This window comes from Sturnira hondurensis, unplaced genomic scaffold (assembly GCF_014824575.4).
Source record: "Sturnira hondurensis isolate 20B ecotype Veracruz unplaced genomic scaffold, ASM1482457v3 Scaffold0016617, whole genome shotgun sequence".
Taxonomy (NCBI): domain Eukaryota; kingdom Metazoa; phylum Chordata; class Mammalia; order Chiroptera; family Phyllostomidae; genus Sturnira; species Sturnira hondurensis.
Genome location: NW_028089248.1, coordinates 493,633 through 637,437, shown reverse-complemented (window position 1 = coordinate 637,437; position 143,805 = coordinate 493,633). Strand labels below are relative to the sequence as shown.

The 143,805-nt window shown below is 47.7% G+C and overlaps 1 protein-coding gene, 1 long non-coding RNA gene and 2 other non-coding genes across 9 annotated transcripts; 3 read left to right on the top strand and 1 right to left on the bottom strand.

The window, feature by feature from the left end:
* Positions 1 to 10,356: 10,356 nt before the first annotated feature.
* Positions 10,357 to 10,463, top strand: LOC119001207 (U6 spliceosomal RNA). Its single transcript, XR_005069510.1, has one exon. It is a non-coding gene; the product is annotated as a U6 spliceosomal RNA (small nuclear RNA).
* Positions 10,464 to 11,332: 869 nt separating this feature from the next.
* Positions 11,333 to 11,439, top strand: LOC119001205 (U6 spliceosomal RNA). The gene has a single exon (XR_005069508.1). It is a non-coding gene; the product is annotated as a U6 spliceosomal RNA (small nuclear RNA).
* A 54,994-nt stretch (positions 11,440 to 66,433) lies between these two features.
* On the bottom strand, positions 66,434 to 120,265 carry LOC119001114 (uncharacterized). 4 transcript variants are annotated; one of them, XR_005069485.1, is made up of 10 exons: positions 119,831 to 120,265; positions 117,556 to 117,604; positions 116,227 to 116,372; positions 115,356 to 115,447; positions 114,745 to 114,810; positions 113,937 to 114,121; positions 85,260 to 85,423; positions 74,667 to 74,770; positions 67,457 to 67,529; positions 66,434 to 66,742 (listed from the first exon to the last, which is right to left on the bottom strand). It is a non-coding gene; the product is annotated as an uncharacterized LOC119001114 (long non-coding RNA). The 4 variants fall into 4 exon arrangements; XR_005069486.1 differs by lacking the exons at positions 66,434 to 66,742; positions 67,457 to 67,529; positions 74,667 to 74,770; positions 85,260 to 85,423; positions 119,831 to 120,265 and adding an exon at positions 119,691 to 119,820 and having other exon boundaries at positions 110,873 to 114,121; XR_005069487.1 differs by lacking the exons at positions 66,434 to 66,742; positions 67,457 to 67,529; positions 74,667 to 74,770; positions 85,260 to 85,423; positions 117,556 to 117,604 and having other exon boundaries at positions 110,873 to 114,121; positions 119,831 to 120,259.
* A 1,553-nt stretch (positions 120,266 to 121,818) lies between these two features.
* On the top strand, positions 121,819 to 141,383 carry IRX5 (iroquois homeobox 5). Of its 3 annotated transcripts, none has more exons than XM_037066299.1 (4): positions 121,819 to 122,505; positions 123,497 to 123,902; positions 124,074 to 124,853; positions 141,262 to 141,383. In XM_037066299.1, the coding sequence occupies exons 1-4, from the start codon at positions 122,257 to 122,259 to the stop codon at positions 141,330 to 141,332; spliced, it is 1,506 nt and encodes a 501-aa protein (XP_036922194.1). In that variant the 5' UTR covers positions 121,819 to 122,256; the 3' UTR covers positions 141,333 to 141,383. The 3 variants fall into 3 exon arrangements, with proteins under 3 accessions (XP_036922194.1, XP_036922193.1, XP_036922195.1); XM_037066298.1 differs by lacking the exon at positions 141,262 to 141,383 and adding an exon at positions 126,424 to 126,857; XM_037066300.1 differs by lacking the exon at positions 141,262 to 141,383 and having other exon boundaries at positions 124,074 to 124,978.
* Positions 141,384 to 143,805: the final 2,422 nt, after the last annotated feature.

The following is a 143,805-nucleotide window of genomic DNA, read 5'->3' as shown; positions in this document are numbered from 1 at the left end:
GTCTCCTTCCTGCTACCGGACCCTTCCCTCTCCTGGTCTGCTGTCCGCACCAACACCTGGGTGGGCTCTTCAAGATAAAAGTCCCATCTCATCGCTTCCCTAGACAAGAGGGTCGACTATGACGATCTACCCAAGCCCATCCCCACTTCTCTTTCCCTCCAACTCTGTTAAGCAGCATTGGCCTCATTAACTCTTCCTCAAGCGTGGCAAGCAAGCTCCCCGCCCCACTCCCTGCCTCTTTGTGGACTTATACGTGCTGTGCGCATGGCCTTGGTTTACCTTCTTTCGCTTATTCCCCAGTGTCCCCTTCTCAGAGAGCTCCTCGACTGTCACCCTGTCTATAACAGCAACACCTGTCATCCTTCATCACCTTGCTCCACGGTTTAAAAAGGTTTCACAGCATTATCTACTTGATAGTACACCATATATTGTTTATTTGTTTATTTCCACTCTTCTTATTAAAAATGAAAATCTCGCGATGGATTCATCTGTCTCAGTCACCATTGTATACCCAGTGCCTGGCCTATAAAAGATGTGTGATAAGTATTTGTTAAATGTCGATTTCTTTTTCTTGATTTTGTTTTCCTCACAGACCTACTGGGGACTGTCTTCCTAAACCTTTTATAAGAAAGACAACCTAGCTGTATCGATATGATATAGTTTTAGTGTTTTTCCCTGAAAATTCTAGACATTCTTCCACCGTCTTCTGACATCCAGCTTGGCCCAAAAGAATATAGAGGCTGCCTGATTGTCATTCTATTTTAAATAATCTGATTTTTCCCATATGGATTGCTTATAATATTGTGAGATCAGTATGTGGGCTAAGTTGAGTCTCTCTCTTCTGTTATGTTGCCTAAAAGGTGGTGAGCTGTTCAGATCTTCACAGGCAGATCTTTTTCAGCTCAGGAAATTCTCTCTGATTATTCTCTGGTTATTGCTTTTATTTCAAGTTTACTTCTTTCTTCCTCAGAAACACACATAACCATTAGCCCGATCGGCATCAGCATCTTCTACTCTCGCTCAATTGACTTTTCTGATAGAGAGGCCCAAATCTGTTCTTCATGCTACTCTTCAATTTTATTCTGTCTGTTTTGCCTGCATTGTAGACTTTAATTTTGTTTTCGCATGTTTCATGCGCTCTCTCACTGCATGAGACTGTTGCCGAAGTGCATCTGCCTTGTGGCTTTCCTCTCCTCCGAAAAGAGGGTGTTCTCCTTTATTCCCCGGAAAATGCGAAATAGGTTTCTAACTTCCTTTTCTGTTTCCTGCAGTGAGTCATTTTCAGAAGCCTCGCCGACCCAGGTGCCACACGATCCCTCTGACGTACAAATGGGCCCACATCACTACTTTGTTTAATGCCATTCAGTGGTGGCCCCTCACCTACCAGAAGGGTCCAACTCCGCAGCGTGGCTCACCAGCCATCCACGATTTGTTCTGGCCTCTCTCTTAGCCTCGCTTCTTGCCACGTCTCAACTCCACGATCTCACACAGAGGCCTTTGCGGAGCCTCGCTTATTGTCAAGTTGGTTTTGCTTACATTGTCCCCACTGCCTGAAATGTCCCTTCCTTCTCTCACTGCTCCCTTACCACTCACTTACACACTCGCACATCAAGCACAGCTTGCCTTGGCCAACTGATACAAATCATTGAATGGCAATTGCTTGGGTTTCTCTAAAGAAACCACCTCTCTCGCTCACTGCCAAGATTGTGCTCGTTCTGTTTCTGCCGTCCGCCATTACTACTTGGTATGCCGTCTGCCATCACTACTTGCCATTACTACTTCTGCATCACTCTCAATCAGCCCAGTTTCTCAGGGGGATTCCTGGATACCCTTTAGGGGCAGCTCATAAAGCCCCCCTCCTTGACTTCCCAAAGCAGCTAGCATCCCCTGTAGTGACTGCCTCCTGTGTCCCCCCCTTTAGGGCCAATGAAGGCAGGAATATTGGAGCAAACTAGAATTCTCCCTACCACAAGGGGTGATGAAAAGATCGGAGGGACATTTGTCCTGGGTAGTGAAAGTGTCAGATGGTGGAGGATTTTGATGGCAAGCTACGGAGGTGGGATGCTGACAGCTTTGGGGTTGAGTAGTTGCATAGTAAGAGCCAGAACAGAAGACAGCGGTATCTTCATCAAGACTGCAAAAATGGTGATACATTTCTTTTACTGGCATGTGAAAAATTAAAGGGTTCCAGAGCAAGGGTGGCAACTAGGGTGCATTAATTTGACCAAGCAGTAGTGGCTGCCTGGAGGGCTGTGTTGAGAGGGATTGGGCTCATTCTGGGGACAGCAAAAATGAGACCTATTCACAACGTCTGCTCAGGTGAGGGTGGGGGCCCCAGAGGTCACTCCAGAGGACTGGCCACTGGGACTTGAGAAAACAGCTTCAGACTTTGTACCTCTGAAAAGGAAAATAACAAGTCTATTTTCCAAGATTTGGTGGTTTAATTTAGCATCCTGCAAAGCAAATCAGAAATAGCAAACATTAATAAGATCCTCAAGCCTTTTCCAAATGTCAGGAGCTAGGACAAAATACAAATAAATTAATCCACCGGGAGCTTTTTCTATTCGTTCCTCTCTCCCAGTAAAAACACAGCTCCAAAATTTGGGAACTTCTAACAATCCCCTTTAACGCAAGAAAACAGCACCTCCAGGCAAAAAATTCAAATGTCCCTGCCTTAGACTTTGATGATGCATTCCACAGCTGCATGGAAACATGTTCAGTAGAAAGAGAGCGAGGAAGAAGTTAATCCCTTAATGACAGGTCTGGTCCCAGAGAGAGGCCCAAACATAAGGTCACGTGTGTCTGTGACGGGAGGCTGTGAACACAGCGGGGCCCACACTCTCCTGCACCCCGCACTGCTCAGGCTACCCCACCATCTCCCACAGGCCTTAGGAGCAGCTTACGTTCTCAGATTTAAGGGCACACGTCTCGACAGCCAGCACAGACCTTGTTTCCTATGTGACCAAAAGATCTGCCCCGGGTACTTGCAACTACGCAAGAGTGCTTGAGAAAGTCTGACTTCGGAGTCTGGAAGTCCTGCGTGACTTCTGACTCTGCCACTTGGTGGGCGTGATAGATGGGATTGCCGTTCAGGAGAGATTTCCCTTGCCCCTCACTTCCCTTGTGTTCCTAGAAGGAGTACATTTCCACCTTCCACTGACGGTGGACTGGGCCCTTGCCCTGGCACCATGGTATGTGAAGTATACTTCCTAGTCTGTCGATGTAGGGCTTAGTCATGTGACTCGCATTGGCCAATGGGATGTGTTAGTGGTTTTGCTCCCGGTCAAAACTTTAAACTTGTGTGAATGGCTGGTTTGTGTTCTTGCACCTCTGTCGTCACTAGGAGACAAACATGCTCAGAATGGCCCCTGGTCCAAAGGGGATGGGAGGCCTGTGGGACAGACATGACCCAACTGTAGCTTGGGGTCAAGTTCATCAGAGTCCAGATGAGATCAAGAAAGCTGCCCCAGCCAACAGATGTTTAATTAACATAAGAGACTGTTATATGAAGCCACTGGATTTTGAAGTGGGTTGTTACAGTTATTTTGGCAACACGTGATAGGTGTCGTAGGTGTGAGGCCCCGGGCCAGTTACTGTCTCTGTGCCTCAGTTTCTTCCTATAGTAAACGGACCTGACGGTGGAACCTCCTCATGTCCGTGTTGCCTACCATAGTGATGGACACAGAGTAAGTAGCTCATAATTGTCATCATAGTTAAGAGCATGGGCTCTTAACTGGACCCATATTTTTTAGTCAAATTTTAGCTCTGGCACTATGTAAGTTTCCACTACAGATTTGGGGGGAGAGGAAGAGAGTCAAGTGTGGGAGTAATTTTAAATTCAAGGTCACGTCTATATTAGCAAAGGAGCCCAGATCTGAACCTCCTCGTTCAGTTATGTACCCTTGCTACCACGTGTCACAAAGGTCCCCCACAAGGGCCTGGTATAATGCTCAGGATGCAAATTTGCATGGCTCCTAATCTCAGAGGGGTTGCAAGACTTGGGAGAGATGGGGTAAGGCTCTGGGAGCTAAGAGGAGGTGCCTGAAGCAGGGGCGGGGGCGACAGATCTGGGGCTCACTCAGCAGCCAGTTCCAGGGCCGGGCTGTCAGGGCCAAGCTGCCCTCCCGCAGGCGATGGTGTGTGAGGAGCGGGGTACCACTAAGGTCTGCAAGAAGCTTCTGAAAGCTTCATCCCAGGGAGACGAAAATCCAGCATCAGCTAATGGCCCAGAGCAGGGTTGTGGCTTAAAGCGCAGAGTGAAGAATTCAGAGTCAGAAGGAGAGAAGGTCCCCAAGAGAGACTTTAGGACAAGCAGGATGGTATGTCCTGGCTGAGGTCTGTAAACAACCCCGAGACTGGGCACGCAGCACAGACTGAGAAGCAGCACAGTGTAGAAGGAAGACCTTGGGCTCTGCCCGCCTGCCTAGATCCAGCCTTCACTAGCTGCGGGGCCTTCAGCAAGTTGAGTCACACGACATCTCTGAACCTTAGATTCTGAAGGGGTATTAGGCAAATAGGACACTAATAGAACCTATGTGGTTGGGTCCTTGTGAGAATTAAAATCACTAAATAGATGAAGCACTTAGAATGGACTGTCGCAGTATCTGTTATTATTATCATTATTATTATCACTATTATTACAGGCTCACAACCACATATGGGAATCCCTTGAGCCAAAAGTAGGTGTTTTATAGTTCAAAATTGTTCATATTTGAGAAAAGAAATACGGGGCACACGTAAACTCGCAGCAAAGTCTGGGCTGTATTCTATAACCCAAAACATATATATTTATCTAGTGAAATATAGGCATATTTAGATCAAATAAAAACTATAAATAGCTTCGTGTCAGTTCAGGCCAGGTTTTGCTACCATACACATTTTTTTTAAAAGCAAAACAAACAAAAACAGAACCCTTTGGGGGCTTGGGGAAGCGCAGAGAAGGCATCGTGGCTTGTACGGCTGGCAGTGAGTGGAGGATGCATAAACGTGTCCAGCCAGGAGCAGCGGACTGAGAGCAGTCTCCTCCACCTGAGCTGGTCAGGAAACATGTAGGAGGTGTAGGAGGTGTAGAAGGACTCTGAGCCCAAGAAGGATTGCTAAGAACTTGTCATGAAATAAACTAAGGCATGATTGTGAAGAGCCTTGAATGCCAGGACAAGAACGTAAACTTAGTCGTGAGCCGGAGACTGATTTCCCTGGGACCGAACTCAGGGTCCCAGGCAGTTTCTGCCTCCATTGCAGAACCTAGCAGGTGGATCAGAGAAGGGTGGTCTGGAGTTACAGCCGCGTGGCAGGTGGGCACCTCGCTCCAGAATACCCTTCCCTTCACTGTCAAGCCTTGCTCCACAATGTACCCACTCTGGGACATACTTTTCCCATCACCACTGGGACAGGTGCAGTCTGTTCCCCACTCACATCGCCTCAGCATTCACCTGTAGGCCTGGAAGGATGCTCACAGAGAACACCGGCGGATCTCTGCCAAGGGCCTTTTCTGGCTGCAGCTGTGCCCCGGGCCCTGGCACAGTGTAAACTGAAGGCGCAAAGAGTTCATGCCTCCAGAAGCAGCCCTCAGCCAGCGATGGGCAGGACACTGGAGAAAATACCTCAGTCCCTTTCCCATTCGGCAGGAATAACACCGAGGCATGTGCTCCACCCCTCCCGGGACTCCCCGGCGGGGAGCGGGCCCCCATGCCCTCCACAGCAACCTCCCACTCAGCCTCTGGGGGCTCCTTGCCCTCTGTTGTCTCACCACTCCTCACACTGTACCCACATTTCTGGGGGTCACCTTCCACGTAAATTAGCTGTACTTGAATCATTGCCGTGGGGCCTGTTCCTGGGGGAATCCAAACTTAGTCATGTGGTCGTAGGAGGAGCCTCTTCCCTGAAGTGTCCCCTTGATGTCTTGGCTCACGGTTTCTACCAGAAACAGCTGACCTCCCCAAGGACAGGAATGTCTTATTTAAAGATCTGATTTGTTTATGTTTAGAGAGTGGGGAGGAAAGGGAGAGAGAGAGAGAGAGAAGCATTCATGTGCAAGATAAACATAGATTGATCGCCTCTTGCATGTGCCCCAGTCGGCAACTGGGCCCACAACCCAGGCGTGTGTCCTGACTGGGAGTCCAGCCACAGACCTTTCAGCTTGCGGGGTGATGCCCAACCAACTTAGGCACACTGGTCAGAGCCAGGATAAGAAATTCTAATTCACCTTCGCATCCCCACCGGACATCACAGAAGGTAGACGTCAAGCAAATACTCTGTGGGATGACTTGGAAAATTGGGTAAGTTCCAATTATTTGCAAGTAGCTAAAGATCACCAACTTCAGGGGTTAAAGCTTAGCTTCTGGGTTTTAACCATTGGCTCTGCCACGGACCAGTTTGATGACCCAGAGCAAGTCACGTAATTTCTATACAATTTGGTCTCTGCGTCTATGAAATGGAGATCATGAAATTTGCCCCCTAGAGCTGCCGCGAGAAGGATGTGAGATCCAAGCGTGTTTCCTGGCTCGCCTAGTGTGTCCTGGCTTCACACCCATCCTGTTCCCAAACATCTCCCGTCTTCATTCCTTGACTGTCTTTAACCTGTTCTTCAGAGTCACGGTCTTGAACTTCCCTTACCTACTTATTGAAACGGGTTCAAAGCCACACGTATATGATCAAGTGCGTTCCATCTCCTAAACCGAAAACCCCCATGAAGACTTGTGGCGATGTGTCCGCCTTTCACCAGCAGTCCCCAGCGCAGACCCGTGTGTGCACACACCCAAACGCGTAGATCCACTCTTCCCAATGAGCCTTCTCAGATCCGTTGCTTCCCTTCTCCCCCAGACACAAGCAAGCACTCTGCTTGTGTCCCCAAGATAACGTTGATGTCGCCCGGAGTAAGAGGAGGCCTGCGCTGGGACCACAAGAATGAGCTCTTCTCACTCAGTTGTCATCCCCAGCATTTCCGGAGGTGTCATGGCACGCTGGCCCGGGGCTCAGCCCTGGGGCACTTGGCATAGTCCAAGGAAAGATCACCCTTGGACTATGATCACCCGTGACACTTCCCCTTTGAGATCATAAACACGGAGCAGACGCCACCTAAATGACGTTCCTCAGTCAGGGGACAGGCAGTACCCATGTGCTATGTGTATACACACATAGCATGTCTGTACATACATGTAGTGTGCTTATACCCATGTAGTGGGTACGCGTATACATGCATGTGAAGACGCATATTTATATAGGCATAGTTCTTACCTGTCTCCCTTTTCTAATTCCCTTCCTTCAGGCAAACGTGGGGACAGAAGGCCGTTTTGATAGAGTAGAAAGTGTCAGCGTTCTGAACATCGCAGTCATTCCCCGGGCCTCAGTTTCTCTACCTGTAGGAGGAAGCGACAGTCAATGTTTTCTAAGGATCCATTGGCAAAGATCTTGAGTTTAGAAGGTTAAATCTGAGAAAAATCTGAATGCAGAAAGAATGCACCATGTGGTTGCACGATTTTCCTTTTTAAAACACCCAACTGAAAACTGATTTGTTAAAAAAAAAATGGTGCTATGACACCCACCGTGCCTTCTTTATGAACTGAGGGGGTTTGTTTGGAAGCCAACAGACTACAGTATTCACAGTTGTACTACACGGGCCGGTTTAAATTCGACATTCTGAAGGGGGCAGAAACAAACGCAGCAGAATTCGACCGAGGACACACTCCTATGTCAGTTTAATGCTCCAGCTGTTGAATCAAAATACGAATAAAAGGGCAAAAACCCAACGAGGAGAAATATCATAGTTGTGGGATTCCGCAATTGCTTCCCCATTGTCAACCAATTACTGTGTAATTTTTCCCTGTGACTGAATAACTAACTGTTAGCAAATAATGGAAAGGCAATTACAGCAGCACTTTGTTCCTATGACTCTCGTCATTCTATTCGGCTGTAATTATTGTCAGAGCCGGAGGTTTACTGTAGCGTGGAAGTTGCACCAGCCAAGAATTGGAGTGGGCTGGTGCGTGCAAAATGGCAAACGTCGCAGCCACCTCCCTGGGCACTGCGGAGATGAAAAAAATCGGAGGAGAAAGCTCTCCAGGTGGGTGTTACAAAATCTCTGCCTCAAGCCGCCGTGACATCAGCAGGGAGGGAGGACTGGGCATGGGGCGGGGGGGAGGGGGGGGAGGCACTGGCTGAGACTGAGGGGCCAGGTTTTTGTTCGTTTTTGATGTGCGTGATTCCTGGAGGACTGCGCCTTTTTGCCACAGTCTGGCTGGAGCCGACTTGTGGGACTGCTGTCCTTGGAGCCTTTGCTTCTCATTAATGGTCTCCATGCTGTCTCGTAATGGGGAGTGGCCTAGCAATGAGGCATTTTATGGGGACTGATCTTTCTTCGGAGAGGAAATCTGCCACATGTGGGCAGATGTCAGAGAGAGAAAATGATGGTGGGGCCCTCTCTGTGCCACTGCGGGTCCTGGGTTTAGGAGCTTTCACTGACCATATGTAAAATATTTATTTGTTACCTTATTTTTATTAAGCAGAAACTAAAATAAGGCCAAAGGGGTACAGGTACAAGGTCTGTTCTGAAAAAGTTCAGCCATTGTTAGTGGAACAAGAACCATTCGTGCCACATTGATGTCACCTGGCAGCCAAGGAGAGTGGACTGGAACGCGCATGTGTGAACCATGACGACTTCACTGTACTAATCAGTGGGGGTGGTAAAAGCCATTGAGTGAGTATGTGTACTGTGTGGCCGTTGCATTCAAAATGACTGAGTGAGTAGAGCAAAGAATCTGCATCAAATTCTGCATTACACTTGAACATTCCTCCACAGGATCTACTCAGATGATTCCGAAGGCCGCAGCTGTGGGCATTAGGTGATTGGCAGCTTCGTCACAACAATGTACCCACTCATGCACCATATCTCATGCAGAATTTTTTGGCAAAACATCAAATCACCCAGGTGACTCAGCCCCCTTACAGCCCAGATTTGGTGCCCTGTGATTTCTGGCTTTTCAAAAAACCAAAATTACCTTTGAAAGGGAAGAGATTTTAGACTGTCAATGAGATTCAGGAAAATACTACAGGGTAGCTGACGGCAAGTAGGAGAACTGTGTGATGTCCCAAGGTGCCTACTTTGAAGGGGACAGAGCTGTCACTGTCCTAAGTACATTTCTTGTACCTTGTATCATCTTGAATAAACGTCTCTATTTTTCACAATACATGGCTGGATACCTCCTCACAGGCCTCATATGTCCTTATAGTTTTCTCTCTTATTTATTTAAGAAATACGTCCTGACTGCCTACCATGTACAAGGCACTGGGCCAGGTGGAGGAGCCAAAGATGAGTGAGACACAGTCCCTGCTCAGAAAAGGCTCCGTCTCAAAGTATTTTCATCCCCAAATAAATATCTCTGCAAGAAAAGCAATATGGCATTATGGCAAAGTGGATAAAGCTGTATGTGTGAAAGTCTGGATTCTATTTCCAGCTCTACAACCTACTAACTGGTTTATCTTGATGTATCCGTCAGCCAGTGCTGCGTAACAAACTATCTCCCAAATTCTGTGGTTTAAACAATCACATGTAATTAAAGCTCATGCCTCTGCAAGTCAGTGGGAGGCTCTGCTTTAGGTTGGGCTCATCTGGGGCATCTTTGCCAAGGAAACTTTGCCCCATGTGCCCTCCCCGGAAGAGCAGGCCAACCTGGACTGTCCTTCTCCTTCATAGCAATGTCCGAAGGGCCAGAGAGTACGCAAAAAAACATGCAGGCACATACACCGGGCAATCCCAAGCCGCTGCTTTAGTCCTGTCTGCTGACATCCTAGCAACAAAGCAAATCACACGGGCAAACACAGAATCACAGGTCAGGGAAGTACACTCTTCCTCTCAATGAGAAGAACTTCAACGATGACAAAGGGAATGGATACATTAAAGCTGAAGAAGGCTGACCTTCCCTGTTTTAAAAGGTCATTGGAAGGATCAAAAGAAATGAAGAGCATTAATATGCTTTGAAAATGATAAAGAACTATAACTCTGCAAACGATCATTGTTCTTATTATGTTCTACTTATTTTTATGTCATTAACATTTTGGGATTTTTTTCTAGACCAATGTAGAGATTCTCTACAAACTTCAAGGGTCTTTAAGTTTAGTCATCGGGTATTCTTTCATTCATCAGAAGTATTAAAATGGAAATCATTCTTAGAGTCTGTTCTTTCTCGTTTTATTTGTAAAACAGGTCGCTTCTCCAGCATCTTGATCTGATTTGTCGGGGGGTGGGGGCGTCAGACAGAATCTCCAAAGCTATTGTACTTGGTTGTTGTAGCAGCCAGCCAGCCATGAGACCTGCCCCACCACCACCACTGGGTTTAAGGTAAAAGAAGAAAACTTTTTGTGCTCGCTTCGGCAGCACATATCCTAACATCTGAACGATACAGCGAAGATTAGCAGGGCCCCTGTGCAAGGATGACACACAAATTCGTGAAGCGTTCCATATATTTTTTAGAGGAACATATATAAAGGATACATGGACAACTGAGAAGGGTGGAAATGGGAGGGAGGGGGGAACACGGGGAGTGGGATGGGAGTAATAGACAGAAAACTGTACTTGAACAATAATTTTTAAAAAAAACAAAAAAAGATAAATAAATAAATTTTTTTTAAAAAGAAAACTTTTATAGGCTAACTCAGGCTGCTTTAGCAACTACTGCCCTTGGGTTATTTCCATAGCAAAAGGCAAGAGCGTTATGAGGATTTGGTCGGTCATAAATAAATAAGCAAGGATACACATTCACAAGAACAGGAGGGAGGCAGATTAATAATACCAAAGACAAAAGTGTAATAATAATTTTTTAAAAACTCAGACAGTGTAACTAATCTGGGTTTAAATTTTTGCTCTACCATTTAATAACTGAGTGATCCTGTTTTTTTCCTGCTTGGCACACCGTCGTAAACGTGTAGCCTGCACATACAAATGTGATGAAGATGAGAATGGTGGCTCGCTCGACCCAGTCTGTTCCTGTATCCTATATTCATCAATCCAGAGGGAACACAGATTTCAACTCCTTTCTGAAATCCAAGGCGACATCCCATCCATCTAGCCCTTGGGGGCGCAAAGCCGACCTACCAAATATTTAGATGCTGTCTCTCTTAAATTGCAGGCTTTTATTCAGTACGGGTAATCCTAATCAGAAATATTTAAAAGTATGTAATACATTTCCCCACCTNGCCGGGCGGGGCCCGCGCCCCCCCCCCCCCCCCCCCAGACAGAATCTCCAAAGCTATTGTACTTGGTTGTTGTAGCAGCCAGCCAGCCATGAGACCCACCCCACCCCCCCACCAGGTTTAAGGTAAAAGAAGAAAACTTTTTGTGCTCGCTTCGGCAGCACATATCCTAACATCTGAACGATACAGCGAAGATTAGCAGGGCCCCTGTGCAAGGATGACACACAAATTCGTGAAGCGTTCCATATATTTTTTAGAGGAACATATATAAAGGATACATGGACAACTGAGAAGGGTGGAAATGGGAGGGAGGGGGGAACACGGGGAGTGGGATGGGAGTAATAGACAGAAAACTGTACTTGAACAATAATTAAAAAAAAAACAAAAAAGATAAATAAATAAATTTTTTTAAAAAAGAAAACTTTTATAGGCTAACTCAGGCTGCTTTAGCAACTACTGCCCTTGGGTTATTTCCATAGCAAAAGGCAAGAGCGTTATGAGGATTTGGTCAGTCATAAATAAATAAGCAAGGATACACATTCACAAGAACAGGAGGGAGGCAGATTAATAATACCAAAGACAAAAGTGTAATAATAATTTTTTAAAAACTCAGACAGTCTAACTAATCTGGGTTTAAATTTTTGCTCTACCATTTAATAACTGAGTGATCCTGTTTTTTTCCTGCTTGGCACACTGTGGTAAACGTGTAGCCTGCACATACAAATGTGATGAAGATGAGAATGGTGGCTCGCTCGACCCAGTCTGTTCCTGTATCCTGTATTCATCAATCCAGAGGGAACACAGATTTCAACTCCTTTCTGAAATCCAAGGCGACATCCCATCCATCTAGCCCTTGGGGGCGCTAAGCCGACCTACCAAATATTTAGATGCTGTCTCTCTTAAATTGCAGGCTTTTATTCAGTACAGGTAATCCTAATCAGAAATATTTAAAAGTATGTAATACATTTCCCCACCTGTTTTAACAGGGTATAGATCATCTTTTAACCAGGCTACAGATATTAATAACTCTATTGATCTTTGAAACAGTAATGTCCTTGAGGCTACTGAAGTCCGAGGAGGAAGCCGATCCCAGACTACAGGATCCTAGGCTGCTCGGTCTTCCCCATATCTCGTGTTTTCTGTTCCTTTTTATTTCTCTTTCAATACTCAACCTGCTGCTGCTGCTATAACTGTGTCAGCTTCCACTAAGCCCTTCTCGTCCCCGTCTAAATGTGTGGCCTCTACTTTGCTTGGGAATGACCAGCCCCAGGACTGTTAGTAATGTTTGCAGTGAGGATAGATAGGATCCCTCTCTGTGAGGCAGCTCTGTGAGCCAGAGGGGCTTTCATCCATCTTTTGTGGTCACGTAGGTTCTTCTTTATTTCCTTCCAGTTGGAGTGGGCTGGACAGGGGGTATACGTAGGTATGTAGTGTGTCACTGTGCGGGGACACCCCGCCCCAGGTCTACCTTGACCCTTCTTCGCCTTGTTTGCACTGGGAAAGTGGAGCCCTGTGACCACTCAGGTTCCCCGGCTGGCTGAGTAAGGTCGGTGGGAGGACCCAGGAGGAGACTGGAGGGTGGGAGGCGAGGAGAGTTCGAGCCATAATCTCCGATTCTTCCCTTTTCTGGCCTCTGCTCCTCACGGGGGCTTCCACTCTCCATGACCACAGTGTCCAGCAGGTGGCCTCTCCCACGAGGCTCCAGGCCTCCCTGGCTCTGGTGATACCACTCTTCCCCAGTGTTGCTGGTCTCTGGGTCTTTCCATCCTCCCTCGCTCGCCCCTTGAAGGCTACCCCCTCCCCGGAGTGGTCCCTTTGTGAAGGACTCTTGAACCATGCAAGTGGATTTTTGCCTCCTAGGCTCAACTGAAGCGCTCATCCATTCAAGAAGCATTTATTGAGCTCCTACTATGTTCCTGATGCTGGGGACAGATGGGTGAACCAGGTAGACGTGTTCTTTCCTTCAGGCAGCTTGAGTCTAATGAGGAAAGACGCACCCTGAGCAGCATCTCTGGGGAGGAGAGGGAGTTTTGAGGGCTTATGAATCTGGCAAACTGGCCCCTGGGTAGGAAAATGCGTCTATCTGCATATGCAGCTAAGTAAAACCTCCCCTCCCCAGGTTTCTCCTGCCTTGGATCACCACAGACAATCGCGATTCCATCCCCACTCTCCCAGCGAGGTGGGGGAGGGAAGGCGGAGCAGGCCACACTTGCCCTGAAGCGAGGATGGGATCTCCGAGTCAACGTTCAAACTAGAAACACTCCGGTCTTCCTCCACCCCAGATCGGATGTCATTAGGTTCTTCCAAACACGTTGTTTCATCATTTCTCCCCTGTTCCCAAGAGAACGCGCCACATGCCATAAAATAATAAGGCTAAATCTAACGGTAAAAGGGAAGACATCATTACCAGATTAATACATCGTGGAAAAAATTCACATTTCTGATAGATACTTAACAGTGCGTTGGTGATTAAATTAATTGCACGTGGCGGACAGAAAGATAGCCCTTTAATGCCTGTTAAATATTAACAATTTGAGATAATAGGAGCCTACACATCTCCTCTTTACAGTGTCTCTTGTCAATGAAATGTGCTTTTGTGTGGAAGGAAGAGATAATTGGCAATGTGACTGTCCTCCCCGATGAAGGCCAGCAACTGCCCCCCACAGCTCGGGGGCCACCAGCCATCAGCTTAATCATAAATGACCGGAACCAAATGGATTCAGGCAGCCATGCTGACTACTGACTTTAAAAGTTTTATATATCAAGCGTCTGAATGTCGACTAAATCAAAACCTTTCGAGGCAAATCAGAGGGCCAGCAGCCTCCTCCTGGCTTCTGCCAAAAGCTTTGTTTCACCTTCTCCTCCCAGGACCATTAGGAACCAGCTGCGGCTGTGGTCAAGATCAGCCTCATCTCGGGGCATCCGTCCACGTTCCATTATCCTCAGCAAGTCAGCTCATCACCTTTCTGTTGAGAACAGTGGCAGAGCAGGGTGGGGTGCGGGCAAGGGGGAAGCAAAACGGAGCAAGGCGAACTGATTGATTGCAAACCCAGCTATGATGTCAGCACAAATTAATGTTTCCCACAGGCACGCTAATCAGCTCCATGACATAATCACGGCTTCTATTACACCGGTGGGACTTCAAAGTTATTCCAAAGATAACAGAACACGACACTCGATGCCCCGGGAAACTTCCATGGCGCTTTCAGATGTTTCATAAAGTTACCGATCTTTTCAGGGCTGGGGGAAAACACACACATGCACACAAAAGCTGAAAGGAAACAGAATATTGAATTTGGGATGAATCAGGGCTGGAAAGTGAGTTCATTACAAATTCCAAATGTTCAAAGAGATAGTGGCAATTAAAAAGCTGTAAGAGGTCGCCGCCGAAAAGCAGCCCAGGGCAAACTTTTGTAGGGTAGCAACATGGGCACCAGTCCCAATCCCGGCGCAGGGGCAGGGGTGGGGGGGGAGTATGTCTGTATGAAAAGTGTTTGTTCACAGGAGCCAACGAACCTACAAAAGGTGGGCGAGACAGGAGAGTACGGAGCTCAGGGTATGCTTCTCCGCTCTGACCTCTTCGAGGTGTTTGTCTGTGGGCCAGTTGTTTAATATCTGAGACTTGGTCCCTGGTTAAAGTGGAAGTAATGGTACCTAACCTTGTGGCAGGCACGGGAGGGGCAAACCAGGGGCTGCCTTCACAGCACAGCATCCAAGGGGGTGCTCCGTAAACGCCACTCTCACTGGTGCCGTCAATAAACCTCTGGCGCTGCCGCACGCTGATACGCTGTCACTATTACTGGCAACGCTAACTAACATGCAGCGTGCACCCACGCTGTCCTAAGGGCTCACACACATCACCTTTTAAGTGTTCACATGCCTACGAGGTGGTACTGCTACGCCTAATTTACAGATGGTGAGACTGAGGCACTTGTTAAGTTACCTGCCTGAGATAACACAAAGACAAAGCAGCTGGAGTTTGAACCCCTGCCACCTGGCTCCAGTCTGTACCCTTAGTCGCCACTTCTGCTGTATGTGCGCACACAAGAGACACACACACAGTACACTCACATCCAGCACACACCCTGCCTGGGCAGGGGGCCCAGCAGCTCCACTCACGCAGTATGACCTTGAGCAAGTCACTTCACCTGGCTGAGACTCAGTCTTTGATCTGTACAATGGGAGTGTTCACAGAACCTAGAGGAGGAAAGAAATGCAATATCGAGTGGTCGGTGCAGCGCTCGACGGATCTGGCGACCAACTCCCATCTGTTCCGCCTCACCTCTGATTTCAGCCAGGGCTGGATAACAAGCTCAGTGCGTGCAGCTACGTCCGGGAGAGCTTGCTCAGCCCTCCTTCCTGCACTGCTGGACACACAGGGAGATTAAGCCCTCCCGGGGCCAACTTCAGCCCATGGGGACTGACCCCGTGCATAAATGCCTCAGTCCCCAGCTATGGGCCATGCTGGCTCCATCCCTTACACTTCCCAGGAAGACCCTGTGGAATGGAGTCTCAGTGGCCAATAGCAGCCACCTCCATAATGTCCCCCGATATCGCTGTTCCTCCTTTGGGCTTTTGTTCTCCCTGCCCCTCACTGCCACGCCCTGGGAGCACTTTCTAAATAAGCCAGCTACACCCAGGTCCTTGTCTCAAAGATTGTTTTCCCGGGAACCCAAGTCACCCAGGGTGATCCCAGAGTTCACTCTAGGGGCATTGCCACTCCCCCCCACCCCCCCACCCCCCACAGCATAGCAGCATGATGCCATGCAGAAAACACACGTGTGAGCTGGAACAGGCCTGGCGTGCTTGGGGATGGCAATTCGCTTGGGCAGGGATTAGCCTACTCATGTTAGGCGGCGAATATGTTTATGGAATCAGATGGAAGAATTCTTCCCCATCCTTAGCAGCAACCCTAAGAGCTACCATCACAAATAATCCCACAGACGGTGGCAAATGTCATTTTTTAAAAAACAAAGCATGTGCGGATGTTGTAAAGGCTGCCCGAGAAGCCCTTTGGACGGCAGGTGGAGGCCTTTCGCCTGCTGGGGCGGGAAGAGCAGACAGAGAGCTCAGCACACCAGGCGGAGCCTCCCTGAGCCTTGGTTTCTTCATCTGTACAATGGGCCCATCTGTACGTGGCAGGCACAAAGGAGTAAGTACTGGTACCCACTGTGTCGTAATGTAGATAGTCAGTGTAACCAGCAATCAGTCCAGTCTGAAAGAATATTTACAGCCAAACTTGTTTGAGTGAGATGACAGACCACCTCCAGGTAGCCATGTCTTGGGAAGGCATTCATAAATAGCTTCCACCAAGCAAAGAGTCCGAATGAACATCGAAGCCGGGCCCGGGAAGGGCGTGTGGGCCAGAGGCAGAGGGGCCGGAAGCAGGATTGTACATTTTGACATTAAATGAATTACATGGAAATTATATGCAAATCATTATGTAAATGTGGCATATGTTGTTTTTGAGTTAACAGCTTGGACACTTTTAATAATTACTGCATTTTTCAGGGTGAATTAGGAGCCCCAGTAACCTATATTTAGGATCTACTTCAGACGAACAGGATTTCATGGCCTTTGTTTCTCACTGTGAGTGGCTCAGGTTAAGAGAGAAACTTGAAATTCTCTCTCTTAGCCCTACAAAGGCCACTGTATATTATTCAATATTCTTTTGATGACAGTGATGATCTGTGACAATTAATAAGCACATTAACACCAAAAGCCTTTGAAAATATGGACTTCTCCAGAGAGCACTGCCTTATCTTATGTTATCCTTTTATACCCTGTGAACAGATGTAAGAGATTAAAATGAAATATCTGTCTCTCTATTGCATTATTCTTCCATAATTGAAGAAAAAGAAACCATAACATCGCATAATAAGAGGTACCGCCATTGATACCATTGTTCTGGAACACGTCTAACTTATTTCTTCATCTAACAAGGGGACATCAGCCCTGGCCTCTGCGGCTCAGTCGGTTGGAGCATCATCCAACCAACTTATTTCTGTTTATACAGAAAAATAAGTCCTGGGTTCGATTCCTGGTTGGGGCTCTTGCTTAGGCTGTGAGTTCCTTTCCCAGTTGGGGCACATACAAGAAGCAACTGATCGATGTTTTTCTTATAAGCATGTCCCCTGGTGAGGATTAAAAAAAAAAAAAGGAGACATAAGATTTTCTGTTCTTTCTTCTCACTCTTGCAATCTCTCTTAAAATGTTTATTTTCTGAGAGAAAACTCAGCCATTGCCCATGCAGAGTTAAGTACAGCGAGTGAAGAAGGACCTAGCGATTTTGCTTGAAGATCTTTATTTCTGGGAATTATTTCAGACCAGAGAACCTGCAGAATCTGATTACAAAACCCATCGAACGGCTGGATGACACATAATGAACATCCTTTTAAACACAGCGAAGCTGAACTTGCAAAAAGAGAAAGCTCGAGAAAACCATTGGAGAGAGTTTAACACAAAGACGCACTTGAAGTCTCGAGAGTTCACATGAGAGGACATGGGAGCTGCCCCTGGGGCTCCTGGCAGCTGTTGTGGGCGGGAACCATTACCCTCACACAAGGGTAGGAGTTCAAGCTTGTGTAGACCCAAAGCTGGGACACTCAGTGACAGGGTGGACTAGGCAATTTTGAGAAAATATGGCTGAAGAAGCCTGACGTTAGATCCAGGCCTGAGTCAGTGGGGAGGTGGGGGAATGTCTGCACCTCCTGTGAGAATTCACAAGGACGAGGCTGCCCCTGCTCTCATTTCAGATTCCTCTGGAACTCACAACTGCGTAGTCTCGGCTGGGAACATCCCCAAGGGCACCAAACAAGGCAGGTATAAACAAGCCCCCTAAAAGGATACTCCCGGCCTGGCCCTTAGAAGTTTCCCTCACGTAGAGGGAATCACATCGCCACTAACGATGAGGTCACAGCGCAAAATTAGCAAGCACAGGGAAGACAGACCAGCCTCTTCTGTACCAAGAAAAGTTGGGCCTCATTTTCCCCTTCCTGCATCCCGAGAGGAGGGCTGGTGGCTGACAAAGAGGTCCATCTGCGTACCGCCTGGCTATACAAATCCTGCTGACTGCTCTACCCCCAGGAAGGATGGGTGGAGACTTGAATAATTTGAAGAATTGTATGAATCAGTTCTGAGAAGGGGCTACAGTATCACAGACCAGTGCCTGTGCAATGAAAGTGGAAGCACTAATGTGTCCTCAGCTCCTTTTCTGCCTGACTGGAGCATGGCTCGCTGGGGGCCATAAATAAGAGGTATTTGGAGGAAGGTGATGTTTCCAATATTCCAGTCACTTGAGTACCAGTTTAATAGCATTTCTCTAACCACATATGACCCATACAATTATTTATTCAATGGTTTTAAAAAGGGACTCACTTTTGAAAATCCGAATTGATGTATTTTAAAAGGACATGTTTCATCACTCCCATAAATGGGAAATTAGTATCACATGGAATAAAAAGAAAGTTGCCAAAGAAAATAAAGACAAGTATAAACACAGCCATACTATTAAATTCTGGTTGGACATAATTGCTTGCCCAAAGCTCAGTGCTTCGGGCTACTGCCTCTTTATTAAAAGGGCGAGATTCACAAACGTTTGGTGTGAAAGGCTCGGCCTCAGCAGACTGAGAGATCCTGCTTCCCACGGCCATGCCGTTGAAGGGGCACAAGAAACATCTCCGTCCCCAGTGATTCCGTTACCTAGAGCGCTACCCTGGGGGGGCCGAAAATCGTCTCACCTGCTTCCCGCAGCGCAGGTCTCACATCCGGAGGTGCACGTGTGTGTGTCATGAAAGGGATGCTTGCTACTGAATAAGGGAGACTCGAACTTGAACCTCAAGTCTGCCACTGAATGGATGAGTAATCTTAGAGCATCGCAACGTCTCATCAGCCAAATAAAGATAATACACCCACTGCTTTGGAATATAAATGCACCAAATACTCGGTGTAAGCCTTCGGGCACCTGATAACTTGATATCAAGCACATACTGGGTGAAAACGGACTCATGCTGTGATTCCCATTCCTCACAGAGTTTTGATGATCTCATGACACTGCATTTTTTTTTTTTTTGCCAGGAATAGGACCGAAGGGCTCAGACCGATATAACATAATGGTGGGTAATGGGGTGTTTCAAGGGCAGAGGAGGTGGGAAGAGAGGACTTCAAAGAATTTATTGCTTTTCTCTCATTCTAATTAGTTATACCAAAAAAAAAATAGAATCGAATATTTGTAAGGAAGAGAAAAAAAACATTACATAAAGAAACACGCATTTATACAGGAACTAAACCCCAATGCAACTGCCCTTGGATGACACCATCACCCTCTCAGGTGGTGTAAGTCTGTTTGGCTTCTGTCGTCAGCTTCGGCCCATTGCCTTTGGACTGCAAATCAGTCCCAAATCAGACTCTCGCTGTCCCACAGCATCTCGGTGGCCTGGGATCCAGCCTGAGAAACACGGGGTGGGGAGCAGCAGGAATGGTTAAGTTCAAGTGGGTTCACTGCTTCGTGGTGAAATGAATGGTCAGAGGCCTCTTCTTAACATGACTGTTCTATATGCTAGCCACCAGAAAATCACAGCATTGGACAATCTAGACGCTTGAACCTGACCTTGACTCTCTTCCTTGCTTCCCTGGTGACCTTGGATAAATCTTTTAACATGTACCTGAGCTTGCATTTTCATCACCTGCAAAAAGAGATTGGACTTCTTCAGGAGGAAACTACTCAAGTCCCGTTCAGCTCTGAAATTTACTTTCATTGTACTTTTGTGGAAGAGTTTGTGAAATGTTAAGATATTTAGAGCCACCCATGTTTGCTGTAAACCCAGCCACGTGGAACCCTGATGTCTCGAGGGGCCCCTGGTCCCAGAGGCAGCATATTTTAAGACTCCCTGCTGTTTGGGAGCCAGAGCAGACGAGAGAGTGTTGAGGGGTGAGCCAGATGGCTTAGCTGGACTCGACTCTGGATTTCTGTCCCTTGGGTCAAATACCTGGTGGGGTTTCATGGAAACGTCTCTGTCCTGGTCCCAGCTGCTGGAACGAAGAGGGAAGGACAGGGCTCGCACACGGTCCAGGCCTCAGGGAGGGATAGCCTGGCATGCCAGGGTGGTGGTGGTGATCGCATGATCAGCCAGCTGGTGGTACCCAGGACAGGGACTCCATGGTCAGAATGAACAACCCATACAGATCATCTTCCCGTGCCCCGGACAGCCAGCCCCTATGGATGGAGTGGGATTCAGGCTTAGTTAGAGATGGTGGGTGTCTTTATGTGAGCTCCCAGCTGTAGGATAGCGGTACTTTTAATGTCCGTCCCTGTCAGTCTTGATGGTAGACACCGCGCCTTCCAGGTTGAGCCCTTAGGGGTGGCAAATGAAGCAGACAGTGGAACTTGAACCCTTGCTAATACAGGGGTGGGCAGAACTAGCTTTCCAATTGTAACACAAATAAATAGTACAATAACTAATACGTAATGATCCAAGAATAAACTCTCTTGCCTACTCACAACTGTAAACCTCCCTTTGCCAACTCCTGGGTTTGCCTGTTAAACAAAGATCAAGCACCCAGCTAGTCACCAGGCAAAGAGGACTAAATTTTCAACATAACCCAGAGGACCTAGTGTGGCAAGCGAACAGATGTTGTGTTTTTTCTGCTTACGGAGTGCTAAGGCTATAGTATAAACGGAAGGGCATAATTTTAAGGGTAATTAGACTTGGGCAATGTGGGGATAACACAATTACAAAACAGAAGAAAGAATGAGAAGAATGCATAGGAATGTTTAAAAGACTTTTCTTGATAATTGTCTTGGATCCTGGCTCCTGGGGTCTACTGAATTATGAATGAGATGAGACAAATTCACATGGACCACCGAGTCTTGGGGAGGAAAAGGGACGGTGTGGCCACTCTCTCAGGGGGAGAGCGCCTTGACCCCTGCCTTGACAAGTTTCTGTTGGGCTCAATCTCCACAGGAATACAGGGCGTGGACGTAAAGCTCATCAGTTGTTGTCAGGCAGAAGTGATTAAACAATAGTTAACATTCAAAGAACTCTGAGGGCTTATTCTGAGTCAGGGTCAGATGTTAAAGGGCCATAAAACTTTGGAGAACAAACTCACTTCCTGCTTGGACCCTTATCATTTCAATTAGCAAAGTAGGTTTCATAGGATTTTATGCATTCTTCCTTAGGCCTGATCACCCTAGGGAGGCACAGGGCAGCACCCACCTCCAGCATTGTTTCAGGCTTAAGGCATTGTTTCAGGCTTACGTCAGGCGTGGGAAGTAAGGCAGCCAAGAGAATAGGAGACTTCTTGCAGATAGAATGAGGATTCAGGCTATGTCAAAGCAGAGGGGCAAGGGTCCATCACCCCCTTTTTCTGTAGCCTCCCAAGTCCTTCCCTGAGGGCCCCTTCATGACCATGCCTGTCTTAGGTCGCCCCTCTTTTGAGGACTGTTACCCATCATTGGTTAACCAGTCATCTTCCCAAAGCCAAGCAGAGTGATGTGAAAGGGGGCAAAGGTGGTGCCCCTAGAAGGAAGATAAACTTTGTCTCCTAAGTAGCTTATGGTCCCTTTACTCAAGTCTTTACTTAGCCTGGGCCACAGGGAATTACAGCTTCTGAAACCAGGCAGGGCAGTTCCCAACAGATAATTATAACTGATAGTAGTAGTCGTTGTATTGTTCTGAATCTGCCTGTTATTCAAGGTAAAGTAAGTGATAGGAGATGTTCTGACTTTTATCATCACATGTCCTTGAGGGCCAGGGTTCTCAGTGTGGCAAAGAGGAGATCCAATGTATTATAGAAGAGGCTAAGTTAACCTACAAAAACAGACCAATAACTATAGTCTTGAACTTGAAGTGGAAACATCAATACAAACTCATGAAGTCACCTGAAGAGTTCTAAAAATAACTCTGGCACAATGGAGTGTGATCTGGAAATGCCCTTTTCCACACACAGAAGAAACTTTTTCTTGTAGAAATGGCTGGTTTTATGTCAGGAGCAGGACTATTGAAGATAAGTCAGGGGTGTCTTATCCTACCAGAAATCCAGAAAACTCTCAAAGACTAGGGTCACGTGAAAAGGACTCACGAGCCAGTTTGGAAGAGGCCAACAGTGGGATGATTTAAGCTTCAAAACAAACAAAAAAACTGCAATTGGTTGAATCCCATCAAATATGTTTAAATGTTTGAGCTTGTAATGGCGTTTCATAAATAAACACTTCATTTCAGTTTACAGAAAAATTGTGGCGATAATCCAGAGAGTTTCCATGTGCCCCACCACACTTTTTTTCTGTTGTTAACATCTTACATTCATATGATACATTTTTTTCTTTCCCTCCCCCTTCTTTTCACCTTCCTTCCTTTCCTTCTTCCTTCCTTCCTTCTCTCCTTACTTCTTCCCCCCCTTCTTTCTTTTTTCTGATGCTCAGTTCATTTCTCTCTTTTTTTTGATGACAAGTAATGATGATATTTTGAAAGACACTGATTGGTCACCTTTAGGATGACAGGAAGCCAGTTCATTATCTTGAAAAATCAGTGACTATAGGGAAAGAAATACACCTTTGTCCAACCTTCCATATGTAAACTGTGCCACTGGACAATGAAATAGAGATGAAAGCAAGCATCTCTTTATACTTGCATTTCTATCAACTAAAAAATGATAGTTAGAATGTCACCATTTTACCAACTCAAATGTATAAAGGGTCTAAGCACTGAATGTCAACAGCTGTTGCAACTGTAAAAGAGACACACATAGTATCTGCTTCCCAGTGAAAGAACACAACACCAATCATATTCTTCCCACTCAAATCAGACACGAGTCCAATCCAGCCTGCAAGTCCCACTGCAGGGGGAAAAAAAAAGGCAGGTACAGCAACATGCTGAAAGGCACTTTACAATCAGCAAAGTCCAAACTGTGGTCAGATATCCTAAGTTCTTCAACAGGAATAGTTAAGGAATAGAAAAGGATGGAGAGACAACCTATCGATGAAAAGAAAGCTTAAAAATATAAAGCGCCTTTAAAATCAGGCAAGACTCAACTCTGGTGCCTAGGGATGCCCACTCAGCTAATCAAAGGATAAAGAAATGTGAGCGAGGACACAGAGTCAGAGCAGGAAGGACGCTGGGATGGGAAGGCGGCGCCTCCACGGTCCTCCGGGATGCCGGGCCACGTCCTGTTTCTTGATCTGGGAAGTGATCGCAAGGCTGTCTGTCCTGCAATAGCTCTTTAAACCACAGATTTTTGATGTGGGCTTTCGTCTGTGTCTTATTTTACTTTAGAGCAATTAGCCAATTAGTAGAGGAAGGAGAATGACAATGGGGTCTTCAGGAAAGCTGGAATCTGTGATAACCAAGCTACATACACTTATGAGTCATGAGTGGGAAGGTAAGCATTTTCACGTCACCCGGGAGCCAATGACATTGGACTAGGTTTACACAGCACTCTATAAAAGGCACACAGGCCATTGCCGTTCTGAAATTCTGAATGGCCCCTCTGTTACACTTCATGGTAATAATTACTCAGAGAAATTAGCAAGCAGAGGGGGAAAAAAGAGAAAGAAATTAATGCATAAAAACACCCCAAATCCAGCAGCCTACCCTTCTGTTCTTGCCAAAATCACTGTGAGAGATTTTTCAAAAAGCCGACGAAACTGAGACCGTCTCCAGCGCCGATGATCAAAGCTCTTCCTATGGGCTTCCACTTCATAATTGAATCACGCAAACTGCTGGGAAGGTTATACCCAACCTGCGTTTTCTGTGATGTTAACCTATTATTCCCAGGCCCCTTGTGTACTTATATTATTCTCAAAGATATCTGTAAATAGTCCCTTACCATGCATCTCGCCAATCAAACAAACATGTGTGGGAGAGGTTGATATGTAAACAGTCTCTGCTCGCGTATTCACGGTTCCAAAGACAGGCCCACGAAGGGGGAAGCTGGAGTTGGGATTTTCTCTTTAGAAGTGTTGCGGCATTCACAGGGGCAGAGACAAAAACATCCATTGCCGAAGGAAGACACAGCAGATTTATATGCTGTGGGCAAGGCCACACTGCTGGTTTTGTACACACAAAACTGTGTGTGTGTGTGTGTGTGTGTGTGTGTGTGTGTGTGTAAGACCGGTCATAATTTTGCTAGACCTTACAGATGCATAATCATTGGGATATTTTCGGAGGCAGGAAAATATATACTCTAAATCCAAGTAAATTAATTTCTATTACAGTGGATGAATCTTTTGAATGTAGATTTAACCTAGATGTTGGCCGATGCCTCCCATTTTTCAGAGGGGGGAAACTGAGACCTAAGGAAACGAACGAACCCAAAGTCAAATAGCAAGATAGTCAGAGTCAGGATTTGAATGCAGAGTTCTTGACCTGTTTTGATAGCTTCAAAGAAAAAGTGAACTAAGAGATATTTGTCAAGTATCCTGGGGACCAGGGCAGGGGTGCAGAAGCAGTTAGGAAGCTTGCTCGTGTGAGCTGCTCTTGAGACATGGAATCCCCAGGGATCGCAAGGAGTTCTCAGAGCCTCACTGGGCTCCGAGATGGAGCGAGTAAGCCTAGGACACACGTTTGGAGGGGGTCCGAGGTCCACCTTATAGGAATACAGCTGCCTGGCAGTCAAGGACTGAGTGGGACCATGAGGCACAGCAGGAAATGGAATGAAGCCGGAGGAAGAAGCAGCCCTACCCTGGGTGAAAGTGCAGCGCTGAAAAGGAAACAGTCGTAGCTAATAATTCCACTCCCAGCAATAGCCTGGGAAGAATCCTGAATCCACAGGCGCTTAGGTAGATGCCAACGGGGCTTGGGGTCAGCCTGCTGCCAGACAGAACTCTCTGGAAGACTAGAAGAGAATGTTTCACCAGCCTCCTCAGGTTGCTGAAATCGTTTTTGGAAACACGTACCACGTGATTATGACAGCTTTCTGAGACCACGAACTGAAAAAAAATAATTTCACCTCTGTCAGTCTCGTATGATTGTCCTTCCACTCCAGGATGTCCAGAGAATAAAATGTTATCGGTGGGAAAATGGCACATAGTAAAATGTTTCCAACTTTAATGTTGTTCCAAAGGAAACGACATCATTTATTTCCCTGTACTTTGAAAGCAGCCAAAAACCCCTCCAGGCCAGAACCAAAGAGCTACAATTAGCCAACTAATTTGGACAGAGGCGAGAGGGTCTGTTTGCCCAAATCACCCCCAATAATGAGAAATTTGTAGACCCGGCCCCCCCAAGAACATCAGCCGAAGTCTGAATCTTGGTGCTTATCCCGCTAAAGGAGACAATATATTACACTATGTGATTTGGGGAGATGGCCTTTATTCTTATTTTCTGACATTAGATCGATTGGAAACCCGTGGTGGGAGAATTCCGCACGGGTGAGGGAGAGAGATCCAATTAAGTCAGCAGGGTTAACAAGCTGCCTGAGTGAGCTCTGAGGCATGCTGGGATACTACATGTCCACAAAGAAAATATTAATTTTAAGCTCAAAGAAAAAATAGAAATGGGAATGTAAGGAAGGGGGAGCACCAGGAAAAAGTGTCAGGATATTTATATAAATTGTCATTCTTGTGTTTTCATGAAGGCTCCTGACCTCCGAGCCGTCCATCAACACCCTCTCTGATCACAGACCTCGCCCTGATTGAGTGGGGAGATGTCAGCCACGGAGAACAACATGCAGGAAATCTGCTCGCCATGTGTGTCGCTCCTGACGGCAACGTGCAAGGGAAGAGGGGAGCAGCCTCCTGTGTGAGTGTTTCCACTCCAGCTCCAAGGAGGGAAAAGGGCACTGTGGCTTTTGAGAATATATGTTTATGATCACTAGTGTCATGATTGTTGGTGGCGGTGATGATGATGAAGAAGAGAACGCACGGGAGTTCGTGTTGGCCCAACGTACATACAAGACCAGCTGGTGCCTGGGGACCCATGCGACATTAGCAACATGTGGAGAAGTACCAGTTTGGGAGTTTAACTCTGTATTTCTTGCCAATGGAGGGCCGAAGGCAGGTTATTTCCTTGAAACGAGGAATTCTTTTTCCCAGCCTTGCCTTAAAACTTCTTTCTTGACAGGGTATAGCATTTGGGGTGGCTTCAGCCTAAGAAGACAGAGAGAGGACCCCCCCCCCAGTTATGTCTAGGGGGTCATGTATGAGCAGGTGTGCTGGGAGCCCAGGGAGAACAGGGGCAGGTGCTGAGAGCTAAGTTCTGGTGGGAGTTGTGTTATTATTTAACTGGTGACACCTGACTAGTCATGGAAACTCTGAGCCTTGGTTTTCTACAAAATGAAAAGTTTCATTTCAAATAGCCCTTTTCATATCATAACATGCACACACATCACATGGGGATCTTGTCAAAATGCAGATTCTGGTTCGGGAGGTCTCGGTGGGGACCTGTGATTCTGCATTTCTTGTGAGCTCCCTGGCTGATCCCGGTTGCTGGACCACTCCCTGAGCAGCTACGGATTCGATGAGGTTTACAGCTGGCATAGGCTACTTCTGCCTGCCCAGCATCCAAAGATTGGGGCATCTTTGTTCTCCAATAAGCCACCCGGTTTTCTTTTGGAGAATCACACTTCCTCCCTCTCTCTTAGGACATCCAGATGGGGTTGATTCTGATCCTAACCCCAAACTCCAAGAAAGGGCCCACGTCTGAGGCCTAACCAATCAGGGCACTCCACCTCTGTGATTGGTTCATAAAGGAACACATGACCCACAGCAGGTTAACACCACACACAGGGCTCTTGCTGCTACAACTACTGTAGGACACTCTCTTCTTAGCTGGGGTTACCGAACTATAGCTAGGAGATTAGTCAGGGTCTTTGAGAAATCATTTCATCATGCTATGGTAAACCCTGACTGAAAATAAAGTTAATAGAGAAGAGAGCAAAGCTGAGAGATCCAGGGACATCCTAGATACAGCCATGCCCGAAGACAGACATCCCTGGCTTCTTAAATAACATCAGCCAATCACAAATGTAATGGCTGCAAACTTAATACACATGGCAGCTGCATTATCAATATTTTTGACCACTTTTAAAATGTGGACCAGAAGCCAGCAACTTCTCTATAAAATAGAGCCAGATGACAAATATTTTCGGCGGCAGAACAGACAGCCTCGGAAGGAACTGCATGGAGGAATACTCTCCGCTATTGTAGCACAGAGGAGTGCTACGATACTGATTGACATTGATAGCATGTAAACAAGCGCCCGTGGCTATGTTACAATAAACATATGTTACTAAAATAGGCATCCAACTCTCAGGCTACAGTTTGCCAACCTTGGTCTGGACAATCAACAAAGCCTTGATTTGTAGTACTTGCCAATTCCTTACAGTGTAGAGACTCTCACCACGGCTGATGTCATAATGTCACTGAATGCAGAGCTGGAAAAAGATAAGCCCCCCCCCCAACCCCCAGTCACCATTATATAATAAATTTCTGCTATAGGCACACAGTGGAGATCACTTCAGGCAGCCAGATAACAGCAAATGCAGCGTACTAATTAGAAAGCGGAGAGTTTTAAGTATTGATCTCCTCTGTCTTGATATCATTTCTCTGTCAAATTGATAAAGTTTACTTTGTAATAATAGCTTAACCCCGTTTAAATCATAGTCTGACCCAGTTTAAAAACCTGCGGAAAATGGAGCAAGTGGCCCGGTAAGAGCCAGGCGAGCTGGTTCCCAGGCACCACGGAAGCCTCTGTTACCAGGAAATAGTTCAAAAGTGAAACAGACAAACCAGTATCCAAAGATATCACAACGGTAGATCAAAGTCTGAGAAGGGATTAAGGGCATCTTTAGGAATTGCAGTTTAAAATTCCAATGTCTTAGGCAAGTCCTTTTTGAAATGGTAATGCCTTGTACCTGAGTAGAAAAGACAATTAAGATAATGTGTTAATTTTCCCCTCGAATCTGACAGTAATATTTTGATCCTGTTAATTATCGGGAGAATAGAAAATGTATATATATGATGTGACTGGGCTGTGCAGAGAAAGCAGACGCGCTTGCTGCCTGGTTAAGTAGAGGCACTTATCCTATAATTAGCTGCTTGGAATGCAATTTCCATGCCTTCCTAAATACACCCACTACTAACGCATAAACCAACGTGGCTTTTCAGGGCTGCGCCCATCTGGTTTCCCCCTCTGGGAAAGCAGCCAATGGTTATTTACTAAAACACAGCCGCCTTTCAGAACTATCAGAAAATAGCAAATGTTATGATTCCTGGCAGGTGAGGGTTCATCGATGTCTTGAGAACACCAAGAGACCACGTCATCGTGGTCCCAGCAGCCGGCCTTCTCCAAGGGGTAAATTCATCGATGCCCCTCACTGAGCACTTCCATGAGAGTTGAAGGGGCATCTTCGTGGCTGGCAAGTCAACCTGAGGGGGGAGAAAGGCGGGCCCAAAATCAGTTTCACGAACTGGCAAACAGGGCTTTCTAGATAAATACGGTTCAGACCTTGTTTTCTCCTGCGTAGAAACTGTGGCCAGTTTAGTCTCACATTTCACGAGATGTCTTATAGTTGCCTTTTTAGAAGAGAGTATGCCACCCCCCTCTGCAGAGAAGTGTATGAAAGAGGGGAGCACTTCGGCTAGGGCGGCAGCCTCTCGTCGGTGAAATAACCACAGTCTGAACCTACCCACAGTATGTATCCGACATGCTCGTAGAAGCACAAAGCGTTTCTGCCTCGTTCTCCCCTTTTACACGTCTGCACGTCTGCTCTGGCATTCTGAACGAGCCGGTTGGGGTAAAGACAACACCTGGCCGGGGGTCAGAACATCCAGGTCGAGGTTCTAAGTCGTTCTGTTTCTAATCTTGGCACCTTGAACAAGGCATGGCAGTTCCCTGGCCTTCAGGGGCCCACAGCTGTAAATAGGGCCACTGGACCATCAAGGAAATGCTCTCTAAAACACCCTGCGAGGGAAGCAACTGCCGCTTCTGCCTTCAGATCCCTGCACAGAGGGCCTCGTTCACAGCAGATGCTTACGGATCTGCAGGATGAATGAATGCAGGCAGGTGCCCCTTCAGTTAATAACCTCCAGACTTCAGAAGAGGCTGTGAGCACAGGCCATGAGATTATGCACTCGGCGGGGAGTCTGGTGGCCTGGGTTCAAATCCCACCTCTGCTACTTAATGGCTGTGTGACCTTGGGCGAAAGGACCTAATGTCTCTGTGCCTCTGTTCCTCACCTGTAAAATGGGGAGGTGACAGTTCTTCACTGGATTGTTAGGAAGGTCATTGAGTCATATCAGTGAGTTTCTTGCCACAGCGCCTAGCAGAGAGTTAGTGCTAGGCAAGCAGTAACTGGTATTACTTCCATCGTGATGATAATTTACCAAACGTTACACCGCTTTCCAGGTGCCACATTCAGCCTTTAACATTTGCAAACCTGTTTTTGCTAGGAATTGCCCTCATAGGAAAATGCAGTTTCTCCTTTGCACCCCAATGGGAGGAGGCATAGTGCGTTGGAGCAACTCAAGGACAAGAACTGGGCAAGACAGGGGGCTTGCAGGTGGGGCTGGAGAGGGAAGGGTTTCTCAGGCCCCCTTAAAACGAGGGGCTTCCTCCAAAGAGCAGCGAGAGCCCTGAACAGGTGCAGAGTAGGTCAGAGGACACCATCAGGCTCCTGGCTGCAGTGACTTCAAAGGCCAGGAGGGGCCTGAGAAACTCCAGGTGGCCAGGCCGGGCTTTGGCAGCGGTGCCTACAATGGAGGGTGGAGGTGCGTGTCTAGATGAGGAGAGACTGAGGGCTGGTGCTCTTGCTGCGGGACTGTCACGGGGCAAGACCTCCCCTGGGACCCTCTGACTGTCAGCTCCCTGCCTTCCCCTCCTCTCCCTGGGGAGCCAAGGACCGGGCCTTTGGATCAAACAGTGCTCCTAGGGTCGAGCCCAGTGTCTGACTTGGCCGTAAGGAGCTCCCCACCCAGAGGAGATAAAACACAGAAGTGACACTGTGGGAGAAACTGCGAAGCCATGCCTGAACCGATTGCTCCGTTCCTGTCCATCGAGTGTGTGAGGGCTGGGACTCCATGGAGAACAGACTCAATGAAGAGGGGCTGGATTGCTAACTGGAAGCACTTAGAGATTCTTCTAAGGGGTCACGCAATCCCCGGGAAGCAAGCTGGAGTCCCAGAAGCCACATACAGCCTGCTCTGTACTCACAAATACAGTGATTTAAAAAAAAAATTAGAGTTGAAATAAATGCTCATTTCTAAAAAATAAAATTAAAAAATAGAAGATTTTTGTATTATATTTTTGAATTTCAAAATCCTTTTGAGGTGGGGAGAGCTAAGAGCTGTCTAGCAGTGTCTTCCCTGAGCCCAGAGCGGGCTCTGCTGTCCAGTTTACCACACTCCCCCCTGCTCTCTATTGCCGCCCATGTGGAGGTTGGGGTCATTTGCTTCATGTCAGTGCACCTGTTCTGTTCTTCTTAGAGCAAAGAGGATTGTGACCTACTTCTCACTCCTTCATCTCCAGTTTTAGGGGAAAAATGAAAGCTAGACAGAGAGAGAGATGGGTTTCAGCAAAAGATAAAAGGAAGCAGGTTTCTATGGGAAAGTGAAAGTATTTTGAAGTAGTATTTCATATGTAAACAACATGTATCAGTTTGTTTGTTTGTTTCTGAACCCTGCACTTGGGGTTTGAGGCCGCTGATAGAATTCGACTCTCATTGTAGAGATACTCACATGCTGCCCAAAGCTGTGAAGAAACCCGCCAAAGATCACACTGAATTAGAAGCCAGGCAGGAGGAGGATGGGGAGAGGAAAAGGACCCAGAGAGGGAAATAACAGGAGTACTGAGCAGAGCGGGTCAAGTGGAGGAGCAGGAAAAGCTGGAAAGGAGGGAACGAGCAGGAGGTTTCTCCAAGGCCCTGAAACCAAGGGTCTCTCTGGGGAAAGCAGGACAAAGGCCATGGAGCGGGATTAGGGCTGCTTCGGCAGCTGTGGGAGACCCAAGAGGCCCAGCGGGGGCGCCCCTGCAATAGCCATGATAAGAAACGTGGGAATCCTGCCCCTAGTGGTATTTACCAAACCGGGTAAGTACCCGGAGATGACGAGAAAATTCAATACAGCCCAAGTCTGGTGGGCATGGCACAAGAAGCCCAGACCCTTTGCCTTTTGCCCCTTTGGGGGGTCAGCTCTGTTCACCCTGGGACTTGACCTCCACCGTGATTCCTCTTTCTCAGGACTTGGCCAAGCAGGCTACTAAAGGGATCCTTCAGAAGTCGAAACACCAATATTCCTTTTTAAGCTACGAGATGGCTGGAATAGCCTCATGCAAAATGTGAACTTTCTTCTCCCCCTGTTTGGTTTTTAAGTGGAGAGATGATCCCAAGTCACTGCCCAAAGGAAACACAGGAGTGGTTCTGTTGCTCGTAAGTTCTCCAGCTGAGGTGTGGCTTTACAATTGTAGTTTGAGAGAAGCCTGGAACGCACAAGCTGAGGGCAACAAGCAACAGGACTAACACACGGAAGTCAGGGTCTGGAAGGAGAATTGCGTCCCTGTTCCCTGCCGTGTTATTCGCAACAGTCAAGATAAGGAAGTGACCCAGGTGTCCACCCATGGATGAATAGAGAAAAGGCCACATATGCATATGTATTTATAGTCCTTTATGACATCTATGCATAATATTCACATACATATATGAATATTATTGGGCCTTAAAAACGAAGGAAATACTGCCCTTTGTAACCTGAACGACTTTATGCTGAGTGACATAAGCCTGACACAGGACAAATGCTGTGTGACGCCACTTCCATGAGGATCCAAAATAGTCAGACTTAGAGAAGCAGAGTGAGGTGGTTGTTGCCAGGGGCTGGGGGGAGGTGGACATGGGGCAGCATTGGTGGAGGGGTGAGACGTTTAGGTTATCCAAGATGAGCAGGTCCGAGAAATCTCCTGTGCAGTATAGTTAATACTGTATTGTATATTTGCAAATTTGCTACCTTATGTTAAATGTTTCTATCAATTAGAATAATAACAACAACTAGTAATAATAACAAGGGCAGGAGAAACGTTTTGTAGGTAATGGACATGCTTATGGAGAAACTGCCACAATGGGTTCATAACCATGTACTTCTCTCCGGACTCACAAAGTTGTATACATTAAATACATTGAACTTTCTGTACGTCCGTTATACTTCAATTAAATGGTTTTTTAAATAAATGCTGTCATAGGTCTCGCAATAACAAAAAAATTGATAAGTGTCAGTGAGAATAACAGGAAACGGGAACCTTTTCTTGTACATTGCTGATGAGTGTGTAAATGGGTGTGGTCGCCTTGCTGAGCAATTCAGTAGCACCTAGCAAGGTTGGCGACACCTAGCAGCTTTGGTCTAGGGGCCCGCGTCCCAGGGCAGCCCTTTCCTGTGTGCACAAAAAGACACCAGCCTCTCAATGTCTAGTGCAGCCCTGACCCTGACAGTGAAAAAGTAGAGAACACTGGAATGTCTCCGAGTCGGGACACAGTGTCATCCTGGCCCCCGTGGAGGCTCCAGGTCAGCTCCATCTGGTCAGGGTGGGGACAGCGATTACAGCAGAGACGATGGCAGTGTAACAGGCTGACACATCTTGTCTCTTTTGCTCATATCAACTGGAAATTGTCACGCCTCTTACAGAGGACACCGGCCAGACATCTCATTCTCGTGTTTCTACCAGCAAACATGACATCAGACTACTGTACTATCATCCACCTCTTTCATTCTGCTTATGTTTTAAGATCTAAGGCTGTACAACAACTTAAGGGACATTATTATTACAAAGTGGCATTTGTTTCACAGACCCAGATACCAAAAAAAAAAGCATTTTGCCAGAGACTGTCACCTGCCCACATAGGATATTATGAATGATCATAATCACAGCGCCAGGTTATCAAGAAATGGGTAAAACAAACAAAACCGAAGAGAGAAAGAAAGGGATCTGTCACTATCAAAAACTATTAAGGAAAAAAAATCAGCTCTTAAACCTCTAAGGTTTAGTTATCTTGAAATTTTACTCCTGTGAAACATCTTATTCCCATTGATGCCACATGAAAGAGGTTTTCTAGCCATTTCCTCAGATGAATAAAGCCTTGTTTGGTTGTTTCTCAAGGCATTCGCAAGAGCATGGTGACGGAGGAGATGTGTGGCTGTGAAAGGAAGTCTTAAGGGGTTGTGGAGTCTCAGGAAGGGTCTTAAATGACCGAACCAGATGTTTTGAAGTCCGATACATCCTTGGCCCAAACTGAAATTCATAAAGTCAAAAGCAAAGAGTGAGATTGACTCCCAAATGCCCTTTCTAGAAAATCTGTTTACAACAACTGACTTTCGTGGGGGTGGGGAGTGGTGGCGGCGGGGGGGTTAATTCCTACTCAGGAGAGATTCTTGGCCACAGAAACAATAGTTTGCATAATGAAGTCTGAAGGTGAAATGAAAGTTAAAATATTCAGGTAAGGCCTTAGTATTGGCTAAATAAAGAATCTACATTTCAGAGTCTGTACAGAAATATGGTTCAGGGCCTGGCCCGAAAGCCAGACTGCTGTGTTAGAACCCTAACTCTGCCCCTTGCTTGCTGGGTGACCTTGGGGAAGCTGCTTGACCCCTTTGGCCCCTCAGTTTCCTCATCTGTAAAATGGGGATAAAAAATGGTACCCACCTCATTGGAGCTTGTAATAAATGAGATAGTACAGTAAAGTGCCTAGAACAGTGAGTAGAACATAGTAACGCATCGATAAATTTTATTTATTAGAAATATCTTTTGAATGTTAGCTATATTACCTAGACAGTAAAATTATGGATTTGTGTCTTTTCATTTTTATATTTAAATGTTTAAAATGTTATTTAAAGGAGAAAACCCGGGGGGGGAATGTGGTTTCTTTCTTTGGTTTGTTTATTTTGTGGATGGGGAAGTATTTGGATTTGGATGGGTTTTGAGATAATAACCAAAAACATACAGATGGAGTCAAACGAAATGGTACCAAGTTGTGTCCACTCCAGCTCTAGGCGTGGGTTACAAACATCGTACAGCCCTGGCTGGTGTGGCTCAGAGTGTCATCCCCCATAAACCAAGAGATGGTGGGTTTGATTCCCTATCAGGGGCACATGCCTGGATTGCCAGTTCAAGTTCAGTCCCAGTTAGGGGGCATGCCAGAGGCAAGCAATGATGTTTCTCTCTCACATCAATGCTTCTCTCTCTCTCTCCCACTTCCTCTCTCTTGCTCTCTAAAATCAATAAGCATGCACTCAGGTGGGGATTAAAAAAAAAAAAAGAATCGGACAAAGTTGAAGAATGCCAGGGTGGGGCCTGGAGATCCGAGTTACATCGTGGCTTTACCGCTAACTGGATACATGACAGAGAGCGAGTCACTTCTGCTCTCTGGGCCTCAACTTCCTCACCCACAGAATGAGTGGATTGCACTAAATGGTCAGTAAGATTTCTTCAGGCCCTAATTGCTTATACAAAGCTGTAGTAGCTGACTGTTTCCGAGAGAGGCTTGGCTTTGGACTTGACCATGAGCAGCACCATGGTTCTGATCCAAAACTAGCCACACCCTGTCCACTCCGGCAGCTTACCTGCTGCTGGTCTCAAGGGACTCAGGCGTGGGACACGAATACATCGGTCCAAACCCACCGCCACTCTGAGAGAAAGAACTCCAGGCACAGGCCAGGGGGACTCCAGGTCAGGCCATGCCCCCGACACACACAGAGCCCTGCCAAGCCTGCTGGAGAGGAGGGTGGAAACCACTTTACTTAAAGCAGAGCAGAAGAAGCCCTGGCTGGTGTAGCTCAGTGGATTGGGTGCGGGCCTGCAAACCGCACAATTGCGGTTCGATTCCCAGTCAGGTCACATTCCTGGGTTGCAGGCCAGTTCCCTGCAGGCCAACTCCCAGCAGGGGACACACCAGAGGCAACCATACATTGATATTTCTCTCCCTCTCTCCTTCCCTTCCCCTCTAAAGATAAATAAATAAAATATTTTTAAAAAAAGCAGAGCAGAAGAAATAAACATTCAAGAAGCCATAGCTCCTTATTTTTGAGGACTTGGGATCAAGAGTCCAGGGTGGGAAAACGACATAAGAACCGCTAGCATTTCCATTCTGAATAGACAGGGTATGCCGGGAGCTCCGAAATAAAGACAGTGCGATTTGTTTATTATGCCTTCTCTTTAAGACCTGCATTAATTCTGATTTCTATTTAAATAAGAATGATTAAATTTTATCAGCTGAGATGGAAATATGGTGATAAACACTGGCTCGTGGCCAAACTAATCTCCCAAGCCCACAGCTCGCGGCCATTGTCTTGTATGGATATTTGAATGGCAATGGGCTTTTATCAGTATTTCTAAAGGCACTCATTTAATTATGTGGTTGTAAGGATTTTCAAAACCCCAAAGAATACCATCAATACATATTCATTTCTCGGATTAATTCAACATGAACATCAGAAAATATTGTTATTTGTAGGACGCTCATATTTGTTTTTGCTTTTGAAAAAAAAAAAAAGGAGGCATCCAATCCTTCCAATCCTGGCTGTAATTGTGTCTTTTAAATGTTCTGTTTAAGTATAACCATGAAAACGCAATGTGCAATGAGGTCAGGCTGAAATTTAGAATCATAGGGGTCAGAGGGAAAACTCAGAAACTCCACAAATCTTTAATAAAGAAATACACTTCACAGCAAAAAAAGCAAAAATCTCTAAAATAGGAAGTCTGTACACGTGTCGGTCTAGTCAATCAAATGTATATTTCAAAGCCTCCAGAAGTGGGGAGGAAGCAAGGTGAGAAAGGCATGGTGTTCGTCTGATCCTGATGTTCATCTGATAAAGTCTTAACCAACTCAACAGGGAGCTCCAGAACAAAGATTGGCCACGGACAGAGCTCTGCTTTGCCCCAAAATCCAAGACCTAGGCAATTGAGGAAGAACATGGTCTTGGCCGAAAGCTGAGTTGGAATCGGAGGGCCAGCAGCTGGGTGCGGTCAGGTAGCCGCCTTCCTTGCAGCTCAATGGCAAGTTCCTTCTTGAAGAGAGGTGTGAGCTCACAGCCACCACCCCTACAGCATGTAGATTCATGTTTTGTATAATGTAGGCACTCATCAAATGCCTCTGCTCAATGCTTATCAAATGCATAAATTATTGATGCTTGTAAAAATATAAATTATTTCTTTACGTGAGACAGTAGCCAATTGAGTTAGGCGCTCAGTCAACCAACAGGACTGTCTGATCACTTGATGCATGCTCAAAAGTCGGGCTTTTTCCCACTTCCTCCAAAGGAACTTGGCTTTGGACACACAGCCTGTGTGGACCAAGGTACCTCTGGATCTGATGGGTCTCTCTGGCTCTCATAAGATCTCCACGGAGAACAGAACCACCCCTGCTACATGGATGTGCTACTGGTTGGAGTGTGAATATGCGTCCCAGTTGTGGGAAACACTTCAGGCACCATTACACCCCAGGGAAGCATGTTTGGACACGTATATTATTAAATCTACCCTTTCCCATCAGCTCTTTCTCACTGAAGTTTTGCTAAATAAATCTACCCATGCCATGTCTCCGGCATAGTCCTTTGTGAAGTGTAACTGTATTGTAATAGCTTGTGGTGATCTGTTAAATACCAGTTGCTCCTCTGGATTATAAAACTCCATGAGGACAGGAACAATGCTTGGAATTCCCATCATTTACTACTGGGCTCAACCAGTGAATGAGTGGTGAGACACACCCCTTTGATATGTTTTGGGAAGCTGGATTTTCATGCATCAGATTTATTCCAGGTAGAAGGTGCCCTTTTATTCCCAGATCCCCCCTAAGGACAGAAACAAGAAGGCTCGTCTGACTCAAGGGCTGTGAAATAGTGCCTGGCTGAGTCGAGTTAACGGTCCAGATATATTTTGACCGCAACTGTGCATGTTGAAAGTCCTTCTAAAATATATTGATCAAGTTATCCTTTCTTCATGAAGCACCTACTGTGTGCTGATCTAAAAGAGATTAATGGTTGGTTGATTGTTTCTCTTTCACCCTACTCATCCATTCGCTTTTCCTCTGACTTCTTTGTCATTCTTTACTGTTTGTAGACCAATTTGTTTATTTATGCACATCTTACCTAATCCTAAGATGAATTGAAGGGGGTTTAAAGAGAGTCATAAAGTACAACACTGTACTACAAATTATGAGTAGGTAATAAATGAGAAGAAAAAACCTTTAACACAGTGTGTAGGGGCTTAATCACTGGCATTTCAGACTCTAACCTGCAGCCTCCCCCACCCCCACCCACACACACAAAAAAGTGATAGACTAGACTCTAGTGATCATGAAAGGTGCTCAGGTATAAGTAACTGGGCTATGTCTACCATTAAAAAATGTTGCCTATGGCCTTGGTTGGTGTGGCTCAGTGGATTGAATGCTGGCCCGAAGACCAAAGTGCTGCCAGTTCGATTCCCAATAAGGGCACATGCCTGGGTTGAGGGCCAGGTCCCCAGTAGGGGGTGCTCAAGAGGCAACCACACATTGATGTTTCTCTCCCTGTCTTCTCCATCCCTTCCCCCTGTCTAAAAAAATAAATAAAATCTTTTAAAAAATGTTTCCTATGGACCATCTTCTTCATCCAATCATAGCAATAAATCTCTTTCTCCTTTGAAAATTTCAAGTATCTCATTCATTCTTTCTTTCTTGTTACTGTTGTTGTTCATGTATTTACTGAGTATCTACTCTGTGCTAAGCACTGTACGAAGGATCACGGTGCAAGGGAAAAACTGTACTGAATGCATGTCCTTGCTGTTAACTCCAGGTCGAAGAGTTATAAGACCAAAGGTCTATTCATGGCACTGTGGTTGCCTTATTGTGTGGTCTTGGCCAAGTTCATCCCAGTCTCTGGGCCTCAGTGTCCTCACTGAGGGAAATGATGGGGTAGATGATTTTGAAGGTTCTTAACCAGACCTAAAGTGATGTCATATAGGACAAAATGGGTTGAAGCGAATCAGCTTCTGAATTCTGTTGGTCCCACCCCATTCCTCAGAGGTTGGACCAATATAACTTGAGAAAAATGATCAGTGACACATGGAAGGCGCATTTTTTTGAGCATTTCATCCTCAGCTGACATGCACGTCACGTGAAAATGTTCTGTCAACAAAACCCCAAAGCATTGATGCTTAATGAACCCTTTGGAAATATCCTGACCTAAAGACTAGGTGGTTCTATTAGTTCACTCTCAGAATTCATAAGGGTTTGAACAGAAATATCCTGTAAAAATAATAATAACTGGCACTAACTGAGCTTTGTGAAGGCCAGGCACTCCTCTAAGCATTGATAATGCATCGTCTCATTTAATTCTGGCAGCGACCCTATGAGGAAAAGCCTTATTTTATCGATAAGGAAACTATGGTGCAGAGGGGTTCAGCAAAGATCCTACAGAACAGACCGGAGAAGTGACCCCCGGAAGTCGGACCCCAGAGGGGTCTCCTCCCCCTCACTCTACCTCCCCTCCAAGCACAGTGTCATACCTGTGCCTTCCTAGGTGCCTTATTACCCATAATCTTTTCCTGATGCTCCAAGCTAAGACAATAATCTAAGTTCAAACAGATATACCAGATTCTTGTTAGAACAGATTTCCAACTCCAGCAACCTAATTTTGATTCTCAGCAATAAGGTGGGTGAAAATACTTTTCCTCTACACCTCCAGCTGGCCCACTCTCCCGTGACGGGCGACTGGGAAATATTTCAGACCTCAGTGGCCCTGAGGTCACTGTCACAACTGCTCAAATCTGCTAGTGACGCGAGAAAGCAGCCAACAGTTACCCAAAGGAGTGTGACTGTATTCCCATGAAACTATTTATGGACGCTAAAATTTGAATTTTGTATAATTTTATGCATCCTCAAATATTATCTTCTTTTGATTTTTTTTAACAGTCACTTAGAAATGCAGACACCATTCTTATCTTGGAGGGTGAATAAACCCAGGCGGTGGGCAGGGTCCAGCCCATGGAACATCGCCTGCCAATGGCTACCCTGAACTGCTCTCTTAGATCTGAATCCGAGTTTGAGAACAAACACGGCCTTTCTCAAGAGAAGAATAAAAACACTGGATACTCAGTTTTCTAATTGTTTGCAATAGGAATCTCCTGCTCAAATTTTGGCATATTTTTCTACAGACTTAACATTTTGTGTCAATAAATATTTAACCATCAAGGAGGTTGAATTCCACATCTACCTTGGCTGCCAATAACCAGACACCGGCACCATTTGTCCATTCTTGTTGGAGATTTAAGCCCAAGACAAAGTAAAATATATTCGCAAATATCTACAAACGCACACATGAAATAAATATAGGTGTATTTTAAAGAATCACCTAACAGAAAGTACTTTAAATTTCACAGCCACTGCTAATGCAGGCGGCTAATCCTATTTACATTCATATTAGCCTTGGTATCTTTTTCCCTAAGATTTACCCATTTGTATGCTTGCATGAGTTAAACTGCCTTTTGCATGATATCAGTACTTTTGTAATTTAAATCTATAAAAGGCAATTTCTTTTAAATATACTTCCTAACCGTGGGTGAAAAGAAGCACCAAAGTTATTTGAGAGCTGTACACCTCAGTAAACATGTGCGCTGAACTCCAGGCGCTGGGCAGAAGGCGGGGATTAATCTCACACCGTAGGAGCGGAACGGGGAAATAAAGTCGAGGCTCAGAAAGAAACGGCCTCTGAAAAGGGCCGGCCCGCGTTATTATCGAAGGAAATGGTGTGTTTTAGAATTGGTATTGAGACAAGCAAAACTTTCTCTTCTGAGAGTGTGGGGAGCTGTGTGCTCTGCTCACCGTGATTTTTTATTTTTATTTGTTATTTTTTTGCATCTCCAAACACTTTAACCACAGGATAAGCAAGTTTTACAATTTAATGTCAGTGATGGCTGATGAACAGAACACGGTTGACCATTGGGTGCCCAGGGTAAACTTTAGATGTTAACGTGACTCCCAGTGGGACTGAGGAGGCCGTGGGAGTGGGGAGGTATTTGGGGGTTGGGGGTGAGCTTCCAAAATAGGGAACGAATTTATCCAGCTGGAGCTTTTTCCTTCATGTAATTCCTGTGAAATGTTCGCCCTCACCATCCCCAGTTGACAGAAATGACATGCAAATAGGTTAATGTCCTTGCTTGCCCCAAAGAAGTAGTAGTGTCTTCCCAACACGCAGGGCACACACGTCAACACACTTCTAAGCAGGGCTGGAATTTTCCTCGCCAAATGCAATGGGCTGTGGGGTGCGTGCGAGGGGTGGGCCTCCCAGGTGCATGCCCTCACTTCTGGCTGCTTTGTGCATGCTCGCCCAAGAGACCTGACCCTCAGGTTCACTTCCTGGGCCTCAGGCAGGGGCCCATCACCTGGAGCTCCCCAGGTCCCTGGCTTGAAGGGACCGATGTCAGACTTCAGTCTCACGTTGACAGTAACCCCACAGGGAGGCCAGGAGAACTCAGGGGCCCAAACCGAACACCAGAGCAGTGGGATTGTTCGCACTCGGGGCTGCAGACCACCCAGCACTAGCCCCCAGCTTCAGGTGCACCTGGGGAGGAGGCGCCCCTCCCTTGGTTCCACTCAACTTGGCCCTGTTCTCCTGCCTCTGGCCGTGATGGGATACCCCACACTGGGTATCCGGATGGAAACGGGGTGTTCTGCTCGCTACCCAGATAATTCCACAAGGCGTCAGTCAGAGGTTCGCTGGACTACTGAAGGCCACACATGCACACGCCAACCCCCACCCCCCGCCCCCCCACCCCCTGCCAAATCCCACCACCCTGAAAGAAGCCGTTCTAACTGTTTCATCTGGAAGTTTCGAAACCCATCAGATGCGCCAGAGTTTTCGAATTAACTCCCTTTCTGCCCAAGGGGATCGCTCTGAGAGAGATTTCTCCAGCCTCCAACCTCCGCAAGAAAATTCTGAATTTGAAACAGAATGCAAATAATGCATTTTGACTCCCTAATCAACAAATGGGATCAACTTGAATTGATTAAGAACCTTTGAAATTAGCTGTCTTTAATTCTCTCCATGGCCTGCTGCTAGTACTCTGGCGATGGTGTGTGTGTGTGTGTTTGTGTGTGTGTGTGTTTGGGGCAGAGGTGGAGGAATTCAGTTCATTTTTCTTTTCAGAGCACATCTGATGGTCTTTCAAAAATAAAACACATTTTTTTTCTATTTTAACGGTGATACAACTCTCAGAAAGCACACATTCACCTGGTGCAGTGATAGACTTCTTCATGAAGTACGTTTTCAATAGTTTCCTGGCTGCATGAAATCTGCACAACTTCAGTGACAAAAAAAAAACCCTCCATAAAATCTGAAATGAATGTATAAATAATATGCAACTGTCTAGACGGCATAGGTCACTTGCAAAGAGAGCGGGTCGGGGAAAAAATTGTCCATCAGTCAGACAACCATAACTGACTCTGATGCTAAATAACGGCGGGGGATATTCAGTATTCTCTATGCGAAAGGCTTCACTGAGCATTTGCCCTTCCCAAACCAGTGGTCTTCTACTTATCTAGGGCTTTATGCAGCCTTTGGAAAATGCACTTGCTATTTAAACATTAAAATTAATGCCCAAAGAATAGCGGAGTGAGCAAGGGGGGCCACTGACCTGTGCGATTGGCTTTTGGTTAAAAAAAAAAATTGACAATGCGAGCTTTCCCTACCCACAGAATGTTAAATAGTTGTGGGTGTGGAAACTTCAGGCGAGCAAAAGCCCCGACACGCACACGCATACATGCACACACATGCACGCACACATTTCACGGAATGTTTTTACTCTCTAGTAATAATGGGAGATGACAGGCTCAGGCATTCAAATTTTGTACTGTTGTCTCAATTACAATAATCTGCACACATAGCGCAAAGAGAAAAGCTTGAAAACTGTTCCCCCGAAGGTGGTAAATAATGACCCCAGCCTCCCAGCGCCCTAGAACAGGACGAGGTGCAGAGATCCGCAGGAGCGCTGCTGCTGCCGCCTCCGCTGCCTTCCCGGACCAGGAGCGCGAGCAAGGTTCGTTAGCTTGTGCCCTGGGTGGGGGACAGCCACCCGCTGGCTCTCCAGCCTGACCGTCCCTCGTGTTCTTGGGAAGAGGAGCCCTATTTCTGCTCCTGTGAGTTGGGCCCCACGCCTGCGGGAGGGAGGACCCTCGTCCACCTTGCTGGGGAGGAAGCAGCCCGGCACACACCCGTGGCCGCCCCGCTCTGAGCTGAGGGACCACACTGCCCCAGCTGGGCAGCCCCTTACCGAGGAGACAGCGACAAGCACGCACCTACGTGTCGGGGGCTGCGCTGAGGAAGGCCTGGCTACGGAGGCCCTGTCTCATGTAACCCTCGCAGAAGTGCCTCGGAGTCGCCATGATTTATTATCCTCATTTAACAGTGGAGAAACTTGAGGCTCCGAAAGGTTAAATAACTTGCCTGAAGCCAAAAAGCTAGTAAGTGGCAGAGTGGAAGTTTGATTCGAGGTCCGTGTAAAGCTAAGCTCACACTCTTAACCTCGGCAATATTTTGCATCTCCCGCTCCCCCCCACCACCACCACCCAACGGCCACCACGCAGGCTCAGTGGGCCCAAGGCTCAAGCCCAGCACTGCCCATACTTTTGCTTCTTGCAATAAACACGATGCCTACTTAGACCATTGGTGTAAAACCAAATCTCATCCAGACCCGATTACATTTCTAGGCTACTAGAGTGGTAATAGAATATAATTTTAATTTTTTCATGGTGGAGGGGGCCGTGAAATGCATCCCGGCCAGGGCATGTGTGAAACGGCCCTGTACCCCACAGATCCTAGAAATCATTTGGAGTCTATCTGCTCACTGCACCCAGGGAGAAACTGAGGCTTAGAGAGGATGAGTTCCTCCAGCAAGGGAATGATTAAACCCCGGTCCTCGGTCCCCCCACTTCATTCCTGGACCATTTCCAAACCCAAAGCAACAAGTCGGAGACCCCAGGCTGCTTCCGTCAGTCCCTTCTCGAGGGTCCCCCTGTGAGCAGGTGAAGTGCCCCCTCCAACAGCATTTGACCGGCTTCTGCCACATTGTGCCCTTCGGCACCTCAGAAGTGACTGTCCTGACTTTTAAAATAATGCAAATAGGAAAAGCCCAAGTGAGCAATATGAGGATCCGAGGTGGCTCTTCCCTTGCGTGGGCACCTTTTACATGCGAGACGTGAGATGCGTTTGCATGCCTGTGCTTCCGTCCTGGGTCAGCCTTCCCTGGCATCTCATGAAACTAGCCTTGTTCCAGCCTGTGAGAACCCAGTCCTGGGTCTTCAGCCCAATACACCTTGTTTAACTTACGGCCTTTTGTCATAAAAAGGCGGGGCTCTGGAGCGCCTCTGGTCTTCCGCCATCAGTACCCTGGTGGACTCCAAAACGAGTTGCCAGCTGTTCCCTTCTCGGCCCTTCTCCCTCGTTCTCCTGCATTTTTGTGTGCACTGAATTGTACATCGCCAGGTAAACCTGCTCACATCATTTGTTTAAATGCATAATCTTAACAACAAGTTGGCCATATCAGAAAAATCCAGCCCTGCACGTGAAAGGGTCCTCGGAAGGTCAGACGATACTTATGACAGAGCTGAGAGAGATTATTAGGAGAAACAATGTACAAGCCTGGATGCTCAGAACTGAAAAATGGAAACAATTTCTTTCACAACCCGCCAGCGGGCCTTCTGAAACACCTACCTCTGTATTCCACCTTTGGCTTTTAAATTTGTCGGAAGCGCCCATGCTGGGGTCCTCTCCCCCGCTCCTAGACACCTCCCTTGGCCCCCTCGGCCCGAGACAGGCCGAGGTTTCCACCAGGTTGGCCCCGGGACTGGGACCACCTCAATCCTGCCGTCCCCTCCTTCTGGGCTGCCAGCGTTATTCATTTTTAATGCCTTTGATTCATTTCCCTCTTGTCCTGACCAGGTACCCAGCACACATCTGCTGCCACCAGGAGGTGTCAACAGTTCATGCTGCTCAATTTGTCTGCCCCAAACCCACCCGAGGGCTGGTTTTGCAGTGCCCGCCTCTCAAGTTTCAATTTCAAAGTATTAGGCTGCGTGCTTGGCATTAAAGATTCATAGGTTGAATTAAAGATTTATTTTGGGGTGGGGGGAGTGCAACATTATAAGGCAAATCACGTTCTTTTCATTTTAGACATATTGGCTATTACGATTTCATCTTTTTTTTTTTTTGCTAAAAGCTCAATTACATCAATATCACTCGAGACCCTCCAAACACGAAGCTAAAAGCCTGGCTTCTCAGCAGCCAAAGGCCTATTGCCCTTTAAGGATTAACTTTCCTAAGAATGAATCCCCATCCCTTCGATACAGTTATCACCCTGATTTAAAAAAAAAAAAAAAGCTGGTGAAGTCACACCTCTGCTTAAAACCTCCCCTATCTTCCTGCTGCTGACGGAATAAAGTTGAGCACCTTCCTTTGTCTTGCAAAGCCTCCCAGGCCCCGGGCCCTGCCTGCCCTTCACAGTTCCTGCTGTACCTCCCGCTCCTCTTCCCACCCGCGGAGGCCAGGCCCCCACCAAACTGCCCACCTTCCCCCTACGTGGGTCCCTCGCCCGCACCCTTCACTCAAGACCTAGGTTCCGGGCCCTCACCCGAGCGCAGAGTGTTCACACAAGTCTGCGTGCCCCTGTAATCCAGCTCACCTGGCCGTGCTGTAAAATGTCTCTATGCCCCCGCTCCCCCAGACTGACCTCACAAAGCCAGAATGGGGAGTTATTCCTCTTGGTAACCCCAGGGCTCAGCACAGTGCCAACCACACTCCCTTAAAGATCAGTCAGTGAATGAAGAAACGACCCCTCCACCTCCACAACGGGAGGGAGCGCTAAGGGGCTGTGGCCTAGCTGCAGGGACCCTGCAGCACGGTCCCAGCCGCATTGCCTGAGCCTTCTGTCTCCCAGCAAAGGGAGCAAGGGCAAAGGTCAGGACACCCTGGCACCCGCTTGGGTGCCCTGCAGAGAGCTGCTCCAGGCAGCAGGCTAGTGGCCTAGGTGTCCCCTCTCCCCTGGCTGGAAGTGCCTTCTTGGGCCCCAGGTGCCAGGAATACCTGTCGGCTCCAAGCTGCACAGAGGGTGCTTCTTCACAGGACCACTGGTGGCACAACAAACCAGAGAGAGGCTGTATAGGAAGGCAGGAGAGACGTGGGAATGCTCCCAGGACCGCAAGCATCCTCCAGCCAGAAAGGCTGGCGAGCACCGTTGATTATATCCGGCCCCCCTCCACAGGGTGGGCAGGGGCTCTGGCTCACCTGCAGGCTCTCCACATGTATTCCCACGTACATCACCTGGGCCTATTTAGGCCCCAGTGAAGGTAGAAGGCAGGATCGGCAGGGCATTACTGCACCCACCTGCCCTCCCTACCCACAGCTGCCCCAGCTCTGGAAGCCAGTGCCCAGAAACCTTAGGTACCCACTCAGCTCCTACTGTCCCACCAAACTACCCGACATGTGGTCTATACCCAGCCTGCTTCTATACAAAGCCACCTTTACAAGGCTAGAAGAGACAGCTCTTTTGTCTCATTTGTCTAAAAATCTATAGAAAATCAAAACAATGAAAAGAGAGAAGACCATCTCTCCAATGACAAAATAGGAAAAAACCCCAAGTTGGGGGTGGGGGGAACTCTGAGGAAATAGAAATAAGTAATATGCCTGATAAGACTTCAAAGAATGGTTCAAAAAGATACTCACGAACCTCGAGAGTGGGAAATAGGGAGAGCGTTTGAAAGAGTTTGAAAGAGTTTCAAAATGTTAGAGAAAACTGTGCAGACCTGAAGGACACAGCAAAGTGAAATGACACACGCTAGAAGGGACCGACAGTGGACCAGCTCCCTCAGAAAAACGGATCAGGGACCTGGAAGAATCCAACCCATCAGAACAGCAGGGTGGACAAGAACAAAAAAATAAAATTGGTTGAAGGGAACTTTGGGGTCTCATCAAACACACCAACTTTCACATTATAGGGATCCCAAAAGGAGGTGAAGGAGAAAAAAGGAAAGGAACCTTTAGTTTAAAAGAAACAGTAGCTGAAAACCCTCCTCACCTGGGGAAGGACACAGACATCGAGACCCAGGAAGCACACAGAGCGCCAAACAAGACGGATCCAGAGAGATCCATCCACACCAAGATGTATGGCGTTGGAGTTCCAATGGCGAAAGTCAAACACACAGAGAGAGGCTGGAATGAAGGGAGAGAAAAACAAGTTCAATACCAAGGAAACCCTCTCAGGCGGTNAGGCTCTCCACATGTATTCCCATGTACATCACCTGGGCCTATTTAGGCCCCAGTGAAGGTAGAAGGCAGGATCGGCAGGGCATTACTGCACCCACCTGCCCTCCCTACCCACAGCTGCCCCCAGCTCTGGAAGCCAGTGCCCAGAAACCTTAGGTACCCACTCAGCTCCTACTGTCCCACCAAACTACCCGACATGTGGTCTATACCCAGCCTGCTTCTATACAAAGCCACCTTTACAAGGCTAGAAGAGACAGCTCTTTTGTCTCATTTGTCTAAAAATCTATAGAAAATCAAAACAATGAAAAGAGAGAAGACCATCTCTCCAATGACAAAATAGGAAAAAACCCCAAGTTGGGGATGGGGGGAACTCTGAGGAAATAGAAATAAGTAATATGCCTGATAAGATTTCAAAGAATGGTTCAAAAAGATACTCACGAACCTCGAGAGTGGGAAATAGGGAGAGCGTTTGAAAGAGTTTGAAAGAGTTTCAAAATGTTAGAGAAAACTGTGCAGACCTGAAGGACACAACAAAGTGAAATGACACACGCTAGAAGGGACCGACAGTGGACCAGCTCCCTCAGAAAAACGGATCAGGGACCTGGAAGAATCCAACCAATCAGAACAGCAGGGTGGACAAGAACAAAAAAATAAAATTGGTTGAAGGGAACTTTGGGGTCTCATCAAACACACCAACTTTCACATTATAGGGATCCCAAAAGGAGGTGAAGGAGAAAAAAGGAAAGGAACCTTTAGTTTAAAAGAAACAGTAGCTGAAAACCCTCCTCACCTGGGGAAGGACACAGACATCGAGACCCAGGAAGCACACAGAGCGCCAAACAAGACGGATCCAGAGAGATCCATCCACACCAAGATGTATGGCGTTGGAGTTCCAATGGCGAAAGTCAAACACACAGAGAGAGGCTGGAATGAAGGGAGAGAAAAACAAGTTCAATACCAAGGAAACCCTCTCAGGCTGTCAGCTGGTGTCTCAGCAGCAACCGCACAGGCCAGAAGGGAGTGGCAGGGTGTCTGCAAGGTGCTCCACCACCTGGAGCACTTCATCCTGCAAGGTTATCATTCAGAATTGAAAGGGAGAAAGAGATTCCCAGACAACCTAAAACCTAAAGGAGTTTGTCATCCTTAAACCAGCTTTGGGAGAACTGTGGAAGGGTCTTCTTTCATAAAAAAGGAAAGGCCATAATCAGAAAATATAAAAAAGGGGAAAAACCTCACCCGTAGATCCACATATTCAACAAGACAGCCAATCACGCCTTCGAAAAGTTACCACGAGGGATAAAAGAAACAAGGATCAAACTCAACTCAAACGACGTTAAGTAGTTAGGAGATTTACACAAATGATTTACGATAGGACACCAATAACGGCATAAAGGGGGAATAAAAATAGTCTTCAAATAGAGTGTTTGAATAGAACATATTCAAACTTAAATGTCTATCAACTTAAAATAGAGAGCTACAGATTTTTAAATGATATACATAAATCTCATCGCAATCACAAACCAAAAACGTACCAAAGATACACAAAGATTTTGTTTGTTAGTTCATTTTGTTCAGTAGACTCCACTTGAGAGTGAGATCACGTGGTACTTGTCTTTCTCTGACGGGCTTATTTCACTTAGTGTGACACCCTCCAGGCCCATCCATGCTGTCACGAAGGGTAACTGTTCTCCTTTTTCTGTGACTGACTAGTATTTAGTATTCCGTTGTGTGAATGTACCACAGTTTTTTTATCCACTCATCTACTGATGGACACTTGGGCTGCTTCTGTATCTGGGCAATTGTAAATAGCACTGGCTGAAAACTGTAAAGGGAATAAAAAAAAAACCTTATAGATACAGACAACAGCGTGTTTATTACCAGAGGCAGAGGGGCGGGGCGAGGGACGGGCAGAAGAGAATGGAAATTTTAAAATGTACACATTCATTTAAAAAGTAACTACAACAAAATAGGAGCACGTCCGTGTATAGCCCATTCATCCAATAAACATTTATTTAACACTGGGGTTGAGCGGGGGTGGGTGCTTCCTAATACCTTCTCTTGAAGGAAGGTGTGCGAAGCAAGGAATGAAAGCCCAGCCGCTGAGCCACCGACTCCAGCCACATTTCCTCAGTGACTGGTGCCTACATTAACATGATGTTTTGATCTTCATTGATCTGATTCTCGCAACGATTTCTTGATTAATTCCGAACTTAGAAGGCAAAGGGTTTCAATTAGCCCCTTCTGAAAGCCCAATGGGTTGCCTGCTCTCTTTTCGCTCTGAGCCGGATAATGGGCCCCTGGACCACTGTCGGAACCCACGGAAAGACTTCCTCCTTCAGCTGACATTTTTTTTTTTTTAAATCTAAGGAGCCCGCTTCATTGGAACTCATTTGGGATCTCCATGTATTGATCCAGGAGGGGACCCTGAGTCCCACCTCAGTGCTGGAGGCACGGACTGAGCCAGTGTGTAAATGGCAATCACTACGCATCAGCACAGAACAGCCACCAGCCACACAGAACCCAGCTTGTTCTCGACCTGAAACAAGCAAAGTTTTACAAAAGAGAAACAGAAAAGGGCCATTCAAACAGAACCGAGCCTAGATATTTTCTTTTAAAAACTTCTTAATTACTTCATTAAAACAAATCAGATCTTTGAAATATTTTCTGATATTTTATTCTGTTCTAGTATCGAATACATATCAGGGGATTTTTTTTTCCCCCAAGCCTCAAAACATATTCAGCGAATCGAACCGTATTTATTGCCTCTATCTCATTCTTTTAAGGCCCCTAAATTAAATCGCATTCCCTTTTGGTCACCACCTTTCAATTCTGTTTCATCTTTAGTAGTATATATGCATGAATAATCAACACAAGTAGCCAAAAGATTTTTATCTACGTTGGGATAATATTTCATGTTTTTTCAAAGGAGAAAATTTGAAATTCATTGGCTGAGGCACAGATGATGTTGGAATTTCCTCTTCTTAAGAAGCTAGAAAGAATTTTTGAAGGATGACCTTTTACTCGATCTCACGTAGATAAAACATGTCTCATTGCCATCCCGGCAGTTAGCCTGTGGGGCTTCTAGTTCTGACTCGCACGCTGCTTGAACCAGACAGGAGAGTCATATTTAAATAGGACGGTTGGGGAGTCATATGCCTGTTCAGCCGTTTCTTCATTTGCTGATTCATTCGCTTATCCGTTCAGCAAATATTCCGTGAGCCCCTCTGTGATAGGGCCATAGTAGATCCAGGAGGAATTAGAGGCAAATAAATCATAGCCCTTGGAGTTCACAGACTAGGAGAGGAAACGGAAATATCAGTGGATAAAGCCCTGGAGAATAAAACCTACAGAAAAGTTATAAGGAACTTTGAGTACTCATCCTGATTCTGATTAACGGTAGTGAGCATTTATTTAATCATAGATGAAATGTCTATTTCCAAAGAATTCGAGTTCAAGTAAATAAACTTCCCCGATTCTACTGAACTGTCTTCTGTTGTCCAGGGGCTACGTAACCTCACAAAGCACCAGTTGTAGTCAGCAGGCTGGACGATGGCTAGAAATGACACCAGACAATGGCTGTGGCTGAATGACTGTGCACTTACTTCGGGCCCGGCGCTGTTCAAAGCGCTTTAATTCATTGCACCCTTAAAACCACCCTGCAAGGTGGGTACTGTTGTAATCCCAACTCATAAATGATGAACCTGAGGCCCCGGGGAGATGAGTAACTCCAAGCACGCAGTTAGTTTATAAGTGGTGGAGTTTATACTTTCATCTGCTCAGTGGAATACAACCTTGGGGGTGGGGGGGCAGTTCTTGAGTTAACTCCCTGTTCTGGGGGTCCTTTCTCTCTCTCTCCCATTCCCCCTTCCTCCACTGATCTCTCTCCCAACCCCATCACTCATAAAAATGACGTACAATATTTACAAAAGCAAAATAATTGTGCTTCATGGGTTTTAGGATTCTGAGTTGATAAAATGCTCTGTTTTCTCAACAATGAAGCTTATCGTCTATGAATCTCCTCACAGAGGTCTGACGCATGTGTATTACACATTTTTTCATGCAGTAACATGAACTCTAATAGGTAAAATGTTCAGAATCATAAAAATACATGCAAAACATATAAAAGTAATAATGCATTTTTTCCCAACGAGACAAACCAAATTTAAAACAAAGTCAGTAGAGCTCAGATCCCAAAATACATTTAAGAAGATTTGCACATAAAGTCACTGCAAAATTATAGGTTTGTTTTTTTTTTAATCATAAGAACAAGGCCTCCCTTACTTTTCAAAGATGAAAGAAGACTGACTGAGTTCCAGCGAAATACGGATTCGAGCCTTCCTGCGCCCCAGGGACCGAAGCTCAGTCATCATGGCTCACATTCTCATAAGGAGATGCTACTTTGAATGAGCACATTGTCATCAGAAGGTCTCCATAATCTACATGTTACTCAGGAGAAGAGTAAGCTCTTTATCATATATTAGTGTCTTGTGATAAATTATTACAGCTTAATTTGTCAAATTAGCCAACTACAACCGTGGAGAGCACTCCACAGAAATAGGAAAGAATACAGCCCAGGAAAAGTGAATTATCATTCAGGATGAATCCTCATGGCTTTTCCTGTCTTTTTGGAGAAGAATAGTTCTTATCAGTTTGTGAGAACTTTTGATACATGTTAGTGAACATCTGTGGGTTTTGTCTCTTAGCAGCCTTTATTCTTCTGATAACAGAATCATTCTGAGTAATCAGCTAAAAAAAATGCATTTCAGGTATTTTGTAGGGCCCCTGACCTACTGTTTTTCCCACCCCAGCGGTCACCCATGGTCCATGTCTGGCCAGAAGCATCAGCAGGTAGAATCCACGCGAATCCAGGAACAGAAGGGAAACAGAAACAAAAGCGAAAGAAACCTTCCAGATACAGGGATTATTTAGTGATAGACCTGGGACCCAGGCTGAGCTAAAACCCTTCCAGAAGCTTCCATGGGGGACTGTCAGAGAAGCAGCTGTTCCATGGGAGTGGGGAACCACTAACCTGGTGGGATGGGAGGGACTGGGCTACAGGTCACCAACATGGCTTCCTCATCTTCACGCCACTCCCAGCGTGATTTGGTGAACAACCTAGGCTTTTTCCAATTGTTTCTATGTTACCTGTACCTCGTCCCAATCCCTATTGATGCTGGGGATTCTGTCTTGCTCCATCAGGGCCTCTCTTCTCCTGTGCTGGTCCTGAACCAACTTTAATGAATGAGTTTTTGCACTTGGGAGGAGAAAGTTCACCTTCATTCTTCCCTTTCTCTGGCTGTCCCTGCCCACTTATGCTTCCATGTTCATTTTAGAGTCATTCTTTTTCCAAGTTTTGGAAAATAACCTTGCTGGTGTTTTCTTGGGCCTGGATATGGGTATGAACTCGGAGAGAAGTGGTAGCTTTGTAATGCTTCATGTGCCCATGCAGAGATGAGAAAGGACCCTTGAATTATTCAAGTTACTTTTGTGTCCCTCCGGAGTGTTTAATGACTTGCTTTACATTGGTCTCGAGTGTTTGGGGTTTTTGTTAATCTCTTAAATGGGATTGTCGTAGCCATTATATATGCTAAAGTGTTTACTTGTTTGTGATTTTTATGGGAAAGCTACTGGTTTTGCAATTAGGATAGTAAACCCTTTTAGTTCTAACAATTTCATGGCATTTCTTCGGTTGGTCAGGAGGACGATTTCATGAACTGTAAATAACCTTTTTACGGCCGCCTTCTTTCTAATACCGAAAACCGTTTCTTATTTTTGCTAACTGCGCGGGCAGAACCTTGTTAAAACATACCATTCCTAACAGGACCTATTGGCCTGATTTCCAACTGTAGAGATATGATGTCAGTGGGTTGAGTGGTGAGCAAGGTGTTGGCCACTGGTTTGAGATTATACATATGATATTAATAAAACTGGCATACCTAAATTAAGTATTCAACTGCAATTTTGCTAAGTTCTTTTTTTGCCTTTTATTTGTTTGCTGTGGTTGAGGCAAAAACTTACCTGTGAAGTGCACAGACCTTGTTAGAGTTTGATGAGTTTTGAAAAATGCAGGTAATTCACACCCCTAACAAAATACGGAGCTCTTCCATCATGTCAGGAAACAGCTTCTTATCTTTTCTGAATGTCCCCATCCACACCCTGACTCTGAGGCAATCATCGCTCAGTTTGACGTTATAGATTAGTGTTTATTAGACATAAGTTATATATGATAAAATTTTCTCCTTTAAAGTGTACAGTTCGGGGATGTTTATGATATAGCAGGTCCTCAGACAATGCTGTTATCATTAAATGTTGTTTTGTTACAACATTCATGAGAAAATAAATTGATTTCCAGCCAGAGTCCCTGTCTGTGTGGAGTCGGCAGGTTCTCCCCACATCTGCGTGGGTTTTCTCTGGGGACTCTGGTCTCCTCCCACACCCCAAAGGTGTGCAGGTGAGGTGGGCTAGCGTGTCTGCGTTCTCCCCATCTGGGGGCGTGTGGGTGTGGGTGGCCCTGTGATGGAGGGGCGCCCTGTCCAGCCTGGGTCCCGCCCTGCACCCTGAGCTACCCGGAGAAGCTCCTGACTCTCGTGACCCTGACCTGGAATAAGTGGATTGGAAAATAATGATCTTACTTGTTTTGTTAATCTGTCATAAATGTCTGGGTAGCTCCCATTTATTTCAGTGTTTAACATTAGAAGTGTTTTGGGGTCTCTCTGTAGAAGTTCAATGGTGTTTTGGTGACCAGAAATATGCCCTAGGAATTTCACTCTTGATTATATCAATTGGCCTAGAAAACTTCATTTTGTTAGGGATCATTTTGCTTAAAGTTTCTACGAGCCTATTGACAACATTGCGTGAGGACTTACTGTACTCACAAAATTTTGTGATCCTTGCCACTGCCTAATTCCAAAATATTTTTATCACTCCCCTGTAAAATACAGCACCTACATACCCATCATCCACAGTCACCCCCCCACCAGGGAAGACAGAAAATGACTATAAGTTTGGGAAGGGTCCTGGGCTGGACCTCTGGGCTGGTCTTGGCCAGGCCATGGGGGTTTGGTGACATGCTGAAGCAGGGACACAGGTCTTTCCCAGCAGAGAAGGGATGTTCTGGATACTGGTCAGACTGAGGCAGGAAAGGAGGTCAGTCCTAAACTGAAAGAGAGATTTCTTCCTCTTTCTGAGGCCAAGAGAAGTTGGCCTGGGAGTCAGAAGAAGGAACGTGCTTGGAGGTTACAGGGGTGGGGACAAAGCAGCTTAGCCGAGAGGAAATAGACCAGGAAATAACACAGTGGCAAAGGTGGGATCCTAGGTGAGGTCACACCAGGGCTTTGGATTCAAAACGAGACACCTGTGTTATTAGTAGGGCGGACAGCTTGTCCGGGTTTTCCCTAGACTCTCCCAGTTTAAAAACGGAAAGTTCCAGGGAACTCCTTTTGTCCTGGCAAATTGGGACACTCGGTCAACTAGGTATTAGTCGTATGTTACCTTTGTGTTATCCCACTGAGTCCTGTGAGGCTTCGGTAAAGCCCGATCGGCCGTCCCTGCTCTGAGCTGCGCTTTGGGGAACGGAGGGAGGGGAATGCATCCCTGTGTGTGGAGAGCGCTTGGGGCCACCTGCCCCGAAGGCGACTTTCATAATCTGGTGGGAGGCCATCAGCTGAGACCATTAGTATTGACCACGACTGATCAGGGGGACGCACTAGACAGTCTTCAGAGACCCCAAGAGAGAGACAGGGATGACAGTGGGGACAGAATGAAGCCGGGATCCCCTGCAGGAGTTCAGATTCTCTGAATGTTACAGACGAGCCCTGACTTTGAGACAGGTAAACTTGGGAACATCTGGGTTACATATATTTCTAGACATCTTATATTGTTTGGGAAAACACATGGCCTCCTTAGAGGAGATTTTGTCTTCATCTCTTCGGTGACAAATGCTCCAATGACATTTTTCATTCCGGGTGCCGGCGTTCCCCGAAGTGTGGAAATACCTATGCAGGAAGCTGCTCTTGGGCGGAAGGGGTTGGACAATAGCCTGAAAACCTGGCTCTCCCACCCCCTGGCTGCAGGACCTCAGGAGAATTTCTGAAGTCTCCAAAGCGTCCCTTCCCCGTGCCTCCCAGTCTGTTCCAATTACTCGGGAGAATTCGATGAGCTAATTTATGTCAACCAGGGCCACATTATGAAACCTACAGGCCCTCGGCACTCTCTGTGGGCTTCTTTTCCATAAAAAATATATATATATTAAAAGGCAAATAGAGTCCAGATTGGATTTGTGCTACGTTATTAGTATATTAATTTTTAATTCTATTATATGCATTGATTAATATATCCATATATTACAGTATCATTATATTCATTGTTTTCTCCTGGTTTTAAATGAAATTAAAATTAAAACATCCCCACGGGCTCCAGGCGCCGCACCAACGGTGGCTCTCCGGTCGGCGCTGACGTCAGGTGCTGGACACAGGACGAGCACACAGTAGGTGCCCCCCCATTTTTCTTCTCTTTCTCTTCTGTCCGTGGCACATCGAAAGAAAAGTTTTCAAAAACTTCAAGTGGCGAATTAAAATTCAAGAAATAAAGGAGAAAGAAAACGTCCCCGCAGCCGGTGGATATCTGGAACAGCAGGTTTCACTTAGACCTAGTATCACTTTACTGCTTTTAACAAACTTCAAAGAGAATGTTGTAAGGCCATTCATTCTACATGTCTGTTTCACATCAGTCACAATTACATCCCAGCTTCACTTCTCTCCCCTTGTTATACCTCATAAATTGTGTAACCAGAATGTATGGGGAGGATATGGATCACATTAGGAATTATCAGAAGTAGCCCGATAGGATGCATTTGCAGCCAGCCCCCTCCCCGCTTGCCCCCCTCTGGCCTAGGGAACTGCTCTGAGGGTTGGTGGGTGCACTGCGCCCGCCGTCCTAGGGGACGAGAACACAGCTCGGGGAGCAGGGACTCCGTGTTCTCAACGGTCCCTCTAGAGAACCGAAATTGCCCTCCCCACTTTGACCTATGACAACTGTGTGCGTTTACCTTTGAATGGCCACCCGAAGATGAAAACAAAAATCAAATTTCCCGTGAAACCCTGGTTGTGGTAGGTGGGGGGAAATGTGGGTTTTCAGAGCAGGTGGTGGATGCTGTCCTGGGGGCGAGGAAGGAATCTCTGTCCCAGAAGAAACGTCCCCCGCCCAGGGCCTGTGGGTGAAGGAGCCTTCTCCCGAGTCCAGACTCTTCCGCCCTCTGCTCTTTCACTCGAGGGAGACCCTGGGTGCCGGCAGCCATCCTCCGCATAAGGAAACAACTACAGAGATGGAATGGCAACCTGGGGCCTCTCTGGCAACCATTTGCACGGCGGCAGCGCGCTCTTCTACCTTTCCGCCAGCCCTCCCCTGCCCCACCCCCACCTCTGGTCCTTTCTCCTCACCTTGTAAAGAACCAAAGAAGTGACTCATCGATGGCAAGCAAATATTTCTGTTTGAAAGATGCAGTAAAAGAAAAAATGCTATGTGGTCAAAGAATACAGATTCCTTATTCTAAATGAAAGAGCTTTAATAGATTTATAATTTATCACTCATGTTGCATTTATAAGATCATTGACATTCAAGGCTGTCTCATTTATCTAGCGATGGTAGATAGCTGCTTCCCACATGTGGCTTCTCCTGATAACCCACACTTTATACCCTTTGAAGCACCAACACTTGTTAAAATTGAATCTTTTTTTTTGGATAGAAAAAATTTCCAAAATGTCACACATGTTTTCCAGCCTTTCCAAACAGACTTTTCTGAAACATACGTTAGCCTGTCTCGAGGGTCATCCCGTGGCGTTCCGTGAGTGCACGGGAAGCAGGATGAGAGGAACCTGGAATTGCACAGGCTAGGCTCCTGCAAACCCCGCTGCCGCCATATTGGCCGTGAACCTGGGGTGCTCACAGACCTCTGGGAGACGCCGTGCCCCCGTCCACAGAGATGGGATGTAACTGGCTGCCTCTGAGAGAGGCTGGGAGGGGTAAGTGACTGGCCACATGTTTAAAATGTTCAGCGTGTCGCTTGGGAGATAATTAAGCATTAAACATGTGCAGTAAAAATGAGATGTTTAATAAAACACTGATCAGCAAAATTAAAATGCAAAAAAACTAGGATATACTGGAAGAGTGTCGCTGTGACACAGAGGGGTCTTCAAAGGCTTTCCAGGGAACACATGAACTTCATGGTTTTTGAGTTCCTTATCTTCTTTTTGTGTTTTTCCTAACTTTTGTTGTTACAGTTGAGGTGGATCCCGGCTCCTGAGGTCTGTGGTATTATGGATGAGAAAAGACAAACTCACAGGGTCTATCGAGTCCTGTGGAGGAAAGGGGGTGGTGTGTCTACTCTCTCAGGGGAGAAAAAGCCTCAGAGTACCTCGGCTACTCTCTCAAGAACGCCTTGACCTTTGCCTTGACAATTTTATTGGGTTCAATTTGCACAGGACTATAGGGCATATACGTAAAGGTCATCAATCACTGTCAGGCAGAAATCATTAAAAAATAGATAACATTCAAAGAACTCTGAGGGCTTATTCTGAGTCAGGGTCAGATAGTTAAAGGGCCATAAAACTTTGGGGAACAAACTCACTTCCTGCTTGGACCCTTATTATTTCAATTGAGGGTATTAGCAAAGTAGGTTTCCATAGGATCTTATGCATTCTTTCTTAGGCCTGAGTACCCACAGGGCAGCACCCACCTCCAGCATTGTTTCAGGCTTAAGGCATTGTTTCAGGCTTACGTCAGGCAGGGGAAGTAAGGCAGCCAAGAGATTAGAAGGCTTCTTGCAGACAGAGTGAGGACTCAGACTATGTCAAAGCGGAGGGGCAAGGGTCCATCACCCCCTTTTTCTATAGCCTCCCAAGTCCTTCCCTGAGGGTCCCTTCATGACCATGCCTGTCTTGGGTCATCCCTCTTTGGAGGACTCTTACCCATCATTGGCTAACTAGTCATCCCCCAGGGGCAAAGCAGGGTAAGGTGAAAGCAGGCAGAGGTGGTGCCCCTAGAAGGAAGATAAGCTTTGTCTCCTAAGTAGCTTATGGTCCCTTTACTCAAGTCCTTTACTCAGCCTTAGCCACAGGGGGGATTACGGCCTCTGAAACCATCAGGGCGGTTCCCAAAATATGGTCAGTCCATGGGGATCAGCACCTCCCCTCCCTTCTCACCAACCTCTGGCAGCATCTCCTGCCATTCTGTGAAATGGGGAACCATGGGAGCAGGTAGAATAGAGTTATTTTTAAGTAAGATCAAGTGTGCTCTAAGGCGTGGCTTTAGGTAGTTTTTTTTTTTTTCTTTTTCCTTGCAAGGGAAAAGACTTTTAATATTAGTCAGGATGGGATAGGTTTTGCCGTAGGAACAAACAACTGCAAACTCTTAGGGGTTTAACACAGCAAAAGTTTGTTTCTCATTCATTTTACATGACACGTGGAATGCAGGAGAGCTCAGCTCAGCTTGGGTATTTAGAAACCCAGGCTGACAAGGGCTCCATCTCAGCTCAGGCCTCTGTGGTCCCTACGGAGGGGACCGGGAAGTGTCAAATTGCTCAATAGGTCTTACAAGTTCTGTAGGAAAATGCATGGGTCATTATACTTTCATTTCAGTGGTGAATACAAACAACACAGCTACTATAGGGAAGATGAATTCTGTCATGGGCTGGTGAAGAGGACGGACGAGAGCTGGGTTATCTTGTGCATGGAAGTTGATGTATTTTAGCCAATAATGAGCCCAGCTTATGTTTACTGAGTGCTTTCACTATGTACCATGTCTTCACGTGGAATACTTATTTTCCCTGTTTTTCCACAAGCTGAGTCTTTATGTACTACTTGCCAAAATGGCCTTTTGATATCTGAAATCAATTTATTTTATTTTTCGCTCTGGAGTGATAGTTTTAGCTCAGAAATTTAAATGCATTATTCCTATGAGTTTGTAACTGCATTTATAGCATAATAGCTGTATCCTGCCAGCTCCTGTTGCTTTGGGGAAGTATGCTGCTCAGTCTAATTATCATCCATTGATAGGTAATTTGTTTTCTTTCTCTGGTAGCTTTTAAGGTTGGTACTCTGAAGTTGAACTACTGTGATGACAAGTGGCTTTGTTTTGAATTATGCACCCTGGGACCTGGCGTACTTCTTTAATCTGAAGCCTCTTATTATCTGAAGCCTCAGATAATACTGACCATTATCTCTGCCTCTTACTCTATTTTTTTCTGTTTGGAACACTTAGTTACATTCTGGGTGACTTCCTGAGGTCTGTCTTCCAATTCACTTACTATCTCATCAGCAGTGTCTGCTTTATACCCCGACTGGTCCATTCACTTTTCATTTCAATTACTGTCTTTTTCATTCTTAGAATTTTCCCTAACTCTGCCTGCTGTCAGATAGTTGTATTCTTCACTGGGCCATTTCTGTTCCTCTTGCCATGTCTTAAAATGTTTTCAACCACTTAAAGTCTTTTTTAGATTGCTCTATTATTTCCCGTTCTTTTTTTTTTTTTCCAGTTCTTGAGACAAAAATTTCCCCATCTGGTTCATCTGACGGCTCCCCCTGTGACTTTCTTTTCCTTCCTTTTTTTCTTTCTTCTTTTCCTCTCAGGTGACTCTTCTTTCTGGAGATGAGTGAGAAAGGGGGTCCATAGTACCCTCATAGAGCATTCCTGTGGGGTATCTTACATTTACCAGCTGTGGACAAGATTAGTTTGGGGTTCCTGCAGCATACGAGTAATAGGAACTCAGGCCTTTTACATTTGTAGATTTGATTAGGTTTGATTTGATAGATTTGTAGATTTATATTACGATCATGGCTCAGGAAGACGACAAGCTTTCTGGCTAATGGATGGTCCTGGTCCCGGATTCAGAGGGTGCCATAGATTGGGGCTTCAGGACCCCTGGCTTCATGCAGGGCATCTGGTTCCCACTCCTGGCACTTATGGGGCTCAGGGCTGCATAACTTTGTTCACAGAACTTCAAACCCTCGGCTGCTACAGCCTCTCTCTCCTCCTGACTCACGTATGAGCGTTTCCACTTCACCTTCTTGTTAGTGCTGTAACTGTGAGCTTTCGCTTTGTTTCTGGCCCTTCGGGGTCTTTTTTCCCCTCAGTTTGGAGTTTGAAACTGTGTTAAAAATTGGGGGAAAGGGTATATTTTCACCAATATTTACTTAAGTGTAAAGTGGGAACATTATTGTTTGGTTCTGGACTTGTTTTTGTTTTCAGCCTCTCGGGTTGGTGCTGTGGAATTGTAGCCACGGGAAGAAAGTTTTACATGAATAACGCAGAGAACCTGGCACATAATTCCATGGAATGGATCTAGTTTTCATCCCCTCTCCCCCCCCCAAAAAAAAAAGAGATTCAGAGACAAGGATTTAAGAACAATTAACAGTGGAAGTAAAGAAAATACCAGCAGGGAAGTGAAGAAGTTAGACAGGGAAGGGAAAGTGGGCCATGAAGTGTGTTATCCATCCAGTTACTATTCTGAGACACTGGAACTTAATCCCCCTGGGGAAACTCTAGGAGTTTCGTTATCCTACCCGAGAGGAGTGAGGAAGCTGTGGTATTTATACAAGCCACTGCAGGTCATTGGCTAAGGGATGCTTCCAAGAGGTAATCCGCCAACATTTCCAGCCTGCCACGTGGCTGAGTTTATTTATATATTGATGTGCAATAAATTATCCCAAAACTTAGTGGCTTAATACAATATTTATTATCTCATATTGCTTATAAGGGTCAGGGATTTTGGAATAAGCTTAGCCACTTGGTTCTGGCTTATGATTCCTTATGAGGTTATAGTTAACAATCACAGGGCTTTAGTTACATGAAGATGGGGACGTAAAGACCTACTTCTGAGATGGCTCACTCACTTGCCCAGCCAGTCAATGCTCAATTTCATACCATGTGGACCTTTTGTACCAAGTCTGAACACTTGCGTGTCCTCAGGACGAGGCATGTGGCTTGCCCCAAAAGTGAGTGATCTGAGAGGCAGCAAGGCCACAGCGCCTTTTATGACCTAGTCTTGGAAGTCCCACCACCGTTTCTGCCACATTCCATTCGGCAGAAGCGAGCCAAGTCACGAAGTCTGGCTTATATTCAAGAGGAGAGGAGGAATGAGTGTCAGAGCATCTGTGAACATATTTTTAAGCCATCATAGCAGGCAAAGCGGGCTTTGGCAGCCAGAGACAGGCCTTAGGCAAAGAAATGCAGGTGCATTCAGAAGCCGGGCTGGCTGCAGTGGTCCCAGAATGGAATGGGTGGGGCACACGCAGCACCCTCTACAGGAGCAGATACAGATAAGGCTGCTTTCGGGATGTGGAGAGATTGACTGGGCATCGGGTGGAAGGAGTTTCCAAGCGGCATTGCAAAGGGCATGGAGAGAGAGGAGGGTGAAGATTCGGGACACTTTAAGGGTCCATCTGCTGTAAGTACAGAGCAAGAAACACTGCCAGCTAGACTCTGAGACCCCACTGATCACAACACACATCACAGTTCCAGACACACACCCACAAGAAAAAAGTAGATTGTAAAATCAAAACATGTAATAGTTACACGAAGAATTTCAGAGCTTCATGAATGTAACCGTTGCAAAACCAAGACCTTCTAATGGTCTCTTCCATGTTACACAGATGGCATTTAAAACTAAGCAAAGGCAGCAGTGTGGTTTGGAGTTTTAGGTTTTACTCCTTACCAGGCCATGTCCCAGAACATGAGCAGGTCATTCAATCTCTCCGAGCCTCAGGTTTCACATCTGAAATGTAGATAAGGCACCGCTTTGATTTTACTGCAGATCCATTAAAGATAAAATTCAAAATCGTTTCAGAATTAAAACGTTACGGGGAAGTAAGGTGCTTTAGATGCGCACAGGCAAGCTATACAATTCAGAGGTAGCATAAGAGAAAAATGAAGTTTTCTTCTCGGAAGCTCAAGAAAAACAAAGCCACCGATTCCTTACACTGGTTGTCAAGCTGGAATGATTCCCGCATTTTTGAGAAATGTTGCCGCTGAAAGACAAAATAGCGGGGGAAATGGGAGCTGGCGGTGTGGAAGGACTTGCGTGTACTCCTACGGAAGCAGAACTTGTGCAGAAATGAATGGAAGGGGAAACCCAGCTGGTCATTTTCTAGCTGGTGCAATAAACCCGGGCGCGGGAGAGCCTCGGCGCTCATTGGCTGCAGCTCGCAGACCTGGTGATTGCTCACACGTGGCCATTTCCGAACGCTGTCTGTGGGAGCCGAAGCAGAGACTGTGCTTGGGGCTTTCAGCCAGAAAAATCGAGCCTGCCACTTGGGGAGTTGAAAGCTCCCGGTATAGAGAAATGACACACACCTGAGCAGGTCTGATGTATATTGCGCTCTGCAGAGGGCAGCGGAACACATTCCCGGGCCATTCATCATGCCGCTAAAATTAGATCCTGCTTAGAAGGAATGATATATTACTGATTACATAATAAAGATAGCCATATTTCTCCTGAGAAACAGAAGGGAGAGATATATTTAGGCGTAGGGCAAATACACCCTTGATATGAAAAATGGATTCATTAACTATTTAATCTTTATACCATTCCTGTGAAATAAAGGCACACATACATCACACGTGTTTTAAAGTGACTCGATAATTAATATTGTTATCCTGGGAGGAAAGCCTGGCTCTCCGTGGAGCAGTCATGTCAGGAGGCAGAGGGTTCAGGCAGAGGCGTGCCCTCCACGGAACTCTTGGCTGAGGGCTTTGGCTGCACGGGAACAGCCCAGGGAACCATCCCGTGAGCAGAGCCCAGGCAAGCTGTGAATTTGCATTGCGATTGCATCTTATCTGGGTGGGAGCCAGTGGGAGACACTGGGGCTCTCCTGAACGGGACACGGCGTGCGGTTCTAAGGGTCGCCAAGATGGCAGCTGCAAAGACCCCGAGGACCACAGGGTTCGTGTTCCTAGAAGCTGGCCTTCATCTTCCCTCTTCACAAATAAACCTGCCTCCGCTATGGGACATCCTATATCCCTCCGAGGTCCTCGCCGTAAAGGGCAAGCCTCACGTTTTTTTTTAAAACCTGTAGCCATATCCTGGTGGTGGTATTCTGACTTAAAACAAACACGGGTGTGTTTGGTTGGAGTTTGAACAAACACACACATTTGTAGCGTGCCAAAGATCAGTGAAAACAAACCCGGGTGAACCGGACAAAATAGTTCTAAGAATAATAGCTTTGAATAGTAAATCGATCCAGTGAAAGTTTATTTGAAAGAGATCACAATTAGGTGTAACATACCAACTGGCTGTGAGGGAGTCACACCTCACCACTGGCGTGCTTCTAATACAGGGAAAGAACATCGATTTCGAAGTCTGATGAACTTGGGTTCTTGTCCTGACTCTGACACCTACTAGCCATGCATGTGATTTTTAGGCAAATAGTTTTCCCTCTTTGGGGCTCTTCATCTTCACCTATAATGTAAACATCGAAACCCTCTAAACACACTGTTTGAAAGCCTGACGGCCTCATCCAGCGCAGTACCTGGTCCAGAGCAGAAGTCTCCAAACGTTAGTTCTCCTTTATTCTCCCCCCTGCCCTGAGTTGACGGCCTTAGATGGACATAGGTGGGTAATGCCACAGACTTTCCATGGTGAAAAATTCATTTCTCTCTCCTTCACCAGGCTACAGGTAAATTAAAGCTCTGGAGAGTTCATGGGGGCGCGTTCACGGGGAAAGTCCTTGAAGTAGTCAGGATCGGCTGGGCTCCGTGGCAACAGAAATGACCCTCAAAGCTCTCTTGCTTAACACGGTATGTCCCTCCACGCCACCTGTCCACCGTGGGTCACCAGGTGGCTGCGTTCAAGTCGGTCTCTCAGAGTCCCAAGGCTGCACCATCTTTGCTGCTGCCACGTCAACCTGAGGTCGGTGGTTTGTTGTCAGAGGGAAAGAACACAGGTAGAGTGGCAGCTCTTGACTGCTTCCACGAGTGACGGGTGACCTTTCCAGTCACGTCCCGGAGGGCAGGCAAGTACAACCTGCCAGGGGCCGGGAGGAGAGGAGACTTGGAGAGGGAAAGCCCTGTGCCGGGAGCGAGGCAATGAACTCAGGGCCCCTGGCACAGCCACGTCCGCAGGGGCTCTTCCCACCCCGACCGCGGTCGCTGCGGCCCCAACAACTGCCCACTGGCCTGGGTGAGGGCGGCGTGGCACCGCGGGCTCCTGCGTCTTTGCCAGGATGGCATCCAAGTCCGTCCTCTACTCGGTTCACGCTTGGGAGGAGCACCCTGAAGTTCCGTTATCAACCCATGTGAACAATGTGCACACGTCTCGTCACAAACAGCACAGGCTTTTGATGCTTCGCGGGGGTCCCATAAGATGATAGTAAATTATAATCAAAATGTGTTTGTTATATTCAAGGACTGGATCCAATCAGATGCTGAATGTATTGGTGGCTCTGGGTGGGTGAAATGGAAGAGGACCCTCAGCATGTTGTCCACCCGCCTTGACCCCCCCGCGCTCCCCCCCCCCACCGTGAGAAAGAGGAGTGGGCTGGGGAGAAGGGGAGCCCAGGAGCCCCCCTCCCTGACTCACACACGCACTCACGCCTGCTCCCAAGCTCACTTCCCTTCCCACCATTTCGCTGCCTTTCCTCCCAGACCCGTTCCCCTCCTTGCCTCTTTCCCTCCCTCTCCCCCTCCCCCCGCCTTTCTCGTTCTCTCTCAGTCTCTCACTCTTTCCTCTCCCTCTGCCTTTTGTTATTTCCGTCTCAAGCTTCCTCTCCCAGGGTCTCTTTCGTTCCCAGCCCTCCCTTCCTCTCCCCCTTTCTGCCTCCTACCCCTCCCTCCACAGCCCTCCCTCGGCCCCCAACACACCTGCACACACACACACTTTATCCTTGAAGCTGTATTTTTGCCACACTTTCCACGCTTATCTATTTCGAGATTCATAAGTACTTCCCATTGGGTTACAATTGCCTTCAGCGTTCAGTACAGTAACATGAGGTGCAGGCTTGTGGCCTTGGGGCCATAGGTCCACCGTATAGCCAATGTCCTCCCAATGACAAAATCACCCAATGACGCATTTCTTAGGACATACAATAGCCCTGTCATCAGGCAACACGTGACTGTATACAAAGATGGGAAAACTTCTTCTTGAGAAAAACATTTTAATCTACTGATCACACACACAATTTACTTAGAACCTGTAAGGTGACAAGATGAAGGCATTCGCCCCTACCTCCCAATATCTGCACGTCCTCCACAGCGAAGCTCTGATTCCTTAAACAACAGGGGGTGGATTATAAGCCTGCAGGTATTCCTTTAGGCTGAAGAGACTTCTTAACTAACCTTACAGCCGCTGACAGCAAGTTAACGATGGTAAAACATGAGCTTACGAATAACTTTAAAAAACTGTATTCTCGCCACACCCTGGGACTAGAGGCTTCTCTAAGCAGAGTACCCCACACTAAGGAGAAAACAAAAGTGAGTGCTGGGATACACCAGGGACCGAGTTCTTTTGGAGGCACGGTCAGGGCGGGCCTCTCCGGGAAGGTGCCCCTGGGTCGAGGCCCGAAGGAGGAGAAAGCAGCAGTTGGGTGGCCGTCAGGGAAGGAAGGCTTCCAGGCCCGGGGAACTGTCAACAGGGAGGTTCCACGGAGGACTCTTGCTTTGTGCTCTGTGAGGGGGGGGCCGGGGGAGGCTCCTCCGAATGATGTTCAAGGGCAGCTTCTTATCCAAAATGTTGGCGACTCCAACCACGTGAGGGGCAGAAGGTGGACACCGTGAAATGTGCGAGGGATAGGAGCTAAATGTAGTGCAAAAACACCACAGACGAGCTGGTATCACAGACAGTAACTTTTGGGGGGACCAGCTCTTTTGCATGTTTATGAAGCGGGGAGACTGGCCTGGCCCTGGTCAGTTTTCCCGCAGAGTGAGTGGAAGTAATCTTTTATTGATCTTATTTTAGATGTGTTATCCTTGCACACGATCTCACAAGACTGATCATGACTATTGTACGAAAACATACTGTCTAAGTCAAAGGCATAACTGAATATGAAAGACGATTATGTGCCCAAATAAAAACTTCTGCCTCTCCTGTTACACTGGAAAGCTTTTTGTAAATGTAAATATTGTACACAGATGTTGAATAAATATAGTAATAAAGTGTTCTCCTGGGTTTTTAAAAAAATAAGAATGTCAGTAACGCAAAGAGCCGTAACTTCCATATCTACTGGTTCTCTCAGGCCGCAGTCACAATAGGGGAGCCATGATCTCAGCAGAGGGTATGACGGCGATGGCAGGGGGCCGCCAACCAGGTCGAGTCCCTACTTTGCCGTTGGATAGCCGTGTGACCTTGGACAAGGTTCATGATCTGTTCAAGCCCTTGTTTCAAAATGCGTAAAACACAATGATTCTTTCCATTTCAAATGGTTGCTGCTGACATGCAACGGGGTTACGTGGAGCACGTAGCGTGTTCACAGGGAATGACGACCTTGGGTTCACTGGCGCCATCACACGCTGGCTCCTCCAAGGGCATGGCTGTGTGCAGGGGCCACACACTCACGTGCCCTGAAATGCACTAGACTGGCCCAGGGTCAGCACGAGACCGCGGCACAGCCGCCGCCCTCGCCCTGGAAGGTTTGGCCTGGACAGTAGCTTTACCAGGCCAAGTAGCTTTACCCACCAGTCCCCTAGGACCTTTCAGAACCCAGGAGGGATGGGATCAGCCCGCTGCCAGCTGGCTGCCTGTGCATTTAGCCTAGCCAGTTTGGCTTCTAATTCTTCATTAAGAAATCTGATAATAATCTGAAAAATGGATTCTGGAGAGAATTCTTCCTGAAACAAGTTGTCACCTGGAAACGCATAACGAATGACACCATTTCAAACAAACAGAAAGCCAACTATACAATAATCACTTTGGAGAACTGGAAAGATTAATGTTATTCACGATGGAGAAATAGATTCCTGGCAGAAATCCTTCAGGCAGATTTCCTGGGCGGGTACAAGGGTACCGATATTTCCCCTTTTCTTTTCCAGTTAAAACAAAGACAATGAGCGCATTAATCAGAATCAGTAGCCTTTATTCCATATAAACAACTTGAAACACAAACTGCGAGGGAAAGGACGCCATCACCAATAACTCACCCGCTGTGGAGGCTGCCCCTTCTGGAGGGAGTTCTGCTGCCGTCTATCATGGAGTCATTTTGCCGAGCAGCTTCGGACCTTCGTGGAGTGACTGGTGGAAACAAGCGCACCCTCGCGCCTCACCAGGAGAGCCACAGCCTCCTCCGGACGGCCAGCAGTCCTGGGAAGCTCGGGGTCTTTTAACCAATAGGGCTTGGATGCTGCCTTATTGACGTTGTGAGAGATTCGGTGCATCTGTCCGACCAAAGAGAGATACCGGGCCAAATTTAAAAACTGCCTGTCTGGACGTGCTGCTGCTGCTATGGGTTAGTAAGTGACCTTACGGACACACAAGTCCTCTAGGGTCTAGCAGGTGTGCAAACACACTTGATAACCAACATAAACGGATTTGGTAGAGCAGGCTGCTCAGTCCCATGAAAAAATAATAATGAGACGAAAGCAGGGTCTTGAGTTGAGTCTCGGGTCAATTGCTATTGTTGCATGGCCTTGGACGTGGTCACGCTAGTTCTCAGAATGCACTCACTTATCTATCAAATGGGGATGGTAACATTTATTTCTGTTTCCTAGTAGTGTTGTGGGGGAGTTAAAACACTGTGTGTGGAGGGGCTGTGAAACTATAGGAGGAACTGCGGTGTGCAGGGTATTGTTATCACCGATTTTTATGAGACCTACCAAACACCGTGTCCTTAGACCGTATCGGCAAGCTGACCCCTGATGAATGCGAACTCGTTACCGAGTAGTATCCCATGGTCTCCGGCTGTTTCCACCCTCATTTGAGTGAGCGGACCCATGCTCCCTTGTTTGCATACATCCTTGGTAGAGGGCGTTTCTCCAAAACTGGGAAGAGTGTCTAGCCCCCACCCCACCCCCTCTCTCCCCACATACCCATATGCCCAAACACATGTCAGTCAGCATTCCTAAAGCAAGAAAGAGAGACCATGCACACACCTCTGTTTTGGGTTTCTCCATTGTGTCAGGACTCTTTACAGACACGAATGGCCACGGCCTCAACTCCCATAACCTGTGTATAACAGGAAGTATTCATTTGCTGTTAGTCGAGCACTTATGATTCCATGACATGAGGTCTTGGTGTGGAATATCTTAGGTAACCCTTAAACCAAACACATGAAATACCGTTACCACTCCAAACTAGAAGACCAGGAAGTTGAGACTGGGAGAGGTCAAAGGACTTTCCTGAGGTTGCACAGTTAGCCAGTAACTATCAGAGATGGGGCTAGAACCCAATCTGCAGGGCTCTAAGGGACATGGTCTGACCACTACACTATCAAATTTCCCCTGAAAAGCTGATCTACTGTTACTATTAGCTTTATCTAGAATCTCTCCTTGGGGGATGAGTTACATAACATATAGACTTCCTTCAGTTCCAAATTAGATACTGTAAAATGATTCATTTTTCCCAACAACAAATTTTTATTGAGTGCTTACCATCTGCCAGGGACCGAAGTGGAGGGGGGCAGGGGCATGAGCTGTGAGTGAATCCAATTCCCTAACCCTACAAAGCTACTGGTACGGATAACTAATCAATGAGAACTTTCCCCCTAAGGTATGTTGATGTGCTTTGCATTAAGGAAAACTTTCAAATTAAAATACAAACTCGTGAGAACTTCCTTTATTGTTTATAAAAAGATTCACCTTAGGATTCCTTTATTTTCATTCATTCAGTCCACGAAATGATAAACATTTGTTAGGTGCCTATTAGGATTCAGATACCGTGCTCCCCAGTATCCAAACACAATGTTTCATCTATAAACCCTTTGCTTACTCACAGCTATTTTAGAAATACTGGAGAACACCTAATGTTTCCATAAGTTAATTTTCAATGATCCATCTTTTAAGATTTTATTTATTTATTTTTAGAGAAGCGAGGGAAGGGAGAAAGAAAGGGAGAGAAACATCAATGCGTGGTTGTCTCTTGCGGGCCCCTACTGGGGACCTCGCCCCAAACGCAGGCACGAGCCCTAGACTGGGAATCGAACTGGCAACCCTTTGGTTCGCAGGCTGGCATTCACTCCACTGGGCCACACCAGCCAGGGCTTCAATGATCCATCTTGAATGGGAAAGACCATGGTTGGGATATATCAAGAATTTGAGACTCTCCTCACTTTCAACTTTTACAAAGATCTTTTAAGCTTATAAACAATCTCCTTATTTTTCACTGTGGAAGAAATATCGATAGGCAGTACAATGGCTAAGAATTAGGATGCAAGAAAAGGGGCGAAGGGAGAAGTGAAAAGCAGCACGGGGAATCCAGAAGCTGAGCAAACTCTTGAATGACGTCGTTATTGTGAATGTGTTTTCCATGGTTTCTGAGCGTCCACATCAAACCAAGCTTTCCTTTGGCTCCACGGTGATTCCATTCTGTACCAGAAAGCTTCTTTTTGGATTGGGGTGGGGGGTCTTCTCTTTGGGAGAGAAGGAAATAGCCCTGCCATGAAATCATTTATCTACTGTATTTGTAAACAAAATAATTTGGGGCACATAACAGGTACTAAGTATGTCCTTATTCAGATTCTTGAAGAGGCAACAGCAATACACGAAGTAGAGCAGAGACCAAGAGCAAAGATGTTACCTAAAAAGCCACTATCTTCCCATTTGTTGAAGGCAGTTAGGATGTCGTAGTTAAGAAGTCAAGTCCGCTGTTTTCTATCTCTGCATCCTAAATGAATTACTCAGTCTTTCTGGGCCACAGCTTAGCCTCGTCTGTAAAACTAAGGATGACGGTCTGTGTGCGGTGAAGTTATGGTAAGGATGAAATTAGCACAGCGTGGCGGTGATGATAAGTGTGCATAATAAATGTAGCTGTTATCATTTGTGATTTTTCTCTTAAATTTGAGAATGCGAAGTCCATTAAAATGAGATGGAAGGTACACTAGATTAATTTCAAAAATAGAAAATTTAGCCCTTATCACCACTTAATTTAGTTTCTTTCTTTAATTAATTTCATTTAATTTATTTCTTTAAGTGTTTTTATTGTTGTTCCATTTCAGTTGTCCCCATTTTCCTCCGTTGCTCTCCCCTGCCCTGCCCACCCACCCTTATCATCCAGTCCCCCTCCACTTAAGCTTAATTTAAAGAATGAAATTCAAACTCGACAGATTGTAGATCGCACACTTGCATCTACTCCCATTCACTTCCAGGATCACTGAAGTGGCAGGAAACAATCTTTTGCAGCAATAAACCCACAAGGATTTGGAGGATAAACAAGAGGCGATGCCTGAGGAATTTCTTCCGCCGGACGGTCCCCTACAGAACAGGACTTAGAACCATTCTGGCCCTGGAGACTGGATAGAAGGGAAGGAAGATGTGTGGAAGGAGTCACATGGTACCGTCACATCTGAGCATCCAAAAGACACGGGACAAAACTGAAAGGTCTACCCTGTGTGCCCCTGGCATCCCAGGGAGAAAAGATAAGGAGAAATAACACACAGAATTTTCAAAAAGGAAATGGCAGATACCAAACAGCAGTGCCAAGACACTCAAAAGAATATCAAGAACAACAAAAGCTGCCCCCCCCCCAAAGGACCCTTGCAGCACAGGCATATCCTGTTCAAACTGCCAAATATCAGAGACAAAGAGAAAATGATGAAGGAAGTGGAAAAAGACACATTCCGGATAGAGGAACGAGAATGAACAGTACGAATTACAATAGACTTCCCACGAGAAACTTTGCGAGACGGAAGGTAATGGAATGGTATCTCTGTTGCTGAATAATAACAAAAACTTGTCAACTCAGAAATCCACACCCAGCAAAAATAGCTTTCAAAAAGGAGGTAGAAATACAGACTTCCCTGAACCAAAATCTAAAACTAAAATTAAAAAAAAAAATCTGAGTGAATTCATTGCGAGTGGCCCCACACTAGGTAATGTTTTTAAAAAAAAACAATGAATAACAAAACGTTCTTCGGGCAGAGGGAATATAAAAGCAGACAGAAATGTGTACCTACACAAAGGAATTAAGAACACGGGGCAAGAATAACTAGAGGGAAGCGAAGCTTAAAATTCATCTTTTATTCCTTTTCATTGTTTTGAAAGATAATATTTAAAGCAAAATAGGAGTATTATGTTTTTACAGCCAATGTAAGAGTAAATATGTAGCTACAACAGAAGAAGAATGGGAGGGAGAACTGGGGACACGTCACGGTCCTTGTACTAGAAATGGGACAGAATATTATTTTAAAGTGGACTTTGATTAAATAAGATACATATACATATATATAGTAAGTCTTAATGTAACTACTACATTTTTTTCAAAAGAGGAATAAATACATGATAATTCCACAGTGGAAATAACATTAAATTATAAAACACTCTCAATTAATCAGAAAAAAAAAAAAAGGCAAGAAGAAAGCACAAATGTAACAAATAGAAAACAGCTGGTTAGATGGTAGATTCTAATTCAACCATATCAATAATCACATTAAATATAAACCGTACTAAATCAAACATAGATTGTTAGATTAGACAAAAAGCCAGACCAAACGATATGCAACCTACAGAAATACCACTTTAAATAAAAAACATAGATTGGGTAAAAATAAAAGTAAGAAAAAAGCTATACCATACAGACAATACTCAAAGAAAGCTGAGAAAGCTTTATTAAAATCAAAGTTGACTTCAGACAGAAAAATATTACCAGTGATAAAGAGGGTTGTTACATAATTTCACCCAAAGACAAAAACATTCATGGTTTTGTGCCTATAAATTCAACAGTTTAGAGCAAGTGAACAAATTTCTTGAAAAGCACATCTTACCAAAATCACCCATGAAGAAATAGAAACCTTTGAACGGCTTTATATGTATTTTCAAAATTGAATTCATAATTAAAAACCTCACAACAAAGAAAAGCCCAGGTACAGGTGGCTCTCCTCATAAATTTTATCAAAGTTTTCAAAAAAAAAAACCCCGGGATCGACATTTACACAAACTCTTTGAGAAGCAGAAGGAAGTACTTTCTAAGTCGTTTAACAAGGCCTGCGTGACGCTGGTGGCAAACCTGACGAAGACATCACAAGAAGAGAAAATCATGGACCAATATCCTGCACGAATAAACATAAAGCCCTCGCTAGAATGTTGAAACTCTAAGTTCAGTGTCATATGAAAAGGATTCATGGTATTTATAAACAGAGCTTATGCCAGGATTGTAAGATGGGTGTCACATTATACAATTAACATTTGTAATTCATCACATTAGCAAAATCAAAGAGGAAACAATAACATCTCAACCGATGCAAAAGCACTTTTGACAATATTCCACACCCGCTAATGAAAAATATCTGCAAAGACCAGGAAAAAAGGGAATTCCGTCAGCCTCGGAATGAGCGTGTAAAACCCCCGCAGTTCATGTCAGTGTGGGCGGTGGACCAGCGAGTGCTCCTGCATCCTGGAGAAAGACACCCAGCTCTGCCCACTTCCACTCAGCGGTGCACTGGAGGTCCCAGCTAGTACGACAATGTAAGAAACAAAGTCAACCAGTTAAAAATCAAAAAGCAAAACTGGTTTTTTTTGCAAATGACATGATGGTACATATAAAACTTCTTACAAAACATATCTGCACCCCCCGCTCACCCCAATAACTATCAGAACTGAAAAGCAAGTTTAGTAAAGTCACAGGAATCAAGGTCGGCATACAAAATTTAAACACATTTCCATTTTTTACCAGCAAAAGTAAAAAGTGATTTCCTTATAATCTCAAGAAACATATAAACTACTCAAAAATACATTTTAAAAAGGATATGTATAACTTATATTCTAGAGGCTACTACATAGTGCAAAAAGATGTTAAATAAAAATTTAAAACATATGACATGCTAATGGATTGGAAATATTAACATTGCTAAAGTATCAATGCTCCTCAAATTGATCTATAGATTCAGTGTAACCCCAATCAAAATTCCAGGGGGCTTTTAGTAGATATTAACAAGCTCACTGCAAATTTATGCAAAATTGCAAAAGATGAATTGTCAAAATAACCTCCAAAGTCTTGAAGACTTATGCTACCGGGTACAAAATCACAATAAGACACTGTTATTTGCACGAAGATAGACAGACAAGTCAATGACACAAAATAAGGTGCTGAAACAGATCCCCGTCTAGTCTGTGTGCAGTCAGTTGATTTTGAACACAGGTGTGCGTGCACACGCACACACTCACACACAGTGGGGACAGAGAAGTCCTCGTAACAAGGGATGCCAGAACCATTGGATTTCCATAGTTATAAAACAAAACAAACACCCCCCAGGCCCAAACCTCACACCTCACACAGGAATCAGAGGGAGACAGAAGGACAACGTGCACGTACAATTAGAAACCGTACGGCCTCAGTGTTTTCCAAAGGAAAACAGGGAGTACCTGGGTAAACTGGAGGTTGGCAAAGATTTCCTGGACAGGATACAGAAAGCACTAATCATAAATCAGATCCTAAATTGGACATAATCCAAGTTCAGGTTTTCTGCTTATCCAACAACACCATTAAGAAAATGAGGAGACAAGACACGAACTGGGAGAAATATTTGCAAGCCTATTTCTGACAGAAAAAAAAAAAAAAACCTCGTTATCTCCAACAGATAAGACCTTCTAGAAATGAACAACAAAAAGACAACTCAATAGCCCCAAACTGGACACAACTGAAGTAAACACCACCAAGGGAGTTTACACCACCAAAGGTGGCAGACTCGTACAATGAAACACTGTTTGGTAGTGAGAAGGAATTTCTGCATGATCTTCAAAGACATCATTTGGAGAAAGAGGACCTACCGTATGATGCCGTAGCGAACAGGTAAATCTGACCTGTAATGATGGAACACGATGACAGACATACGGAGCCACATGTGACCGCCGCCTGAGGGGGTGGTCTGCCAACCTGAACAAGGGGACTTTCTGGGGCAAGGAGATGTTCCACAGTGTGACTGGTGTGCACACGGGTATGCTCACGTGTTAAAACCCACTGAACTGCACCTTGAAAATCTGTGCATTTCATGGTGCATAATATATACCTTGGTTTTTTTAAAAGGGTTTTTAAAACATACCTTAATAATAAGTGAAAAGAGCAAGTCACAACAATATAATTCCATTCATGTAACATTCAACAACAGGCAAAGCAAATAACCTATGTCTCACTGTGAAATTATTTTCTAAAGAATCTGCCAGGAGAGCTGAAAGTGGTTTCCTCGGGGAGATGACTGCTTTTCTCACACAATTAGGGACGATTTGACACTTTAAAATCCAGGCATATTATCACTTCTGTGAAGATAAAGACCACAGGAAAAAAAAAGATCATACCCATTTGCAAGTTCATGGTGTCGGCTTGACAGAGAGTTGCTGACACTCATTTCAACCAGGAGATTGTTTCTGATGGGTGCACCTGGCAGCGGCGGGGACGGCGGAGGCCAGGAGACTCCGTCCATTTGCTGTTGGTTGTGTGATGTGGGCCACCTTGTTACTAGCCAAGCATAAAAGGCAGCGGGGCACTCGGCCCATCCAGTGTGACAAGGCACTGGGAAAGTGTGCGTCAAATTAGAGTAGGAGAGTGGGATTGTGACAGAAACCCAATCTGTACTCCCTAATTACCGAGTCTCACGTTTACCAAGCTGACACAAATGTTAAGTCACATTAAAGATGGTCTAATTAACCAGCATACACAAGACTCGCAGGCCAGCGCCTGGGCACTACTCAGCCGAACAAGACGCAACGCCAGGACCCGCGGATTCTCAGCCGGCCCGGACCTGCCATTGCCAGGCTGGCGGCAAGGTCAGGCCGTTCTGCTCTCTCGCGTCTCTCCTTTCAGGGCTCTGCTTGTAATATTTACAGGAAAAGGCAATGCTGGTAAACAGTTTCACACAATGAGGTGTGAGAGTTGATAGGGTCCTTATTCAAGCTCTGAACTCCCCTGATGAGCTGCCAAAAGTTGTTACGAATGGCCCAGCTGACAGGGTGATGACTGATAAAGGGAAAACAAACAGCCGGGTAATTCAGGAAAACACACCGCACGGAGACAACTCCGAGTGGCGAGTGACAGTTAAGATAATGGCGTTTTGGAAGCTTTTCTTAAGGGGTCTTCTCTGTACAATTATTCTGTTAACAGATTCTCCCTTAACATGGCTGGACCCTCCACTTTTCCCACTGAATAATATTTTATTACCATCACTGGCAGAGAGATGCTGGCCCTGGACCTTCAGAGAATGGTCAGTTTCTCACACAATCTCCTCTTCCTGGGACAGCGCACGTTTTAGCTGAGGTCTGGGCCTGCCATTTAAAGACATAAAAAAAAGTCCTATTTGCATTTCTATTACTAGAAACATTTCAAAGCAGTCTCCCTTCATTTCTTTCATTCATTTGCCGCACGCCTTTGATTAGAAAATAAATATTGGTTTACACACTCAGCTGTTAATATTTTAAAGGAGAACAATTTAAATGTGGCAGAAGTCAATTTCCAATTCAGACAGCCTATTTGGGGTTCATTTGCCTAAATCAGGCATGACCAAGCAAGAAAGTATCAATCTGTTAACGCTTTGCCTTTGTCACCAATGGTTTTCCATGAAGTTTGTTGTGGTTTCTGTAACAATGGCCTATTTCTCAATTAACGTGTTAGGAAGCAGACATATAGAGACATATAAAGCATGGGCATATGCACACGGAAGTATTATGAGAAGAAGAGAGAGGCTACACACAGGGGTGCACACAGGGGTGGGGGGCGGTGGGGGGAGGGAAATGTCCAGGAGCCGCGTGTTTTCATCCGGGCTGCCCTGAAGTCTGCAGCCAAGCAGTGCATTAGGACTGCAGAATCTGAGCCCCTGTGCCCCCGCCCCCAGCCGACCAGAATTTGCATCCTAACGAGATCCCCAGGTGCGCCATCTGCACCTCAAGTCTTGAGACACCCTCTAATATAGATAACTGAGTTTTCCTTAACAGTTTGAGTTTTCTAGCTATAAAAGCTTACTGAGTCTGGTGACCCACGTTTTACAAAAAGTTCACAGCTATCTCGTCAAATAGTTAAAGCTGCCTCAAAGCATTTTAATGTCTTCAAGTTTTGAAGGGCGATTTGGTCATCTCTATCAAAACTGTGAATGAAAACGCCCTCAAACCCAACACGTCCACTGCTAGCAATTTAATCTAAGAAAATACTTGCAAAAGCGCCTGGGACGAGATGGATGGGGATACGCAGTGCGGCGCTGTCTGCAGGACTGGGTGTCTGGAAGTGACCTCAAGGAGCACGCTGCTGGGGACTGGATGCCTGAGACAGTGCAGCCGGCAAGGGGACGAACACACGGCCACATGGGGAGTTGGCCAGACCAGCACGAGCCGACACGGAATGATCTCGGAGGTGGCCCAGTTATCCTACACGTACATTGGTGTGCAATTTACACCACCGTTTTCCTGGAAATGCAACAACGGGCTAGGAGCGTTCACCTTTGTGGAAAGGACGAGGGGTGGGAGAAAGGCTTTCACTTCAGTTACATGTTCAGCCCTATCTTAGGAATTTTCTAGAAATGTGAGCGTGTGCGTGAGCACACATGTATGTATAGCGTGTATGTGAGCTAGCAGCTCCGTGGCATTGAGATCATATACCCCTGTGTTTTTATTAAGGTCTGGATATGAGAATATTGGGGAAAACTCTTTTTCCACGAGCTCATCTCTACCATCGAACTCCCACAGGCGAGGAGATTTCTCGACCACGAAGTAGCTAGATTTCCCCAAGAACTGCCCAGTTCTCTGGAGCAATGGTGACAACATTTTTGGAGGTCATGACGAACTCTGAGAATCCAGTGAAAGTATGATCAAAAATGCGTAGTTGCACACAAAATTCTGGGTCCACTTCAGGGGGTTATAGAACCCCTAATCCACGATTGTGGAAGATCCGGGCCCCAAGGTTAACGATTAGCTACCCTAGAGAATCTCGAGGTCAGAATGGCACTGACTTTATCATTCCACACGTAGCTCCTTTTCGGACTAGTCAGGCTTCGAACCCCGGCCAGGGGCTGCTGCTCTGGGCAGGCCGTCCTGACTCGCCCATGCCCAGCTCAGCAGAACCCAGGGCCTGCTTTGGCAAGGCCATCGTGCTCCACGCTTGTCTCTGCGATGCATGGTGTCTGTTGTGCTGGGTTGTAGCTGCTTGCTTGTCTGATTCAGCCTCAAGGTGCTCAGCTCCTACTGGCCAAGTACTGGTTTTACTGATGGTTTTTTTTTTAACATCCGAAAACAATAAAAAATGACAATGAACAGACCCACGCATGGATGTCTCGTGTACATTACTAAATCTTTGTGCACAACCACCCGGCAGCACGGCCATCTCTCTGGCTCTGCTGCACCATGGGCGCTATGCCTCTTGGAGTCACGCACTAGACGCTCTAAGGGGATTGCATGGACCTCACATGTGATTTCCCCAATCCAAGGCCCTGATTCCTTTTTCACCTCACTCAGTCCTCTGGTGAAGTCCCAGGTCAAGAGGTGGATCCAGCCTGTGAGCGCAGATGAGTGGTTTAAGCCAATCAATCTGGGGAGGAGGGAATAAGTACCATTTGCACATCCATTAACCCTGCCCCTGGCTTGCTTCCTCCCATGGCCACTGTGGCTGGTGAGGAGTAAGGAGACAAAGAAAATTACAGTGTAATGTCCCACACCAGCACAGCTAGGGACATTAAACCTTGCATCCTGGACTTCGGTTCTCCCTGTTCTAAGTAAAGAGGTAATATTAGAAAGAAGAAAGGGAGCTTAGTAGCCACAGATCTGAGATCAGTGTCCATATAATCATGGCCAGGCAACTTATTTTCTCTGGAACTCATGTATGAGTCAGGAGAGCTTGGGTCATGCTTCAGTAACAAACAAACCTCAAAATGTCAGCGGCTAAATACAATACGCATTTATTTTATTCCTATCAATTCCTCTTCGAGTTACATGCTTCCGCGGTAGCTGCCTTCCCCGTGAGGACGCAGCCACGTAGCCGCTCTCTGGTGACTTTGCCAGCTCAGCCCACGGCTCCCAGCTTGCCACGGCAGGGGAGAACACGGAGCTCTCACACGCCCCCCTCTCTACTGCTTCTGCAAGGGTCGCCTGTCATTTCCACTTACCACTGGCCAGAACTAGTTATGTGGCCCCAAACCCAGCACAGGGCAGCTGGGGAGTTCAGCGTCTGCAAAATGGGACTTGCACTCCAGAAACGGCACTCGATTCTGTTCAGTGAGGGCAACGACTCCCACTGTGTTGGGCCACTAGAGAGGCTCATTCGGTTGTGGGGACACCAGGTCCTCAGGGGGTGAAGCGCGGCAGCGGTGTGAGCAGGTGCCCGTCAGCATGTCCCTGGATCCCAGGGAGGAACCTTGGCTCTGGGGAGGGACACTGAGCAAGTCACGGGGTGTGATGCTCAGGGTGTTGGGGGCAGTGGAAACCTGCTCAGAAAGGCCTGTTCACCACCACCCAGTGGTCACATCCCAGTGAGACGCCTGCACAGAGGTACCTGACATCACTTTCCTGGTCTGACACCAGCAGCTAACAAAATGCAGGAAATGCCAACAATAATTCACAGGAACAACAAAACCAACGTTTCTGAAGCACACCAATTGGCTGCACCTGCGTGTGTACAACCACCACGCGATGAAATTGCCTTTAGTTTGGTAAAGTACGTTCAGCTCATATATAAGTTGAGAGCCATATGACTATTTTTTTTTAGAGATTTTATTTATTTATTTTTAGAGAGGAAGGGAAGGAGAGAAGCAGAGGAACATCAGTGTATGGTTGCCTCTTGTGAGTCCCCTGCTGGGAACTGGCCTGCAACCCAGGCATGTGCCCTGACTGGGAATCGAACCGCAATAGCGTGGTTCGCAGGCCCGTGCTCAATCCACTGAGCTACACCAGCCAGGGCCATATGACTATTTTTAAACGTGATGTAATTCATCTTTAACCCCTGGAGTGAAGGGAAGAAGAACAAAGACTCAGGAATGTTCCACGCAGCCCTGGAAGTAGGTGACAATAGTCTGTCTCACTACAGTTGTGCATTCTAGTCCCCTGGCTGTGTCTCCACGTCCCCTTCTGCCTGTAAATGCAGCGCGCCCCGCTCCACCACCCAATCACATCCACCCGGTCGACCTGGGCAGGCACTGCGCCCCGCCCTCGGCAGTGCCAGCTACGCACTACCTTCTAGAAGCTGATGCTCCAAGAAACTGATGATCCATTTCTACTCATCATGCATCTTTTTCAACGGCTGCAAAGAAACAGAGTTGAACTACGAAACTCTTAATTTCATATCTTCCCTCTCGAATCTCACTAATGACAAAGACACTCCTTTTAAGAGTTCTGTATTTTCAGTTGTAGCCTTCTAAAAAGAACAATTTGTGATATGAAAACATAATTTTACACTGCGTCTTTATCACAATAATTTATCTAAGTAAGTCAGACCACTTATTTCAATTATTTTCTCTAAAGAAAAAAGCAACACTCACAGCAGGATACCCAAAGCCGCAGATTCGCCAGCAGCCTACCTCGCCCGAGGACAAAGCACCCTAATATTCCTTCACTCTCTTCCTCTGCCTTCGAGTAAATAAGTAAAAGCCGCAGCCCAAAAGGCTGTGTTTGGGAAGCTGAGCTGCCTCCGCCAACCCACGAGAACTGTCCTGGGCCCCACTCGATGACGTGCCGCTCGCCCAGTTGAGGCCTCTGTGCAGCATGGAGATTGCAGAGCCATCTGGGGGCGGGGCGACTGGAACACTGGTCTTCGGGGAATAAATACCCGCTCTTTCCAGAAAGGCCTGTCGGCTGCAGCAGCAGCTCAGCCTGTCAGCTAACTCCAAGGAAACCCGCTGGCACGCCCACCGCGAGTAAGAAGCAGGGAGTGTTGTTCTGGTCCTCGGTGCTGTGTCACATTCACGACACTCAGCGGATGAATTAAATTACTTTCGACACAGTATGCCAGCCTCTGACATGTTGCCAACGTGAAATGACACAACACCCTGAACATGACAATATAAGCCTGTGATAACCTACAGACCCAAACAGCCAGCATGTAGTAACAGTGTCAAAATGGAATGATAATAATCACTTTGTCACATTGTCAAAACGCACCCTCCTCGGAATAATACAATGATAACTATTAACAAATACCTACTACCCGCTGTGTACAGTTGTGACTTGCAGACTTCCTGCACATCATCTCACATCCGCCCTACAACAGTCCCCTCAGGTAGGTACCACCAACATCCCCATTTGGTGGATCAGAAAACCAAGAGCCAGAGAGGTGAAGTGACCTGCCGGAGGTCACACAGCGGGTAAGCAGCAGAAGCTCCATGAACAACCTTGACATACACTCCTTCAGAAGGAACCTAGAAATTGCAATGGGCCTTTCTGAACCCACACTGTGAACGCCATCATCTCTCTGACATGGGCAGCTGGGGAAGGACTGCCGAGCATCTGAATGGTGAGCGGGACCTGCTGCAGGACGGTCACCAGGCAAGGACTTTGGCTTCTGGGAATCTGTGTCACAGAAAATAACGATGGCACCTTTATTCCAAATACTGCGAGGCTTCACCTGTTGGGAGCTAAGTCGAGCCCCAGCCCCAAGGGGACGTGTCGATGCCCTGACCCCCAGTACTTTGGAGTGTGACTGTGCGTGGAGGTGGGGCTTTCACAGTAATAGAACAGTGGCCAGAGCCCTTGGGCTGCCACCACAGAGCAGGCCTGGGGCTCACACATTGGCACCAGTGGCCCCACAATATCTAGGTACCATGTGACTCCTGAAAATCGAGTCTTATTGTGCAGTAGGCTAGGTCAGGAAGTGTGTGGCCCCCTGAGCTGTTCCCTGGAATGTGACAGGGGACAAATCGTCCCCATAGCGCCCAACTCTGCTTCCACATTGCGGACCAAGGCTCCCACTGTGGTGACTCAGGGCGGATGCTGAGGTGGCAGCAGAGAGCCCCCTGCCCTCTGTGACTCCCACCCCCAAGAAGGCCATTCCCAATGATTAGCAATGAGCATTTGCATCCAAAGTGCCAAGCCCAGTTGCCTAAAGAAAGGTGCTAAGAAGTTAAGAATCTGGTTAAAGCTCCAAATGGGCCAATTAGCTTCACACAGAGAAACCCGGAGCTCCCTACCAGTTAGCAGGGGAGAGAGGGACGGGCAAGAGGGACCAAGGACAGACTCAGGCCAAGCTCAGCTCGCAGGGGGACAATGCCAAGCACAGGCCCCACTGACAGTCCCCCGCCCACCCTGTGCTCCCAGGGCAGTCTCAGCCACGCCCTGGTCAAGACTCAATGTGCCTCGGTCATCGGGAAACAAAAGAGGATGTTTGATGTCCCAGCTCAGTCATTTCGGCCTACATGTGCAAGGCCCCTGTGGCAGCCGACAGGCTTCCTCCCACACAGCGCTGCGCCGTAAATATTTGTGGACTGACGACGTTTTAAAATAAAAACCAGCCTATTACCGTTCATTTAAGCTAACAAATTAGGCTGACATTTGTGTTAACTTGGTTGGAGCAGGTTGACTCACTCGGTAACATATTGTACTGTGCTAAAAATTCTGCCAGAAGTTTGAAAACTTCTTATGGAATATTTTATTGCAGTTCTATGACACTTGTCCCAATTTTCTCCCTGCGCTCTTCACTGACTCACCCTACCCCCACTCCCACAGTTAACCCCCACACAGTTGTCCATGCCCGTGGGTCGTTTCTACCTTTTCCTTGACTGGTCCTGTCCTCTTCCCTCAGCTCCCCCACCCCACTTGTCACCCTCAGTCTGTTCCTTGTTTCTGTGCCTCTGGTTCTATTTTGCTCATTTGTTTTTTTCATTAGATCATATGGCCTTTTGTCGATTATTATGTTACTTCAAATTGTCATTCAAAATACAAAGTAGAACAAAATACAATGATCTTGGTTTATTTTCACTATAGAAAATTATCTAGAAGACTTCAAAAAACTCTTCGAGCTCTGAGAAAGTCTGACAGACAAGAAAAGGAATAAAAAAAGGACAGGCTGGCCACCATTAGGACTTCCCAGGTCAGGGGTGTCCAGCTGGTAGTTACTCCGGCCTCACTCAGGCTTCCCAGCTGCGCACAGTGAGGGCGCGCAAACGACGCGCTTCGAGTGCCATTCTGTAAGCGGTGCCTTCTCGGGCTGGCGTGGCCTGCCACTGGCAAAGCCGCTGGACTGTGGAAGACAGTCCAAGGGACTGCTTTTGTCCTAAGAAACGCAGAGATGCGCTTTTATGTATAACAAGGATCCTTGAACTGATCCAGCATCCCCTGCACATCTGATCTGTGACCCTTCCCGGCTGAAATCACAGTTATGCCTTAAAAATGTTGCCGGCAGGAGACTGTGAGCCCTCATGCAAATACCAGGGTCTCTAGCACATCACCTGAAGACACCCTTCAAACTCCGCCGCAATCCTGCCTCTTGCGTGGCTCTAACAGCCAGAGAGCACAAAGACGAGGATGAATCAGGCAGCCTGCTCGGTAGCCCCCTCCCACGTTCCCTCCCTTCTGCAACCCTGGGAGGTGCTGTTAAAGCCAGGAGGGGCTCCTCAGCAAGGGGCGCTGACTGTGGTGGCCAGTGAGCAGAAACGCTCAGCTACTTAGCACTGGGCCACACGTGGCAGCTACGCAAGCATCACTAGGATGTGAAATCTGCTACTTCGATGCCATTTCCCTCGCCCTAGAATCTTTTCAAACCTACAGAACCAAGGGAGTAGACGGACTTGCCGGGGGGGGGGGGGGTGGGGGGGGTGGGTGGGGAGAAACTTCTCGTGATTTTAGTCCAGAACTGGAATGGTATAGTAAGTCCTGGAGCCGTGTTCTGCTGCTTCTGTTCCACGTGGTTTGTGAGTCCGCAATCTCGGGCTGCAAGAGTGTTGCATTGCACTCAAAGCCCAGTGGCTCAGGAGAGGTGGAAAGCCGGCCACTAAAATATTGGGTGTTTTACATTAATTGTGAGTCTGAGGAAATAAAGAAATGTCTGTGGAGTTCCCCTAGGTGTCTTTCTCAGGCTAGGCGCTGCGCTAATTTAAGTTACTCGAGAGTACAGCTTCCCCCATCCTGTGCACAAAAGGCTGTGTGCATTTGCCAAAAGTGACCTGGGAGCGGCTCTCGCGTCCCTCTTCGCTCTGGTGAGCCACGGACTCAATTCCCACTGTTCCGAGAGGGGGGCCGATTGCAAAATGGCCAGTGGCTGCCAATGTCAGGCGTGTGTGTGTGTTTCCTCCTCCATGCCAACGCAAGGGGCTCAGACAGGTGGCCTGTTGGGGCCGCCCTGCCCGGTTTCAGAAGCTGTAATCCCCCCGTGGCCAAGGTTGAGTAAAGGACCTTGGGACCATAAGCCACTTAGGAGACAAAGCTTATCTTCCTTGTAGGGGCACCGCCTCTGCCTGCTTTCACCTTACCCTGCTTGGCCCCTGGGGGATGACTAGTTAGCCAATGATGGGTAAGAGTCCTCCAAAGAGGGATGACCCAAGACAGGCATGGTCATGAAGGGGCCCTCAGGGAAGGACTTGGGAAGCTACAGAAAAAGGGGGTGATGGACCCTTGCCTCTCGGCTTTGACATAGCCTGAGTCCTCCTTCTGTCTGCAAGAAGTCTCCTAATCTCTTGGCTGCCTTACTTCCCCCACCTGACTTAAGCCTGAAACAATGCCTTAAGCCTGAAACAATGCTGGAGGTGGGTGCAGCCCTGTGCTGGAAAGGGCGAGTTCCCTAGGGTGATCAGACCTAAGAAAGAATGCATAAAATCCTATGAAACCTACTTTGCTAATACCCTCCATTGAAATAATAAGGGTCCAAGCAGGAAGTGAGTTTGTTCCCCAAAGTTTTATGGCCCTTTAACTATCTGACCCTGACTCAGAATAAGCCCGCAGAGTTCTCTGAATGTTATCTATTGTTTAATGATTTCTGCCTGACAGTGACTGACGACCTTTACTTACACACCCTGTATTCCTGTGCAAATTGAACCTGATAAAAGCTTGTCAAGGCAAGGGTCAAGGTGCTCTCCCCTTGAGAGAGTGGCCCTGCTATCCCTTTATCTCCACAGGACTCAGCAGTCCGTGTGAATTTGCTTCGTCTCATCCATAACGCAGTGGACACTGCAGGCCGGTGTCCGCAGCAGTGACCTCCATAACCTCTTCTCCCTTGGAGAAGTCAGGACTCCAGCCAGCCCTTCCGTGGTGCTGCAGGCAGAGGGAGGAGACACTGCGGGGCACGGTGGGGCACAGCGCTGCCCGCAAAAGCTTCAGCATCAGTGGGTCCCAGCACAAGTCCTAGTTCTCTCACTCACGAATCCCATGAGCTCGTCTTCTCTGAGCCTCTGTTTCCTCACGTGTCAAAATAGGAATCATTGGGCTACTCTACTCCCTTGTGGGAATTAAATGAGACCGTGCGTGTTACACATGCAGCGTGGCGCTCGGCACATAGTAAGTGCTCAATACGTCTGGGCTCTCATTGCTGACGCTTTCCGCTTCCAACCCTGCAGCGCTGGTCTACGCGATTTTCTCCAGCAGGGACAGAGCTTAAGTCCTCACAGCTGGAAGACAGCTGTGGGGGGAGTAAGGGGCAGGCAGCAGCGGCCTCTCCAGGTGGCTCCCAACCTCGCCCCTTCACCTCGCCCCTTCACAGGGCACTAGGAACCTGGCACGTTACAAGGCAGCGTGTCTCTGATGGCAGCTTCCTCCAGGCCGGGCAGAAGGAACATGGCACACCTCCTCCAGTCTGGAACAACCTAGCCCTGCATTTGGTTAGCTGTAGTCATTCAACAAACATGTAATGAGCAGGTGCCAGACTGAGTAAAGACAAAGCTTGCAGCCTAGAGGGGCTGAGAGGGCAGCTGAGGCCTGAAGGAGGAGACCAGAGTTCCAGGCAAGGAGAACGTAAGGGCCAGAGGTGGGAAAGGGAACTCAGAAGATTGGGAAACATCGATCAGGCACAGCAAGCACCTGGGATGGCCGGCTGGTGGCAAGTGGTGAGGGACACCTCTTTTCAGATGCTTTCCCATGGAGACCATCACCGCGCCTGCCCGCAGAGCTCTGAGAACACGCGCACCAGCAACTCTGAGAGCCTCTTCAGCTGTTCACTGGTTCAGTTGAGGTACCGTCTGCAGTGAAACTGATGCAGATCAGACCCAAATCATAAGAGGTCTCAGCAGTCTTCACACCTGGAATATGGCCACAGGTAACATTGTCCCGCATCAACTCACATCACAAGAAAGAGCTGGTCGGGAGGGGGAGCTGGCGGGGCTTCCGCACACCTTCAGATTTGCTTTGTCCACAGCTCTCTCCTTGCCTTGGAACTTGCTATTAACAGGTGCAGACATTCTAAGTTGTACACTAATTACAATTAGGCAATTCAGAAACTTGAACTAGTCTTCTTTTCCCTGGACTCACTCATTCTCCCATTCCTTACCCCAAACCTCTTCCTCTGAGATGTTTCAGTGTAAGAATTTCATGGCCCCGATGACAGATATGAAAGACCCAGAGTGGGTGGTGGGCGATATTTTACGACCACTGAATGCCCTGCCTGGAGAGCAATGGACTCCGGTCGTGGGGCTGGGACTAGGGGAGGCACCCAGGAGTCCAAGTTCAGGAAGGCACTGAACTTCCGAGTCCCGCAAACACTGCAGTGTGAGAACACAAAACACAGAGTCTATGCTTGCCTTATTATTTATTACTGATTGTGTTATTTATTCATATTACAACTATAAACCGGCTTTTTTCCTATTGCTACTGTCATAAATGGTCACAAACTTGGCTGTTTAAAAAAACACGAAAGTATTACCTTACAGTTCTGAAGGTCAGAAGCCCAGAAACCCCTCATGGGGCAAAAGGCAGGGTGTCGACAGGGCTTGGTTCTTTCTGGGGCTGCAGAAGAGACACTGCCTCTCGCCTTGTCCAGCATCCAGTGGTCGCCCACGATCCTTGGCTCCTGCCTCTGGTCCTCTGCTGCAAGGCCAGCAAACAACAAAGCTCAGCTGACTCGTTCCCCTGTGGCATCGCTCTGGCCCCTCTGCCTCTCTCTTGTTCATTTAAAAACTCCTGTGATTACCCTGGGTCTACTGGCATAATCCAGCATAATCTCCCTATTCAAGGTCAACTGGTGAGTGACTTTAATTCCACCTGCACCTGCATTTCCCTTCGCCACGTGACGGGGCATAGTCGCAGGTTCCAGGAATTAGGAAGTGGACGTCTTTGCCTGCTATAGCTTCATAGATTTCTGAACTATTTGTATGTGCTAACACAAATTATATCACTTTTTATGTTTTGAGAGTAAGAGAATTTGGTAGGTGTTTTTTAAAGTTGTGAAGATTTAAACTTACATTTACATTATGATGCGAACAAGTGTGATGTTGCAGAATCAGACAAATGGAATATTCTAAAGAACCAGCACGTGCAGACGGATGGGAGATTGCATTAGACAAAGACTGTATTTCAAACCACAGAGACAGAAAGTGAACAACTTACAAAATGAACCCGTGGGTGCTACTGGAAAATAAAAGGTTTGATCTTTTCCTCACACCACACATGCAAATAAATCACACATGGGTTAAAGATTAAAACTTAAAAAAAGAAGTAAATGTCGGAAAGCAGACTAGCAATATCGGAGAGGTGAAAGGCTTCATTATACTTAAGTTCATAAAGCAAAACTCGGTGATATTAAAACAAAACAAAGTAAGAAGATAAGCAACAGAGAAAGAATATTTGATACAGTGTAGCAGAGGGCCAATAGAGATCTTTTGAGTGCCTTATAGAAAAATGAGCAAAAGACAGGAACAGGACACTTCTCAGAAGAAGAAACGTAGAGACAGTAAGTAAATAAAACCACATTCAAACTCACTGGTAAGGAAAAGCTAATTCCAAGGAGAAGACGAGGCTCTCCTGCAGGCACACTGCGTTGGTTCAAGACTGAGCCCCTGGGTATTCTCTCCCCCATGCCCATGCCCCTCTCCCTCTCGGGAGGGCACCTTTGCTTTCCTCTCCCCAACTCTAAGGGTCCCCACGAGACTTCCTACACAAGGGCCGTGGGCAGCAACAGCTGGGTGGGCTACATCCCTGAACCTCTCTCCAAGGCCCCCTTTGCTGTGACTTCCCACTGAGCCAACAGCAGCCCCAGAGAGGCACTCTCCTGCTGTTTCTTCTATCCTAAGCTTTTCCTTGTTTCATTGTCTGCAACTTTAATAAATATACTCTCAAAAAAAAAAAAAAAAAAAAAAAAGAAGCGCTCAGACTCCAGCATGCCAAACCCCCTGGATCTGAAGCCGGGCTCTGCCCCGATCACTGGCCTGTGGCCTTGGGCAAGTTACTTCACCTCCCTGTGTCTCGGCTTCCCAACACGTAAAACGGGGATTGCCAAACGTCTTAACTCCTCGTTGCAAAGACATCATCAGTGAGTATATGTCGAGTGCTTTGAATGTTGCCTGACACAAAGTAATCAATGTTAGTTCCGTAGTTTACTACGACATGGGGACAAAGGCGCACACACGCAGGCACGCTCAGGAGCTCGGGGTCATATCAACTGCCACAGCAGAAACCTGGGGGTGACTGTAAATGACATCGTAGGCAATGAGTAAATTAATTTCTTACCTCCAAAACTTGGAATGATGATTAACTATTAAAGAGAAGGAGAAAGATCTAGGCCCCAATACAGAAAAATGTCTATGATAAATTCAGTGGGGAAAAAAGCAAGTGGCAGACTTCTCCAGAATGTATGCTCTTTAAATAGGCAATATGTATTTAATACACATGTACATATATAGCTGTGTGTGCATGTGTATAATATGCACAGAAAGGTTATGAACATCTGGTTTGTTATCAAATTGTTAGCAAAGATACCAAAAGGGAGAGAAGCAGGAATGGGAGGAGAGTCAAAGGGACAGTTTAACAAATAAACATCTACAGTGTTCTGTTTTGTTTTGTTTTTGTAAATGTAAGCATGTATTGTTCTAAAAATTAACAAACACACAGGAATCTTGATCAGTTAAAATAAATTCCCAAAACACTGACACAGAAACAATGGTAAGCAGAAGAAAATCATGAAGTCAGCTTGTTCTCCAAGTACTTTTTTTTTTTTCAAGGAAAGATAGAATGATCAGTAAAGGCATTAGTTAGTTATGCTTTGAAGAATGCCTGTTTAGCTCTGGTTTTTCACGCACTTTGAATGGGGGCTACAAATGTCAAAGCCACACATCTTTCAAGCACAAAGATCGCAATAAATAGCCTCTGTTAATTGTTTCCACTGTCTGTAACAATAAGTTTTACAACCCCAGGAGAAGAACACTTTAAAAACTCAAAGGCTGGACCTTCAGTGTTCCTTAGATGCCATAAACACATTCAAATAAGACCAGCCTAAGCCAGTTGTGTTGATTAACCTGATCCCCTCTGAAAACGAGAAATGAAGTCCAATGCCCTTTAATACTATTTATTAGTGGAGTAATATAATACATTTTGACAAGCTGAACAGTTGTAACAGGCGGCTGCTCCAGTCTCTGCAGGGCTGTTTCTAATGAAAACAGGAGTGAGAGGCAGCTCGGTAACTGGGCTTCGAGAGCGGCTCAGCCATCCACCGTGTCCCAACCAAGTACTTCTACCCAGTCCATTTGCGGGGAGAATCCCTGAGGGTCTGCCGCCGCCGCCGCCCGCCGCTCATTAGCGCCCGATATCCAACTTTCCTCGTCGTGACACTGAAAGCGTTTGTGCTTAAAATGTAATTAAACTTAAAACAAACAAGGACTTGATTCCCTGACAGCCCTGCTATTTTTAAATTGACAAAGGCATGAACTTAACACAGGATTATTCAGAAAGCGCTACACACTTCATCCACTTACGGCAAGACATTTGCCCAGCGCTTCATCCTGCATGCAATTAGAAATCTAAATACTTGGGTAACGGGCTCCTACTGGGAATTAAACTTGCAGATCTCTTACAAACGAGTAATGTGGTAAGACTCGCTGTCCAATGAGGTGTCTTATTGAAATATCCCAGGCCGCCTCACTTGTCACAGCTGTCGTTTCAGCCGCTTGCGCTCACAGTGTATAGCTTTCATTACGAAAATAGAAATTTGTGTCCTGAGTGCTGTTACATTACTAATGCTAAATATTTAATTCCCTGGGGTTCCAATTATGGTTGAGCACTGGCAACACTGATTCTACTTTTTAATAACAACTGTAAAAGCAATTTGAGCATTTTTCAATTAACTAAATACATAGCGAGCGAGTAACCTCTTGTCATTTTGCCCTCCAGGACCTGAGCTAATTGGTGTAGAATAAAATGTTTTGAAAATGAACTGATATTCTGGCCTGCATGCTGTTATACCGTTAAATTACAGTTTGAGAAATGAAGTTTGTCTTCTAATAGTTACCCTCAATATAGTTTGCAGATGTGAGAAAGTACCTGTGTTTTATGTACTTAGCGGTGTTTCTAATTAGAGCCGAGTGGAAAGTGGAGAGCAGTTCCCCTAAACACCAGTCAGCACCAATAATACTTGGCATTGTTCACAGATAAAGGCAGCGGATTCCAAGGGAGGGAAGTTTCCCCAGCTTCATTCACGACGTGTATTCACAATTTAGCTTAGACATTTAAAAAGTTTGCCATAAGAATTCCTGTCCTTAATCACAGTCACCTAGAAAGTTCAAAAATAAAATTTTAGACCCCTTTCCCAACAGAAAGCTCTAAATCAGACATCTGGGAAAATCCTTCCTTTTTTAAACCCTTTGCTGCGCTTTCTCCCTGTACCAGAGAACAATGTCAAACCAGCTCTAAATTGGTTTTTCCCCTTTAAAAGCACAGTGAGGATGAATCATAAAAGCAGATGCCTTTTTACCCACATTTTAAAATGAATCGTTTTTCTGCAGTGCAATGAAATCTGATTAAAGAGACCATCTCCTTGTAGAAAAAACGTCTCCTGACAGGTGTTCCCCAGCTTCGAGTCTTGATTGGTCATAATCTAAAATCCACGCTCAGAGAGCGAATGCCTTTTTGGCAGCTGTCCTCCTAACAGAGATGATCCCCAAAACAGGTTCCACCGAATTAGGAATCTCGGCAAAAGCGTTTCGGCTCATGGAGGAAGACACAGGAAGTGAAATTAATCACTCTGGGAGAGAGGGGGGACATAATGGGGAAAATTTCATTATCTCCATGCCAATCTTTAGGGTTTAAATCTGTAATATTTCTAAGATTTTAGTAACATCTTTGAGAAGTGACTTTTAATTATAGAATGAACCTGGTGGTGCCAGTCTGTTAATATAAGTAAATCAGCCTAAATTTCTAATTTTTAAAACCAAACTGAATAAAGAGAACATTTTAGAATTGGGTTGACTCCTCAGGGAGCGATCTCCCCTCCATCAGCAAACACATACACACACACACACACACACACACACAAATAATAAAAAATCTATAAATTTGCTTAAGGTTTATTTAAATACTATTCCATATATAATGTAACATCTTAATAGACCTTCAAAATCATTGGCTTAATATAACCTTATCAATAAAAATTCTTAACACAAAAAGCCATAAAACTGGTAAAAGGCATTAAGTCTAGTTATGCAAATTATTTTCACCAATGACTATTTTTTCCAGCCCCCCAAAACAGTTATATTCCAAAATCTAAAAGTAACAATGAAGGAAACCTATGCTTTCACTACATGTGGTACAGATATCGTTTGTATGAAGAAATGGGTCATAATTTATTCTAAAACACTCAAACACGGAGTTCTGAAAAACAGTGCCTGGGCTTGGAGGGTCGACCTCACTCCTGGGTCCCGGCTCCTGCGCTCTGCACTCGAAGCTCCCCGGGCTCGATTTGGGCTCCCAGGCAAGGCCTCCTTCTCCGGTGAAGGCCTGGCCTTGCCCACGCACACTTGGTTGGCACTTCGGCCGACTCTTTGGACACCAGGCTGCCCCCCTGGAACAGTGCTTGACTCAACCTGCCGACTCCTTTGGGGACAGACTGTTCCCACTGCAACTGCACTGCTCAGCCTTCGGTCCAGCTTTCTGAAACCGAACAGTGCCCGGGGCAGCTCTGCTGGTATTTGGTCTGCGGGCTGTGCAGGCTTTGGCTCAGCAGAAGCTGCTGAGGAACAGGATCCCAGCTATCAAAATACTCTGAGGGCCGCCGCCCGACCGAAACCCTGCTCCCTCCTGACCCACAGAGACCAACTTGACCAAAAGTAATTTCAAATCCCCCACACTTTCCGTTCTTGAAACCGAATTGGACAACCACAGCTCAGAAACTGTCCAAACTGAACGGAGCACCTATTTCTATTGGAATTCTGAGGCTTCCAAATATTACTAGGAGTTTCAACTGGACTCTTTGCAAAATAAAATTTTAAGACACAGAAGCCAACAGTGATTAAAGAAAGACAAAATGGCCCTGGAGCCTCATGCCCCTCCCCCGCTTCTCTGCCTCGGGCTCCCAGCCTTCCTCCTCCTCTGAACCCGTCAAAGCCTGTCCCCTTCAAAGCAAGCCTTCTGAGGATCGAAAGGCTGAAGCCCCAATTTCTTACATTCCCTGGACTAAAGTACAGTGACACTGCAAACCATAGTCAAGGATCTTCCTAAAGTAGCTGAGATTCCCCACTGATGTGCTGAGGAATTCGAATGTTATGGGCCTGATTTCTCTGACCTAGACCCTCAAGGTCTCTAGGATTACGGCCAGAGGCTAACCTGTGGACTTATTTATGACACAATCAGGTTTGTGAAATTGCTGAGCAACCTCACGGGGCAATTCCTAGGGCTCTTGCAAAGCCTGTTGAATGGGACAAAACTTAGGCCTTGCTCACAAAAATCTGATGACCCTGTTTAGGACTATTATAACCAACCTCAGATTGTTTTCAAAGAGAATTCGGGTCCTCCTTCGGATACTGATTCCACTCACACAGCCATTCAGTTTATTAACTTGGTGCACTGAGACCTTCCTCTTGTAGTTAACAGGGCCGGGGTGACACGAAAGGCCATATCCAGCCTGGTTTTGGTCAGTCTGGCAAGCCAGCTTGCTTGCACCCTAGATGAGTCACCTTAAAGAAAAAACACTAAAATTCTGAGTTTTCAGCTCTGACAAACAAGGTCCTTATTCAAACCCCAAAACAACCGCCTGCTGATATTGCACAGAGCCAGGCACTGGAAGGGAGATTGTCACAGACTTCAGAGCAACTTTAGCATTTAGGTCTCTTTGGCCTTCCAGCCAGCCTTTCAGTGTCTTCCTAATTCCCAGTGATGGCCTCCCAGGACCTAGAGGGGCTCTTCTGCACCCTCCTCTTAATCAGCTGGGAGAAACCACTCCCCGGATGGGCAGTGAATCTCTCTCTGTCCTCATTCGGCTCTCGGTGCCCAACCCCAGTGCTGCGAAGCCAGGGGGCCTTGGAGCACTAAATCAAACAGTGGGGGCTCTCTAACCCCTCCACGGGGTAGTCTCTGAACCTGCCCCTTTTAATTTGGGCCCTGTGAGAGACACAGGCTCTTTGCTCCTTGGCTCCTCCCCCACTTCCCTCCATTTATCAGGCAGAGACTTCTTAGACGAGTGTCATGCTGAAATTTCTTTCTGCCAAAAGGGGGAAATAATTCTGGAATTTGACAGGAGTCATCAAAATGGCCAATCGGGGGAGTCAAAGGGCCCTTTGACACCTTTTCTTTGCTCCATCTCTGAAGGCTCGATGGCCAAGCCTGGGAGCACCGATCATTGGTGTTTTTCCCATCGGCTATCGTCCTCTTTATGGGCAAAATCTCCAGCTGATACCGGCAGAATCTATAGTGCCCCTGCAATCAACATCGCCATAGAGCCCCCCAAATCTCTCCTCTAAACCCATCAGTGCCCCACAAGCAAAGAAGTCCTTCAAGGCAGGCAGCACATAATGAATGACTACTGGACTCGGGGCCTCACTATCTCGTGCACCAGTTCCTGTAACACTCCTGCCTTTCCTGCACCCGAGCGGCACTGTCATCTCTCCGCACCCCGCTGTTCCCAATGCCGCCGTCATCCGTCCCAACCCAAAGTAAACGCTTCCCTGCCGTTGATTCACGAGGCACGGTCTTTAGCACTCCAGTGGCCGACGCTGGCCAATGGCTTTTGCCCTCACTTGGAAAGGAAAACCATTCGTCTGGACGGTAATGCGAGGGGCTTTATCGAGAGCCCAGCTTGTTTCTCACAAACCCCGAAGGCCGATCTGGATGACGTGGGGTTCCCTGCGGGTTTCATTTGCTGCAGAACGTGCACGACTCGCTTCTTTGCTCTTCCCAAATCGCCCACGGGAAGACACCGTCCAATTGCTAAAGCGTTTAGCCTTGAAGGGATATACAATTGCCAAGGAAAAAACTGCATGTGCCCAAACCCCAGTTCGAAAGTTAGGGCATCTCCTACCAGAACAGGGCTTCACCTAGATCCAGGTAGGCTTCGTGATGTCCTAAGTTTCCTCAAACCCAAACTGAGCATCAGCTACAAGCCCTCCACGGGCACGTTGGTGATTGCCCAAACTGGACCCCGATGGCCAAAGCTCTGTGTTTCACTGAAGAACGACAACCCTGACCCGATTTAGTGGGAAGAACGAGGTGACGTAGCCGTGACAGGTTTAAATAAGATTGTGATGCACCCACCTGCCTTTAGATGCCTCAGTGATGAGATTCCCTTTTCCTTTTTTGTGTACAAAAAGGAGGAAATGCTCTGGGGGTACTCACCCAGAACATGGGGACCACCATCCAACCACAGAGTATGAGAGCCAACCCTGAACCCTGTGGCACCTGGGTGTGCCCCAGGCTTACAGGCATCCCTGGCACTGCCCTTTGGTCACGGCCACCCAGGAAATCAGTGCGCCCACTCAGTCGAAGGCCTCCTGAAGTCCCATCACACTAACATTTTCCAGTCAGCTGCCTCACCCTGTACAAAATCCTCTCATTAACTGCTTCTCCCATAACTCTTTCACGCTGTAATAACATTAATCCTTCACTCCATTACTGACAAAGCCCCTCGCGAAGCCCGACACCGACAGGTCACCTCCTGGCTGACCCCTCACAATGACCTGCAGGAAACCCCGTGGAGTCACTGACTTCTCACTGTATGCCAACGGCTCTTACTGCGATGGTGACAATGGCGAATGTCGGACTACACGCGTCACATCGACACCCTCTGACAGAAGTGAAGTAGCACCTTCGCCTTTGGCTACTACGGCCCAGAACTATCTGAACTCACACAGGCCTGCACCTCGGCCGAGAGTAAACCGCCAGCATTGCTACTGATCGTGGCTATGCTTTGGGAGTAGCTCACGGGTTTGGAACGCTGTGGAAGCAACATTCCTTACTTTCAGTGGAAACAACATTAAAAGTGGCCGGTAGGTTTGGAAATTACTGGGTGCCACATTTTACCCACTGCCTTGCAAACTTGACCGCCTGGAAGCGAAGGCAAATCACCTGCTGACACTTCAGCAAGGCATGCTGCTCTCAAAGGATCCGACACCCATCAAACCTCTGTCATGGTCCCAAGGGATATTCCCCCCAAAGATAACTTAGAAAAACTAGCTAGAGAGGCCCAACAATTGGCCTCAGAAAAGGAAAAACAAGATTGGAAATCCAACTGTTGGATAAAAAGTAAGAGCTACGTGTTGGGCCAAATAACAACCCGGTCCCAGCCAGGACTTTAAAATCCCCATCGCTAACAACTGCTGTGTGTGTTAGACCGTTGTCTACCGGCAGAAGGATGGCGTGCGTGTAGTGAGACTGGTGGGAAAAGATGAATAAGGGCACAAAAAAGCACCTAACTCACTCATCCCACTTGTCCGAAGTACAACTCGAACCCAGGAAAACCTGTCTGCACATTCCCGGACATGTTTCATTATCTAATGGATGACTCGAGGTTCGGCAAATAGACTTCGCACTGTTTCCCCCAGCTCACAGTAGATGTGTTCTGGTCTTGGTCTGCATGTTTGCTCACTGGCCTGCAGGCTCCCCTTGTAGGCAGACGACACCCGAGGAGACAGCCTTCCCATGACGGACAGACCAGGCCATTCAGAAGGTGTAAACATTACTGAAGTCTGTCTTCACCTGGACTACTAACCGACTCTGGATCCTCATCCAAAGTCATTGTCTCATCCAAAGGCTTATTACTGATAAGACATTTTGTTCCAAAGCATTTCTTCCGAGATGACAATACTGTTTAATTGCTTCATGTTTTACTCTTGTATTGTGTTTCCCAAAGCATTCAGTACTTTCAGTTCTGGGTGTACCTTTGCTATGTCAACATTCTCAGCTACAGACTTTAGATGGAAAATGCCTGAAAGATCTCCCTTCTGTCCCTCTGTTACTCAAATGGAACCCCAGTGGGTTTCCCATCTGTGCCCCTTTCCTCTGGAGTGAGAAGTGGCACCCAGGAAAGGTCCTTCCTGGCATCGAGGGTCAAAAGGCCTCTGAATCCAGGAAAATCTGACTCTTCACCAGCAGCGCTTTCAGAGACAGATCTTGACCAGAAGGGGGAAATGTGAAAACTGACAAACCTTAACCTCCCCTAAAATGCAGTGGGCGGGGCAGAAGGGAGAATGCTCACACCTGTCACTCAATGCACACGACCCACCCCATCAGGAAGAGGAGTGGCTTGTATCTCCACAGGAAGTAAGGCTGCATTGCTCCCTCAGGGGGAAGAAAAGATTCCTCCTAGCCCAGTAACAGCCCAGCCAATGGGAAACTGCTGTAATGTAGCCAAAGTCACTGTGCTTCAAACTTTCAGTTTCCCCCAGTAGATTCTCCACTCACAGTACCTCCTCCCAAGTCCATAAAAAAACACTCCTCTTTGTTCTCAGAACTTGCATGTGGTTTGCATTAGACCGCATGTCCCAAGATGCAATTCTTTGTTGTTCCCCAATAAACCCATTTATCTGGAGAAATAGCTGGCTATTTGTTTAAGGTCAACTTAACGAAAGCCACTATATTTGATCCCAGGGTCCCCAAATTACTACACCCAACTGAGCAGGTGACTCTCAGATCCCAGTGGGCCATCTGCACCCTGCCCCTGCGGCAACAGGATCATTGGAAGCTGTGGATGAGAGACTTCTTCCCCCGAGGGGTCCCATGCCAATCAAGTTTCCCTCCTCTTGCCCTGGAAGATCTGACACTTCAAATTCACAGGAGAGCTGGCAGCCCCAGTCTGCACACTGAGAACTAAGTCTCAGCTGTTACCTACCAACATGATTACTAGTGGGGGCTGATGGGGGAAACCCACTGGTCTTGGAAGCATAGGGTCTGGGCCCAACCACCAGAACACTAACAACGGTGTGACCTTGCGCAGGTCACTGGATGTCTCTGCACCTCTGGTCTCCTGGTTCTGATGTGGGGGACAATACAACTCCTTGGTTGTTCTCAAGATCCAATGAGAAAGCACGACAAACACAGGGAGATGCTGTAAAGAACCATGGTCTAGCACGCACCTGCCAGCACCTTTAACAGGGCATTTCCATTGTTTTATTGTGCAAGAACTTAAAGTAAAAAAGGAATGTCACACATCCATAATAATGCAAATTTAAAAGGAATCATTTAAAAAATAAAATAAAAAGAAGCATTAAGGACACTACAGTTTTGCCTCCAGGTGCTTTTTTTTTTTTTAAAGAATTAAGGCTTTAGCTTTACTCCCAATAAATGACAAGCCAAAAAACGTATGTTTATCAATTTATTTTTTAAAGGAAAAAGAACTAATAGAATAAAGAAGGGAAATGAGTAAGCTATTATCACCATATAGGCATAATTTAATAAACTATGAACTTAAAATGAAATCTGTTTTCAACCTTTTTTCTAAAGATCATTCTACCAGCCACCTTAGTTCCCAGACCCAAAGCCCAGAGTTCTCTCATCCTGGCCAGAGTGAGCTCCTGTGAAGTAAGAGCTCTGTGAAGTGAGAGCATGTTGAAGGGAGACGTTACAACAGAGCTCCCCTGTCACACCACCCAGCTTGGGTAAACCACAGAGAGCTGGTGTGGAAGTGAACAAGGATTTCAGGGAAACAAGAGTTGCTTACGGTTAATATGCAACTGCCTCATTCCTGGGTCTGGGAGTGCCTTTATCCTGCCTGCCTACACAGGGCAGGGCAAAAATAGGGTTCAAGTTGTGAGTATGTGAAACACGGAGTTTATTCTTGTACTGTTATCCATTAATTATTGTATTATCTTCCATGAGAATGACTGTAGACCTACTTTTGCCCCACCCTGTATTCGAATAAGCTCTATTACCTGGTCTCCAAGTCCACAAAGCATCAAAGCAGCAACGCGAAGGGCGGATGGAGGACTACAGGTGGGCCAGTGAGAAGTTAGCTGACAGCAATGGAAACAGAGCTACTTTAAGAAATGCCAATGAATATTTAAAAAAAAACACCTCAAACTCAAACAAAACACACTCAAGTCCTTTAATGGGAGCTGAGTTTTGCAGTCAGTTCTTACTGGTGACCATGAGTTACTAGCAAAGTTCAGGGAAACTCTTACAGTTTTCAAGACAAGAGGGGAAGTTATGATCCAATTTTAAAAGGTTTCCATCACAAATAGTCAATACTAATTCTTTATTCCATTAATAAAACTTGGCTGTCTTGAATAACCCACACCATTAGGGTTCCAGAATATCGTGGTTTTGCTGTAGATAGTTTTATAGTTAACGTACCATGGTACAAATAAATATAGCTTAGCTTAAGTGTCTCCACTGAAAATATGTATGTCATAAAATGACAAATAGAATAAATTAGGTCAATAACCAAACCCATGACATCAGAATAAAGTAGAATGAGTCTTCTTCCAAACTGATGACAAATTTATTTAAAATGGACCTTCAAAATAAGAAGCTAACTGTCCAAAGGTAAATGGTGAGAAAGGAAGTTTCCAATTGCTAACTTAAACCCTACTGATGAAATCTAAATAATATGCATATTTCTACACACATGAGAAGCGGCTATAGGAAAACAAACCTGGCTTTTGCACCTGTGCATTGATCAAGTAATTTTCTATACCTCTCTCATTTATCTCACATCATAAAGACATAGTAGGTGCTCAATAAATTGTTGTTGAATTGAACTATATTTTGTAAGTGGCTTGGACGTCATATGGATAAAAGATGGCAGCTAGTGGGACCAACAGCAGCTGAGGGTGGCATTGGACATGTAAGACACAAGCAAAGGGGAGAGTCTGAGATTTTAGGGGAAAGAGCCCCCGTGTTGGCCACGAAGCACACACTGGCTCTGACGGCATCTCGGGCAAAAGCTGCCAGCTGAACCAAGCCCAGTTCTGGGTGGCTTACAGAGTGGGAGATTGCGCCAACCTGAAGGCAGTCAACCAAGTGCCAGAAGATGACAAGGACAAAGTCACAGTCCCAGCCTCACGGTTCCCCTGGCACTGCGAGGGCAGAGGGAGGTGACAAAGTCTCCATGTGTCATGAGCAAGCTTTCTCCACCTCCCCCGAGGCTGATGATGCCTGGGTCTTAGTAAGTCCGTCGTTTCATATGTTCATTATGTGCCTATTTGGTTTGGGCATTTCATAGAGTGTATATGCTCACAGAAGCTAGTCTGCCTTCAACGTCTACTGGCTCTATTAACTGAAACATACTAGTAACCTCTGCCGTTTGTCCCCCTGGGTTGTAAGTCCAAGACAGTATATCAGACCAAGGACACTGGTGTCCTCTAGGTGCCCAGCCTTACCCAGTTTATGAAAAGCTCAACTCCATTCTTCACGTCCCAAATTCACACAGCCCATCAAAACAAGGGCAGACACTGCAAAAATTATAAATTCTCCTCATGGCGAAGTGTTGGTCCTCGAATAGTTTCAGAGTAAGAATCCACCTGTCTGTCTCATAAAGAACTGGGTTACATACTAATTTTACAAACACCTACCCTGTGGTTGCTGCACGTAATGTATCTTTCATGCCACATTTCATCTCTGCAACTGATTGGTGAGTAGGAGCAGATCACTCATTATTTACGCTCTTTTAGAGAAAAAACATCCAGAGATTTAGAAGCTCTAAAGGCAAACCTCTCAGGGCCTCTGAAAGGCTGTTTAGAGACATTGTTCCCCCTGAGCAGGGCTTGGCAAACCACAGCCCATGGACTAAATCGGGCCTGCAGCCTGTTTTTGTAAACGGTTGTGGAACACTTGTCAAAGTATCATTGGAACCCAGCCACACCCACTGTCTAGGGCTGCTTTTGCATTGCAGTGACAGAACAGTCGCAACAGACACTGTCTGGCCACAGGGCCTAAAATACTCCCACAAGGCCCTTCAGAGGACAGGCTGGCCAAGCCCCGCCTTAGAGGGTCTCTCTGAGGACGGACATCCCAGGAGCCTGCCTCTACCCTGGACAGTCGCCTCCCACCCCCAACCTTGCTCTCCCCCAATCCTGGGAGGCCCAGATGCCGGTTGCAGTGCTCCTTGGTAGTGCCCCTACCTCGGGGCACTGAACTGCATCCCCTTTCCAGCTCTGAGAGGCCCAGGGAAGACACGGGGCCATGGCACTGTCAGAGGTGTGGATGCATTTAAGTGCCCTTGGCAGCTTCACACTCACGCAGCCCTGACTGAGCCCCGGGGCCTGCCCAGCCCGTGCACCTGACCTCAAGGATGGGAAGGATGACGTTAGAGGACGTGTGGGATCTCACCACATGAAGGTGAGAGAAGGGCGGGCCTTGCACACACAGAGGCGGGAGAAGCCCGGGTCCCAGGTGCCAGTGGGTCTCTAGGAAAACCAGCTGCGTGAGAGAGGACGCGTGGGGCGCAGTGGTAGAAAACGATGTGGGAGTCCTCAGGGCAGGTGGTGAGTGGGCGTGTGAACGGCGCTGAGGGNCCAAGCCCCGCCTTAGAGGGTCTCTCTGAGGACGGACATCCCAGGAGCCTGCCTCTACCCTGGACAGTCGCCTCCCACCCCCAACCTTGCTCTCCCCCAATCCTGGGAGGCCCAGATGCCGGTTGCAGTGCTCCTTGGTAGTGCCCCTACCTCGGGGCACTGAACTGCATCCCCTTTCCAGCTCTGAGAGGCCCAGGGAAGACACGGGGCCATGGCACTGTCAGAGGTGTGGATGCATTTAAGTGCCCTTGGCAGCTTCACACTCACGCAGCCCTGACTGAGCCCCGGGGCCTGCCCAGCCCGTGCACCTGACCTCAAGGATGGGGAGGATGACGTTAGAGGACGTGTGGGATCTCACCACATGAAGGTGAGAGAAGGGCGGGCCTTGCACACACAAGAGGCGGAAGAAGCCCAGGTCCCAGGTGCCAGTGGGTCTCTAGGAAAACCAGCTGCGTGAGAGAGGACGCGTGGGGCGCAGTGGTAGAAAACGAGGTGGGAGTCCTCAGGGCAGGTGGTGAGTGGGCGTGTGAACAGCACTGAGGGGTTGAGAGGTGTTAGGCAGGAGGGTGTCTCTCGGGGATCTTAGCAAGGGTGTGATGTGGCCAGACCTGCATTTGAGGAAGATCATTCTGACGGCTGGGGCAAGGGGGATGGGGCGGAGACGCCGCTGCTGCCCACGTGCCACCGTACGTGCCCACCATGTCTGCTCAGAAACCGGCCCTGTCCTTCCCTGTGCACTCCAGGCAGTTTGGCCTGCTCACCCAGGCAACTCGGAGCGACTTGGAAAACTACAAAAAACGGCACCGTTCCCATCCCCAGTTTTCCCAACTGCGGCCTGGTCCCAGGCTGCCCCGTTACCTGGAGCAAAGGGCCAATCACTTGCTGGCCCTCGACGTTTCACGTTTGGGCAACTGATTTCTGCCGGCCAGTGTTTATGTAAAATACAGATTCATGTACCTGGATATCACAGAAATGTCAAATTGTTCTAGGAGTTCCCAAGTGCTTTCTCGTATTTTGGGGATTTATTTTGTCACGGGTGGATAAAAACACAGTTTGTAGACTTCTGGTTCCTGGTCTGATGCAGGAGCAGCTTGGGGGTCACCCATTCTCCACCCAAATGACAGAAGGTGAGCAAACCGAACACTCGCCAGATCTTCTCAGATCTGTAAGAGTAGTGAGGTCACAAGGCAAATCACTGCCCCGCCCCCTGATCCACCCAAATTGTAGAGACAGGTGAGCACAGAGAATCACAGCTTAGCTCCATGGGAACCAAGGCCGGGAGTGGGGGCGGTAGGAGAACCTACATTACGATGGATGGATTGCTGGAGGCTCAGTATAGATGACTTCACGGTAAAAAAAACTCCAGGGGATGTAGTCCCAGGGGGTCCCCACACTTCTGTGAGTGTTCCCTGCAGGAGTCCAACCAGCTTCTCACAGTGAAGAGCAGAGAAAAACTCCCCTGAGTTTCAGACAGCAGGAGAGGACAAGGAATGCCTCTGCAAAGTGCCAGGGCATCCTGTTCTTCTCAGCAAGACCCACTTCAGGGGAGACCGTTTTGACAGCACCTGCTGCGGCTTCATCGGAGCCCCAGTGGCCTGGGGGAAGGATGCACCCACTCCTAGCTGCTTCCACCCTTCCACGTAGAGGAAGAGAAATACAAAACCCCGGGGATTTCAGTCATTCGGTCCCACCCGCAGGCAGGGACAAAGGGAGGGGCAGGGAGGAGGTGACAAAGCAGCACTCCTGAAGTTCAGGCACCGGGCTCACTAAAAGACTGAGACCCAATCATGGGGCTAGTGCCTGCTTCCCCACCAATCACGCCTTATCACCCCGTTACTAAAGGCCCACTTACAATAGTCCTTTTACTGGGACATCAGGTCTAACTCCAAGAAAATGTTATGAGACACACCAAAAAGGAAAAGAGCAGAGTTTGAAGAGACAGAGCAAGCTTCACAAGCAGACTCAGACGTGACTGGGATGCTGAGATTCTTAGACCAGAAATTTAAAGCAACTGTGATTAAATGATAAAAACTCTAACGGGTAAAGTAGACAGCATGCAAGAACAGATGGGTAACATAAGCAGAGAGATAGAAATTCTAAGAAAAAAATCAAAAAAGAAATGCTAGAGATCAAAACAGTTAAGGGTGCCTTTAATGGGCTTATTAGCAGACTGCACATTGGCTGAGGAAAGACTCTCTGAGCTTGAAGATATCTCAGTAGGAACCTCTAAAACTAAACCCAAAGAGAGGGAAAAACCCAGAGTGCCTAAGAACTGAGGGTTAAGTACTAAAGGAGCACATATGCATAAAGAATATACCAGGAGAAGAAAGGAACAGGGGAAACATATGAAGCAGTAACGACTGAGAAGTTCCCTAAATTAATGTCAGCTATCAATCCATACATCCAGGACACAGAACAAGCAGGACAACTGCAAAAACAAACAAACAAACAAAAACAAACAAACAAAAACCAACCAACCAAACAAAAAACCCCAACCCACAAAAACGATACGTAGGCATATTATACTCAAATTTCAGAAAAGCAGAGAGAAAAAAATCCTGAAAGAACTTGGGGGAGGGGGAACTTACCTACAGAGGAAAAAAGATAAGGATTATACGTGACTTCTTAGAATCATGCACGCAGAAGAGAGTGGATTGAAATATAGAGTTGAGAGAGAAAAGACCTCACCAATCTAGAATTCTGTACCCTAAAAAATTATCCATCAAAAGTGAAGGAGAAATAAAGACTTTCTTAGAAAAACAAAAATTGAGAGAACGTGTTGGCAGTAGACCTATCTTGCAAGAAATGTTGGAAGTTTTTTAGAGAAAAGAAAAAAAGGTATAGTTCAGAAACTCATGCCTACCTACGAGAGGATGAGCCACGGCTAAAGGAGTACGTGAAGGCAAAATAAATGTGCTTGTGAGGTAGATCCACAGTCGCAGTGGGGGATTCTCACACCTCTCTCTCAACTGACCCAAAAAAAGGAATTACGTATATTGAATACCTGAGCAACGAAGTCCCAATGACCCAGTGATCCACTGTGCGCCTTGGTTTTTACCCGAATGTGCTGAAAACGTGTATTCGCACAAACCCCTATTTATAGCAACTTTATAACTGCCAAGACTTGGAAGCAGCTACGATGTCCATCACGAGGTGAATGGACAAACCGTGGTTCATCCAGACAATGAAGTACCCTCAGCCCTAAAAAGAAACAGACTAAGAAGCTGGGAAAAGACATGGAGGAACCTCACATGCGCACCACTGAGTAAAAGCATCCAATCTGAACAAGTCTACCTACTGCGGGAGTCCAATTGTACAACATTCCAGAAAAGGCAAAACTGTGGGGAAAGAGAAACAAACCAGTGGCTGCCAGGCATTAGCGAGGAGGCAGGGGTGAGCAGGCAGAGAACAGAGGGTGTTTTGAGCGGTGAAACCATTCTGTATGGTACTAGGACACTGTTTGTGGACGCATGTCATTATGCATTCGTCCCTAGAGCACAGACCAAGAGGGAACCCCAATGTGGACTACGGACTTGGGTGAGAGGACGTCAGTTTAGATCCGGCAGCTGTAAAACATGCACCACTCTGGTTGGTGATGTCAGTAAAGGGGGAGGTTAGGCAAGTGTGGGGCCAGGAGGTGCCCGGAAAATCTCTGTACTCTCCGCTCAATTTTACTGTGAACCCAAAGTGTTTTAAAAATAAAGAGTGCTGTATAAAAGTCTGCGCTCTGTCCCATTCAGGCACCACACTTACTGTCGTACTGTGGACTGTGGCTTTTGAGGTACAAGGACCTCGATTCCTCAACCTCACACCCCATTGTCTCTTATAGTGGGAATGGGCTCCAGTGTGGGAATGGGGAGCCTTCAGAAGGAAAACCTGCCCTGCCCTGAGAGAATCTCTGAGAGTGACAGTGACCAGGTTTGGTAACCAGGGCAGGAGCGAGGCAGGAACCAAGGCGAAATGTTGAAGGGTGATGGAAAGAACGAGGCTTGGTGCAGAGGCCCCAGCGGAGAGCTGAAACCCTGGACAGGGCTCGGGCAAGGGAGGGACACTGAAGTGAAGGGCCGAGCCCTGGGGACCAGCAAACTCTGACAGGTTCACCTAGAGTGGTGGCCAGCAAAAGCCAGGTAAAACTGAAAACCCTCAGATTTAGCAACTGGGCCTCTAGGGAACTGGAAACCCAGATGGGATGGGGAGGAACGAGAGAATGGAGAAAACCACAGACACATTTCCACCACGTGCCTTCCCCTGACCTCCACAGTGGAGGGGGACACACTCTGAGTGGGCCCTGGAGGGGGAAGGGGTCAGGAGGGGACTTCGGAGTGGGAGCCCCCAAGGAGAAGGGGTAAAGTACAGTGGGAGGACTTCAGGGTGAAGAGCAAGGAGATGGAAAAAAGTCAGACAGGCGCAGGGATACCCATCCCCCGAAAAATGAAGCACAGTGGAAAAACTGTAGCAATAACGTACTGTGCTTTGCTCAAAAGTAATTTCATTTGCTTTTAAAATGAAAAAAATGTGCATTAGTTCAGCTTCTCAGTGGATGTCAAGTGTTCAAAGTCAAAATTTCAAGGAATTACTAGGTTCTAATTTCCTTCTAACTCTAAAACCTGTGTACACAATGTCAAGTTTTTGTCTGCTTGTTTGTTTGTTTGTTTCTGGCCCTTACCCCCTTAAGCAAACAAGCCTTTATTCCTTAGCTGCTGGGGAACAGCCAGGAGGCACTGTCTGCACCAGCCCAAGTTCCGGGCTCTGAGAAGCCCCCCCACCGCGCCCACCTCACCAGGGAGAAAGTCAAGGACACGCTGAACCCTTTTTTTCCTCCTGGTGGTGCCTCTGGAGGTGCACATATTTATTGCTATGGGATTTGACAGTCTCACTGTCCTCACGACGTACGTCAAGTGTACTAAGCAGACACTGACAGGAGTATCATAAAGACCCACTTTCAGGATTTCAAATCCATCCCCTGGACCGCACAGTGGGCGAGGGAAGGACCGGCCCAGGGGAACAGTGGCTCCCACTGCACGGCCAGTGCTGCCTGGTACCCAGCATGGAGCAGGCGCTAGGTGCTCGTGGGATGAATGTTTGAGGTAATAAGATCCGGATAACACTACATGCTAATTACTTAAGCACATGGTATAGTCCAAACTCATCCATTTCTGAAGAGAAAAATACATTCCAGTGCCTTTTCTCTTGGAAATGCTGTGCTCCCCTCTATCCTTGAATTCCAACGCAGCTGAAGTTCCCTGCACTGCATTCACTGAAATGTTTGGACCATTCTCACTCCCCTCACTTTTCATTGTCGGAGCCCCATCTCGTTCAAAAGCAATGCCCACGAACGCCGATCGGTTCACCCCAGACCTGCCTGTCACAGGACCACCACAGCTCTTTCATGCAGTGAAAAACTTAACATGACAGGAGATACGGTTTTTGAGGAATCTGCCCTTTGAGAGAGTAAAACACATACCACCTCGAAAGACTATTATGTTCCCCACCTGCTACTGAGCTGTGTGTTCCGACCCCTCGAGGGCCTCCCAGCCAACCGCTCAGCCCACCCGCATGGTACCTTCTCTCCCCACTGCACCTTTCTCCGGTCACCACCCCGTGACTGGGGGCTGAAGCCCTCTGGACACCCTTGCCGACACGCTTCTCCTTGACCCGCGTGGGTAACCGGCCACCATGTCCTTTTCCTTCTAGCACCTTAGTATCTCCCATCGACGCGCAGGCAGCTCTCCCTCCCCGGCCTGGATGATCACCTGCAAAAATCACCTCACTTGTCTCTCACCATCCCGTCTTGCTGGCCTCCAATGCACGTGCCCTCCCCTGTCTGGAGCTCTCTTCCTTCAGGACTCAACCCCAAAGCCCCTCTCTTCCAGGAAGCCTTCCTTGGATCGCCCACCTGTCAGGCTTGGTCAGGGATGGCCCCCTGTGGTCCCGCGGAACCCCGTCCTTCCCTCGTACCGTGCTGTGACAAATGGCGTGTTCACGCCTCTCCCTGCACAGCAGATGCTAAGCCCCAGGCGCCACGAGAGCAAACACTGCCTGCTGTTCACCGCTTTCCCTCCAGGCCTGGGCCCGGCACCCACGTCCTTAAATTCAGAGAATATGTCATATTCACGTTTGCCTCCCCGGATTGATCACAATGCTAAAACACGGTAGGTGTGCATAAGTGATCATGAATAAATAGAACATTGGATCCTCATTACCACTTACTAGCAAGTCATTGCATCTTCCTGGGACCCAGCTTCTTCACAGGAAAAGCACCTTCTCCAGCTTCGAAAGCCTGCAAGTGGAAGTGGCCTGCTCCTTTTATGCATTGAGTTTGAAAGGCATTTTGAACAATAAGGCTCCCAGAAAAAATAAAATAGTCTACTAATGTGTCTTGCGGCTGATGCTTGAGTACACTCATGCACACAGTTTAAAGAGGACAAGTGGGCTAAGGGGACTTAGCACTAAGTTGTTCTAAAAACATTCTATAGAGAAAATGTATACAAACAATTACAGACAAAATTACAAAGGCCTGGTGCTTTAAAAGCACGTACACAGACACAGTGATCGTGGCAGGACCAGGAAGGCTGGCGGTAACCAACCTGTGATTTGTGGTGTTTGTAAAAACTTTTTTAAAAACCATCTAAAATTGCACCTCTCTCTTTTAATTTTTTTTTTACTGGCCAGATAAGCGGCACGGCAAGATGATTCCACAATGCTCGGTCATTCTACACACCCCGAACCTTTAAGTCACCGACCTCCTATAGCTCTCTCACAAAACAATTCGTTCTGGCTTCCCCATTGGCAATGCCACAGAGCGGGGGGTGCTGGGCAGTGTTGCTACACATAAAATCCCGAGTGTCTCCACTGTGCTGCCTTCATCACCAGCTCGGCACTGGATTTAAAGAAACTGCAAGAGACCCTGGGTCCTTCCTTTCCCAAGTTCCCAAGTTAAAGAGGCCTCAGTCATATTACAGCTTCCTATTTTGGCCGCCTAAAATTAGAGGCATATTTACAAAGCCTCTTAGCTGAACTACTACCTTGCACAGTTTAAAAAAATAATGCACAGAGATACTTATACTTTCGTAGGCTGCTCAAAGTAGTTTTTTTAGTTAAGGCCGTCAGATTTATACATAATCTTCCAAATACACGCTTCACGTAACTTTGTATCTATATGTGATCTTATAGTTTTAACTTTCCAGTTCTTCAAAAGATCTTTAGGTTCTTCTGTTATTTTAAGCCTAAAATAAACTTAAATTTTATAAAGTATGATCATCTTACAGATGACGCACTTAAGAGAACAGAAAAGTATAAATATTCTTTATTTAAGTATATCATATTCTCTCCTAAACATAAAAATAACAAACAGCTCGAGCTGCCTCATCACCTAACTTCCAAGTCATACTTTGAGGAGAAAGAGCATCTATTCGTTTTTTCACTCAAACCCACATATTTATATTCAAATATTACTCTCCCCAAACCAGCACGCCTCACTTCTGGTGAGTTGCTCGAGCCAAGGAAGCTGTTAAAGGCACTGGGAGGCAGTGACCTACCCTTGGCTGCCCCAGGCAATTCCAGCGGGACCAGATTCCAGCTCCTTTGCAACGAGCCACCCTCAGGCCCCTTCCCCTCCCCCAGCTGGCGTCCCCACCCCAGCACCTATATGCTCCTTCAGCTTTCACACTGGCCGCGGCCTGTGAGGCCGGCTGCAGGGGCCTCAGCTCTCCGAGCCTCTCCCCTGAACCCCGAAGGTTCTGGACTTCTAGCACCATCCCCACTGCCCAAGCGAAGCACCGTGAGGACTGTGCTGCTCTTCCTCCCTCTTGGGCTCCCAGCGCCTGAAGCGCTGGACAATGGGCGCTCCGAGAGCCACCTGCAGATAAACGACTGCCGGGACAGAAAGATTCCACATGGATAGCCATCTTTTACCCAGGTCGCTCTTAAGAGTAAGGATTTTCATCATCTTATGTCATTTGCATCACCAGGGTCATGACCATAACGGGCTAAAGATGAAAGAAACAATGTTTAGCTACGTTGAAAGACGGGGATCCCCTGAGCGCAGTGCCTCATTCAGACAAGCTAAAGCCTGATGATGCTGACTTGTATTAGAAGGGTCACTTAACCAGGTGTTAAAAAAAAAAAAAAAGGAGCTACATCTTCTGTAGGAGTTCTCAGGTCAACGTGTGTGGTGAAAAATGCGGGTGAAAACTAGCCTTTCGGTGGGCCTCCCCCAAACACGGCGTATGTGGCTCGGCACACACTTCCCCGAGTCCCGGTGAGCAGGATGTGACGGGGCTGCCTCCACCGGGATGGGGAACGGGGCGCTTTCTGCCCTCAAACACCTGTCTTTCGGAGCCGTGTCCCAGGAACAACATGCTTCATTTTTCCCCTCCTTCCTGCTCAGTGTGTAGAGGGGAACTAAATGAGCAGTAAATGCAACAGCACTGAACACGAATTGTCAAGATGATCAGTTCTTACAAATAAAGACTGCAGGGAAGATGATGGCAACGAAAGCTCAAGGGTCTGTCGATGCAGAAACTGTCACCACGCGTCCTCGAGTGCCAAGTGTTTATCCACACCTGGAAAACCCTCCGAAAATTTCTCCACGTAACCCATCAGCTTCGCAACGTCTCTTCTGTCATGTATGTCTACATTTATTCCTTCACATAGAAATTGTTTACACCCCCCACCCCGGGCAAAAGAAGTAAATTTTGAAGAAGTATTTCCCTAAAAATAAGAAAACGCGTAGGTTGTGGGAAATTGTTTGTTGATACTTGTCAACAGGTTATTTACGATAGTCACATGTTTTAAAATCCTTAACAGATTCAGTTAAAGCAAAAGCACCACAAAAATGTAGATGTCCTGTTTTCCCTTCCATACATTAAAAAAAAACCCAACCAATTCTAGTCTTAAAAAAGTACTGTATGTAATTACCATATGAACCACAAGTGCATTCCTGGGCATTTATCCCAAGAATATGGAAACTTACACACACACAAAAACCTGTGCATGAGTGTTTATAGCAGTTTCATTTGTAATAATCAAAAACTAAAACAACTCGTCCCCACTGGGGAATGGTTAAGCAAGCTGTGGGCCAATTACACCTTGGGATACTGCCCGAATGTAAAGAACAACAAAGTGTTGTGTATGCAAGTTGAAATCTCTGTAAAGTGATGCTGAGCAACAAGAGCCATTCCAAAAGGTTGTGTAGTATATGGCTCCATTCATGTCACGTGCTTGGAAAGACAAAATTATCAAACTGGAGAACAGACTGGTGGCTGCTGGCGTTAGGCAGAGGGTGGGAAATGTGTGAGTATGGGTGTAAAAGGGCGATATAAAGAATTCTTTCTCAAAAAATTTTTTATTGATTTTTTTTTTTAGAAAGAGAGGAAGAGAGCACGCAAAACATCGAATTGTTGCTCTGCTTATTCACGCATTCACTCACTGGTAGATTTTTGCCGTGACCAGGGATCGAGCCCACGACCTTGCAGTATCGGGATGATGCTGTAACCAACTGACCTAACTGGCCAGGGCGAGAAGAAATGCCCTGTGTCCGTGTCAGTGCCCAGGCTGTGACACTGCACTCTACATTGCAACACGTTCCTACTGGGAAACACTGGGTAAAGGATACAAGGGAGCTATGCATTATTTAGTACATCTGTGTTGGGAACTGTCCTGCCCCATTTCAGAAGCTGTAATACCCTTTGGCTGAGTAAAGGACCTTGGGACCATAAGCCACTTAGGAGACAAAACTTATCTTCCTTGTTGGGGTACCGCCTCTGCCCCCTTTCTCTTCACCCTGCTTGGCCCTTAGTGAATGACTGGGTAGCCAATGATGAGTAAGAGTCCTCAAAAGAGGGGCGACCTAAGACAAGCATGGTCATGAAGGGGCCCTCAGGGAAGGACTTGGGAGGCTATGGAAAAAGGGGGTGATGGATCCTTGCCCCTCAGCTTTGACATAGCCTGAGTCCTCCTTCTGTCTGCAAGTCTCCTAATCTCTTGGATGCCTTACTTCCCCTGCCTGACGTAAGCCTGAAACAATGCCTTAAGCCTGAAACAATGATGGAGGTGGGTGCGGCCCTGTGGGTGGATCAGGCCTAAGGAAGAATGCATAAAATCCTATGAAATCTACTTTGCTAATTGAAATGATAAGGGTCCAAGCAGGAAGTAAGTTTGTTCCCCAAAGTTTTATGGCCCTTTAGCTACCTGATCCTGAGTCAGAATAAGCCCTCAGAGTTCTTTGAATGCCATCTATTGTTTAATGATTTCTGTCTGACAATGATTGACGAGCTTCATGTATACACTCTGTATTCCTGTGGAAAACTGAGTGCAATAAAAACTTGTCAAGGCAGGGGAAAATGTCCTATTCCAGAGGCACTAAATATACAGAATTAAAATGTGTGTGTGTGTGTGTATACATACACATTCCAAGTCTTTTCCCAGACTAGAGTGTGCTCACACTAGGAGTGATTTTAAACCTCCTCTGACGATACTGCATTGTCGGGATTTCCGAGATGGAGCAGGGGGCGTTCTGGAGACTTCCCTCTCAGGTGCATTCATTCAACCCAATAAAGGCATGTTAGGGGGAAAAGCCAATATATAAAGTGGATTTTTCCCTATCCTCTGAGTAAAACAGAAAATGATGTGATGATATGTGGTGATACGTGTGATGATATGTCACGACACTCAGCATTTAAAATTGACCATCAGGAAGTGGGTAACCTCCTTCCGAACTGGGCAGACACTACAGTCTATAAATAGGAGCACCCCAAACATCCTCAGACCACTTCGGCACTTGACTGTTCCCTGTCCTCTGCATCTAGATAGGCCAGACCACAGGCAATTTCAGACCAAGGGCTGAATCTAAGAGAAAGGAAACCCGTTTAGCTGTCACGGTCATTGTCACCGTCGGTCTGTGGCATCTTCCGCCTCACCCACTGCACTTAACTTCACCGCGACACTTTACTTTGGGAGAAGACGAGTCACTGATCAACTACGTACACTAATTCAACACACTACCTGTAGGAGGCATTTTAATAACTACGTGCCAGGGGCATCCCTCCTCAGCGCTCACTTTAAAACGCACGCGATAACACACCAGCTAGGACACACGGAGCATTTACAAACACTCACTGCACCCGTCTGCACCGACTATCAAACTGCCCCCACCCCCCATAGTTGTGTAACTATTCAACGGGCTGAGGTCGCCTGGAAAATGGAATTATGTGCTGATTTGTTCGTAGATTAAGTTATCACAGAAGGTCCGACCAAACACAGTAAAATGAATTCTGAAAAAATATTAACTAAGTTGGTTGATCTGTATGTACTGCAGCAACATAAACTGTTCCTCTTAAGAGATATAAATACAATAAATATTTTTCAAATGGACATTTTCTCCTCTTCAACAAAAATGTTTTAACCAACCCAAGGCAATGACTTGCATGATTAAAAACACTTACACAGTTTTTCCCTTAAGGAGAACAAGGGCAGGCTATTTCTCTTCTCAGGAGGACAGAAGACGTGGAGAATGGCATAGCACCCAAGAAAGAGAAATGATCTGCCCAGGAGACGCTTTACTGTGTCCATGTGTTTATTAAATTTAATTCACACAAACAGCCCTACACCCGTACTGTGAAATGAACACACAGGTTTAAAACAACACTGAGGTCGAGAGGTACTGAATACCACATATTTACTGTCTTACTCCAAAATAAACTAAGGACATCCATACAGATGTTTTCCTCAGAATAGATTTCTCTGAAGAAACTGTGCTTTATTTTAAAAAACGATTAAAAACTCTTTTTCCTGGGAGGCGCATCTGAATGTCTCGTCCACGGGTAAGTTCTATGGATACGACGTCGACTTAAAAACTGATAAACCAAAACAGTGCCTGAAGGTCTGGACCATTAGTTTTATAATATGATGGTGGCGCGTCCCTCGTGTTTCTATTTTCAAAGGCTCTTTTATAGAAAAGGGGGAAGAATGTGGGGGCAGGGTGATGCGGAAATGAAGTCCCACCGCATTCGGAACCAGGAAACCAGCCTCTTAGAAGCCACCTGGCTCGCCGAGGGACACACCGAAGGCCAGTGGCAGAGGTCCTCTGTGTCCCGGCCTTCGGCAAGTGCTCGGGGAAAATAAAATGGCCACGTTTTGCTCTAGAGGCCACCCCATTTCCCATGAGAACACGTGTTTCTAGTTTCCATGTTACCGCGACACTCCTAGTGCCAACCCACACAGGAGCAGAACCCACAAAGGGCCGGCTGAGTGTCCTTGAAATCGTAACTGCTATTCAATTTCTAAAGGGATTTCACCTACTGCTTTTTAATAAGGTTGTATTATTATTAGTTATCATAAAACATGTTAGGCTCCCATGAAATACCAGTCTGACATCTTGTGCAAATACTCACTTTCCTGCTATATATTACTACCGTTGTTTGCCCTATTTCTCCTTATCAAGTTAGATATGGAGATACTTGTTCAGGCATAAAATCTCAGGCTTCTTGATGGACTATAAAATAAAGCGATACACTTCCTGGCTGTCATTCCCACATGAAAGACCTTATGTACTGAGATCTTAATCCATAAAAAGGTGAGAATTGCATGTTTAAAAGGGGGAGCAGTCTGACACAAATGAAAACACGTGCCAGCACGTACAATATCAGGACCCACGGAAATTAATCTTCATTCCCCTGAAAGCAATCTGATGTCCGGACTGGGAGTTATTCTACCATAAAACACGGCACATGAAATACTACAGTGACCCATCTGAAATGTCTTAAGGTAATTATCACGTCACCTACAAATGACTGTACGTATAGTTACATTTTAATATTCATTACGGAAGGTCTAATACCAAATATGTTGAAGTTGTAAAAATATTCAGTGGGTTAAAGATCAGCTCGAGCAAATCAGTAGCTATCCTATGACTAAAAAGCAAGAGTCCAAATGAGATTGGAAAAAGAGTCGCTAAGAGCAAGGGCAAAATATTCGGACTCTGGTTCTCACGGACGACACAGCCACTCCTGCTGGTTTACACATAACACTCTGTATCTCTACTAGCTGCTTGGAAAGAATGAAAAGCCCCTTCCGACCAGCCGAAAAGAAAGTCTTCACCATGCCCCTTGAAAAAGCTCATTTTCACATTACTCAGGCTTCATTATGCTAAATCAATATTCGTTTAGTCACTGGGGTTATTGACATATTTTAAAATAAAAGTATACCCTTCAGCTACTGCACTCATTACAGGTAATTTGTCTTGTCAGAGAGCAGGGAATATCATCCTAGTCTTTCAGGGGCTGACAGCCCATGGAAATACCTCCCCATGGTTACAACTGTAAATAATTTTAAGGTAAAATATTGAAAAATCAATGACTGTTTCCTGCAATCTGTCACAAACAAATCAATCATAATCTGCACTGCCCGAGAGCAGGGTGCGAAGGAGACGGGAGCAGATGTAATTCTTGGCTGGACTCTCTCATTTCAAAACCACTTCACATAATGGTGTCATCATTTAAACACTTCGCAGTCAGTGCGACTGCCACGCAATATCTCGCCGGACAAAACCACGAGGAGGAGGCGGAGAAAGCGCCGCCGCTATCACGTTAACAGACATTTAATTTAAAGGGCTGTGGCATTAGGAAATTTCGGCTGAAAACAGTTTTGCCTGCCCCTTCCAGAGTTCTACATTAATCAAGACTGTTTTTCTATGTACTAATGCTTAATAAATTAGCCCGTGACTCAAAATTTTACTCTCTGAAGCATGTACACCTTTTATTTGAGAAGTCCAATACAGAGAATAAAATTTGGAATAAATAAAACATTTGAAATGTAGAATAGCCGTAATTCTATCTACATAACAAAGACAAAAATAGTGTCATAGATGTCAAGATTATACTTTTAAAATAGGTTTAAAGGTCTCAGTTGCCCAGATATTAAATTTTATATTTCCCTTCTATTAATAAATATTACATTGTAACTTTGCAATACTGTAGCATATTTAAGGTGACCGGCAAGAGCTATTAGCCAATTCAGAAAGACTCTTGCGTTCTACACAAAGCTATTCCAGAGACCGACAGGTCACAAACTGGAGTGACAACCCAAATATACAAAATGTAGAAGGTGGTCAAGGTCCTAATACTGAACTGCTTTGCATATGCAAACTGCTTTCTGAGTAATCACTTTGACACCACCATTTTTTCTCGGCTCCATTTTAATGGCTTCCTCAGCTGCTTACAACCTCTACCTAGGCCTGAATGAAAGAATCTCTGAGATTGGTCTGTTTTCCCCGTCCTGTTGTGTTAACGAAACACATCATTTGACTTAAAGATTAAAGAGGATTCCCTCAAGGTTTTTCTTTTTAAATGTACACCAGCTCCTTTAATGGAAATTAATTTTAATTACTACCTTGCGTACTGATTTCCTCATTATGTAATGAGACATCATGAAGCCCTTATTGTTCTACTAATATCTTCCCACAGACACAATTCAGGGAGTAGATGTTTCTGATGACTAGAAAAAGTGTATCCTTTTTCTTAAAAGTGAGAAATAGACAAATATCATGACTCAACTTAACCCTTCATAAGCGTTTTTAGATGTCCTAACCAGCCCCTTATAAAAGGCTTTCATGTTTTCAATTTCACCTGCGTATTCAATATGGTAACGTGGTATGAGAAGATAGAAGCTTTTCTTACGGATACAAATTGAACAGAACCTTTGTTCTTCAAGAATCTTAGAGTCATTCTTTAACACCAGCGTTAGGTTCTTGAAAATGAAACAGCACGCGAATAAATGATCAAAGATACCCTCCAGAAAATAATCCAGAGTTCTCCATTCCACGTGAATCCCAGCAACAGCTGCGAAGGAAGTGCTGGCCAGCCTAATGAGAGGAAAAGGAAAGTATTACCCGCAGCCTAGGATGACGCAAAATATGGAAAGGGACTCAAAGCTGTGAACTAGGAAAAGAGCCCATGCGGCTGAGCTCCTGGCCCGCGGCGCCCCGGAGCAGCCCAGGCTGGGCCGAGCTATGCGCTAACTCCTTGGCAGGGCCCTGGAACCAGGAGTCAAGCACCCACCTCCCCCCACTCGGGTTTGGCTGTGGCAGGCAACACCCGCAGAGCGCGCGCTCGCCCAGATAAGGCGACAAAGGCTGGGAGGTAAATGAGGGCAGCGAAGGAACCTGCTAACTGCATCCACAGCAGTGACAAACTAACGCGACATCTCGTACAACTGTGCGGGCCACGGCCACAGCCCGGATTCCCAGAAAGACGCTATTTTAAGGGTGTTGAGTAGGCCCCGATGGGATTTCTCAGCTCTCCCAGCACAACCCCACAGCCCTGGGAGAAGCAGCTCAAAACTTAGCACAGAAAAAAAAAAAATCAGGTCATTTTCCTATCTCCAAAGTAAAGAAATTGCTGTCTACTAGATAAAGTTCTTATATGTAATATAAGGGCTTAGGATTATAGAGGAAAGTATTCTTAAAAAAAAAAAGGACAATATTACCTCCCCATCTCCAGAATCTCTTCCTTCCAACGGCCAGTACAGTAGCTCCCTTATGAAGCGCAGAGTCTTGAAAAGAAAAACAGCAACAGTTTGCCTCGTCTTTCCTACACTTCTGTCCTTCATGGAATTACAGTTTAATTACCAACACCTCAATTGCTTTTACTCCTGAATTACACATTTCTCAAAGAGTATGCTCTAGCTGTTTTCACTAGAGAACATTTAGGACAACCTTCTCAATGAATCAGCCATGACCCAGTACTGCTGGAAGGGCGTGTTTTGTTCATATTCTCAAAAGAGGGGGGAACCTCCCGCCAGCCCCCCCCCCAACATACCTATTTTATATAAAAGGAGTTTTCGTTTTAATACGTTTGAATATCAATCATATACATGACACATTCAACTTAATTATGTATTCTGGCTGACAGCAAACCTATAACTCAGCCAATTCACATATATGTTAAGATTTTTCCCGTATTTATCCTTAGGAGGAAACCTCCCCCCCAATACTCTCGCCTTTTAAATTCTGCAACTTTACACGTGGTTATAACAATACAGGGGGGAGGAAAAAAACTAAGCTTTAAAGGCACACAAAAAGAAATCAGAATACTCACTGCTTAACATTTTCTTTACATTTGTGTCGTGCATTTTCTAACTTGTAACGCTTCAGCTCTTGGCCATCTGTGAAACCCCATGTCCACCAGACCTAGTCGGCAATAGGGGAACACAGGTGTGTTTTTTAAGTGCAATTATATATTACTTTGCATGACGTTAAAAATCACTTTCATGCCTTTGAAAGAATTCACAAAGAAGCATTTGTTCTGTTGCAGGCTCTGCTAACTATAGAAGTCTTCTGTAAAATTTGCTTTTTGGGGTCCCACAACCATTTCTTTTTACTTAACAAAATGTTCTCTCTCACCGAATCCAGTCCTCAGCCCTCCTCACTACACTACACAAGTATTTTGCAAAATCATTTCTTCTCACAGCTTTTCTCGTCGTCTGCCTATGTTCAGCAGCCCTCATTCTGCTGCGAAATGACAAGTTTTACGCACAGCTGCGCACTCCTAGTTATTGAAAGAGTTTGGTCCTCATGCCCGGAGCTGACGCTCCCACTACATTTATTCTGGAAAGAACTGGGTGATGAAAAGAATCAAAACCTGCAATTTGGTCTAAACAGATTATGTCTTTAAATAATCATTCTATTTTTTTATAACTATTACCTCAGTCTTGATTTTTATGAAAAGCACTTTTATAAATTTCACTATCTAACGATATCACTAAAAATAAATTATTCAGAGTATTTCTGTCAATCAAAATGTTTTCTACTCCTGAACCTTTGTTTAATGCATTAGTGCAATCACGCAATCAAAGGCCTGGAGTGACTTTCTGCGCTCGGTGCCTGACAGCAATACAAATACTTTTGTGAAGCCAGCACCGATGCTACCTAAGGCGCACTCCACGCACACGCACCGTGTACACACCCACTTGCAGATGAGCCTGGGGATGTACGAGGACCAAGTTCAGCCAGCATTTGGAGGAACCCCATCGTCCGGAAGTCAACTTAGCAGAAAACAGCCAAATGTATCACGGAAGCATCACACTTATCACCCGCACAGAAAATGGAGATGATTCTGTTTAGGGAAACACGGAAGACTAGTTAAATACTTTGGGGATATTAGACATGAATATCTAATCTAATTTTCTCCAAGGAATCACTTCATATTATGGCAAGTAAACAAATAAAGGCCCCATCAAGGTATGGAATATCATTAGCCTGAGAAAAGGCTAGAAAACTGAATTACGTAAATGACAACTGCAAGAGAAAATTATATTCCCTTCTCCTGAACGAATGTTAAGTGCATCCTTACTAATAAAGACTTAAATTCAAACTACATTAGAATACACTGGTTTTCAATTTTGAAGGATCTAAGTTAATTTGCCAAGCTGAATTGGTGGCTAGGTATACTCTGGCTATAAAAGTACTGCAGGTTCATGCAGAAATAAGTCATAAGAACTACACTTCGGAACAGTGCTGTAAAAGCAAAGCAGGGTCATTAGTGAAAAAGAGAAGGATTCTGAGATCTTACATCCTCTCCGAGTTGCAGCAACGGCTATTTTATTAAAAATAATTATTCCCTATAAAACAGCGAATAATCATACCCCAAAAGGTTAAAAATACAGAAGCTCACAAAATGTAGAAATTGAAGGGAAATATACAGACATTGACATATTACTACACAAAACAGGCAGTGCTATCTGAGTTAAAACATTACTTCAAAATATAATACTGTTTTCATAATCTATAATTCACTTGGGATTATACAATCTCATTTACTTGCATGTTATCAACTAAAGAACATTTACATTTTTCCTAAGAGTTCTATAATGTAAACATAAATTAACAATTATTTGCTATCAATAAAAATGAATGATAGGTGATTAATTCATATATTCCTTTTTCATTTCTTTTGACACTGCATGTCAAACTTTAAAATAATACATGGGAAATAGCATAGGGATGCTGGTCTTTATTTTTTAAGCTGCCAGAAAAAAACAATTCTGATGGGGGTGTTGGGGGGTAAGTAAAGCAATTATCCTCAAAATTAATGCTCTCGTTTTAATTTCAGCAAACAAATCTAAACAAGCCTGTCTTTGGTTTTAGTTTACAGGGTAGTGCTAGCCAGCTAGTTACCCCTGGAGTCAGGAGAGAGCTGTGACCCCACCCCTGGCCTCTCCTGTCACTGTGCTCATGGCCTCCTCCACTTTCATTTCCTCTTTCTCCAGTGAGTTTTCACATTAAACAAAAACACTCACACGTCTCACATACACACTGATAGACAGCCGACTTCCAGGAAATCATGATCTACAAAGAGAGGGGGGGAATCTTAATGCAATACTGATGTTGCATTGGGTATTGGGTCTGGGTAAGCCAAGGGTGGTATAATCGACAGTATCCGTCTTGCTATTGTTTCTCCATTCAGAGATTTCAAGCCAAGGACAGTAACATTAATTTAGTGGTCACCCAGGGAATGTTTCAGATCCTTAAACTACTAAGAGGCTACATGTGCTATCTTCACTTACTCATCAATTCAAATCTACAGAACACTGTTTTGGAAAAATAAAACAGTTTTCTCTTTCCAGAAATATAAAAACAAGGCATTCCATAAGCAATGTAGCTAAGTAACCTGATGATATGAAAAAGAGAAATTGCTTTCGATCATTAAAACATTGTAGGAGAATGTTTTCAAAAAAAAAAAATGAAGTGGCCTAAATGCCTATTTACCTTTTTATTCCTGTTTCTTACACATGAAGCATGCCTTTCTCTACAGATTTATTCCCAGCACTATACTTGCTTAATATACTGCTCCACGCTTTTATTTCTCAATTAGTAACCACCAAAGCAGAGCACAAAGAAGGCCGACACAGGCGCTGCCCCAAAGCCACAAGTAGCCGGAAGGAGTACATGCCGGAACACTTCACGCTGAACTCTTCATTTCTCGCTAAAACTTCTGTTGCCAAAGTGCTCGCAAAAATCTGGAAGCTCAAAGCCGGGCTTCGAGTGCAATTAGATTCTCCAAAAGCAACACTGTACAGAAATGTGTGGCTCTCCTTGTGTCACCGCTTTACAGACACTTTCTCAGGATCTTAATTAGGGTAACGATGCACACCTGTGTCAACATTCCCTAGTAGGACAGCCTTATCAATCATAATCCTTTAAGTACACTCCGAAACAGCCAAGTGATGTGACGGAAGCAATCTGTTGCCTCTCCTAGCGCCAGCGTTGTGTCTCTCTCTCAAGAATGATGAGATCTTCAAAAGACAGCAGGCCTACTTTCACGAGTCTTTAAAGTTTTCACCGTAAACAGTCATTACGCTAAACAAACAGGAATAACCTCCTTTTGCGCCCGATTGAGACAATGACGGCTCGTACAGCCGAAGACTCAAAGAGCGAGCACTACGGCCATGTTTGAGCTATACAATGGTGCATCTTATTTTTCACAGCTTTAAAGTGATGCCTAACTGGATCGGTGCAGACAGGATGAACCCGTAAATCCTTGGGGAGCTGTAATATTAAGAAATTTAAACTCCGGCGTGAAAAACAACCAGGACATACCCACCTGTCCCTAGTCTAAGTTAAAAATGTTCAGAAAGATAAAACGCAATAGTAAGCTCCCCACCCCCAAAATTCGTCTTGGTAAGGCGAAGAGGGAAGTGGTTGCCACCTCTGCTGGAGGAGGACGCTTCAGAGACAACAGCCCAAGGAAACTACGACCAACCGGTCAGCAGGGTCCCACACGGAAAAGCCCACAAATAAAGGAGAGAAACGGGGAATGGGGGAGGGTAACACACCGCCACCCCTTCCGAGATAAAAAGTAAAAGCTTTGCGTTTACAGGCAAAAAAAAAAAAAAAAAAAAAAGTGAAAGCTTTCGCAGGAAGACGGAGAAATTCGCCAGATGCTCCGCGAATCCCTGCCGCCTGCTCAGGACCCGCTCCTCCCTGCCGTGCAGGAGGCTGAGTCTCCGGCGGGCGGCCGAGCCGCGGAGCCGTCCGCGTGTAAATAACGCAGAAAACAGAGACATCCTTAAGAAATGAGTCTTAAATTCGACGTAGAGCGGAGGTGACAACCGCAGCAATAGAACCGTAAACTCCAAATGCTTCCCTGTCTTTCGGGGTTCTCTCCAGGCCCTGACACCCGAAAAGAGACAGAAGAGCGGATGGAGGTTGGGGGAGGGGAACAGCCTGGCGGCCCGAAGTGGCGGCAGGATGTAACGAGGCTGTCTGTGGGACAGACTCGGATCCTCGGCGGCACAAACCTCCGTGGCTCCATTTCGGCACTCAGCATCCCGGACGAGAGCCAAGAGGGTGCAGCCGTCACGCGTGGAGGGAGGGGACCTACTCGCGCCCGCCCGAGGTCCGTGACACCAGGAGAAGCCTGCCCCCAACTCACGCGGCCTCTGCCCGCCGGGCGCTCCACGGCGCTCCGCCGCATCTAGCCGGTTCACGAGTGTCCGCGGCTGCCGCTCGAGGGGCAGGAAGCCCGGGCGCGACGGGGTGGGGGACCAGGCTGGATGGGGGCGCAGGGCTCACCTCTCCTCCGCGTCGCGGGAGCGCGGGCCGAGGACGCTCCCTCGTGGCCAACGCGAGCCCCAGGCGGGCGGCGCGTGCGGGCCGCTACCGACCGTTACCGCGAGGGGCTGAACGGAGGCGGGCGGAGCCGGGGGCGGTCGCTCGGGAGCAGAGGGGCCTCGTGAGGCGGGGGGGCCGGGGTGAGGGGGGGACAAGGCGGCAGGGCGGGGGCGCTCGGAGGCGCTCCCTGCCTCCCCTGGGCCTAGCGGCGTCCGGCAGGATACCGCCCCTGGGCTGCCTGAGAGGCTGCCGCTTGCCGGCTCTGCGCCCCCTGCTCCGCGCCCCCTTAGGTTGTCGGGCTGCTCGGCCCGGCCTCAGCTTTGACTGGCTCGCAGCCACCTCTGCCGGGCTGAGCCCGCCACCGCCGCCGCTGGCTTCCCGTCTCCATGACAATAGTGCGCTGACGCCCCGCCCCGCCCCGCCCCCTCGGTGCCGGGCAGGAGGGAGGCGGGCTCAAATTTTGGAGGGACATTGTCAGTGGAGGCCAGCGCCCAATTAGAGGTGAAGGCCGGGAGAAAAGGCCAAGGGGATCCAAAGGGTCCGGGAGACTAGCGCTCGAGGGGCGGAGCCTAAAGAAGCTGACGGAGGGGAGGAGCCAAGGCGCGTGCGCTTAGTCTCGCGTCTGAACCGGTGCTTCAGTGCCCAGTGGGTTTGAGTGTGGGGGCCGGAGGTTGGGAAATCTGTGTGCCCTGCCTATCAAAATCATTGCGGGGCACTTTGTGTATAGTTGTGCTTCGGCTTGCGCGTCACCCCATTATAAAAGGCCACAAATTCCCTGATATATCAGGCTCTGGCGGGGTGCCCAACCATGTGCCTGCCCCTGTCCTGGTTCACCAGCGCCCCTGTCTGTCCCCGAGATCGAAAGCGTCTGTGGCTTGTGGCAGCGCGGGGTGGAGAGGCTGGCAGATGGTCTATTTTGCACTTTCACTGTGTGGCCATCGTGGGCAAGGGCTCTGCCTGTGACTCAGTGGTGTGTTTACCTTGCCAGCGCCTTGCTGAACAAACAGCGGCTGGGTTGGGCACTGCTCTGCGGAGTGTTTACAGTGCAGTGTGGGCAGGTGTGAGAGCGCGTGCGAAGGGGAAGGGGACCCGCACACCTCCCCCCCCCCCAACCACCACCGGCCTTGGCGGAGAGAGCTTCGCATGGAAAGCGCCAAGAACGAAGCAGCGAAGCTTGGGCCAGGTGGGGAGGGGAGGGGGTCCAGAGACCTATTCTGGTGTAGCTGCTTCTCCGTCCAGCAGCTCTTGCTCACTGCCTCCCTCCCCTCTAAAGAAACGCTACCACCACACATCCCAGGCCCCCGGTGTCTTCTGCCTCTCAGTCTGGAGGGGAGTTGGTGGAAGAAAGGCCGTATCCGATACGTGCAGATGCCCAAGGCCTGTCTCTCACCCACCTGCTGCTGCTGGCGAAGAAGGATAGTCATCCCGACTCCCTCGCCTTGGACTAGGGCATTCATCGGACTCTTCCAGGGACCTTCATTCCGGATCTTGAACTCACTTTCGGGGCCCCTGCTTTGGGGGAGAAGCCAGGGGCGGCGGGGTGGCCATCCGCCTTGGAGCCCAGCCTCGTGGCCAACAAGAAATCCGCTAAATCCGCGGTTTACTATGGGGAAGTGAGAGCAGAGCATTCGCCTAAGCTCAGTCCTCCGCCTCTGTTCTTTTGTGCTTTGGGTCGGCCAGACGTGCCACGGAGGCCTGTGGTGCGTCGGAACGGCAGCTCCACCCGGACTTAACCAAGGAGGAAAGTTGGAAGAGAGCGGCGCCTGGAATTGTCATCCTGGGGCCGGCGCTCGAGAGTCAGAGAGGGAGAGACCAGAAAAGGGAGGGGACAGAGAAAAAGAGGGGTGGAGACGAGGGCTTCAGAGGAGAGGCGGGCACGAGGGAGGGGCGGGCACGAGGGAGGGGCGAGGGGAGAGCCAGCGAGCAGGAGAGGGAGCCGGGGAGGAAGAGGGAGAGGGAGAGGCTCTCCTGGCGGCCGGGTTGGCTGCGGCTGCCCAGAGGCTCCTGCCAGTCCAACCACCGAATACACCCCGGGAAGGAGGAGCTTCAGGAACGCACAAGGCGTCAGAATCCTCAATTTCCAACTTAGCATCTTGGCAGGACCTTTGCGAAGCCAAAAGCAGAGCCCCCCGGTGCAAAGAGCGAGGGGGGAAAAGAGAAAGCAGTAAGGGAGGGGGGGCAGAATCCAGCCGCGGGCTCGGCGGTCGCAGCCAGCGGCGCGCGGGAAGCCAGCGAGGAGGTGCTGCGAGCCGGAACCCGGGAGCCGGGGCTCGAGGAGCGGCGGCCCGGGGCAGCCGGAGGCCAGGTGCCGGCTCGCTCGCCCTCGCAGGGCGCCGCCCGGCTCGTTGGCGGCAGCGGCGCGGAGCGCCCCATGCCCGTGTGTGGCCATGTCCTACCCGCAGGGCTATTTGTACCAGCCGTCAGCCTCGCTAGCCCTTTATTCGTGCCCCGCGTACAGCACCAGCGTCATCTCGGGGCCCCGCACGGATGAACTCGGCCGCTCGTCGTCGGGCTCTGCGTTCTCGCCCTACGCCGGCTCCACCGCCTTCACGGCGCCCTCGCCGGGCTACAACTCGCACCTCCAGTACGGCGCCGACCCAGCGGCGGCCGCGGCAGCCGCCTTCTCTTCGTATGTGGTGAGTGAGCGGGAGCCGCGGTGGGAGAGCTCAGCTGGGCCCGCGTGGCCGGCGGGGGCTGCGGGGACACGGGCCTCAGCGCCACCGCGGGCCACCCCCCGCCAAGCTTCACGGCGCTTGCAAACTTGGGCGATTGTTTCGCTCTGCTGAGGCCCAGCCTCGGGCTCCGGAGTTGCTCGGGAAGCAGTACCGCGTTTTGCTCGGTTCGTTGAGCTCGCGGAACGTGTTTCGAGAGGAGAGGTCGCTGCAATTAAGGAGCAGCATTTTTAAGTTTTGCAATTTTTGAAAACTAGTTCAAAAGAAATAGACCCGGAATTCTAGCAGAAGCATGCTTAGTCTCTGTAAATGCGTTTGGCCTCGCCTTTAATTAGTCCTCCAAAATGTTGCAAATCCGTAATCCTATCTTCGCAATCCGATTTGGAGGTATTCAATTTCTGAAAAGTCGGCGGAACTGCGGTGCATCCGGGATTTTTCGGCCGGGTGCACTTTCTGGTGAAGCGCCTCGGCTTCGGTTTGGGGTAACATTTTTGGAGGGGTGGGTGTGCCTGGACGAGGTTAAGCTTTTCGTTTGTCTTTCAATGGAGGGGGGGATGCCTTTACTCCCCTTGCTCTCCCCTCTTATGTGCAGCTACCCGGGCTTTGAGCGCAGAGTCGCCACCGCCGCCCGGGCCTCTCTCTCTGGGTGGAGGGCCTGGCCATGGTGGTTGTATCTGAACACCGGAGACGCACTTGCCCCTAAAGATGGGGCCTACCAGGAACTGGCGAGGCCAGGACGGCTTCAAAGGCCTCTGCAGAACCGGACTCGGGAATTGGCGCTCCCACTGCCTTCAGAGAAGGGGGAGGGGTTGCCTTTGGGTCTGAGCCTGCCAGCCCTACCCCAGTGGAGTTTCGGGCTTCTGACTGCGGCTCCCAGGGACAGGGTGCTTTGGTCCCCCAGGCGGCAATGGGGATCATGGCCCACTCACACCTTCTTTCTGCCTGTTCCCTGCAGGGCTCTCCCTACGACCATACACCCGGCATGGCAGGCTCCTTGGGGTACCACCCTTACGCGGCGCCCCTGGGCTCATACCCTTACGGGGACCCGGCGTACCGGAAGAACGCCACCCGAGACGCCACCGCTACACTCAAGGCCTGGCTCAACGAGCACCGCAAGAACCCCTACCCCACCAAGGGCGAGAAGATTATGCTGGCCATCATCACCAAGATGACCCTCACCCAGGTGTCCACCTGGTTTGCCAACGCGCGTCGGCGCCTCAAGAAGGAGAACAAGATGACATGGACTCCGAGGAACCGCAGCGAGGACGAGGAGGAGGAGGAGAACATTGATCTGGAGAAAAACGACGAGGATGAGCCCCAGAAGCCTGAGGACAAGGGCGACCCCGAGGGCCCCGAAGCAGGTTGGTGGGCGCGGGAAAGGGTGTGTTGAGGAGTAAGATGGAAAAGGGGGGTCTGGAGAGGGGGGCGCACAGGGTCTAGGGGTAGGGTCTGGGGTCTTTGCCTTAGCGGGCGGGGACCTGGGCCCCACCAATCGGCCTCGGCACCTCTGATGGCCTGGGTTTCGCCTGCAGGAGGAGTGGAGCCGAAAGCGGCCTCGGGCTGCGAAAGGCTGCAAGGGCCGTCCACTCCTGCCGGCAAGGACACGGAGGGGAGCCTCAGCGACTCGGATTTTAAGGAGCCGCCATCTGAAGGCCGCCTCGACACGCTGCCTGGGCCCCCCCAGGCCAGCGGGCCCTCCCCGGTGGGGCCAGCAGCAGCGCGGCTGGCGGAGGACCAGGGTCCTCACTACCCCTCGGGCGCGCCGGCTCCGGGCCCTCACCCAGTGGCGGGAGAGCTGCCCCCGGGCCCCGGCGGGCCCTCGGTCATTCACTCGCCTCCACCGCCGCCGCCACAGGCGGTGCTCGCCAAGCCCAAACTGTGGTCTCTGGCCGAGATCGCCACATCCTCGGACAAAGTCAAGGATGGGGGCGGCGGGAGCGAGGGCTCTCCCTGTGCACCTTGCCCCGGGCCCGTAGCCGGGCAAGCCCTTGGAGGCAGCCGTGCGTCGCCGGCCCCGGCGCCATCGCGCTCGCCCTCAGGGCAGTGTCCCTTTCCAGGCGGGACGGTGCTGTCCCGGCCTCTCTACTACACGGCGCCCTTCTATCCTGGCTACACGAACTATGGCTCCTTCGGACACCTCCACGGCCACCCGGGGCCCGGGCCGGGCCCCACAACCGGGCCGGGCTCGCATTTCAATGGATTAAACCAGACGGTGTTGAACCGAGCGGACGCTTTGGCTAAAGACCCGAAAGTGTTGCGGAACCAACCCCAGCTAGACCTGTGCAAAGACACCCCCTATGAACTGAAGAAAGGTATGTCGGACATTTAACGCGGGCTGCGTGGGTCCCGGACTTTCCTAATTTATTAGAAATCACGGCCTTGGCAGTTATTTTTCCATCAACAAGAGAGAAAAAAAACTACCCCTCCTATTAAAAAGTTTATAGTTCCTGGAGATGGACGACATAAAAATAATAAACATCTCCACACACATACACAAACACACACACACACACAAATGTCTTAACCAACCGAAAAGAAAAATTTAAAAAGATTTGTATTAAATCTTATTCTGTATATTTAATGTAGCATTTTGTATTTAAATTGATAATTCAATATCTTTGAAGTAAATTATGAAATTAAGGCACCTGTACAGGCATTTAATGGGGTTTTTTTTGTAATATAAGTATATGCATTTGTGTTTCCCCCAAACTGTTTCATAGTTTAAAGATACAAGTTTAATTTAATTTTTTACACTTATTGATTTTTCTGGGTATGAGCTAAAGTATTATTACAGAAAGGAAACAGGCTATACTCTTAGATTTAAAAAGTAAAAGAAACTGCAGCCACCTTTGTAAAATGCAAAATATTTAATTAAAAGAGATTTTAACATACTCAGAGCCACTCATTACTTTTTAGAAGCCTCAATAAACTGTCCATCCCCTTGGACAAAAGGTACAAATTGCAACTTTTTTTTTCCCCAACTGGGGAATTCAAGGTTCCATAAAACCTCAGTGTGCCAAGGGATTGTAATTAGGCTGCCAGTCCCGGGGGAACGTGGCCCTGCCCCGAAATGCGGGTTTGGATCACTGATGCGGGGCTGCTTGGGGGAGATTGGCACCAGGAGGAAGGAGGAGAGAGACCCAAGTGTATGCCCAGAAGGGAGAAAGGATGGCCAAGTCAGCCAGAGACACGCACCACCCGAGCTCCACTGCTTAACCTAATTACTTTCAATCAGTGTCGTGTTTTATGCAAAGCAATCAGCTGGTGAACTTTGCTAATGAGTTCGATTTTATGCCGGATTTAGCCCTTATTACTATTTCAAAGGTGCTGTGGGCTAATGCGGGCGGGAAGCATGAGGGTGTGCCAAGAAGGCCCTCCCAAGTCACTGTCGCTTCTACCCGTCCCAAACTGGGCATTCATTGATCACTGCGATGGGTTTGAGTAAATTAGTGGATGTTCTGTCCACAGTAGTGTGGATGGTAGGCGGCCCCGTAGATCTCCGAGCGGCCGCGGGGCCGGCGAGGGGACGGTTCCCCCCTTTCACAGGTAGGTGTCACACTTGTCCTGAATTTCCAGCCTGCGCTTTGCAGAGTCGGAGACGGGGAGTAGAGTGGGAGGAAGTAGGGGAGGGGACGCCGCCGGAGCGGAGCTGGGGCAAGGCAGTGGAGCCCCGAACCGACCCGGAGAGCCCCACCTTGGCCCAGACGCCTTCCAAAGCGTGAGGACATTTGCCTCGATAAGGCGGCCTCTGGGCCCTCGATCAGGCTCGTCGCCGCGTTAGCACTTTCGCGTCTCCGGTTAGAGAGTTCGAATAGCTACAAAAGTGTTTTGGAGGTTTTTATATTCTCGTTTTAATCCCGCGTATTTCATCTCAAAACGAAGGGTCAGAATGCGTGTCAATCCTGAATGAGGAGGAGATACGGCCCCGCGTCCTAGACCAGCCTACACTGTCGGTGTTCGTTTCTCCATTTCGCGCAGAAGAGGTGGAACCGTGGACGTATTTTACTTCGTGGGAAATTTTCTCGGGTTGGAGGAGGGGAGGGTTCACTGAAAAAAGATTCTCCAGCGGGGGGAATTAATTTGCTCTATTAAACTGAAGCCGGAGTGTGGAGAGAATGTGTTTGCACATAACGCCGGTTTAATTAGGCTAAATCAAAATGAACTTATTTGCATTCTTACTCAAGATTACTTTAACCTTACTTGCTTTTATAAACACTCCCCAAACTTTCACTGGAGTTTAGACTTTTCCTTTTTTTTTTGAAGCTGAAACGGGCTCCTGTAGCTTATTCGAATTTAAAGGAGCCTGAAAGCATTGCCCAGACGAGCTCCCTGCCCTCCCCCCGCCCCCCCCCCCCCCCCGCCCTCAAACAGCAGTCGACTTTAGAGTTTAAATTAGTGAGAAAATTCACACAGGGAAAATGGTTTCCAAGCTGAAAGTGTGAACGATTAAATATGCATGAGACGATCGTATTTTATTTTGTCCCTTTAATTATAAATGATTTTTTTAAACAATTGAATTCCAGAGATGATTTGCGCCAAGCCCTCGCGCCCCTACCCCCTCCACCCACCTCTACCCCCAGACAGCCTGGTTCACAATCAGTTTGTTCCCCCCTGTTGAATACGCAGCCCCAGCAGTCACCTTGTCTTCTAAAAAGTCAGGAGAATAGGCCAGTCCTTAACTCGTAAGAGAGACTTTAAGGACGCCATCAGCTCTGCGGGGTTTTGGAAGCCCTGGCCCTAAATCCTACCCAAAGACTTTAAAGAGAAAATTACAGGTCTCCCATGTCCCCGGGAGTATGTAAACGGCGCAACGCGGGCCTCTCCTGTCTGGTTGCCGAGACTCAGGGATGGCTGGCGAATGCCTGCGGGGCTGCCTGGGACCGGGAACCGCGTACCCGGAAGCCCGCACCGTGTCTCTCCAGTGCAGGGACTGCTGCGGGGGGGGAACCACCAGGGGCTGGATGGCTGGTGCCCTAGGCACTGCCTCCATTCACATCCTTCTGCCCTTGGCCTCTGCGGGGTCTACAATTTTCTTTGCATACTTCATCTTCGATTAAGTTTGGGCTTTTCTTCTTTGCAGAGCTGGGTGTCCGGTGGCTAGTGGTTTCTCCTGTGTTCAGAGTCTTTCCACTTTGGGGTGGCCTGCTGGGCACATCGAGGTTCGGGCATTTAGGAAATGTCTCCGGCGTTTCATCCCCGAAGTGGTTCGCGTCTGTACCCGCGTCTCGGGCAGTGTCAAAGGCGATGCACCTTGGAGGAGAGATGGAGGCACCTTCCAGGACCGGGGTCTTCCGCAGGCTTGGACTGGGGCGCGGAAGTAGAGGGAGGCAGCAGCTAAGACACCTCCGTTCTGGGGGCTGTGCAGGTACTTGCTACCTGCGCTCGGCTGCAGTGTATCCGCCCCCTCGGGGAGTCTAGGTTGGCACTAAGGAACTAGGAGGCGCCGAGTCCCTGGTAGTGGAAGCCGCAAGGTCACTGAGTGGGGTCTATGCAGTCAGTCCCCCAGAGGCAGCGCCGAACGGGAAGTGAGCTGGGTTCTTTGGCCCCTTGCGCGAGGCAAAATCCGTTCCTGGGACTTGGCGGTGAGGAACGAATGGCCCAGTCAATCCCTGAGGCTCCTACGGGGGCATGCCGGGCCTGCGGAAGGGGACCTTGCCTTCCCGAGCTCCTCGGCTCAGAGTTCCAGGCCCTAAAATGCTCCCCCGCCTGGGTGCGGGGCCTGCATCGAGGCCTCCTAGTTTGCAAAGTCCCTGGGGCACTTCTCACTCCTGGGGATGTGCGCAGCTCTCGGAGCATGAAAGGTGTGTGGGTGGGGGGTCGTAGTGCCTGCGGTTTCAAAACGGGCGGTGCCTCCCAGCTCACCTTCCCCCCGCCTGCAGCTGGCTGCCAACTCTGCGGAGGCACAGAAGAGCGCTTTGCAAAACGCCCGAAGTGAAAGGAATGTGATTGCGCTCTCAGGAGAGAGCGGGACGCGGATTCCGTTTAGGAAGGGCGCCGCCTACTGGTCCCCGGGTGCAGCGCGGTTCACAGGGAGGAGGAGTTAGGCAGCGCCAAGCTGCGGCCCTACCCGCAGCTGTACCGTAGTTTTGAACCCCAAGTGGGTCAAACCTTCCCTGCCCCACCACCCCACTCGCTGCGGCCCGGGATCCAGGACGCAATGCTGGATCCCGGGATCCAGCATTGGGGGTTTGGACCAGGGCCCGAGACTAGAACTGTTTTAATCCCGTTTATTCCTCGCCAGGGCTTGGGCACGGTCTGGAAAATCAGGCGGGAGACTATAGAGAACTGTGCGCGCGGCTGAAACAGCCTGCGGGTGGGGGCCGCGGCTGTGTGCCCCCTCGCCCTCTGCTGGGTCCCGGTGCGCCCGCACCGCTTCGGGTGCCAGCACTGGCGTTTCTGCCGCCCAGGGCTCTAGAACCAGCGCAGTTTTGTTTCATTTGCGGTTCGGCGTATCTGGGGTCTATCAGGCAACCTTGGCCCAAAGGCCGTTTCTGTGTTTTGGCCTGTGGGTAGGAAAAGAAAAAAAGAAACAAAATAAAACTGCTCTCCAGTGCTTCAAAGCCTTCCATTTCGAAAGGACCTTTCGTGAGGTCGACGTTGCAAAGCAGAAGGTGCTCACTGGGCGACCCCCCTCGCCCTTCCAAAAGCGCTAACCTGTAGCGTCACTGGCCTCCCCACTGGTGCCGGTATATCGGTATATCGTGGGAAACGAGGGCGTGCCCTCTGCGTGGCTCTTAGCCTCCCTGAACGCGCGGCCACCGGACAGGACGAAAAAGGGGCCTGACTAGCACCTTGCCACCTGCCCGCCCCCCAAACTGGCTAAAGTTGCGGGACTGTCTCTCGACCCACCCCGAGGGTCTCCCTTTGGGACCAGGCTAGAACTGGTCTCCTTTTCGTTTGCTGCGCGCTACCTGCGACTTAGGTCCCGGGCACGAGGCATGGCCCAGGTTGTGGACAAACAGGGGATTGCCTCGGACGAGCTGCAGCTCTGGCTGCGCCCCTTGCTCTGCCGTGACACCCCTTTGCTCTGCCCTGCCTCTTAGGGCTATCGGGGTCTCTGGCCTCCTGTCCGCCACAGGGCGCGGCTCTGGATCCTCAAGGCCTCTGGCTGGGCCGCGCTCGTTTCCAGCGCCCGGAGGAGCCCGGCGGGTCCAGACGCCACTTTTCCCAGTGAAATCTGCTTTTATTTGCTCCGAGCAAACCCCAGGCTCTCAGCGCTCTCGCCTGATGGATGCAAATGTAAATGTGCACTTATTTAATTGGATCAGGCCCCAAGATAAAAGAGATAAACGGCTCCCCGTTTGCTAACTTATTTTCCGAGGCATGCAGCGCCGCGTGGAGGAGAAGCTAATGAAGGCACTGCGCCGCGCTCGGCGCTCTAGCGACTGGCCCCAGCAGAGCGCGGGCCGGTCCGCTCGGCTGGAGCTGCGGCTTCTCCCCGATCCCCTTTGCATACGCCCTGCCGTCGGAGAGGGTCCCCGCGGGACCTTCTGTGCACCAGGACGGGAAAGTGAGAAGGCCCGGCATCCGCTTCGCGCGCGCAAGCACCTCTGCCCTCACCACGACGTTCTCCGGCTAGTTCTGTCCTTTTCTTACCCAACTCCGCAGGCAGGAATCGGACCAGCCGGGCCCAGGCATAGAAGACCCCAGGCGTCGTCTTTCACTCCAGGTGGCGTTTTGAGGGAGAAGGACGCGAGGGCCACGGAGAAAGACTAGGCGCGTACCCACTCCTGACCACCAGGGGCCCGTGAAGGCGCCCTTTAGCCGAAAGGATCCCCTTCTCTGTTGCTAGATGCCCCTCCTTTGGAACCTGGGGTTTCTTTCAGAATCGTCAGGAAACTATGGATTATCCCCTTCGCCCAATGATGTACACGTTCAATATACGCAGCCCTTCAGTAATTTTAAGGGGTCGTGGAGCCCCAACATCCAGACACTAGGAGCGGAGAGGGCTTCCCGACGCTTTCCTCCCAGGGGCTGGAGTTCGGAACCTCAGCACCAGAGCGTCCTCCTCCGCCACGCTCAGGTTCGTTCCCCAATTTGGGGGCCTCGGTTTCCCCCCCAAAAGTTTCCCTTCTGCTCAGAAGGGCTGGGGGAATGTCGGTGTGGGTGAGGGCAAGAGGCCAGACGAAAGAGCCAGAGGATGGGTGCAAAGGAGTCGGGCAAAGGGGGCAACCTCGGTGGAGACCAGTAGCCTCTGGGGGGGTATGGGGGGCGGGGCGGGGCGGGGCTGGCCGGGGTGAGGCCTGGCTGGGCGGGGTGAGGCCGTCCCCAACGTGCTGATGGATTGGCTTGTCAGGAGAGCTCTGTGCGCCGAGCCCATCAGAAAGCACTTACCTCGCTAAACTGAAATTACTGTCTTTTCAGGGGCTAATTTGTGTAACTCCCATGGAGGGGCTTGGAGGGGGTTTGATGAGGCATAAAATGATGATTAATGAATTTATTGGCCACTGCTCATCAAACAAGGGATGGAGAGCCCCGGTGCGCACAGGCAGCCTGGCGGCGGCGCTCAGCACAGCTGCGTTTGGCCTGCCAGGCGCCGGGCCCCCGAGGGTTTCCCTGAGCGCGGGGCCAGGCCCTGGATACTTTCTGCCCGACCACTTGATTCGGGCTGCTCGTTCTACCTGTGCCACCATCGCCCCCTGCGGGCGGGCTGCGCAGGCCTGGGGGAGGCCAGGGCTCCTGTGGCTGCAGGCCTAGAGGGGCACGGTGGCCTCTTAGGCGTCCTTAGCTTCGCAGAAAAGGCGACCTGAGTGGGTCCGGGGTACCTCAGGCAGTGTGAAGATGGAGACATGGGCTGTCCTCCAGAGCCGTGACGGCTTCCCAGTTGGGTGCTTGGGCCTTGGTGCCTCAGTCTTACCTCTGCAACTTACTAAGCTGTGCATCTTGGACAAATCAAATAACCTCTCTGAACCTCAGTGGCTTCGTCTGTAAAAAGGGGGCTTGCTTTTGTGAGGATCCTAGTGGGTGGCATATAGTTGTTGTTCAATAAAATTACCAGGGTCATGCTGTCTTAAGACTCCACTTCACTGGAGACACACTAGCCAGAGCCCAGGGAAGGGAGGGGGCTGGGGCAGAGGCTTTGGGGCAGATCCTGCTGGAATGGCTGATGCTCCTTAGCAATCCCCCCCTCTTCTCCACCCCTTCTGGCCACATCCCAGGGGCATGGCAGGGGGACACTGGAGAGGCTGAAAGGCACTTTGACAGTGGAGTGACCTGATCAGGGCTGAACTTCCTGGAGCTGACTGGAGCTGATGGAGTAGAGTTGAAGTTCAGGTTGGTTCCCAGGGCAATTCAGAGCTCCTCCTTCATACAGGAGCCCACACCCCACTCCTATGTTTCAGAAGCTGTCCGCAAGGGCCTTTCAGCTACTTTCTCTGGTCAGGAACCTGCAGCCTTATGAACTTGTAAATTCAGCTGGGATTCTTTAACTACCTTGCCTACCTCGCCCCCCACCCCCCACCCACAGGCCCACCCAGATCTCCTAACAATTGGTGTACCTTTGACTCCCTAGCACATGCCGCCCTGGTGAAATAGCCCCCCAGGAAGACCTTGGCATTGACCTCTCCAACGGAACACTGAGGCTGGCCTTCATTTAGTGCAGTCCCACTTCATCTGTTCCCTTTCCTGATTCCAACACACACTAACTGAGCTCCAGTAATATTCCGGATGAGAGGCTCTGTGTGCCCATGAGGCAGAGGTGAGCAAAAGTCCCTGCCCTCCTGAAGTTTACGATTCAGAGGAAAGACGGAAGGTAAACACAGGAGTGTGCGGATGGCGGATCAGAAAGCCCCGTGATGAGCGCTGGGGGGGGAAATGAAGGAGGGTGAGGACATGGAAAGGAGTGTGTTCCTTTTGTGAGGGCAGCCCAGAAATGGTCCCTTAGCAGGTAGCTTTTGATCAGAGATCTGAAAAAGTTGGGGGCTAGGCCCTGAAGAATTCCGGGGAGGGGAGAGAGCTCTGGGCAGAAGAAAGGGCAAGTGCAAAGACCCTGAGGTGGGAACAGGTCTGGACAGCAGCGAGGAGACCTTTGCGGGACTGGATGAGGCCAAGGCAAAGCCAGGTTCTACATACGGGCCCTGGTTGATCCTGATGAGCTCTTTGGATTTTTATGATGAGAGACAGATAGAGAAGAGGGGGAAGGTGTTGAGGGGAGTGGCAGCACCAAATTTATGGTTCAAAGTCAAGTATGAGGAGCTAAGGCTTTTGGAGGGCAAGCACAGAAGCAGGGACCGGAAAGGAGGCTGATGGAGAAGCCGGGGGCAGGTAATGCTGCCTCACAGCAGGGAGGTAGCCAGGGAGATGGAGACAGAGGGTCCGATTTGCTCTGTGTCTCGAAGATAGAATCAACAGGCTTTGCTGACGGAGTGGGTGCGAGGGGTGAGAGGAGGGGCATTCTGGATGCCCCCGAGGAGGTGGGCCTGAAGCACCCAGGGCCTTGGGCGGCATGGTATTCGCTAAGTGCACAGGGTCCAGGGCAAACCCTACGGTAAACACGTCCTCCTTCCTGGCACCAGAGCTCAGAGCTCTTGGACCACCATGTCTTTCTTCTCCTCTTTCCTCAGTGGGGAAACTGAGGCTTGGGAAGTGACCATGACTGGCCCAAGCTCACCCAGTGAGAGGACGAGCAGAACCGAATTGGAAACCCAGGTCTCCTGACTCCTCGGCCTGCTCGCTCTGCCTCACCCATTCTAAGCTCCCTGGGATATCTCTATTTTCACAGAGAACTCCTGGAAACAAAATGCCTTAACAGAGAGGAATGAATTTATAATGGTGGAGTCTCAGACACCGTGACAGGCTGTCAAGGGAGATATTTTTAGGCCGGACTGAGAAACCTCTTAGCCCTCCCTGGCCGCTGCTACAGCAGGCGGCTTCCTTGGGGCTCCGGGTGTGAAGTACAGATGAGGGAAATGCTAGAAAAAGGCCATCTCTCCCCAGACACTGCACAGCAGGGAGGAGCAGGGACTGTTGACTGTCGCCCCTGTCAGGGAGGGTGTCCTCCCCTCATCCCTCTCCAAAGACATTTCCTCATTTCTCCTGTTGGAAGTGATTCTCCCCCTGCCCGCCATGATCTCGTATAATGCAAGCACGACTTAACGTTCCTTTGCCCATCACTTTACAGACCAACCCCTATCAAACAAAGATTTGAGCTGGGGGCAACTTCCTGAGTTACGGCTCTTTGGTGCATTTACTTGAATTTTGTTTCTTCTCTTCTCTTTCTTTTTTTTCCCCTTTCCATGTCTCAACTTGACTGCCCCCCCCCCCCATTCCTTTTTCTCAACTGCTTGTGTTGTCTAGATGCTCCTCAGCTTGGGGATTTTTTTTTCTTTTCTGTAAAACTATCAGCGGTTCTGTCCCCCAGGGAGCCCACAGGCTCTTGGGAGCAGCATCTTGACATCTCTCAAGCAGAGTGAGACGTCTGCTAGCCCTCGATTCCACAGCCCGCACAGTTCCGGGGCATCCCAGACACGTTCCCAGCGAACGTCCGACTAACCACACAGTTGTCATTTCTGAGACTTTTTTTTTTAGATCCAAACCACAAGGTTTTTTTCTTTGTTGTTTGTTTGTTTGTTTTGTTTGCCCACTATTTGTAGCCAGCACCTAAATCCAAACCCTGTGGCTCTTTTTCCAAAGACTCATACGTGCAGATGTTCTTTGGTCGCCAAGGACCGATTTTCCTGGATGACATGAAAGAGTGGATTAGTGGAAACTTAGAGAAAAGGGATCGTTTGGAATAAACACCACCTCTTCACTCTCATGAAGAGTGTGGTAGAAAAATTCGTCAGCCTGGTTTATTTCGGTTGGTGTTGTTTTTCTGCCCAGATTTTTTCTTCTTCTTCTTCTTCTTCCTAGAACATGTAGGAATGGCTGAGCAGGCTCCATAGAACTGGAGACGGCAAGGAATGAGCCCTCAGCGCCCCTCAAAATGGACCTCTCCAAGCCCCAGCCTCCAGATATTTGTCTTGGCCTCTCACGGTTCAAACGACCATTTACGGGATAACCTCCTTCTCATTTTGTCATCGTTTACTTATTTGGGGAGCACTATTGATACCGTGACTGTAACTGAGAAAATTAGTGTCACTTGCCATTTACAGAAGACAAATAGAAAGAAAAACAAACTCACTGGATGAAGTTCTTGGCCCCCTGAGCTTTGAAAGCATCTCTCAGCCTCTCTGGCTGTTTCTGGAGGTTTCTCCAGCCCCATTCCCTCTGCTTCACAGGCTGCCCTCAAAGTTCTGGGGGCCACAGCGAGCATCTCTCCCCCAACCCCCCGCCCACCACTAAAATCACATGTCCAGCCAGAGACGTGCTTGCCACACTTTGGAAAACTGTACCGGCTCATGTTCCACATATGGAAACTGAGGCCCTGAAAGGTAAAGCGACTTGCTGAAGATTGCAGGGTTGACTGGGGACAAAGCCGGGGATGGCCGCCTCCCTGTCCCCACCCTGCCCCGGGCACTGCCCCTTCCCTCATGCCCCTTTGCACACTGACCCTCCTCACAGGGGCTGCTTCTGGGAGGTAGGAGTGTGTTACAAACCTGCTAAGCTGGTGTCCCTTCAATCTCCCTGGTTCTGCAAGGGCCCACTCCCCTTTTCATGTCTGTGCGTCCATCTCGGGGTAAGAGGCTAAGACCCACAACCCAATATGCTCTCACCACACAGGACACAGGCCCCGCCCTTTCCTCTGTGGGGGGCGGGGCGGGGCAGGGATGAAGAGGGGGCGGAGCAAAGTCTGGAGGGAGGGTTAGTGCCCTGGAGGTTGTCAGTCCATCAGACGCTCCCTTCAGGTGCTCACAAGAGGGGTTTCCGTCCTCGCTTCTCCCTCCTGAAGCCACCCACTGTGACACAGGGTAACCTTCTTCAGTGCTAAAAAGTGGAGGGGTGCTGGGATCCTGGCTCTAATGTCACTCAAAGCCAAGGCCCCACCTCCTGCCCCGCCCCCTTCTCTCTTCTACCTGGGTAAGGACCTTCAGCGTCACTCATCAGGAGGGACCTCCCCCACCGGCCATGGCCCGTCGTGGCCCTCTGTGGCCCTCCGTGGCCCACCATGGTCCTACAGTTCATGCTTGTCCTTCACCCCTGCTCCAGGCCACACGTACCCGGCTACCTGAAGCATATCTCCAGTCGGCGGGACCACAAGCCAATCCGATCCAAAAGGTCCCGAGCTGAAGTCACGGCCCTCCACAGTTCCTCCTCTCCCCTCAACCCCAGACCAGCTTCTCCCGCCTCCCCTCGTCCAGCGACCACTCCCCGTGGAAGAACTTGAGAAACAGGCTGACTATGCTCCTCCCCCCACGCCTCACAGGCCTTCAGGCCCCCAGCCCCACAGACGCTTCTGAGAGATCCCCTTCAACTGTCCCTCCTCCCGCTGCTGTCCTCTGAGCCTCCGTCACCTGTCCTATGGGCTGCAGCCTGCCCTCCAGGCCGGCTCCCCACCCCAGCCACCTCCACAGCACCCCGGGGAGGTCCAAAGCCTGGAGTATCCTGAGCCTTCAGTACATGTCGGGGGTCGGGGGCGGGGGATAAAAGCAAACAGATGGACCCCAAGGCAATGCACTTGTTTGTAATTTCCCATAGGATAAATTTTGAAACAGCTCTGGGGTGACACAGATGTAACTTCAAGTCCTGACTGCACTCTGTTATCCCAAGTGCATTAGTGAGACCTTTAATGACCATGAAATCTAGGCAGAGCAGCCCAGGACGTGTGGGGCTGGAGAGGGTGAGCTTAGGTGCCGCGCTACCCTGTCTGTGCCATGTGCCTGCTGTGCAACCCTGGCCAAGTTTCTCAGCCTCTCTGAACTTCAGTGTCCCTATCTACAGAACAGGACTAGTCACAGTACCTACCTCAGAGACTGAGGATCAAATGAGACAAAGCAAAGCCCCCAAAATCACACGGTTAAGTCCCCATTATCCCACCGTGATTATGCAATAAATACGGTCTCATCTTATCCAGAAGGACTCTATTTGATAATTTCTAAACTTGTGTGGTGTATTTTCCCCAGTTCTTAACTACTTGACATCTTTTTGCTGACCAGCAATGGTTAAGGTGTCTGGAGTTAAAAAATAAATAAATAAAAGCTTATTTGAAGACTCCTTGGAACATTATTTCATTACTGAAACTTTCTGCTGACTCATCCGTTCCTCGGGAACTGAGTCTTTCTTTACCAATAACTTTAATTACATCAATCGCCCATTCCAAATTCTGCTGAATAATGAAAACTCCAAAAGTAGAGGTGACACCATGGATTTCTATCACACAAGCGGAGGCTTGCAGAGGGAGAACAGGTTTTTCTCCCCTTTTCTTTCTTTTTTAAAAACACAGCCATCAGTACTTCACACAGGGAAAAATATCTTCAGCTTTCATGATTTACTATCTGTTCCTCTATCAATTTATAATTAGCAATCTCCATGGCAGGAGGAGTGACAATTTATGACTACTTGACTCGAATTGAATGCAATTTGTTTTATCTGATCTTTCCAAGTCATAAGGCTCATGCCCCCATCTTGGAGACAAAATAAATGACGTTTGAGAATTCCGAGTCCTTTGCTAAAAGCTGCTAAGCAGATAGTTTCAGGGTTAACATATTACGGAAATATTTTGTTGTCAATAGCGATAGCTACCCCATTGAGCTCTTAGTATACGCTAGTTATTATACTAGAGGTTTTACATACACGATCTCAGTGGGGCCTCACCAAAGCTATGGAGTAGGTGCTATTATTATCCCCATTTTACAGATGAGGAAACTAAGGCACTAAAAGGTTTACTTGTGTGAGAAGATGTCAAAGCGGGATATGAGCCTAGGAATGTGTGACTCTCCCTTTCTGGACCCAGACGGAGCCCAGAGGGAGGAGGTCGCTGCTCTTTGCTGCTGTCAGCATTAGCTACTTTTCTGCTATTCATGGCTCCGCTCTACTGCAAATAGAAGAAGGTGCTGGCTGTTTTCTGAGCTGGGTGTGTTATCTGGTGCTCCAGGGAGGCAGGGATCCTCCATTTGGTGGGAGGCATAGGAAGCAGCACGGGGTGTGGTGGGTGCATTTCGTAAAACCTGCCCCCAAGTACATGCTCTTCCTCCTCTCCTCGTCCACCCTCTCCTAGACTGTGATGCCAGCCTCCTAATAGGTCTCTCTGTCCCCAGGCTCTCCCTGCATCTCTCCATCTATGTATACCTACCTTCTTAGTCTGGACACAGTGGCCAGGGGGAGCCATGGGGGGTTGTAGAGCAGGAGACTGACGAAACCAAAGCTGCACTTCAAAAAGATTCAAGTCCCGACTCCTCTCTACGGCACTTGGAGCTCTTCAGGTGTCTGACCACACTGTTCTACGCAACCCCGTTTCCCAGAAGTTGCTCCCCAAGTCCTCCTCCCAGGCTGGTGGCTCTGCCTCCCATGGCCTGTCCCAATCACCTGTCTAAATCCACTCCCACTCCTGAGATTGAGCTTCTAGAGGCTTCTAGGGCTTTCTCAGTGGCTCTTGATCACACTGCCTTCTCTCCGTGGGGGGCTGCTGCTGAGGAAGAGACAGTAGAGTGCCCGGGCTCTGGGGTCAGGGAAAGCTGGGCTTGCACCGCACCTCTGCCACACACCTCTGCCACACACCAGCTGTGTCACCTTGGGTAGGTGGCCCCACTTCTTGGAACCTCGCTCTCACCGCAGTGGAACAACAACAATAATAGCCGTGTCCTGGGAGCGTGTCTGTGCTTTAGAGGTTGCTCATTGTGGCACTGCCTACAAAGCCAGTGACATTTTCAGTGACCGAGTATAGGGCTGGAACCAAGATGATTCCAAAAAGCACACATTTCCGTGAGCTCTGACCTGGCCTTTCATCTCGGCATATACGGTTCCACAAGCGCACGGATCCGGTTCGGAGCTCTCGTGGTCTATTGGTCTCAAGCCAGCACCCTACTGTCCAGCTTACTACGGACAGCATGCAGGGTGTCTTAGAGCCTGTGAGGGCCGTCCTTAGTTATGGCTCTTCTGCCTCAGAACTAATTGACTGGGCATTTATATTCCCACACAAAGTTGTAGCTGAGTTAGTCAAGTGTTTAGTCATTTCTATTTGTAGGCTTTACAAAGAGCATAAAATCATTTCTCAATAGTGCGCCAGGCACACAGTCTTTAGCTTCAGGGTAGAGGGGCTGAGAGCACCCAGGGGTGCTCCAAGGATACAGGGTGAGAAAGGAGGAAAGTGCACCACAGTGTTCCCGTGGGATCTGTCTGGGGAGCCCTGGCAGCCAGTGCTCAGGTGGACCTGAGGGCCCAGGTGTCTTCCCTTGGGTGAGGGAGGGGCAAAGGCTCACGTGGCTGTGAAGCAGGGACCAGAGAGAGGCATTCACCTGTCACCTGTGTTAGGTGGTTTTTGTAGGCTGTGGAGCTGGCTGCGTGAGTACTTGGGACTTCCAATGCACCTACACCCAATGAAGGGGGTTTCTTCCCTGTAATCGGGGCTTGCTTAATATCCCCAGCCTAGTCCTGAGTCCTCACTTTTCCCTATTGAAATGACCAGTACAGGGATTCAGAGCGTGTTGTGATTAAGTGCAGGCTCGGGAACCAACCTATCTGGGGTCCTGTTCCTCCTCAGCAAATGACACCACCATCCAGAAACCTGAGTCAGCCTCAGCCTTCTCTGTCTTCTCCAAAGTGCCACCTCCAGTTACCAAATCTGGATGCGACTTGGTGGATTCAACTTCCCGAGTCCCTACTTCCTTTCATTCCTCCTGCCATCACTGTAATCCAGGCCACTGTCACCCATCACCTCCTTAGTGACCTCCCAGCACTAGCCCCGCCCCCTGCCATTAGCTGATGTTCCCAACTGAAGGTAGACTGCATTCCCAACCCTGGATTATTTAATGGCTCACCGTTGCCTTTATATAAGGCCTCACCTCCAAAGTGCCATGTTCCTTCAAACTTTATGCCCCAAACCTGTAAAACTGCGCCATTTCTATGCACTATTTTGCCTCTGGGCTTTTGCACATGCGATTCCATCTGCCTGGCATGTCCAGGCTTTTCACTCTCTCTCTCCATCTTTCTACAGTCGATTCCTCCGTCGTAGAAGGTCTGTGCTTAAAGCTCCCCCTTCCCTCAGGGTTCTGTCCCTCTCTGTGCTAAAGGTATAAAGTAAGGGCTAAGCAAAATTAACAAGTTTTGTGACCTTGGGTACTTCATTCACCTCTGAGGTTCAGTTTCTCCATATTTAAAATGGGACACAGTCATGGTGATAAGAGTGCATGCTAGTGGGCATTTTAAAAGTCAGCGTATGATTTAGCCTCTCAAGGGATTATTGTGAGGATTGAAGGAGATCGTTGCAGGTAAATTTTATTGATCATTGGAGGAACCGAAAAAGGCATAAGCCTAGTCCCAGTCTTAAGGAGCTTTCCATGAAATCAGATTCATACCACTGTGGCTAACAGTTCTTTGAGAGCCATTGCTTTCCTTTTGTTTTTCATAAAGGAACCCCAATTTTGTTTGGGATGATAATGTGCCCAGCCTTAATAGATGAACCATTTATGTCTAGGCCAATGGAGATATTCCCATTCCTCTTTGCCAGGTGCTCACTTTTCCAGCATCCCTTGCAGCTAGGTGGTCATGTGACCAATTCTGGCCAATGAGACACGAGGAGACATCTACTTTCTGAATCTCAATCTATACTTTTGTAAAATGACATAAAATGAAGAGGTAGGATCAAAAAACAGTGAGGTTTAATTCCTTCCTCCCTGGTTTTTTTAAAAGAGGAGGATCTCAATTTTATTTTTTAGTTTCAAAGAAATCTTACATGGAACCCTAATATATAAAACAAATAAAGTGCAATTGCTCTAATTGAAAGAGAGAGTAGAGAGTGCAGGAACCCTATCCAAACCTTTGCAGGCAGCCCCCAAAGCACATCTAGAAAACAACACTTGAAAAACTACTGGGTTGGATATCCTATAGTACATCCTATAGGGGACATCTGTGATTTTATTCGTGAATATTTTTAAGCACTTACTCTTGTCCAGTATGCTTAATCTTGTCAGGAACCGTCTCTCTCTTCCTTTGGGTTTCTATGCTTTGGATGAAGTTAATGCAATTCTGATTCTAGGGCGAGACATATTATTTAGGCTGGACCCCAGTCTCTCTCCCTGGGTACAGTGATTGGTTCAGGGATGTGCACATGACCTAGCTGGGTTTAGTAAAATTGAGATCTAAAATGTTATTGAATTTGAAGAGAGATAGAGGCCTTCTTTTCCCATTGAACTTGAACCCTGGGACTATGAAACCTGAGAACAAAGTCCACATGGGAGGGAACAGAGCTGAGAGATGGAAAGAGGCCAGACCTTTGAGACTTTGAGCCTTTGGATTAAGCTTTGTCTGAAGACAGACAGAGCTACCGCCAGATTTTTGGTTTTGTGAGGCCATAAATTTCCTTTGGTTTCGGTAGTTTGAGTTTTACCTTCTATTTTCGCAACCCAAAGAGTCCCAATTAGTACAGATCCTTTCCAGACCCAGAATCCTGGGATCTTCTGAGAGGTAGATAGGAAAGCTGCGCACAGCCTTTCCAGTTGTTCTCCTCCTGGGCATGCAGCAGACTCACATTGTACTTCCCACTCATTGTAAGTGAGGCGTGGCATACTACTTTCTTTGACAATGAAACGTGAGTGGAAGCAATATGCCTCTTCTGGGTGGGCTCTTTAAAAGCCAGTGCGTGATTCACCCCTTTCTCTCTCGTTCCCTCCCATAACGATGTTCCAGATGGTGGAGGTGGAGGTTCCATCAGCCTGGGTCCCAGACTGAGGACGACGTGGAGCCGAGACCCCTGCTGACCCTCGATGGACATGTACCGTGAGCAAGAAATAAACCTTTGTTGTTTCAAGCCATTGAGATTCTGGGTCCTTTGTTATAACCGTAAACCTTAGTCTACCCTGAATAATTTACTCAGAATTATTCATTTCCTCTTCCCACTCTTCCTCCTCCTCCTCCTTCCCCTCTAAGTGGTCACTGGCTCGGATAATGACCCTCTCCCTACAAAGTCATGCCCCTGGCATCACCACTGGTGCCAATCAATTCCAACAGTCACTCAGTCATCTTTCCCAGCCCCGACTTCAGCAGGCCAACTTCCTAATCGTATTACCGGACTCACAGGGCTCTGAGTTCTGGAATAAAACCTGCCCTGGCTGGTGTAGCTCAGTGGATTGAGCGCGGGCCTGCGAACCACATGATCGCGGTTCGATTCCCAGTCAGGGCACATGCCTGGGTTGCAGGCCAGTTCCCAGCAGGGGATGAATGAGATGCAACCATACATTGATGTTTCTCTCCTTCTCTCCTTCCCTTCCCCTCTAAAGATTAAAAAAAAAAAAAAAAGAAAATTTTAAAAAGAAAAAAAAAACCTTCTTCAGGAATTCCCATTCATCATTGTATGAAAATTAACAAGATCCCAAAGGTTACGCTATGGGAGCACTCATACCATAGTGCTCTTCCAAGAAAAAAAATTGACCATTAAAAAAATAGTCATATTGGCCTATAGTGTAATAAGCAATTTCTAGAGCTGATCAGTTAATTAGGCCAATGCTCAAGATTCTGCAGCTGGGGAGGAGACTTGGCCATGGCTGAGTTCTTCGGAAAGCAGAAAAGCAGAAGTCAAACATTTCTGAAGCCTGGATGCGATCATCATTGCGAACACACAGGACACTTGTATAGCTCTGGTGTCTCAAACTTGCCTGCTGACAAAGCCAGACTGGCCACGTCAATAGGCACATGGCAGGCCTATGGGAGTGGTGGGGACTGCGGTGAACCTCACAGTGATGCTTCCCCTACAATCTACTCTTGTTCATAGTCACCAGACAAAAATGCAGGCCCAATGTTGCTAGTTTTTTTTAATATTTTACTTATTTATTTTTAGAGAGAGGGGAAGGGAGGGAGAAGGAGAGGGAGAGAAACATCCATGTGTGGTTGCCTCTCATACACCTCCTACTGGGGACCTGGCCCACAACCAGTGGGCCCTGACTGGGAATCGAACCAGTGACCCTTTGGTTTACAGGCTGGTGCTCAATCCACTGAGCCACACCAGCCAGGAGTGTGTTGCTAGTTCTTTCAATTTTTTTTTTCAGGAAGAGTTAAAATTCATAGAAATTGTCACATTTCTATGAATGTCCTATATCACATTTCCCCTAAAATACTGTAATGTCCAAACTTAGCAGCCACAGACAGAATTTTTGATAGTATATCCTGGGGTCGTCCTCATTATCTCTTTGCACGCCGCATTATCTCCATTTCACAGATTAGGAAACCGAGGCTCAGAAAGGCGAAGCATTGTACCCACCGGACGCAGTCTGACTCCAAAACTCAAACCCATACTCTCAGACTCCAGCTCTGCTGCTTTCTCTCCCTCTATATCCCAGCTGTCTCCTGACCCTCAAGTGTGTCGCAGAGAGGCTAACTATCCACTCCAGATTCCTGCTTCCTCTTCTGTACAATAGGTTTTCCATGGGGAGCTGCTGCCAGGACTACATTTCCCAGCCTCCCCGCTAGGTGAAGTCATGTGACTAGTTCTTGCCAATGGGCTCTGATAGAAAGTGCACCAGCAGTTAAGAAGTGGTGTGCCTTCTCTACCCTCTCTTTCTCCTGCCACCATTTGCTACAAATGAACACAACAACCTTGACAACCATTGGTGAAGATAACAGGAACACAAGGCAATGAACCTGGGTTTCTGAATCATCATTTGGAGGAAATTCACCCCCAATCAGGAGCATTCCTTTTGGACTTGACATCAGGGAGAAACACATTTCCATTGCATTTGAGCCATTATACATTTGGGGTTTTGTTACAGCAACTAGCACTACCTTAGTTATAGAAAAATGAATGGACCTTTAAAATTTGTTTTCTCCCCCCGCCCCTTCCTGTCTCAGGGGGAGGAGCTCCTGGTGGACAGGGTCATTTACCTGAATCCAGTGGGACTTGGATGAGAAAATGAGTCTGGTTAAGTTTGGTTTCTGGGGATGGGGGTGTTGATCGGCCCTGAGGGCCACTGCATCTTTTCCCCCCACCCCCACCCCCACCCCAAACCTGGCTTTGAAGAGGGACTTATTCATATTTCAGCTGGAGGTGAACATATCATCACCCAGCCCTCCCGGAAAAAGACAAAAGACCAAACAAGCATCTGGCCTGTCTGGGCCACACACCCTCAACCGAGATCGGAGTCAACATGTTTGGGAACATCAAAGGCGGTGTGATATCTTAAACATAAGGAGATTAACATTTACAAAGGTTTACCCCTCGGCCTGTTCCCAGGAATCCAG

What these genes read in the sequence shown, in the direction of transcription:
- IRX5 (XM_037066298.1), top strand. Translation starts at nt 122,257, where the DNA reads ATGTCCTACCCGCAGGGCTATTTGTACCAGCCGTCAGCCTCGCTAGCC. An exon ending in CCGCCTTCTCTTCGTATGTG is followed by an intron (nt 122,506 to 123,496) that starts GTGAGTGAGCGG and finishes TGTTCCCTGCAG; the next exon opens with GGCTCTCCCTACGACCATAC. An exon ending in CCCCTATGAACTGAAGAAAG is followed by an intron (nt 124,854 to 126,423) that starts GTATGTCGGACA and finishes CTCAAAACGAAG; the next exon opens with GGTCAGAATGCGTGTCAATC.